The 144,179-nt window shown below is 44.7% G+C and overlaps 1 protein-coding gene across 1 annotated transcript; it reads right to left on the bottom strand.

The window, feature by feature from the left end:
- Window positions 1-28,979: 28,979 nt before the first annotated feature.
- SPRED2 (sprouty related EVH1 domain containing 2) lies at window positions 28,980-139,044 on the bottom strand. The gene is made up of 6 exons (XM_054586877.1): window positions 138,254-139,044; window positions 59,923-60,100; window positions 51,959-52,127; window positions 49,667-49,731; window positions 34,335-34,484; window positions 28,980-32,183 (listed from the first exon to the last, which is right to left on the bottom strand). Exons 1-6 carry the CDS (start codon window positions 138,277-138,279, stop codon window positions 31,518-31,520), a joined length of 1,254 nt encoding a protein of 417 aa, XP_054442852.1. The 5' UTR covers window positions 138,280-139,044; the 3' UTR covers window positions 28,980-31,517.
- Window positions 139,045-144,179: the final 5,135 nt, after the last annotated feature.

Genomic DNA, 144,179 nt, shown 5'->3' with positions numbered 1-144,179 from the left:
GCTTCATTTGATGTGGACAAGACAGTGTGTTGACATCTAAAGTCCATAACAGATGGCGCGCAAAACACGAGAAAACCTGTGAGCGGTACGCAATGTGTTAACAGGGCAAACAGGCTCCAAAGTAAGATCCACTCCCCCCGGGCCCACACCTTCATGCCCTTGCCTCACTCTCCTGCAGATTTTGAACAAGTAGACTGAGCAGTGCTAATCTGCCGGCATGCTCACCTCCACGGCACCTCCCCAAACAAACCCTCAGTTCCAGTGGGTGCCTCAAAATGCAAATGCCTCTGGGAAGGTTGAAGCACCATCAGTCATTTACCCATCTGTGTCAACTGCAAGAGAGTTCAGTGACTAAAGCTGACACCTAGTGAAGATAAGCGACTCCAGTTCAAGTGAAGGGAAGGTCTGCAAGTTGAGCCTAAGAAGTACATTGGAGACAGCAGGCAGACTCCAGAGGAAAAGGAGAGAGCTCAGTAGGGCAACGGAACTTTAGGGACGTGTGGGTGGGTGTTGGGTGCTGGAGGTGGTGAAGTAACTAAAGCCAACTCCTGATTTCAAAATCATTCTTAGAGACATTTTCACACTTCTGGCTGGCATGGTCCCCAGCCCCCTAAGTTTGAGTTAGTACAGCTTGTGCTGCAATTCGGCTGCTTGATGGATTAAGATGATTTATAGTCTGGCCGAGGAACCCACCTACCAGATGTAGCTTTACTTCTGGAGAGGAAATATCTGTTTCAATTTACATGCAACTAACACACAAATGAACTTTTGGATGCAACTTGGAGACGCCTGTCTATCCAGTTGCTCAAGTTCTGGTGCTTCTAAGGTATAAGCCTAGTTGGTTCCCAAATTTGAAAGTCTGTGATTAAGTAACTAGCTGCAGGTGAGTACCTGAAGGAGCTAAATGAAGTCACCAGTTGCAGGTGAGGAGGTGGTTAGGTTTCTAGTGCAGGAACCCTCCCGAGGAAGGAGTTGGATGAAGCCTCTGGGTGAGTAGGAAATAACTTTTATCTTCTGAAACTTAATTCTACAACCATACAAGTTAGCTTTGGCATTCTCTCTAAATGAAGAGTATGTAGTTGATGCTGGATGCATTTTCTTGCTCTTTGTTTGCCTGCATATCTTATTCCTTTTCACCGTGAAAGCGCCTCTTAAATTTTCCGTTTCACTCTAGAGCACGCACCAAATAACCTCCAGCCTTTTGGGCCCCACCTCTTACTATACAGTTAGCTGAAAATGCAGATTTTTTTTTTAAGTCTTGTTTTTCATGAAATTTGTCCAAAAGTGGAAGTGTTTAATTGTGCGTAACAGCCAACAGTTGTTTTAATGACTGCCGTCAATAAATTTCTTACGACTTAAAAACTGACCAGAACTCGCAAGGTCCCTTAAAGTAGAATGCTGTTCATAAGGTGGATTCTTGGGGTATCAGCATCTGCTTTTTGCCTTTCTCAGACACAAGGTGAAGGTGGTACTAGGAAAACGGTCTTCTGACTTGAAGCTATCATTCTTTTAAAATGGGGTGACACTTTTATGTTTATTTCTTTAGTTTTGGTTAATTCTACCAATCTCAGAAGAGAGTTGGCCAAAAATTATCTTTCTCCTTTCCATTTCATATATGTAGCACTCTTTCATGTCTTCAACTTTTTTTTTTCTGGTCCATACCATTCAAAAGAATCTAAGGTTTGTGACGTAAGCCAACAAAAATCCTCCCAGGTGCTTAAAAAATAATGAGAAAGGCTTCCTTGAGCTTTCTAAATGAACTTTGTTTTGTTGCATTCGTGGGTCTCTTGAACAAACGTGAAGGGAACGATTTACATAATGTAATTCCCATGTTTTAAGAGTCTAAAGAGGCTTGGATATATGGAGCTGGCTCCCACCCCGACCCCGCTTGTGGAATCATTGAGGCAAGAGAACTTGTGAGTATGACCCAGGTCACAAAAACCTTTGCTGTTCCCAAGTTCCCTAAAAATGACAGGATAAAATGAAATACTAAAGGGCAAGTTTTCCTCTTGGAAGGCAGGATTGGCTAACTGGCAAACCTAAGCTGGATGGTAGCTTGGTCCGCTAGCTGATTTTATTCAGAAGCTGGAACCGGAGGGACTTTTTCCACTAAATTTTAATACAGTTATTACTTTCAAGAATATATCCTGTTTTCTTCAGGCTAGGGGCTTGTCTGCTAAAACAATTAACTGTGAGGCAGACAGGGAAAGAATTGCATCTGCAAGGGCAGGACAGAGCTAGGAAAAGAGGAGATAAACCCCTCGCTTGACTCACAGCTGCCCACCCTGCAAGGAGCAGAGCTTGCCAAGAATATCCGCACTGATTTATGGAGGAGAAATGAGGAAACCATTTACCCCAGATATCTTGGATTTGTGACAGTGTCGGTGTAAACTATTTCCATTTAAACCAGGAGGGAATTCAGAGTCTCCGAGGTGTTTCTTCTCACCCCCATTCTCCTCTAGCGTTTCCAGCAGCCTCAGACCAGGGGTTGTCTAACATCAGGGTGCCTGAGAATCTTCTAGGGAACTAATCAGAACACGGATACCAGGCCCCACTTCCAGAAATTGAGGTGACACTCTTCTAAGGGCTCCTTTGCACTTGGAAAAACATGAATCAGAAACCAGAGAATTTTGTAGAGATTTCAGCTACAGTCTAAATAATAAAAATGAGGGTATATTTTTCCAAAGGTTTGTCTTAACTGGGAGTTTCTATGAGAATGAAGATGAAGGCTTGTCACCTATCACCTAGCCACAAAGGACTCTTGGACTCCAGGTTTCCCTGGTCTTTTCTCTCTCTGGTTGCCAGTGTGAGCCTTGAGAGAATCAGCTTCCTTTCTTATTGTGCCTTAATTTTACTCAGAAAGAAAAATGTTGCTAGTTTCATCTGTTTCAAAGGACCTTTGTTTCAAATTCTTTTTGGAAAAGGAGTGCATTTTCCTGCATTGGTTTACTGCCTTTCAGAGAAAAAGAAGGCATCTTGAGTGTTTATTGAACTTTTAAAGTTCCCTGACTTTGTGAGCTGAGACAGCAGGAGTCATCAGGCCCTACATTAATCAAAGGGGTCACGCAGAAGACAACAATAATGATAACAAAACAACAGAGCTGCGATGGTCATTATGTACTGAGCACCCAGTAAAGTACCAGCAGCTGTCCTTGAAGCACTTTACCAGCGTTCTCATGTTAATTCAAGCAGGAGTTATTATCGTCACCTGACAGATGAGAAAACGGGCTGCAAAGGTAGTATAACCAGAACAAGGACTCAGAGCCAGGAAGTTGTAAAGGCAGAGCTGACCTCAAACCTCTCTCCGGCTGGCTACATAGCCTTTGCTTTATCACCCTAGAGTGTCTCTGTGTGACGGTCATCCAAGTCAAGTCTTTCTGTCTGTGTGTGTCTCGAAGCCTTCGTCTTGACTCCACCTCTCACTCCGAGGCCTTGGGAAAAGCACTTGTCTTTGTGTGTCCTAATCTAACTCAGGCAGATGAGTAGAGAGCCCCCAGCCTGGAGTGGCTGACATCCCAAGTGCCATTAGAGAAGAGCTTTGATATGAAGTGCCCATAAGAGCTTGCTTTTCCGTTTATAGCAAACCATTCCCATGCAGAAAATTAAGTGGAAGCTCTGGGAGTGAACAAATGAACGGCCTGTTGGCCAGAGGCATTTATATCCAGAGGAGCTTGTCACACTTTAAGGATTTGTCAAGTTGGGACTTTTTGGTGGGCTTAGTTTTTGCCTAGCAGGTGTTCATTCTGGTTCCAAGGCTCCGAATTTAGATCAGAACTTGACAAATTAGTCAATGGAGTTTTCAAAATCTCCACTCACAACAGGAAGGCGAGAAATGGAAAGAATGTCTGTTATTACGGTTGCAGCGGCCCCTCGAGTCCAAATGGTCCTTGGAAATGACGCCTGGAGAGGGGAGACGTTTGAATCGCCTAAATCCGCCAAGAGCTTGTCCTGTGTGGGATGCTCTGAGCTCGGGGAGCACAAAAGCAAGCTCTCAGATGACTGTCATCGCTGGAGACCACCTCATGGCCGGCTGCAGATGCCAAAACGCTCCAGAAGATGTTGCCTCCCGGGAGAGAGTAAGCGCCAGCACCTGTCTCCCAGGAGAAACGAGCACCTTAAGAGAACCCGTGTGCCACTTAAGCAGCAGCTAAGTTCTTGGTCTGAATTCAAGGATGTTTCCCGGCTCTCCAGGCCCTGAATAGCAGCGTTGTTTAACGTGGTCATTAGTGCTCACATCCCGCTTTGGCTGGGAGTGGAGGGAGGGGCTGGGGCTAGGGCCGGGTCCCCTGGCGCTGCTGCAGAAGGACACAATTAGCAGTCGGCCGACTGCTAAAAGCCCGGGGAGCAAAGGATCGGAAGGAAGGAAGGAAGTTGTGTAGGATAAACAAAACAGAGCAAAACAAAACCAAAAAAAAGCCACGGAAAGTGCTTCAGATGTGCAAGAATCTGTAATTCACATACTCATGGGGTAGCTGAGGGTTAGGACCTGGATTAAATGTTTTCACATGAAATCAGAATACCAAGAAAAAAGGAATCTGGAGGGTGGAGTGCCTGGCTTGCTCCAGAGAGGTCTTGGAAGCAGTTTTCTCTTATGTTTCTGGATGTTTACACACACATGAAGGGCTATAGATAAATTTGTTTAAAAATATATCTAGCAAGTGTTACCATAAGGTCATTCATATTGCCAGTTTGCCTTTAGTTTTCCATGATAGGATTACATAGGTTTTATGATCTTGTTGAAAATAATTCGTCACTTTTGAAAAACTGGTTGAAAAGAAATGAACATGCAGATAAAAAGTACAAAATGCTCTCTTGAGTATTAATCAAAACCCATTCCAAATGAAGGCGTCACTTGCAGACAGTGTTTCAGAGTGACTGGGCTAGCGCCTGGTGACCTTCACCATTTGCTGCTTTTACAGTATCAAAGAGGAGGTTCACAGGGCTTGATACTGTGTGCCACACCTCAAAGATGGGGGGGGGGGGGGGGGGGGGGGTTCAGCATCTCAGTGGCCCTTGGACAGAACCAAACAAACACCTCTAAATAGTAGGAGTGGTGGGCATTTTAATAGGCTACTAAATTGTCTCAATATAAAGTAGGCCAAGGATTACGAAGCCAAATGGTATGTTGCGGTTGGAATTGTCAGCCCTGTGCAGCTGTTATGTGAGGGGCTTGAGGGCCAGCCTGTGTGGGAGCCAAAGTTTTTGCAAGTTTTGTACATGTATATGTGTTAATTTGAAGACTATCTGTCAAGTTGAACTTGATAGTGAACCAAAAAAATAAAACAAGAAATGACAAAAATCAACTCCAATGCTTGTTTTCAGTTTGTGCAAAATAAGCACATTGGAAATTTCATGTGTACGAAATTGACTTTGTAGGAAACAAATCTTTTATTCCTTCACTGGATAACGTGTTACCCTGTGTTAGTTCCCGTCATTTGCATAGTTTGCATGCAAGGTCAGGGGTCCCATTATTTAAAGATCTCAAGCTGCATTTCCTACATGAAATGATGGCAGGGGTAAAGCAAGTTCCCAAGACTTTCAGGAGAACTTGAAAGGGACTGAACTCTGCAGATTGTGTTCCCTTCTTTCCTTTTTAGGGTAGCCCTCAAATTTGGTCTGAAACCAGTGACATTTAAAACCACTGGTATTTGCATGAAAGTCTCCGAATTTTAATTTGAAGAAGTGTTCTGTGGGGTTCTAACCCAGGGGAGAAGAAGCGTGAGGTAATATGGTATTCCCCAAGGGAATTCTGTGAAACCCAAGTCCCAGCAAGATGCCTTACAAGTCCCACATTTCTGGGCCCCTTATTTCTCATCTGTAAACAACCAGGTTCAAGATAACTTGGGACAGTGATTAGTTCCAGTCTCTTCCCCAAAGGAGTTCATTTAGAACCAAGATTTAAGGATTTTATAGATCTTTTTTTTTTTCCTTTCTATATTCAGAGTACACCTTAGGATACTAGGACAACAGCTACGGGCATAGAGAAGGCTAACTGAAACACAAACGCAGGAGATTAATTAACGTGAAGAAAACCTAGAAACTGAGGGTTTTCCTTGGGTTGACTGTTCCCATTGGTGCTATATTAGTGGATGGTGGTCATGATGCTCGTGGCCACCGAGCATATTTCGAACTCTCTTCCCTTATTTAGGGGCTTTTCTACTTTGTAAGTGCTGCCTCAGGCCGAAGTCACTGACTCACTCTCCAGTCTTTCTGGCAGCCAGGCCTTTCCTGGCCAGGGGGCAGCACAGGCCTGGGGCTTTCGGGCACAGCCAGGCAGGGCACCTAGTGTCCAGTGGCCATGTCAGAGGTGTGGGCGGCAGAGGCCATGGCCAGAAGGGGAGGTGGCAGGGTTCCCTCCTGAAGGCCCTGTTCCTGCCTGGATGGTCTTCAGCCGGACTGTGGCCTTCCTAGCACTTCTGTGAGTTCCCAAGTATCCCTTAGTCATTTCTTTTCTGCTTCAACCACCCAGGGCAGGTTCTGTTGTTTGCAATGAAGTGCCTGACAAACTAACATAGGTACATGTTACCAAAAATGGCTACAGTGCAATTCTGTCTTTTTATGTTCCCTTTGGGAAAAGCAATTTTTTTTTTTTTTAAATTGAACCTACCTACGTGTGGGGGCAATTCTATCTTAATGGAACTGGTGCTTAGCCAGGAAGGACACTGGAGGTAGTTCAAAAAACACTGAGTTCAGTAATATAGCATGTGTTCATTCTCTCAAACGTCTGGGATAAGAGCCCTGTATACCACGCATAGCAGGGGCTGGCTCAATATTGTCAAATTAAAGACAACTTCCTTGTTTAAGTGACAGGCCCTCTCAGTCTCCTCCATCCGGTAGAGTGAGAATCTGACTTAAGATTTTAATAGGAGCAGAAGGTCAGAAGAAGAGCAGAGTATGTACTCAGCCATATCCTGATGAGGTGGGGGGGTTTTTAATTCTTTTTAAAAAGATTTTATTGATTTATTTTTAGACAGAGGGGAAGGGAGGGAGAAAGAAAGGGAGAGAAACATCAATATGTGGTTGCCTCTCGCACACCACTTACTAGGGACCTGGCCTGCAACCCAGGCATGTGCCCTGACTGGGAATCGAACCAGTGATCCCTTGGTTCACAGGCCACTGCTCAATCCACTGAGCCACGCCAGTCAGGGCTGAGGGTTTTTTTTTTTTTTTCTTTACCCTACAAATATGGTAAGAGTAATAAAATCCCAAATAAATTTCCAGGAAATAGAGGAATTTATAAATGATAAGGCAAATTCTCTCTCAGTAGGGTTTTCCCCTTCTTAGAGGACCCAGGGCATAGAGTTGGGGGTAGGTCGAAGGATGAGAATTTTATTTGTCCCTTCTACAAAATCAGAAAGAATTTGGAACCAAGAATGCCAATTTGAAAAGTATTTCCCTTGCTGTCAGGAAACGAATTATTTAATTAAGTAAAAACATTTTTAAAAAATTAGACCTCTTTCTTTCTTCCTTTATTTTTTTTTAAGAGAGAGGGAATGGAAGGGACAAAGAGGGAGAGAAATATAGATCAATTGTTTCTCAAAAGCACTCCAACCAGGGACCAAACCTGCAACATAAGGCAACCTTTCATTTTGTGGGATGACACTCAACCAACAGAGCCACATCAGCCAGTGCAAAACAGATTTTTAATCCACTCTCTTCTATGGGCTGAGCTCTCTGCCGGGTGCTGTGCAGAAAATGCAATGATATTTATTTTTTTCTGAACCCCGAGAGTAGCTTGAGACACCCACGCCCCCTTATCTCTTACTACCTCAGTGCGCATTTCCGAAGAACAGGGTATTCTCTTACATAGCCACAGTGCAGTTATTAAATTCAAGCAGTTTAACAGCATAACACTAATTTTTCTGTTCTATACTTCATCTTCCAAGTTGGTCAATTGGCCCTACAGGACCTCAAAGTATTTCCCAGACTCCAGTGCAGAACCAAATCCAGCACCACACACAGCAGTGGGATGCCGTGTCTCCTGGTTTCTGTACTCTGGGACAGTTCCTCAGCCTTTGTATTTTATGATGGAAACCAGTTATCTTATAGAACATTCCTCAGTGTGGGCTCCTCAGTTGTTCCCTCGTGATGAGGTTTAGGTCACATAGTCCCGGCCAGAAGACGTTGTGACATTGGATGATGTCCATCTGCTTATGTTCATTCGGATCACCTGGTTTACGTGTGGTCTGGATTCTCCACTCACTGCCTAGTTACCATTTTCCCCTTGTAACTAGTGAGCCACCTGTGGGGCGATAACCCTGGCTTTTAAGGGACCGGGGCAGACCACATTAATGGAGGAGGCTGTGGAGAGCAGTGGCCAAACCGGCCAGAATCCCAACAGGGCCATTCACAAGCTCTGTGACCTTGGGCAAGTTACCTAACCTCAAATCCACCTTTTCTCGTCTGTAAAATGGGACAATGATGATTCCCTTCCAGTGCTGTTGATAAATAACTGTATAAGGTGCCTGGAGCCTAGGAGGTATTCCACAAACGTTAGGGCACGCACTTCTCTTCCTCCACACTTTAAAAGCTACTTTGAGGGACGTCGTTCATCGATCTCTTCCTCTTGTGTCCAGTGCTATGAAGGGACATAAAAGACAAGCAAGTCATACAATGCAAGACCTATGGAAAGAGTCAGGAAAACCAGATGTACCACAGAGGCCCAGCGGGAAAAGTGTGGCGCTGTCATTGGCAACGCCAGGAGCAGGGGTAGAGGTAGCAACGCACTGGCCGTCTTGAGGTGCGCGGTCAGGCTCAGCTTGAGACTCAGTTGGAAGGACAATGGCCGCTGGGACACAGACTATGAGACGGACTGGACCTCCAGGACTCCATCTTTGCACATCAAGGACCCTGGAGTTTCATGCACACCCAAGACCAGAGGCCAAGGATGCAGCAGAATCTGCTCTGTCCCCTGCTAACTGTGTCCCCGGGGAAAACCACCAAGCTCATTGCAGCCCCATTTCCTCATCTGAAGAATGAGGCTTTTTGACCAAATCTGGAGTTCTCAGTCCAAGCTGGGCATTAGAATCAGTAGGGGAATTTTAAGAAAATGTCAGTTCTTGGGTCCATTCCCCAGAGCAATTAAATCAGAACCCAGACATTGGAATTTTTCAGAAGTTCCCCAGGTGGTTCTACTGTAAGTCAAACTTGAGAACCACAGGCCTAACTAATCCTAAATGTCCTTCCTAGGCTTAGGTTTCTCCATGTCCATGAATGGACTGCTCTGAGGAACTGAGTTTTCTGATGAACTTAGAATTCGCCACCAGAAATTTCTTCTTGTTTCTATTCCTATTTCTAAAAACATTTCTAAAGTGAATAAGTCTAAATAACCTTGAAGGTCCTTCCTACCTTAATGTGTCTATTACCACATGAGAAGGACATTCTGAAAACGGGTTTTCTAGTAAATTTAGAATTCCACCAAAAATTCTTTTTCATTTTTATTCCTGTTTTTGAAAACTTTTCAATAATACCATTTCCTGTCTTAGGAAACAGGGACAATAACTTGCCCTCACGGGGGCCACCACATATCCCACCCCGAGCCAAGGCAGACATTACTAATTGGTGATGATACTGACCTCTGACTTGCCTTTAAAATCCTTCTCAATCCTAGTCAGCCATGACCAATCAATCAACTAACACTTGAGATAAGACCTATTTGCTAATCTGGATATGGTGAATTTAGCTCAATATTTCTTTCATAATGGAGTATCTTTCATGGCCTCCTAGGCAAGGTTCCAAACAGCCCTTCCTCCACCCTAACTCTAAGTGCATAGGACTATAGAATGGGGTCTAGGAGGCTGTGCTCAATGTATGCTGAGTCTGGACAAACTTTGGATATAAATGCATATATATTTTTATAAAATGATGCTTTGCTACCATTTACTTCTTTTACATAGATTAAATTCAGAGAACCCAGCTCTGAGGAAACAGTATAACAGAGTAAACCAGGGGTCAAATCCTGATTCTGCCGATCACTAGGTGGTCTCTTTGGATAAGCTACCCAAACTCTCCTCTTCATGTCTCAATCGTCTCCTCTGTAAAATGTGGCTGGTAATAGTAGCTACGTAACAGGGTTATTGTGAAGTTTGAATGAAATAACAGACTCACTCTGAATGAATGCTACCTATTTACCTTGTTGATACCACTCATGGAGGGTTTTATTAAGTGAGTTATAACTCAGAATTGCTTGAGCATTTATGTTTTGAAATACATGTTACTTTATTGTACATTATCATCTTTTAATTTTTCCTTTATGTTAGAGGAGTGGTTCTCAGTGGGGGATGATTTTGCCCCCCAGGAGACAGTTGGCAGGTTCTGGAGACATTGTTGGTTGCCACATCTGGGGGCGAGGTGCCACTGGCATCTAGAGGCTAGAGGCCTGGGATGCTGCTCAACATGCTACAAGATACAGGGAGGCCCCATGTCAGTGGTTCCGAGGTTTAAAAAAGGTCCTGCTAGAGGTAGGGCATTACTTTAATTTTTTTTTTAAATGTGTACAGCCCTGGCCAGGTGGGTCAGTGAGATGGAGCACATACCAATCAGGGCACATACCTCAATGGTGGGTTTGATCTCCTGCTGGGGTGCACACAGGAGACAACTGATCAATGTTTCCCTCTCACATCGATGTTTCTCTCCCTCTCCCTTCCTCTCTCTCCAAAATTCAATAAACATATCCTTAGGTAAGGATTAAAAAAAAAAAAAAAAAAACCAACAGCAACTCATATATAGATAGTTTATATAATCCCTGAGTTTCATTAGGGATTCTAAAGGGAGTTTACGAAATATTTATAATAAAAACAAGCTATAAACCACTGGCATAAATCAAAATAAAAGGAAGTAGTGTGGGTAGATATTGGATTTCCCACTTCCACCCCAGCTCTTGAAATAGTTCTGAAAATAGAAAATGACTTTGGAAAACTTTTCTGTCCCTTAATCTCATGTGGAAGCAAAAGGTCAAGTGTGAAACTCTGGTGTATCTAAGTCATTGTGCATCCATCTTTCTGGATGTATTTCTCAAACATCTGTCACCAGGCAGACTCGTTTTGAGGAATGTTTTTTCAGTACCTGGTGAGTCCAGTGTTCTGCCCTCTCATTTGAGGGTGAGTGTTTAGGGAACGCTGGAAAGGGCCTAAGTCACCCACAGGCTTTGGTAGAAGCACTTCCCTTCTACCAGCTCTGGGTCTCCACCACCTTTCCCAACCTAGAGGAATGCAGCTACAAGAAGGCACTAGGGCCGCCCCCCCCACCCCGGGCCACAAATAGCCCAAAAAGAATGTCTCAGAATTATTTAAAGGCGTGGCTAAAATGTGGGAGAAGCAAGTTTGTATATAGTACCATTTAGCACATTCCTTCCCAAGATGCATTAGGAAGCCTGAACTACAAATGGGCATTAAACAAATGGAATGGCACATTCTCCAGCCTGCAAAATGACATAGGGGTGAGCAGACTTTGGAAGAGGTTCTTATTCTATCTGGTGCAGTAACCTGGCAGCATTGGAGCCCTGTTCTACCATTTATCATGTTGGGTGGCTTTGGACACAACCTTATTCTTCTGCACCACGGTAAATGTCCTCTCTGTTGAAAAGCTACGAAGTACCTAGCAGATGCCTGGCCCACAAAAGATGCACCACGGGCTGCTTTTGCCTAATAAACCCATTTAAGACTGCAGAATCCAGGAGGAAGACACGTCCCACCCAAGCCACAACTGGAGCTTGCTGTAAATGAGTTACATCCACTGCAGCTGGGTTAGCAGTGAGGCAGGGTCTGAGGTAGGAAACCAGCCCTGAACTGGGGGCCACCTGGGAGCTATTTAGTTAGAGACCAGCTTTGAGATTTTACATGCATAGTCTCATTTTATTCTCAAAATAAAAAATATAGGTGTTATTTTTCAATTTAGTGGATGGAGAAAGGGAGTCCCAGAGCAAAAGAGCAACTTGCTCAGGCTCACAGTGGCAGGGGCCGAGCAGCAGAGGCAGGAATGAGCCCGGGCATGGCTGTTACCGCAGGTTGCCTTTGTACCTGAACAGGCCCCATCCCTTCCTTCTGGGAAAGTCACTGCCAAAAGCTGACTCTCACAGCTCTGGGAGGGGAGGCTTTGTGAGGCCAGCTAGCCCTTCTTGGGGACTCCAGCTCACGGGGCCTCCAGCTGGCGGCTGCTCTCAGCTCAGTGTCGGTGGGGAGGGTGTGGGGGGGTGGGTAGGGAGAGGCAAGCCTTGGCTCCCAGCTACCACATCTGCTTGGTGGAGAAGTGGGTGGGGCACGAAGAGCAGATTTATTGTGTCTCCAGCGCCTTGGGTTCCATCCCAGCCTCGCAGAATTGGAGCGATGACAAGGATAAATGTGTTTGGCTCCGGGCTCAGTCACTAAGGATTTATTTAGCACCTGCAATAATAAAAAAATAAGAACGCTGCAGCGTGCAAGGCACTACATAGGCAGGCGGGAGGACACAGAGGAGGTGCAGATACTTGCTCTCTAGCTGCTTGCAGTCTAGTTATGGAACAGGATGGTTCCTGGAGAACCTCAGGAAGGAGGGGCATCTCTTAGATGAAGAACCTGAGAGGTCGAAGATTCTGAGGTCACACAGATACAGAGGGACCAAATGATCTGCAGATTCTGTGACACTTACATGAGCTCTTTTTTTTCTTTCAAAACACATTTGGAAAAATAAAATTTGAAAATAAAGATAACCCTGGCTGGGTGGTTCAGTTGGTTGGAGCATCATCCTGTTCACCAAAAGGTTCCTGGTTCAATTCCCAGCTGGGGTACATACGTAGGTTATGGGTTTGATCCCCAGTCAGGGCGTGTACAGAGGTGCCAATTGATGCTTCTGGCTCACATCTGTGTTTCTCTTTTGCTCTCTCTCCCTTCTTCTTTCTGAGGTCAGTGAACAACCCTTGAATGAGAATTTAAAAAATAAATATTGGGTTGGCCAAAAAGTCCCTTCAGTTTTTTTCTGTAAAATAAAAGACATTGTTTTCATTTTCACCAAAAACTATTGATTTGGATATTTTGAGAATGTCAGTTCTCTCCCGCTATTGGCTTCCAGCGGGTAGAGGCCAGGGGTGCTACTAAACACCTTTCAATGCATAAGACAGCCCCACAGCAAAGAATTATTTGGCCAAAATGTCAATGGCACCAAGAAACTTAGCAAATCACTTTTGACACATTCTGTCAGTCACAGCACCTTCTCCATACACTGCACAAATCTCTTTTTTTGCTTTTCAGGTATGTTTTTGCCTTTCTTGAAATAATTAAGCATAATATACCAAAAACATTGCATATTTTCTTCCATCTTCAATATTAAAATGGCTGCACAAAAATTTTGCTAAGTTTTTTTTTTTTTTAAGTGCACACTGATATGACAGCTGTCACAATACAATCTACAAAATTGTTACAAATGAAGTTAAAGACAAATAAGCACAACTAGAGCTCTTGTATGGAAAAAAACATAACAAGCTTTTTGGCCAACTCAAAAAATAATGCTAAGCAAAAAAGGAGGGAAAATATCACCTTAAATCCCCCCATCCAGAGAGAACCACCACCTCTCTCCCCCATAGATAGACGTGCCCATATCCATCACGTGGGTCATTATTTTATAGACTTGGATCATGCAATGGCTCCCTGAGAGGGAGCTGCCCAAGAGCACAGAAGAGGGGTGCTTCCTCGAGGTTCTTCTCCCTGGCAGGCAGCCATGGGCTCCAGGAGGGAGAAGGCCCTCCCTGCCGGGACGTGGGAGGCAGGCAGGTGAGGGTGACAGGAGGGGAAAGGTGAGACGTGTGTGGTAGGATTAGAGGAGCTGAGGGGGGCGGTTCAGGCCTAGAAGGTTGCAGAGGAGGTGGAGGTGGGAAAGGACAGGCTATGAAGCTCCCAGGAGAGAGAGGCGGGGTCGGTGAGCCTGTCTTTGTGGAAAGGAAAGACCCCTCTCTTCGTGCTTCCCACACACCCCTTCTCAAGGCGTTTCAGCAGGAGCGAAAGCATGGAGCCAGTATTTTCCAAAACGTGCCCAGGGAATACCAATCCGACAACAGGGGTTTCCAGAAAAAAGCCCTCCAAACAGTTGAGAAATGTGACTGACCATCACCCCACCTCGGAGAATCACCATGCCGAGGAGCTTACCTGTGGTCCTGAGAGGACAGGGGATCTTAACCCAAGTTTCTCAATGTATTTCCTCAGAGTGGCTCTACTAGGCATTTCCCTCTTGCTCCGAGCCTGATGGTGTTGGAGAAGACACCACAGAGCCACTGGGCTGGGAGTCTCCCCTCATTAAGGCAACTTCCGTACAGTCCGTGGAAAGCCCCAGCCTGGCAGGTGTCAGGTGCCCGCACCATGGCCCCCACAGGGCCCTGAAAGGCAGAAGGCAGTGATCTCAAGGTCTTCTCCAGCTTCAACTTTCTGTGTCTGAAATTCATGCCAATTGAAACTCACTTGAGAGAATACCGAGGGGGTGTGGTGACCTAAGGTGTCCAATTTGTTGGTTTAATTCACTCATTTACCCAACAAATATTTCTTGAGTTCTTACGATGTACCTGGTGCTGTTCTAGGCATTCGGGATTAGGTGTGGATACGATCAGATCTTGTCTCCTATTGCTCTAGTGGGGAAACAGACTATAAGTAGATAACTATCACCTATATGTCATCTAAGAGCTATGAGGAGAAATAAAGTAGTGTAAGCAAAGAGTGTGGGATGAGGAGACAGAGGGTGGATTGGGAAGGCTTTTCTAAAGAGGTGACATTTGAACAGAGAAGTGAAGGAAGCCAGGATGACGCTGGGCAGAGACCTCAGCGCAGAGCACATCAGGTGGTGGGAACAGAAAGTGCAAAGTTACCGAGGTAGGGTCGTGTCTGAGGAAAAACAAAGAGGCCTGTGAGGCTTACAGAGTAGAAGAGGGGGAGTGTGTTGGAGGATGAGATACCAAAAAAAAAAAGAAAAGATGAAGTCAGAGAGATCGTGGGGGATGGTGAAGGCCACAGTAGGAACTCTGGATTGGATTTTATTCAGAGCAGGATGGGAAGCCATTGGAGGGACTGGGCAGGGAAGTGACATGCGCTACAACGAAGAATTTCTGCTTCCGAACAGGGATGAACACTTTTCTACAGGGGAAGAGCCCATTCTCAGCCTTTGAAAACAATGAAACTTATGAAAAGTAATTGAATTTTCATTCGATGGTTGAAGATCTTGTAAGGACTCAGGCTTTGTCATTCATTCATTATATACTTAGTAAGCATCCACTATGTACCAAGTTCTGTCCTGGGTGCCCGGGATACAAATGTAGTTGATATAAATTTTAGTTCCCAAATTTTGATACAAAAAAAATCACAATTATTTTGTCCCTTTAATTAACTAGAGCTCCAATCTCCCACTTGTCATGGTGGCATGGAGTTCCATCTCAGTCCCATTTCAGGAGACACTGTCCTCTCTTTTATCTGTGGTTCTTTATGAACCCAGTAACTCACAGGTGACTCACTGGTCCCCATCTATCATGGATGATGTGTAGATACTCATGGTCCAAGCCTGATGGTTTTTTCAAAGGCAAGTGGCTCCATACCTCTGTACCAACCAGGGTTTCCAAACCCTTCCTTTGGTTCTAGGATCACAGCTCGTAAGAACTCAGTCTCCCTGGTACATACTTATGACTCTCAGCAATCAGGTCATTAATGGATGCTGCAGGGATGCATAAGACACCTCTCCCTAAGCCTTTTATAACTTTTGGTCCAACAGACAAGTAAAGCAGTGTTTACGGTCAGTGAGGCTGGGCTCCGTCGGGCCACTGGGATGGACTCTAGAGCTGCTTTTCTTTTAAGCGATGGGTCAGAAGACATTATATAATCCATGTACTTACGTTGTTTTATTTTTTTAGTGTAATTTCCAGTTTTTCATATGATTAATACAAAAGTTTCACTTTCAGTTTTGTGCAACAAGAGAAGATGTGCAACAAGCTGAGAGATGCTAAATTTATTATGACTGTAGAAGAGAAACAGGTCTATTTTTTTTTTATTTTTGAAGATTGAAGTACTTTTAGGCCAGAGAGTATTAATCATATATCGCAGTCAGTCTTTCACTAGAAACAATAACTGGTTGAATAGAATTTTATTTTTCTATTCTTGTATGTTCCACTTTTGCTTCATTCTCTAGCTACTCAAGGAAAATTTCCCTCTCCATCTCTTTTCTTTCTTTACTCTCTGCCCCGCCTTTTTCTTTCTTGCCTCCCCGCTTTAGTTCATTTGCCAGTTTATTATGACCGACAGGATAAAGGGCACAAATAAACAGCCAAAGAGGAACATACGCAGGGCGAGGTGTGGAGGGCCCTGAGCGCAGGGGGACACAGTCACCAGCCCGGAAGCTCAGAGTCTGTTGTTGTTGTTGTTGTTGTTGTTGTCGTCTTTAAGATCACGCAAAACTGTGCCCTGGCTGGGTGGCTTAGTTGATTGAAATCTCATCCGTACACCAAAAGGTTGCAGGTTCAATTTCCTGACGGGGCACATACCTAGGATGCAGGTTTGACCCCTGGTTGGGGTGCATATGGGAGGGCACTGATCCATTTCTCTCTAACATCAATGTTTCTCTCTCTCTCTCTCTCTCTCTCTCTTTCCCTCTCTCCCTTTTCCTGTCTCTAAAATTAACAAACATAACCTTGGGTAAAAATTTAGGAGAAAGATCACACAAAACTCTGGGTGATGGGAATCAGCCTGGGGTAGGTTATTACTGGGCCCACGTTCCCAACTGGATCCTCCGCACAGCGCAGGAGGTGCCCAGGTCCCCTTTGTTCAAGAGACAAGAGCACTGCAGTGGCCCGGCTTGACTGCCCTCTGCTGTGGGCAGCGCTGCCCATGAGGGCGGCCGGCGGCCGGCTCAGGCCTGCAGCTCTAATCAGGTTTAGGAAGTGCTTAACTGAAAAGGGCACGGATGGGGTAAATGAACTGGTGTCAGACACATAATGGCTTCAAGAGTCTTTTCTCCCTCGTTTTGGTAGGAAGAGCCCTTTCCCTCACTTCCCCTGTAAAAGCTCAAGGAGAAAAGGATGTTCACCCAGCTATATATCAACCCTGCCTATCGAGGAGGAGTTTTGGGAAACTGGCTGGAGAAGCACACTTTTTAAGAAGGCTTTGGGGACTGTTAATAGCAGGCTGGGCAGGGCACAGGAAGAGGCTGCGAATGAGTGTTTTCCACAAGATGCTGCCAGGTGATAAAATATTAAAACCAATACCAACATGCACTCTTTAAGGATTGGTCTTAATGATTCTGTCAGATACCTGGGCCCTGTGGTCAAATGGACAGTGAGCTTTGGGCTTCATCAAAAATAGCTTAATGGGTGCCATGAATGGATGCCAAGAATACTTTATGGGTCCCAGGCCCTGCGCAACACTCTCATGCATTATCTCATTTAATCCTCACAACGGTCCCGTGAGGGAGGCTCTATTATTATCTCCATTTCACAGATGAAGAAATTGAGGCTTGCCCAAGATCACAGTTATGATATAGCAAAGTTTGGCTGGAAATCTAGCATTAGGATTCCAGAGCAGCGCCTCCTTTCTTTACTTCTTTGATTAAAAAAACTTAAAGGAAAACAGAACACATCCATATATGGTAAAAGACAGTAGAATTTACAATGAAAACGAACTCTCTGGTCCAACCGACCTCAGCCAGAGGCAGCTGCCATTGCTGGTTTCTCACATGGCCCTTCCGCTATGAGGAACACACACACACACACACACACACAAACACACACACACACGTGCACGTTTGTGGGTCTGCATGTGTGGGTCTGCAGGTGGGTGTGTATTACGCATGCTGTCTGCACCTTGCTTTCTTTATTAACATGTCTTAGAAGGCTTTGGTGTCAGTACAAAGAGAGCTGACTGACTTTAATGTCTGCATAGTGGTGCGTAGCATGGATATATAAAAACTTACCCAGTCCATTCCTTAGAGACATTTAGGACATACTAGGTTTTTTTTTTTTGTTTGGCCTTTCTAGGGTTTTTTGTTTTGTTTTGTACCATCAGTAATGATGTTGCAATAAGCATCCTCAAGCAAATGGCTCTGCATGTGTGAGCAACATTGTGCTTTTTGGCCATAAGACCAAGATGGCACCCAGGGACAGCTGAGTGTCACCCACTAGGTCACTGGCTCAGAGGTTACACTTGTATCATTTCCAGGGCATGGGGGATGGCACCCAGGGGGCCACGCATGCTCTGGTTTTGGGACATCCTGTACATACAGCCCTCCAGGTTTGATAGTAACAGACCCCAGCCGTGCTGGTACCCCAGGGACATTTCTGAATGAAAACAAAAGGGTGTAGCTAAGGCTCCTCTTTCCATCTCATCTCATCCCCCTTGAGTCCCTTGGTGCTGCCAGGAACTTTAAAGCTCAGCTGTTAAACCCGCTGCCCCAGGCAGGTAGAGGCCCATGTTGTCTGGCTCACCTAAGGAGGCAGGGGCTGAAGCCCAGGGCTACGGAGCAGCAGCTCAAGGTCACACAGGAGACAGACGGTGGGGAGAACAGTGGGAAGATCCTAAAGCCACTTCTGGGCCTGGGACAGAGGGTGCAGGACTGATGAGCAAGTCTGTCCTGTGTGTAGGGGGAGGGGTCACCTGTTGTCACTTTTTTGCCTTCCCTTCACTGGAGTGAAGCTGGCTTTTTTGTCTCACGAGGTTGAGGTCTCTCTTATCAGCTTCTGCTCTTTGTATCAGTTAGGACAGTCTTTGACAGTAACAAACCCAATATTATATTGCCTTAATACCCAGATTTATTTTTTACTTACTCATCAATCCTTGACTCAGGCCCCACCCCACGTCAGCTGTCCCTTTGTGACTCAGTGGCCCAATTTGCTTTCGTCTTGTGGCTTACAGCTCTACCACAGCCTCTGTGAGGGCCTGGGGCAGGGGTGCCGTGCTGCAGGCGGGGAGGAGAGCTAACAAAGATCGAACTCGGACCCTTATATGTCTCTCTAGGTCATATTCATGGCCCACTGGCCAGAACTAGGCAAGTGGTCGGCACCTAATTGCAAGAAACCGGGCACTGCTGGGGGAGGGGACTGCCCGGATGATCCCGAGTGGAGTGTGAGTGTCTCTGCTAGGCCCACAGGCCAGAGGGCAGGTGGCTTTGGGCTGCGTTACACAGGGCAGTGACCGCAGGCCTGGGGGGCTATTGTTAACAGCAGTGGATTTGGGGACCACTATCATCTTTTAGAGGCTGCTCAATTGCAAACTCATCTGCAGAGAACTGCTATTTTTTTGTAACCATTTTATTGTCAAATAAAACACATACAGAACCTCCCCCGCCCCCCAACAAATGTAGAGCTTAACCTTAGTAAATTATTATTAGGCAAACACTTCTGAAACTGCCTCCCAAAGCAAGAAACAGAACTTAACAGTAGAGTTAATTGTTTTAACTTTTGGACTTAGCATTCTGTTTTGCCAAACTGGAGTCTAATACAGTTCTGTAAAACCGAAGCTTTGAATTTCAGAGGTATAATGCTCTGCTTTTCTACAAAGGGCTCTCTAGCCTTGACAATGAACTTGCAGTGTGCCTGTAGCGAGGGAATGAGGAAGTCCTCCCATCGCTCACGGGAGTGTTCGGGAAGGCCTGTGGGGTGCCTCCAGCGGGCCGGCCCGTGGCCTGGGAGCTGCTGCCAGGCTCTCCCCATGTGCCCTCACTGTGCACTTGGTCCCTGGGTCAGCCTGCTGCTTGTGGTCTCGATGCTTCCAGAGAAGGAGTCTGTCCAGAGAGGCCACCACACCCATCGTGCGGCCCTCCTCCAGGCCAAACTGCGGCCCAGGGGTCAGCCTGCCCTTGGGGACTCCCGGCTCTGGGCAGAAGCCCCGTCACCCCTGCCAAGGTATGTGTCAGCCTCGAAGCAGCACATCGTGTTTTGGGGAATTGCAAAGGCCGAATCCTAGAAAGACTGTGTGTCCCTGGCTCCCGGCTGTCCACCCTTGGCGGTGCTCAACGGGCCTCCGAGGGAGCCCGACACACCTGTTGGGAGACGGCACAGGCAGGGCCCTCCCCCCAGTCTGTCAACACGTATTTCTAGGCTCAAGTCAGACTCGGCAAAGCGTGGCTTTCTCCCCTCCCCACACCCTGGGCCCCCTGCACCCCTGAAGCAGCTGGCCTAGTTTTTGAGAGAAAAATGAGAATCTTCAGAGTCAGACAAGAGGAGAGGAAGTAAACACCATCCTGCCCTAATCCAGCCCAGACACGACCCTCCTTCTGAGGAAGGGGCGAGCAACTTGGACTTTCTCACTCTCTTCAGAACGCTTAGAACAAACTCCCAAAATACCAGAGGCTGAGTATAAACCTCCTCTGCTGTCATCAAGAAGAGTGATGAATCATGTAAAACAGGCAATTTCTCCCGTCCCAAAATACTGCATGTATACTTACATTCAGTGTCATTTTACATGGCCAAGGTATTTTTGAAAAAATGTCTTTTCTCTCTTTCTCTCTCTTTGTCTTTTTCTCAACCCAAAACGCCAGCTGTAAAACCCACTGCTTCCTTCCCCGCCAAGTCTGCAATGGTGGGAGGTGGCGGCAGCAGACGGCTGGCCCCCTGTGCTCTGAGTCAGGCCTCCCTCTCAGCGGCCCGCTGCCTGCCAAGCAAATTGAAAAGCCGGCGAATGGCACTGCGGGGCCTGCAAGCACGCGGGAGGCCTGGAATACGCACACAGGCGCGCACTCGGTTCTCAGCATGCAAGGCCATATGGAAGTATCTGGGCCCTGGCAGGGTGAGGCATTGTCTTGTCTTGTCTTTTACCCTTTCCAGCAAGGATTTATCATTAGTTAAGCCATGATCCAGGGTCTTAGGGTGGGATATGCCCAGGGCCCCCTTCACTTCCCTGGGAGAAGGGTGGAGGACAGAGGACAGGTCGGGTGCAGCCAGTTCAGATCTTCCAGGGAAATACGCCTTTAGCCCGGCAGCCACCCTCTAGGTCGACACCCAGGGTATGGGGCAGAGGGACTCGTACACATGCTGGTACCGCTCACACATGGAGACAGAACCCCCTTTCGTGGTCATCGCCTACTCACAGCGGTGGGAATCCAGGTAGCTCTGCCAACAGTCCCTGGTCTGGTTCTGGTTGGGGAAGGGGCCGTCAAAAGGGGCAGTCTTGTAACTCTTGATTTTGGTCTTGATGTCTTCTGCCACTTTGCTGGCTCCTAAGGACACCCCTGAAGCCGATCCCAGCTCAATTGACCCTAGGGCAAGGCATTATTGTCAATGTGGCTTGTCGCATCCAGCCCATCCAGCAAATGAGGAAGCAAAGACAGGAACTGCTCCACAACTTCCTGGCCCCAGACTCACAAAGGGACCACAGCTCCAGGTCCTGTGTCTCTCCTTCTGGCCCTTTCTCCTCGCTGTATGCTGTACAGGATGGTTTGGTGACAGCTGACAATGTCAGCTTTCAGGAAGGGACGGACGTGATCAATTTTCTCTTGACAGGGCAAGGCTTTTTTGAAAGACACTCAAAAGGCAACCATAGTTACTAATGGAGCAGAGCAAGCATGAGACAGGTAGTTATTACCTAGGCTCAACAAAAGAGGAAAAAAGTAGGGCATGGTTTCTGCCCCAAGCCGCAGATACGTATTTGACAAAACGGCCTGAGAAAAGAGATACACAGAGATCTTGCTAAAATAAAAAGATAAAGTAACTCCAAACGAAAGAGCCAAAGTCAAGGACCCCCGGGCCCCTGCAAGAGAAGCAGCAGAGCAGGCACACCTGCCGCCCCCTTGCAGCATCCCCTGATTCCCAGGAAGTCTCGCACAGACAGGAAACCTGGCCGCAGCCCTATGGCCGAAAAGGTAAGGCCAGGAGCCAAAATCCAGGCAAATGGCTACTAACCACATTGTCCACTGGGATGCATTTAGAAGAACATGCTTGGATTTCACACCAGTGGTGCTGCCAGCTCAGAGCCAGAATAGGACAGAGAGCCCTCGGCAAGGAAGGAAATAGGTTCGTTTTACTTGGTTCCTCTGTCAGCGATGATCTTCCACCTGGACAGACAAGAATCATGTTCTAGGTCAGACAGTTTCATTATTTCTGCCTCTCTTCAAAGCTACAGAGAGGCTGCAGTTCCCAGCCTACAACACAGACCGGAAAGGAAGGCTGGAGGCATGTATCATCTCCAGATGTTTAATCGCTAGAGGAAGTATCATCAACTGTGTCAGAAGAGGGAAGGGTGCTAGGAGTGGCTGCTCAAAAGTCTGCAAACGACATTTGATTCTCCAGCCCAATCAGAGACCCCAAGAGCTGGGCAGAAGCAGCGGCCAGAGGCTGGCTCAGAGACCCCGCAGATAATGCTCACCCGGCGTGAACCTCTGAGTGAGGCAGGCTTAGACCCATGAGAGGAAGCTGCCAGCACCCACACGGCTAAGGACACTGCTTTTGCCTTGTCTGAGTGTCAAGGCTCAGCCTGGAGAGAGGGCTCTCCATTCAATGGAAAAATACCAACAGGGGGCCAATGAGAAGATAATAGAGCCTCAAGGAGAAAACTGCTCTCAGCACCCAGAGGCAGCAGATCTCTGAACGTCTCTGTTCTACAAGAAACAGATGCTCATCTTTGATAACTGCTATTCTGTGTCCTCCAAAAGATGGAAGAAGATAAGGCCTCCATGGAACTGGCCAAAGAAGGAACTAGGGGGACAAAACAGTCCGAGATAAGAGAGATACAAAGCGAGCTGGCTAAATGAGAAGATAACTAAGTAACCCAACAAGAGAAGAGCCAGAGTCAAAGCTGTGTTTACAGAGAGTAAGAGCAGACGTGACTGAAAAGCAACCTGTTAACCAACAAGAGGGAGAGGTCACAAACTTTTTTGTTTTTTGGGATCTCTTCATACTCTTAAAAATTACTGAGGACAACAAAGAGCGTTAGTTTAAGTAGGTTATAGCTATTGATTTGGTTGCATTAGAAATTAAAAGTAAAGAAATTTTAAATTATTTATTAAAAATTTATCTAAAAGTAACAGTAAACATATTAACATAAATAACATTTTTAATAAAAATAAGTTTTTCCAAATAGAAAATATTTTAATGAGAAAAAGAATCAGTAGTTTATCTTTTGCAAATCTCTTTACTGTCTAATGAAGACATAGGAGACAGGTATATTCTCATACCTGCTTCTCTCTTGTATTTTATTGAGATATAATCAACATTAGTTTCAGACTCAACATAATGATTAGATACTTGCATATATTGCAAAATGATCACCAAAATAAGTCTACCTAATATTTATCACCACGCAGTTACTATTTTTTTTTCTTATGAGAGTAAGACCTACTCTCAGCAACTTTCAAATATATCGTATAGAAGTACTAACTGCAGTGACCGTGCTGTGTGTTACACCCCCAGGACTTATTTATTTTATAACCAGAGGTCTGTAGCTTTGGCCACTTTCGCCCATTATGGCTACGCCTAACCGCCTCTTCTGGCAACCATCAATTTGTTCACAAGGGTTCCACTTTCTCCACATCCCCGCCAACACTTATTATTTCCTGGCTTCTTGATAATTGCCATTCTAACAGGTGTGAGGTGGTTTTGATTTGTATTTTCAGTGATGTTCATGTCTTTGTATCTATGAGCTTGTTTTTTTGTTTTAGATACCACATATATGTGGGATCATATAGTATTTATCTTTCTCTGTCTTATTTCACTTAGCATAGTGCCCTCAAGATACATCCATGTTGTTGCAAATGACAAGATTTCTTATTTTAAAAAAATAGCTGAATAGCACTCTATTGTATATATACACCACATTTATTTTTATCCATGGACACTTAGGTTGCTTCCATGTCTTGACTATTGTAAATAATGCTGTGACGAGTATTTGGGGTGCATATATCTTCCTGAATTAGTGTTTTGTTTCCTTTGGATAAATGCCCAGAAGTAGAAATGCTGGATCATATGGTAGTTCTCTTGTTTGTTTTTGAGGACCCTCCATCCTGCTTTCTATAGTGGCTGCACCAACTTACATTCCCACCCACAGTGCACAAGGGTTCTATTTTCTCCACATCTCCACCAAAACTTATTATTTCCTGTCTTCTTGATAATTCTAATAGGTGTGAGGTTATATCTCATTGTGGTTTTGATTTGTATTTTCTTGATGATCAGTGATGTTGAGTACCTTTTCATTGTACCTTTTGGCCAAATATATGTCTTCTTTAAAAAAAAGAAAAAAAAAATCTAGTCCTGACCAGTGTGGCTCAGTTGGTTGGGCATTGTTCTGCAAAATGAGAGGTTATCAGTTTGATTGCCTGGTCAGGGGACATGCCTGGGTTGCGGGTTCGGCCCCCGGTTGTGGTGTATGAGAGGCAACCAATTGAATATATCATTTGCAAATACTTCCTCCCTTTAAGTGGGTTGACTTTTCATTTTGTTGCTGGTTTCCTTTGCTGTGCAGAAGCTTTTTGTTCAATGTAGTACCACTTGTTTATTTTTGTTTTTGTTGCCTTTGCTTTTGGTGTCAAAACCAAAAAAAAATCAGCACCGAGATCAATGTCAGGGAGCTTAATGTTAGTTTTCTTCTGGGAGTTTTCTGGTTTCAGCTCTTATCTTCAAGTATTTAATCTATTTTGAGTTCAAGTTTGTATATGGTGTAAGATAGTGGTCTAATTTTAGTAATTTGTGTGGGTATTCTTTTATTCTTTTGCATCTGCCCAGGTTTTCCAGCACCATTTATACAAAAGACTGCCCTTTTCCTATTGTATTTTGTTGTAAATGAATCTACCATATAAATGTGTGTTTATTTCTGGGTTCTCCATTGTGTTCCACTGATTTTATGTGTGCCTTTATACCCAAACCATACTGTTTTGATTACAATATTATAATGTAGTTTGAAATCAAAAAGTGTGATGCCTCTAGCTTTGTTCTTTCTTAAGGTTGCTCTGGCTATACAGGATCTTTTGTGGTTCTAAATAAATTTAGGACTGTTTTGTTCCATTTCTGTCAAAAAGACCATTGGAATTTTGATGATGATTGCACTGAATCTGTAGAGTGCTTTGCATAGTATGGACCATTTAACAATATTAATTTTTCCAACCCATGAGCACAAACTATTTTTCCCTTTGTGTGTTCAGTTTCTTTCATCAATGCCTTTTGTTTTTATTGTACAGGCTTTTCACCTATTTGGTTACATTTATTCCTAGGTACTTTATTCTTTTTTGGTATAATTGTAAATGGGATGTTCTTAATTTCTCCTTCTGTTAGTTCTTCATTAGTGTATAAAAACACGAAAGATTTTTGTATATTATTTTTGTATCCTGCAACTTAATTGAAATTTTTTTTATTCGTTCCAAAGGTTTTTTGGTGGTCTTTAGAAATATCTATAGCTCTCTCTATGTGTATATATATGTATATATACATATATCTCAAATAGTGACAGTTTTACTTTTTCCTTTCCAAGTTGTATGCCTTTTATTTCTTTTTCCTGCCTAATTGCTCTGGCTAGGACTTCCAAAACTATGTTGATTAAAACTGGTAAGAATGTGCATCTTTGTTTTGTTCCTAATCTTAAAGGAAAAGCTTTCATCTTCTCTTGATGTGAGCTATGGGTTTATCAAATAGTGCTTTTATTGTGTTATGTTTCCTCTCTACCCACTTTGTTGTTTTTTTTAATCCTAAGTGTTGAATTTTTTCAAATGCTTTCTATGTATCTATTGAGATGATTATATGATTTTTATGATCCTCCACTTGAATGTGGTAAAGCACATTGATTTGCTCTTGTTGGGCCATGCTTGCATCCCTGGAATAAATCCCACTGGATCATGATGTGTCATCCTTTTAGTGTACTGTTGAATTTGGTTGCTAATATTTTTAATTGAGGATTTTTGCATCTATGTTCATCAGGGATATTGGCCTATATATAGTTTTTTGGTGGCAAGCTTGTCTGGTATCGGTATCAGATTGGTATTGGGGATAGTGAGTTTGGAAGGGTTCCCTCCTTTCCCATTTTTTTGTAAGAGTTTGAGAAGGTTAGTAATGTTTAATAGAATTTACCAGTGAAGCTATATGGCCCAGGCTTTATTTGTTGGGAGGTTTTCTTTTTTATGATTAATTCAATCTTTTATAAGTCTGTTCCAATTTTCCTTTTATTCTTGATTCACTCTTGATAGGTTGCATGTCTCTAGGAGTTTATCCAGTCCTTGTCGGTTATCCAGCTTGTGGGCATACAGTTGCTCATGGTAGCCTCTTATGATCCTTTGCATTTCCATGGTATCAATTGTAACGTCTCCTCTTTCATTTCTGATTTTGGGTCCCGTCTTTCCTTTTTGGTGAGTATTGCTAAAGGTTTGTCTATTTTGTTTATCTTTTTATAAAAAACAGCTATTAGGTTCACTGTTCTTTTTAAATTGTTTCAGTCTCTAGCTCACTTATTTCTGCTCCTATCTTTATTTCCTTCCTTAAACTAATTTGGGCTTAGTTTGTTCTTTTTTTAGTCCCTCGAGGTATAAAGTTAGGTCATTCACTTGAGGTCTTTCTTGTTTCTTAATATTGGCATTTATTTCAAGGAACATTCCTCTTAGAACTGCTTTTGCTGTATCCCGTAAGTTTGGGTGTATTTCCATTTTCATTTGTCTCAAGGTCCTTTTTCTCTTTCGATTCCTTAGACTCATTGGTTGTTCAGTAAGTAGCATGTTGTTTCATTTCTACACATTTGTGAATATTCCTCTTCTTGTGATTGATTTCTAACTTCATATTGTGGTTGCAAAAGATGCTTGCTATGATTTCAATCTTCTTAAATGTATTAGGACTTGTTTTTTGCCTCATATACGATCTATCCTGAAGGAAGGCTCCATGTGTGCTTAAGAAAAATGTGTATTTTATTGCTTTTGAATGGACTCTTCACCATATCTGTTAAGTCCATCTGCTCTAATGTATGATTTAAGACCACTGTTTCCTTATTGATTTTCTTGCTGAATGATCTACCCATTGATGAAGGGGGTTGTTATTCAAATCCCCTACTGTAACTGTACTGCTGCCTGTTTCTCCCTTTAGGTCTGTTACTATTTGCTTTATATATATTCAGGTGCCTCTGTGTTGGGTGTGTAATTATTTACAAACGTTATATTCTCTTTGGTTGACACCTTTATCATTATGTAATGCCTGTCCTGTCTCTTCTGCTCCTGAGGACTCCACAAGCCTAGCACACTTCTGTGGCTCTCACATATCTGGGAGGATCAGCAAGGAATTAAAACCTAATTTAGAATTGCAGAGAGGCTAAAGAAATCTCAACATCAAGCTGTAGGCCTAAATATGTACAAAATATCCACAATGGCTTCAGCCTCCTGTGCTTCAAAAGAAGTTGTCCTTTCCAGAATAAAGGAGGAACTGAGGAAGGAATTAGCATTTTGGAAGCACCTCCTGTGTACTACACTCTAACTACAGCACATCATTTAACTCTTGTGTTGTGCTGAGGGTATTATTCCACTTGTCATACCTGAGGAAACTGAGGTTCAAAAAGGCAGTCACGTGCCCAAGGGCTAATGACTAGTCATGACAGAGACTGCCCAGTGACTTTGATCGAATTAACGTAGTTTCCCTACGCCTGCTTCCTCACCTGTCACATGGGCACACACCATCTGCTCTGCACAGGGTTAAAGGAGATGACACGTGTGTGTGCCCAGCTCCTGGCTGAGCACAAAGGGCACCAAGCACGAGGAGCTATTCCCAAGGCAGCCAGAGGGGACTGAGAGCACAGGCAGACAGGGTAAGGCTCTTGATGGGGGTCCATTTTCAAGCCTGAAAACAGGAAGCAAGGCAAGTATCAGAGCGAGGCCTGGTAAGGGGCTACATAGCCCATCACCTGAGGCGAGGCCTGGCTCAGTCCTTACCTCCTGACCACACGGTCACCTGGGTTACTTATACTTCCTAAACTTCAGTTCCTCAACTGTAAACGGGGATAGCAGGAGGGATGTACCTTGGGGGGCAGGAGGATCAAGTAAGATTTTAGGGCTGCTTTCCCACTGCAGCTCCAGGGGTGCCTTCCAGATCCTTCTCTATTTTCTTTTTTTTAAAATCCGAACAATTTACTCAGGATTGTCATAAGTACATGCATACATACTGCTTTGGCAGATATATATATATTTTTTAATAAACCAATTCTACTCCAGAGCAATCCTGTTATTCCTTTACTATCAAACTTCTTGAAAACGTGTTTCCATTGGATGTTGACCTTTTTCACCACTATAATCTGGTTAATGCCTCTCTAATGAAATAACTCCCATTATGTTCCTCAGCGATCTGTTAACTACCTCTTGCTAACATATAGTTTTTGTTTTTCACCTTTGCCAAGTGGTCGTTCCTTTCTGGAGGAGTGAAAACTAAGATCGAGGGACCCCTCTACACATCTCTTTATAAGGGCCCTACTCAGTTCTGTAAAGGAGCCAAAACTGTGTTTCTTCTGTGACCCTTACAAAGACTCCACGCTTAATCTCCTCAGAGGATGGTCACTCTACTTTTGAGCATCCAAGGAGCCCAACGGGAAGGGAAAGTGGGCCAAATGTCAGTGAGATCGAACTACTCTAAGGAGATCAAGGGTCTTGCAGTTTTAACAATTGTTTTCAGTAAGAAAGTATCTTCCAAACTCCACACACACACGCACACACACGTGCGCACGCACACACGGTGCAGCAGGAATTGGTGGAAAACAACTCGGAGGAAGCACAGCTGTTCCCTCTGAGGAGCTCGCCTGGGGGAAGCCAGGCCTCGGAAGAGGGGGTGTCCCCGGGTGGTGACGCGCAGCATTCCTTTCACTTGAGGCATCTGAGCCCGAGGAGCTGCAGTCTCCCCTTGGGAATATGACATAACCTTAGAGGGGAAGAGCCTCACAAAAACAGACCTGTGTCTGCACGTCCTTCTCCAAAAGAAACCCCTTTCCATCCTGTGTGCGAGAACTCCCGCACCTGCAGAGGCTCAAGTGCCCTCCCGTCTCTGGCCAGAAAAACAGCCCAAAGTCAGCGATCTCATAGGATGTGTTTATATTTACACGGTACATTGGAAAGCAATGGCTACATTGGTCATACATATTAGAAACCATAAAAAAAGTTAAGAACTTAAAATGTACATCATACACTTGTATATATATTTTTTTACACAGAGGTAAAAAGGGTTATTATAAAAAAAATCAATACAACAGGGTTTTTAGTATACAGGTAAAGAATGAATTATGCTTCAGGCACTTTAATTTGTTAATGTGAGCAAATAGCTTGGGGGTTTGGGGGAAGCTTCCAACCAATCTTTTGGTTAATGTGTTGTTACCACAAATACAAAAATAAAATCTGAATAATTTTTCTCAAATGATTGATGTCAGTATGGCAAAGCTGACTGGGAAAATACTACACACTGTTCAGCTGCAGTGTGGCAATTAGAGAGAGACGTATTTACATAAATGTCCCCATGGCTGTCCTTTGTGCCCTTAACTGCTGCCTTCACAAACCAAAAAGTATGTGTGGAGTAAGATTCACTAGCGTAACTCTCCAAATGGGTGGAACAGGACAAGGGGTGAAGGAAGATAGAAACAAGTAACTGAACAGAGGCAACAAACAAAAAGCATCTGGGCTACGTGTATTCTTATTGAAATAAATAGGGGCACTTGAACTGAGGTCTGACAAAACATACATTAGTGTTGTGCTTTGAAGAGAGGAGACCTTGAGAAAGACCTTGAGGAAAAAATCTCAGGGGGATTGGGCGGGGCAGGGGTGGTCTCTCAACAACATCTGGAGGCTGGTTGAGGTTTTCTAGATGTTCTCCAGGCAGGGAAATGGTTCTTCCATCACCAGATTGACAGCTCTCTGCTCCTTTTTGCAGACTGAGAGGCCCAAACCAGTCACTCCAACAACTAAAAACATCTACCTACTAACTCGTAAGCACACTGGGTATTTACACTGATGATCTGACTACAGAAATGCGACAGGCTCTCAGAGAAGCTGAAAACATTCCAAGGAAGGTAAGTGTGGCCAGCACTTTCCCAGTAAGATGGGAGGACTGGGAAAAAAGTCCCTTTCCTTGAGGACTGATGTTCTGTGTGCAACAGAGAAGGGATGGGGGCAGTAGGGGAGAGGGATCAGGCCACGCCCTCAGCTGGCAGTTACCGCAGGAAGACCCTGGCGGGAAGAACAGCCAGTGTTGACGAGCCTGTCCCCTATGTTCTCCACGACATTTTGATTGTACTATGCTAGGTACAGGTAAACCACTCTTCACTTTTCTTCTTTCTGCCTTAAGAGTTGGCTATTCTTTGCAACAGATTAGAAAAATACTCTTCTTCCAGCTAATTCAAAGCCTCCTATGTGGCAAGGCGACAGGTAGACCCAGCCTGCTGACTCAACCGTTTGTGCACACAAAGTGGCAAGTCTGGGTTTGGATTTGCAGGAGAAAGACACTTAGGCATCAGAAGGGATTTTACATATGGCCTTGTTTTTTTCCTAAGTATAAATTAAGAATTTGGTGACTTCATTTGAAATTGAGTCCAAAAGGAAAACAAGAATACAAACCCACGAATGAAATGCAATCCTCCACTCCTCAAATTTATGACATTTAGAATTTACCCCCGTTAATAGGAAATACCCTTTGGGGCCAGGGTGGGAGGGAAGTGCCTATGATTTTATTTACCACAACCACAGTGTTTCTCAACACTGGTTCGTGTTTGAAAGAGTATTTGGTTTCCAAAACAACGAGCAAAATTTCTTACTTTATTAGCGTTTGCTTCCAATATTGCTAAATTTTTACAAGTGGTGGCAACACAATTTTAAAAAGTTCTACCTTAGGGGTAACTGGGGACACTCAGAGAAATCTGAAACCCCCTCTCTGGCCCTGGCCCGAGGATGCGATGCAGTTTAAGGAATTTTCCTGATTCTCACAAGTGAATCCGAAGTTAAGGCTCAATTCTCAGTCGTTTTCCGGGTGAATGTTTTGCATCGTGAAGAACTGACAGATTCGGGGTCGGGGTGGGGCATTAAAGGATGATGGGCTCAAGAAAGAAACTGCAGCTTACAGGGGGAATTTGGCTTTGAAAAAGTTAAAGCGATCTTGTTTGGTGGTAGAAGTTTGTTAACTAGCTCACCTCCTGGACCCGGTAACTCCCTGCAGGCTGAAAGACTCCTGGCTGGGCTGCATCACTCTGCCATCGCACTTCCTCAGGAACCCAGTGATGCTATTGGCAATGGACACGGGCCAAGAGAAGGCTAGTCTTCCACGCTGTTGGAAAAACCAACTACAAAACCCACCGAAAAAATCAGCAGTTCCGACTGCAGTCACCTTTGAACGGGAAGAGGTGGGAAGGAAAGGCAGGAAATCAACACAGGTGTAAGACAGCTTGATTACAGATTGTTAATACACGGGAGTCTAGGTGGAGGTTCCTTTTCCTTAGAACACTGTGCAGGGATGGATGAGTAGGAGGGCTGGGGGGTGCAGAGTCCACCAGGCAGGTTCCCCGGCTGGAATGGCACCTCCAGGTCCCAGGGAGCAGGGGAGAGGATGAGAGTGTGTAGGAGGCAAGTTCCCTTGTGGCTGTGGACGGAGGGGAGGGAGGGACACGCAGTCACACGGCCGCTTTGTGCTTCCCCCCGCAGCACCTGCACATCACTCCACAGTGGTAGCAGGCCCGAAGGGGCAGGTAACAGCACATACAGGGGGCCAAGAAAGACAAGGCAATAAGAGCCATCCACCGGAGGCAAAACTTCTCGTCGCTAGTGTCGCACGAGCACGGGTCTGTATAGTCGCCCTCGGGGTCCGACATACAGTGATAGAGCATACTGTCCGCACACCACATACAGCTCACCCGGCGGATGCAAGTTCTCACGGAGTCGGGCGCGTCCTGGCAGTGGCCCCTCCGGTTCTCCTCGTGGTTGAACATGTCCCTGCAGTACTCGCACCGGGAGCGCTCGCCATCCTCCTTCCGCCGCCGGGACTTGCCCCACGAGGGCTGGGTCTTGATCACGCCGCCCCCGCGCCCTTTGGGGTCATCGCCGAGGCCAAAGTCTGAGGAGTCCATATAGGGGTAGTTGTAGTCGTGCTTGGGGACCTCGCCCTTGGCGAAGCGCACATAGGAGTCCGCGTCCTCGGAGGGGTCCAGGTGCTTGACCCTCACGGGCGCGTGCCGGTAGTCCTCGTAGCCCGTCATCCAGATCTTCTCCCGGGGGTTGATGCGCACGATCTCCTCGTCGTCGTCCGGGAAGCTCACCTGGCGGTAGGGCCTGGGCATCGGCTGCCCCGGAAGAAGAGAGACAGTATTTTATAGCAGTGGCAGAGATCCCCCCCACCCCAAATTCCAGTATGCACCTTTCACTTTGACAGAGGCATTTCTTGAAGAAACTGGCCTGCCCTGTATTTCCTGAACACCTTGTGAGTCAAAGATATCAACGAATGGGTCGAGAGCAGCTTTAACCCGTTTTTATTGAAGGGTCACCATATATGGGAGAAAGCACACACTGGAGGAACAGAGTTGGAAATTTCAGAAGCTGCACACACCCAGGTTGAGCAGAGGCGAGAGGCCTGCCCAGGTCACCCCCTACCTCCCTTCTACTCACTGCCCACCCCTCAGGTGACGGTGACCACTGGCCGGAGTTCTGGAGTTTACATGAGTTTCACCTGGTTTTGTACAGCATGTCCTCTTTTGTAAGAGCACCTTTTTTGTTGTTTTCCCTCCAGCGAAACAGATGAATACTGGGGTACACTGCAGGCTATGGGGGGGTAAGCACTTTGGGCACCATATAAAATGCGTTTCTCATTGTGAGTCATGCTCAAAAAAGCAAAAGGGGAACGCCAGGAACTGTAAGGTTCGCAGGAACCTCGCAATCTGGTTGGGGAGGTAAGATGCCGGGATAAGAAAAGGGTAATAGACTGCAGGCTCCAGAGGCCAGCTGCCTGGGTTTGAATCCTGCCAGAGAGTGAGGGGCAGAGCTGGAATCTGGGCCCAGGCAGCTGGGACCCAGAGCCATACCTTCTGGCCTTCAAACCAAACTGCATTCTCCCTCAGGGCGAAGAGTCGGCCCACAGGTAGTCCGCCTCCAGCTTACAACAGTGCCTTGTTCCAGCCGCAGGTGCCATGTGACCTGTGACCTGTCACCCACTGGGCACCGGTAGGTGAGCCTGCCTTGCACAGGATGTCTCAGTGGCGGCAGAGAACGAGGTCTTATTTTACACCTTAGAAGTCCTCAGGGCAGGAAGGCTTTTTAAGGGGAAAGAGCAAGGCTCTGAGCAAACGCACTGGAGTCAAATACAGGCTGTGCAATTTATTAGCAAGTTGCTAAAAGCCCCAGACTCAGTTTCCCCAACCACCAAACTGTATAGGGCTGTTGTGAGAATGGAGAGAGAGCATCCATCTATGCAGTGTCATCACTAGGCCTGCCAGGATGCGCTTGATACTCACTGCCATTATCATCATTGTAACAGTTACAGAATTTTTACGTGGTAATTAGATTTACCCATCGCGCCCCCCCCCCCCCCCACCGCCACCAGCCTGTGAGCAGGGGTCAAGGCTCCCACGCTTTGCTATAATTCCTGTCAGGTCCTTGGCATCAGGGTTTCCTGGACTTTGGAAAATCATAATCCTGTAGGATTTCAGAGCAAATCTGGGGAGCCAACATAGATAGGCTTTGCTAATTTTTTATTTTGCAAAGTAAGGAGAGTCAAAAAGTCAGTCCCTATCTATTGCTATCATAATGTGACTGTAAAAGACATTTTTCATGCCAAACTACTGGGAAGCACAAAATGAAATGCTTTTTAAAAGGAATCATATAAATCTAGCTTTATGTTAACGGTACTCCTCGTTTCTGTTTTCAAAGCAGACTACTGGCCACATCGCCCTTCACGGGCACCGGTCCATGCCCCACAGTTTGGGAACCTTCTCTGCAAAACAGCTGCTTGGTAAATATTTGTTGAATCACTGAATTCCAGACTCCAGCTACATGTCCCTGAGCAGGCCTGGGCCTGCAGCCGAGCCGCCAGGGCACGTGCGCCGAGTGTGCAGCCGTCCCAGGCTGGACCGGGGCTCTGTGCTCTCACACCAAGTCGGGAGCCATTTGGAGAGAGGAACGCAGGCGGCAGCACAGACCTGCATCTGACTTTTGTTTTACCAGGGACTCTACCTTTCTAAGCCTTAGCTCCCTCATCTATAAACTGGGGATGCCGAGGACCCGCCTTGGGGGTAACTTGTGAAGATTAAATGAGATAAAGTACAAGGTGTCCTGCACACAGAAAACTCTGCGTAAGGGTGAGCTGCCACCACCGCCTTCGGGATGGACGGGGTGGTACAAAGCAGCACAAAAGAGGCCTGGGCTCAGGGAGAGGAAGCGGCCACCCCAGAATCGGGAGCCATCCACCCTGATGACCTCAGGGGACCGAAGCTGCAACTCGCCTGTTCGAGGTGATAGTGGTCCGTGGGGTATGGGTCGTGGAGGTGGCCCAGGGTATAAATCCTCCGGTGCTCACAGGATGTGGGGGAGGAGATTGTCCGGGTAGGTTGTTCCCTCTTCTGAGAGGAATTAGAAGAACTGTCTGTAGCTGTCTGTTTAGAGGGAAGTAACCAAGAGTTAATTTGAAAAAACAAAAACCAAACCCACACACCAAATCCTAACATGCCGTCTACCCCAACTTGTGGCATCTTGCTGGACTTCCCGAAATCTTGAGTTTATCCTGGCTGTGGGAGGAGGGAGGACCCCTGGAGGCAAGACTGTCTAAACAAGATGAGGCTGGCTCAATGGGCAGAGAAACCCGGCCGCAGACCCCGGAACGCTGGGTTTGTTTTCTCAAATGTGGGAACAGCTACCAGACTTTGGGGAGGGGTTCCCTGTGCCAGGCCTCCCGCTGGTGCATCCCAGTTTGATCAACAATGGCCGACCCACTTGCAGCCCTGGTTCCGAGGTACTCTTGCAAGCAGAGGGGATGCAGGCATGTACAAATCAACCCCAAACGTTTATACATGGGGCTAATCCTGGCCTGAGAGGGACTCAGGAGGTAAGGATACCTAGGGTATCATGGCTACTGGCTTTCCAGAAAGAGATTTTGTGGGAAATCTTTGGGTTAGAGGAAAGCTCTGGGATCCACTTTCAACTGGAAGCAAGATGGATGACGGCACCGAGGGATGATGGCCCCCATCAGTGGAGAAGGTGAGTGCAGAGCTGTTTTCCCAACAGAAGCAACAAGTCCAGACGGCAGCCTACCTGGCGGTGTCTTTGGAAGGGGATCAGATATTGGGATGGGCCGTGGCCAGAGCACAGGGGGCCCCACTGCCTCCCAATACACTTACCACCTATATGGGCTTCATGCTCCCACCTAACACTCAATGAAGGGGCCCAGGTGACCCAGGTGAGGGTCACTCTCCACAACCACTCCCCGCAAGCCACATGCCCATAAAAGACTGTTAAATTCAGCAGGCAATGACCTTCAAAAAACCAGGGTCCCCCCAAACTCCCCATGCCACCTTTCACCTCTACAGAGTCGGGGACCCTCCCCCAACACCAAGCAAAAGGTTTATCTAGGTGTCCTATTTCTGACAAATATCTAGGCATGTCTTCTCCCTTTGCTCTTATAGCCTCCCTTATCTCAGCTGCTTATTTTTCTCTCTACATGTCTTTTGTTAGTGTCATAAAGCCTTTCAGGGGCAAAGCAAAGTTGAAACAAATAGATTTCTAAAAGTTATTTTTACTCCCCCCTTCCCATTTATAAAGTAATAAATGCTTAGAAAAACAGGACTGCAGAGTGAGGAAAAAGAAGACTCATTTCCATTCTGCAACACAACCACTGTTAATTTTTAAAACTTGGTGGCCACGTGCAGCATCCCTTTGCGGACCTAACCTTCCTGGATATTTCTGATTGGTTTGGCCCAAGTGATGCGGGGCGATGCCTGTTCCCAACCCCTCAGGCCACAGGGACTAACCCAGATGTAGACACATGGTCCTCCCAGGCAATACAGAACGATTTTTGATGGAGCGGCCAGAAAAAATGCTGTCATTCTCTCAAGGGTCCCATTGCCTGGAATGGCAGTGAGGGCACAGGGAAGCACCTCCAGAGGATGACGTGAAGCAACACTGAGAGAAGGTGACCCCCACAGACACCACCTGAGCTTCCGAATCCAGTTAAGCCCGAATTCCGACTCACTCTTTGGTAGCTTAAACCAGATGTGCTCGGCTCATCGTGTGGGCGCAATTTCGCTCACTCCTGACCCCCGCTCTGAGGCAGCAGCTCCCCTGGTGCCACACCTCTGACCCTCGCTCCTCCCCACAGCAGGTGCGGCGGAGCTGGGCGGGCAGTCTGCTACTGCCCTCCGCTGCCTCTTAGGAGTCGCCCAACCAGCAAACGGCACGTGCTGGCAGCCATTCTCGGGACTGTGCGGGACTGTGCGGGACCCTGCAGGGAGGCTGCAGAGACCCAGCACCCCGTGCCTGGTAGGGCAGGTCCTGAGACAGTCTACTTCCCACGGATGTTAAGCCAGGATCATAAAGGTAGCTCCCCTACCCCCCAAATTGGTTCAGAAGTCAGGGAAGAATTACTATTCAATCCCAGTAACTGAAAGAAGCCAAGCTGATACACAAGATTTTTTCCTTTCTTCCGAACTCTGCCTGTCCTCCAGCTCGCCCCCACTTTAACACAGGGGTGGTTGTTGATCAGAAAGAACAACAAAGCCAAGAACTCTTAATAGTCTCATGTTGTGTGAGTGTGTATGATGTGCCAGGCCCTGGCTACATAGGGTGGACACGGTCACAGGTAAAACATCACCTCTGCGTCCCACACAGAACGGAGGCTGGCAGAACGCAGGGCGCCGCTGACTGGCGGGCAGCCCCTGACCACCAGGCCCACCGGGATTTCGGTCCCCACACGGCTGCTTCTCAAGCTCAGGCAGGCCCATTCCGGTGCCTACTCCGAGAGGCGCTGTATTCAACCAGAGTACAACTTCTCCACGTAAGAAGGTGCGCCTTCCTCGAAACAAACCCAGGAGATAAGGGGATGGCATGTCACAATACAAAGGTTTCCAAAGATCTCAATAATTACTTCCTGAACGAGCAGATAAGGGCCCTTCAGTATGATTCAAATCTCAAGGGTTAAATTCTTAACCAACACCCACATGACAATGATCTGAGGTTGGAACCTAACCTTGTACTGAACATGGTACTATGCACCAGCATTTATTTCTCAGAAACCAGCCAGCACATGACAGCCACCTCTGTGTTAGTCAGCTGTTACCCTAATCCATCCCATGTCCAGGTTAATGATGCATGGAAAGTCATTCTGAGAAGAGAGGCACACCCAGTTTTCCCTGTGTACTTAAGGTGATCAGAAAGGCCCCCATCCGACCTCCCTAGCCCCCAACACTCCATTCCCACTGCAGAGTCAAGTGCAAAGCTTCCTGAACGTGAGCCTGATAAGGCCTTTCAATATCTGCTACTCTAATGACAGATTTGTACAAAGGGACAAGAATGCCCACAGTTCACCGCCTCCTGTGGGCCAAGCCCACAGCCTCTCCCACTGAACTGCTCTGCATTGGTCTGGATTCTGGAAAGGGGAGCCTGCCAGAGACGCTCCACTGGAAGGCAAGGCTTATTTCACAGCTGTACTATCAGACAAATCTTGCGAAGTGCTGAGTGTGACCTACAAACAAGAAGAATGTGCTATCAGGGCATCTCCAAGGCCCGTGAGGGGAAATACCTCCTGCCCACAGGCACCTCTGACCTAACTCCGCTCGTGGTTTCCACACACAGCCAGAAGGAAACAGCCACTGAAGCTATGCACAAGCTTAGGTGTGCACACACATTCACAAGCAAGCTTCTTGAACGCCACTCTGTTACTTGTGTGCACAAGCTCATGACACCTACCGACCTCCCAGTCAGTCACCTTCCCCTTCACCTTGGAAAGACTCCATCTGTGATTTAAACTCTCCTTGCTCTCCAGAGGGTATCTCTGAAAGGCTGTGGGTTTGAACTCAAGGACAAAAGCAGAGGTCCTTTGCGGTTACTCTGTGTTTGGGGACCTCAGCCTCCTAAAAGGGTGGCTTCAGCCAACAGGCTTCCCCGAGTCCGGAGAGCGGTCACAGTGAGCCTTCAGTGCTGCCTGCTGGCGGGGAGCAGGGCCGCGGGCACTGCTGTCGAGTTGCGGGGGGTCTCCTGCACCATGACGCTGCCAGCACAGCCACTGCCACCTGCATATGCAGCCTCCAAAACTTGCCCCTCGGTTTGGGTCTGACTCTGATTTAATGTTGGTGCCCATGATTACTAAGATGCCCAATTAAGAAGTTTGCAACTCAATATGAGGCACTGAACAAAAGAAATGCAAAAGAGTATCATAATGTTAAATAACAGGGTCTCCACTCAGGCTGACTGGATTTGAATCCTTCTCTGCTTGTTATAAAAGTTGTGTGATTTTGCTCAAGTTAACCTCTAACTCCAGTTTTCACACCCACAAAATGGAGCTAAAATTGTCCCCAGAGTTACTGCAAAAATGATACGAGATTAAACATTTCCATTTTCTAAACTGTTACTGTGGATTACAGAAAAGTTACTGATTCCTTATAAAAGTTCAAATATTTCATCCAGCAACTCTGGATTTTTCTCATTAAATCACATCCCCCACAAAACATAGTCTGGTCTCTTTTCCAATATTTATACCTTCTTTTTTCTTGTCTATTACAAGTTTTGCCAGGGCTCTCAGCATGATGTGGAAAAACAGAGGCTTATAGTAGCCCTGTGTGTCTTGAACTTGACGACTTTAATGGGACATTTCTAATGCTTCTCTATTACAATGATATTTCCAGATAACTGGAGTGATTATAAAATGAAGTTTCAAAAGTTTCCTTGTATTTTAGGTTGCTAAGGCTCTCAACAAAAGATGTTAAGTGTCACCTGATGTTTTTTATATATCTATTGAGATGGTTACATCATCTTTTACCTTTAATTTGTTTTATTAACGTATGAATCAAACAGCTTTTCCAATATAAACTATCTTTGCATGTGTAGTGTATACTGTACTGGGCTTTCCTTAAATTTGTTTTTACAAATATTTGATGTTGTTTGTTGATATTTTACTTAGAAACTTCACATCCGGATTCATAGGTGAGTTTGGTGTCTGTCTCTCTACCTGACCTTTCCTGGCCCAGTTTCGTAGCAGGGTCCCGCTAGCCCTACAGACTGAGCTGGGCGGCTTCCCATCTTTTTCTACACTTTGGAACAATGTCTATAATGCAGGAGCAAACACCTGAGATTGGCTCCTTTTTAAGAGGTAGACCTTTGACTATATTTTCAATTTTCCTATGATTCCTGTAAAAACTCTCCTATTGCGTAGTTAACACGTTTTGTGTGACCTGGTCCCAAAGCCCCCTAACAGTAAGTTGAGACAAGAGCTTGACAAGGAACAGCAGAGCAAGAACAGGAGCGTGAGAAAAGACGGGGAAGGGAGGTGGAAGGGCGGGGAAGGCGAGGGTACTGAGGTGAAAGGGCGCGCACTGCCAACCTTACGTAAAAACACAAGACAGAGCCACGACCAGCCTGACCGAGTCCACTCTGGTTGTACAAACACCCGCCCCCTCCCTGAAGGCTTTCTGGGTTTGGGCAGGGCACCCCGTGGGACGTGGGCTCAGATACAGAAGGTGACACACGCAGGGCTAAGGCCAGGCAGCTTCCCTGAGGAAGGCGCCTGAGGTGGGTGGACAACCCAGGCCAAGGCCCAGAGGAAGGAAAAAGAGGTTCAAGTTTATCAGTGTACATCAGAAAGACTTGTTTAAAAACAGCAAGCTTCCAGTGTCTGGACTCTGCAGACATAAGTGGTACCTACTTTGAGAATTCAAGTATTTCCTGTAATTCTCCAGAATTTAATTTAACAAATGAGAGGAAAACCATAGAGCTTGAAAAGTTGATAGACTTTCCTGCTGAATAACTGACTTTAATGTTATGATATCTTGACAATAAATCAAAACCTGAAGCATGAAAGACACTGGGCAGAGGCCGCGTGTTCCCCCAAGGCCGGCGCTGCCTGTTTGGCTGGGAGGCGGCTGGCGTGGCGAAGGGAGACTACAAGATCGGTGTCTAATGTTAACGCTGTGTCTGGCCCCCTTTTTTGGTATGGGCATATTTTGTAAAATATGATTTCTTACTTTTGGACACTTGGCTATTCTTCCCTGACCTCTGGAGGGCCCTTGAATTATCCTGGAGGTTCTTAAAGGAGCACATTCCTCTGTTCACATGGGCTGGGTCTGGGAATGAGCCTCCTGCGTTTGGACGGCTAACCTCTTTGATAAGGGAAGCTCCGGGAGGGAGGGAAAGAAAGAACCAAGAGGCCAGATCAGCTGAGGAGGCAATTTGCTGAAGTTAAGTTACCCATCCTGGAAGAGTCCTGGCTGCAGACCTAGGGTTTTGGGGGGCATTCAAGGTAGGTTGGACTACACATTTCAAAGTAAAACAAGTGTCTTTAGAACTATGTGCATCCCTTTACCTGCCCTGGGTCTTCCTGCTAAATCTCTGTTTTCCAAAAAGGGGCTGGGGGTACAGAACAAAGGTGGTGGCGGCGGCTGGCAGACAGTGGCGATGGGAGAGAAAGGTGTGCCCAGGGCTGGTTTTCCAAGGACACTTGGAACTATTAAGGGAAACCTGGTTTACAGCTTTTCTGGGTAGGACACTCCTACTGAGCGCATCGATGAGACTAGGAAAAGGCCGGCAACCATCTATTTTCTGCTCCCCGCCTCTGTAGGAGGCACTTCCCCCTTCCCCAGCCCTGTGTCTCCAGAACATGTGAGCTGACAGGAGGAAGCACACCGAGTGCATGGAGCCAAGCCCGCTCAGCAGCCATTTCAGGAGGCCAGTGGGCCTAGATGTTTTTAATAAGGCACAAAAGATAAAGTTAGGAAATTGCTTTAGGAGCCCGACCACATCATCTGGGAATCGCACAGCAATGTTAACCAAAAATGGGTTTCCTGCAGAGAGAGAAATGGGAAACTGTGATGCCAGGCCAGGCCATCCATCTTAGACAAGCTGTTTAACGTCTTTGGGCCTCAGTTTCCTCATGTGTAAAATAAAGGGGCTGTACCAGATGAACTCCAAGGTTTATCTGAGCTCTAGCAATTTTATGTATAATCTTTCTCCCCTCCTAAGAATACAGGCCAGAGGGGTTTGACTAAGACTGTTGCTTAGTTAATTCAAGAGCCACAGGATGTATGTCAACTATACCTCAATAAAAACAAATAATAATTAAAACAAATCATCATCCTATTTTCCCCAAAAGAGTTAGAGGATTCACTCAGATGATTAAGGAGAATTTCTGCTGTCTGCAGATGCTGCTATTTTGAATTTTTAAAGATGGCTTACTAGTAGTTATGACCACAATCCGTATTATTTTTGTTGCAATCCACCACTAAAATAGATCGCAACATCTGATGCATTCTTTCTATTCCAAGGGCTTCTTGTTTTATTTTATTTTTTTAAGTATGCACACACATACTGTATATATAAATACAAATATATGCCATTCCTCTTTACCCTGGGCTGGGAGACTAGACTGACCACACAAAACTCTGGCTGCTTCTGCCCTTCACGAGATGGGAGGGCTGAGAGCCTCAGAGGCTCCTGGCTGAGGGGGTTTGGGTGAGCTGGTGTTCCTAACTCTTCAGCAGAGCGTACCTTCTCCTCAGAGTCTACTAGACTGACAGGCCTGTGGCCAATCCTTTTTCCTCTGGTAAACGGGAAGTTGTCACCCATTTTGCCAACAGTCTTTGGGAACAGGTAGCACTGGATCACCTGTCCTAAGGGCCCACATTAGTTCTGGGTTTCCTGTTTCAAAGAGGCAGGCAGAGCAGAAAATTGGCTGGGCACACGCTCGTTTATAGTCCCAGCTAGCAGGCAGTTTGGGTGTAAGACGCAGTTGCCAGGGGAGAGAGATGACTTTGTTGTAGACGCTAAGGCATTACCCTCTCTGCGACCCAGAGAACAGATAAAGTGGGCATTCTTTCCTTGGGAAAAACAACAACAACGAGGAAATGCCCACATGTTTAAAAAATTTGATGTTTCTAAAGCATCATTCTGAATAAATTCTGAAGTTGGGTGAAACAAATTTTGAGATGAAAGAAAAGGACTCTGACCAGCCACAGCTTAGCTGCACAGGAAGGGCTGAGCGTGGGGAGCAGAAGTGCCGGGTTTCAGGTAACCCCAGGTAACCCCGACTATGCACCCTGTATGAATTAGTAAAATGGAAATAATAGTGTCCTAGTATCCACGGCTTAAAAAGATGAGATGATATACGTGTAAATGAAGAAAGGCACCAAGCGGGAGAGTTAGCAAAATGCCTTTGGGCTTCCTGAAATGGAGAGCATTTCAAAGCTTTTGTTTGAGCCTTAGCCATTTAATTCTTTTAATTTAGCCACTGTGAGGTATTACATGTTGAATAAAAAAGATCCTCCTCCAACTATGTAATGTGAGCTTGATAATTGTCATTTAGAAGATAAATCAGCTCGGTCCGCCCCCTGAGGCCTTCCGCGTCCGGTGGCACCGGGTCTCGGCCACGAGCGGTTTTGGGACACTGCTCCCTGGTGTCAACCACGAAGCACAGGGCTGCCCCTCCCAAAGCATTTTTGCCTTTCTTAATAAACCACCATAGACAAATTTCACTAAATTGTATAGAATTTACATTTTTAATCTATTTTCTATTTATCGTCCCCCCACCCCACTTATCCCAGTCCCTTAATTCCAAAGGGAGAGACAACAGAAACATTTCTGATCAGCTGATGTTCTAAAAGGAGTCTGGGGCCTTCAGGGAGGGTCCAGAGACCCCCTGCCTCTGCTGAACAGATGGCTAAGGTTTTAAGCCAATGCCCTGGTTGAAAAGCCCACTGTTTAGGTGGCTTTTTTTTTTTTGCAATGAATGGGGAATCTGGTATGTTTGACAGGTAAGATTTATTAAAACTTATTGAATAAATATTTCCTTTTCTTAAGGTTCTCTGAAAGGCGGAGGGCAGATCTGGGGTTTGCATTCCAGGCTGAGCAAAAGGTGGAAGTGAGCACAAGTTCCTTCACCTGTCTGGGCCTGAGTGATTTCATCGGCAGAAATGAAGTGTCAAACCGGGACCTTGGGGCGGCTGTGAGGCCCAAGGCCAGCGATGTATGTGAAAGCACAGGCGCAGTGCCAGGGACAGCTCCGCACCATGGGCCCTGCCCTTCCCCTCCCAGGCCCAGCAAACAGAGACTCAAAGGAAATGCGTCCACCCTGAGAAAGTTTTGTGTTCAAAGGATCAATGATCACAGCTGACTAATGGCCGAACGAAGTTCAGAACCCCAGCCTCTCCCTCACCTCCAAACTCCGCACACTCGGGTCCCACGCTGCTTCAGCCTTAAAAACACCCTCTTAGAAAATCAGTGAGTGAACCCCATTCTAGTACAAAACTGGTAGATATGCCTTCAGTTTTCATGTTTGCTGGGGGTAAACGAATTGGAAAAACTCTTTAAAAAAAGGAATGTTTTGTGGCTTTCTGTACTCTTCCACGTCTATGAATGAAACTTTGATAATTGCAAAATTCAATGAATTTGTTTTTTCTACTTAATCAAGAATGAAGTACAGCTTGCTAATACTCAAAAGCCCATCTAGGATAAGACAAACTGCTTCGCAGTACTTTGGTTTCAGCCAGTTGATCTAACCACACTTTCGAAAACACCTGGGGTGGGTGGGCGGGGTGTGAGGTATCATTAGGGACAAGTGCTCTGAATAGCCAGAAAGTAATAAAATGCAGCTTGTTATAAACAGGATGTCAAAGGTTCAAGCACAGGGCATGAGGAAGGACCAAGTTTTCCAGTCTGGGCAAAACAGGGCTAGAAGCTGATGATGCATACCAGGCATGACACTCTTCCTATGTAAAGGAGATCTGCCTACCCAAAGAAATAAAATACAATGAAACACCAAAACATAATCCACACAAGAGCCTTTTTCAGCTGGGTTCTAGGAGAGAATCCAGACCCAAACAAAATGACTGAATAAATCCTCTTCTCAATTCTGCCAAGGACAGCACACAGTCGGTACCATTCCAGGTGCAAGTTAAGTCATTATACAAGGATGGATGCTTTAAGGTGCTAGGGCTCAATTAGGTATAATGGATTGAGAAGGGCTGCCCAAATCCAGAAACAATACTCAGATGGTAGGAAACCTAAAGGGTGGGGAAAAAAAGTCAAACATTAACTGTGTAAGATAGGCCTTGCAATGGTCAAGCTTCGAAAGGCGTCTTGCCCAACACTGCACTGCAACCCTGGCTGAGCGGGCTGCAGGACCACCGCATGAAAGGGCCACGTGGGCACTAGTCACATATTTATTCTTTTATCTCTCCCCTCTCCAACTTTTTCCTAAAATAGAACTCTTACATTTGATGATTGTTAAAAAACAAAAAAACAAAACAAAACAAAACACAACAACAACTGAGAGACCCTAAATAGAATTATTCAACAGAAGAAGAGAAAAATAGCCATGCTGAACTGGAAAGGTGGGGAGATAGTGTTCACTGCTCCTCCGCTATGAACTCCTGTGAGATCCTGGGCAAGTGACCCGTTTGACTCATGGATTAGAACTCAAAATCCCTTCCAATCCCAAGACCTATACTTCTAAACAGTTGGCTGGCTTAGAGCTATCCTTGCCACCCAGCATGACAAATAAATGTCCAGCGAACGCCTGCAGCTTATCTTACCTTTAACGCGCCATTATTTCCACAGTGGACGACTGCTTCCTAATGCTGGGCAGAGAATACAGAGGGAGAGGAGCACCGAGAGCCCCAGAAGTCACCCTCTGCCATGTCTTTTTAATCTCTAACCCCCCAGCTCGGGGAAATTAGACTCATTGCTATAACTCCTCCATGTCCCTGGACCCCTCTTCTGAGAAAACCCCTCTTGTGTGTTTTTTTTTTAAAAAATCAGTACCTGTACGTATATCACTTAGTATCTCCAATAGCAACCTTGCCCCTCTCCATCTCAGCCTCACTCCCCAGAGGAATACACTTTGAACTCTTGTCGCTCCTCTTCTTGTGTTTGTCTCCATTTTTTCAATCCCATGTGGTTTATACTATTTCCTGATTTGCAGATTTAGATATTGTTTAAGGACTGCTTATTATGGAAGATGAAGACTTAGCTATTTTATACACTTTCAAGTATCTTTCTATGAAGCAAGTATTTCCCTAATCCCCCAGCTTTAGAGCCAGAATCCATCCACTCAGCACAATGACAGCTGAAGCACCAACAACACTTGACCAGATTCTAGGTCCGCCTGCTCTAGAAATATGTATGCACTGCAGATGCGTTCTCCCAAGATCGCACCAAAATGATCCTTGTCTCTCTATGAAGATGCTAATAATCTTTTAAAATTACTTTAGAATTCTGCAGGAGTAAATAAATCACCAGATTTGAATGGACCAAACCCCACACAACAGGAGTTTGGAAAATTGTTCATTAAGTGGCCATAAAACTACTTTCTCTGCCCAAGAATCTCCTTCCTTGCAGGTTCCAAACCCTCTGGCCCCGTCCTCACCTCTAGGGACCTGGGAGGAAGTCAGTTCTAAGTTGGGGAGCAAAGCAGCTCAGCTTATCCACAGAGCCAAACTGTTCATATGTCAAGTTTACATTGGCCTGCTCCACAAAGACAAAAGCATAACAGGCGGAATAGACTTGAGGATCTTTCCATTCTGTGCCTCTCAAGTCCCCCCAGCCCAGCAGTGACAGAAATGAAAAGCTTCTGTCAGACGCACCAACAAGAGTGTGCTCTTAGCAATTTACAGAATGCTAACCTTTTTTGTTGCTGTTTTATATTCTTTGCATTAGTCATCTTACAAGTTTGTACCAAATGGCTCAGGCACTGGAGTTCCCTCATGCATCCCTATCTAATGCTGGGCACTGCCCTGCCTCTGAGGTATTTGTGTTCACCTGGATCGGTCATTGTAACTGAGCTCCCTGATGGCGTGCAGGGGCGGGGAAAGGACTGTGTTGCAGGAGAGAAAGCTGCTGAGAGGGCAGGAAGCACGAGGAACCGAAAGCTTGGAGTGGGTGACAAAGCTAGGGGCTCAGCTCCTAGCTGTAGACTGAGCACAAAACAGCTAAAACATATGACATAAAACATGAATAAAATAGAGAAACCTATGTTTTACACACTATACAGGAATCCTCACTTAATGTTGTTGATAGGTTCTGCAACCTTAAGCAAAATGATGTATAATGAAGCCCATTTTACCACAAGCTAAACTGATATCCACAAGCGTTAAGTTCCTACACCATCTCATCAACGTTATAATGAAATGACATTGAACAAAAAGACATTACTCGAGGACCCGTTGTATCTGGGGTTGAGGTCACCCATTTATCGGGCATTGATAGAGCAAAGCTTTATAGGGTTGCAGAGACTGAAATGATAAATAACCTGCTTCTAATTGGATGAAGATTCATTCACTCAGGAAATGAGATACAAAAGCTAAAAATGGTGCAGGCTTTCAAGTGGCAAGAGAGAAATAAACAACAGAGTGCTCTGGGGTTTCAAACAAGAGAACAATCACAATTGGTCGAGGGAGAAGTAGGAGGACACCTGAATGGGTAAACGCCCAAACTAACAAGAGTCGGAACGCCTGCTAATCAGGAGTCTCTGGCGGTGGTTCTGGCAGGAAGCCTACCAGTCTGGTGGCGGTGAAATGCAATGGAGAGCCATGGGAACTGGCAACAGGTGAATGGGCAGAGCAGGTGTGTACATGTGTGCACACTAAGAAGGGCACTAATTGAACTCTGAGGAATTCCAACATGGTTGTCCCATCGTGAGAAGTCAGGCAGATATGCCGTTTTGGGGGGGAACCCATTAGGGCTGGGAAGTATGAGCAGAAAGAGTTCATGCTTGGTGGGCACCCAAGCCAGAAAACTACTCCATGGGGAACTGGGGTGCCCCTTCCTCCACTTCACTCCCTAACGTAGGATGTGCGTCAAGATACTGTCCACAACATCCTGCTTCCTGCCCAACCCCAAGGAATCCCCTGCAAAAGGGAAACCAGAGCTCCGCCAGCAGAAACAGAAGATACACTCAAGGTTCCTCAGGTGGCATCTCCACAGGTTTCCCCACACATGTGCTGTTCTCTTAGAACATCCTCTTAATTCCAGTCCACCATGGGTTGTAAGAGGGTCTGATCACCACTTACACTTTTTCAGTGATAAATGAGTTCCAAGTTCTAAACATCTGCCTTACCAATAAAAGTGTTAGAAGGCAGCCAACTGTGGGCAGCTGTGGACAATACAGGAGTTGACGCAGCTGCTCATTTCCTCAGCTCCAGTTTTCAGACATGTCATTTACGGAAAGTCTATAGACAGGGAGCTTGTGAACAAACGGGAAATGTGGCGCGCAAGCCCCTGCTGACCCTCCCATCATTGCATGGGATGTGTTCCTAACAGTCATTGGCCTAATGACTGGGGCTGTCTTGGGGGAGGGAGGTCCTACGATTAACAGTCTCTTATTTGTAAACAATGGATTGAAGGCAACTGGTCATATACATCAGGGCTACACAGAATGCAATTAAGTGGCGCTCCTTTTTCAGTGAGTTTCAAGTGTCTGGAAGCAGCAGGCCTGTTGCTACACTTCCTTCCCAGCATTTGGCACTACCCTAGAGCAGCATGTTGATCCCCTGTGGATTAAAGGACAAAACCAGGAGGGATGCTGGCTTCCATCACCCCTCTGCCTCTTGCCCTCTCCCAATTCTATAAATCACTTCTGGCAGGTAGCTGGGAAGCAGCTGCGAATGACAGTTTTGCTCTGGAGCACAGGAAGCCACCTTTTAACCCGCCTGCTGTTGTTTGTCTCTCGAAACGTGACAAAGGAACAGATGTAAGCAACACGCCAACTGTTGAGAGGATCTGCTCGGAGCACTATAGGAAGCCTGCTCAGAGCCACATCACACCGGCCGCTCCATGGAAGGACAATTGAGTTCATTTCCTGAAACCCGCCACCCTGTTCACGGCAGGTTGGGACCCACAAGGCTCAGGCAACTCACGTGCACATCCCCGCTTCCACCTTCATCCCTGTGGTTCCCAGACTGGAAGCCGCTTCCCGAACCCCGTTCAAATACCATGGAGGTTCAGTCCAGCCTCACCTCCTCGTGGTCTTCTCTGACCGCGCCCCCCCCCCCCCCGGAAAGGACTCTCGTTCACAATCCTCTATAGTCTGCTAGTCTCTAAGCCTTTCACTGTCAGTCTCATCTCCGTCCAAATTATCCTGCTATCTGCACGAGGGCTGCTGGAGGCAGGGCTCACACACCCCTGTGTTCCCCAAGTCGTGTTTTGCAAATCACTAGCTCCCTGATGAGTCTACAGGAAAGCGAGATTAAAGGGTTGCAACCAATATTTTAAAATATGAAATAGAAATGAGCTTATAAAAGATACTCCTGGGACAACTGAGGAATGATTGGGGAACTATTAGATGTTATCAGATTCCTATTAATTTTCTTAAGTATAGCAATGGTGTTGTGCTTACATAGAAGAATGTCTTATTTTTAGGAGGTGGATGCTGGACTGATCAGAGGTGACTTACTTTCAACTGATAGGCAAAAGTACACGTGTGTGTGCCTGCATCTATAAGTACACGCACATGCACAAATAAAGTAGATGGGGCAAAATGTTACAACTGCTGATACCGTATTTGCTGTATCATTCTTTAAATTTTCCTATGTGCTTAAGCCCTGGCAGGTGTGGCCCAGTGGACTGAGTGCAGGCCTGTGAACCAAGCTGTCCCCGGTTCATTTCCCAGTCAGGGCACATGCTTGGGTTGCTGGCCAGGTCTGCTGTTGGCATGGGAGAGGCAACCACACATTGATGTTTCTCTCCCTCTCTTTCTCCCTCCCCCCACTTGAAATAAATAAATAAAATCTTAAATAAAATTTTTTTCCTATGTGCTTTTAAAAAGTTTCATAATTAAAAGTAGAAAAAAAAAGAAAAACAGAAAAAATCATAATGCAGAGCATGAAGTACAATCTCATGTTAGGTGTCTCTGGATGCGTGTGTGCCCTAGGTTAAAACATAAATGTATTTCACACTATAGGTCAAGGCCAAGAGTTTGAAAATGCTGCACTCACTGCACCAAAGCACATAGCAGGTGTGCAATGAACTATTGTTAATTAACTTCTAGAAGCCAAGGACTTAAATGAAGAAGGAAGCTGAGAAATCATTTGTCTCCAGTTACATTCCATTAACTCAAGCTGTGTCAAAATATCCAAGCCCTTTCCTGCCTTAGCACACTTAGGCCCAACCTCAACTCAGCCTTCAGGACCTTCTTATCGGATGTTTAATTACTCACCAGCCAGGCTACTCTGGCTTTCCCCCTCAGTGCCACGGAGGCGGTCGTGTTGAAGGCTCTCCCGTAGGGGACCAGTGGTCCTGGTTTGCCTGGGATTGCGGTGTTTTGTAGGACCAGGGACTTTCAGTGCTAAAACTAAGCAAGCCAGATTGTTGTGTGCCATGACTCTGAGGGAAGACCGCCAGGGAACCTAGGACAGGTCCAGGCCAGTTGATGCTGTCACATCACATGGTGATGTTACCTCTGCAACATGAAAAGCGAAGGCAAACCCAGCACAGAAGAAAGTGACAGAGAGAGATCTCTCTGATGGCACCCTAACAGCAACAGCAAGTGCCAAACTGCAAAGTGTCTCTCATGCCCTTAAACAGAACCTCTCCTAACCATTCACCACTAACCTGTAAAGCAAAGGAAAGGACAAAGAGAACTTACGGTGAAAACGTCGTCATCACCAAGCTCAGCTTCGTTATGGATGGTAGAAGATGATGTGGTTGAACCTAAAACAACAAAAAAATGCGAAAGTGTTTTCAAAGAGGGTAAGTCAAATCCAATCATTTACAAGGTCTATTTTAATAAAACCACATTCCATTCCTTTCATATCTAGGTCACTAGCAGAAATATGTTACCTGGGAATTAACGCTTTTAATTTACTCTTCCACTGACTCTTGCCAGGATGCTCCCTAAATGAACTTTGCCGACTGTTGTTCCCAATGAACCCCTCAAATTCTGCACTGACTGTGAGGGAACAAGCACACAGAGAGGAACACGGGGAAGGTGCGGGGAGGGCCACCCGCTGCTCTGGGTGCAGGGCCAGGACCAGCCTCCGCAGCCATCCTGCGGTCCCAGCTGTGCGTAGAGGGAAAGCACTGAGTGGAGAACCACCAGATCAGACCCGCCATCATCTCATGGTGTAAATGGGACTTAGCTCTCTGGTCTTTTCATCAAAGAGCGGGTTCGACTAAATAGATGGCGTGGTGACCTCCTGCTCTGAAGTTCAGACAGTGCACTCTAAAACCCAGACTATGGGAGCCATCTTCTCAGCTGATACCAGGGCAAGTATGTTTTCTCTTGCAATCCCAGGGCATCAGTGAGTTTCCTGTTTCTGCAGCCAAAATGCAGGCTGAGGCCAGAAAACACAGTTTAGTCTATCATGGAATGAAGTGGTCATGTAGGGTTCAATTCATTTACTTTTTCATTCCCTTCTTCATTGGGATATGCAGACCAGTAGAAACCCCCTCTCTCCCTCCCCCATTAACAGTACCTAGTAATGTGCGGCTCAACAATGGACAGTTAAGGGCCAAAAGGAAAAATATTTAAATTTGCATAAGTGATAGATATATATACCAAAAGAAAAATTATTCTCCATCTTCTCCTTTTCTTGGTTAGGTCTTAAAAGAGAGGCATTTAGGAAGTATTTTGCTATGACCAAATAGAAAAAGTATTGCTCAGAAAGGGAAGAGGAATATTTAAATTTCCAACGAGGAATCACAGGAGGAAGAATAAGTCTCGTTCTATCCTCTGTGCAAAGTTATACCTTCTGTGCAATTCCTACTGATCTTTTAGGATTTTGCTCTACTATTTGAGTTATTCTAGTGATTCAATGTTTAAGGCAAGTTTGATAGAAAACAGCTAGGTAGAGTATATATAGAAAAAAATTGCAAGTGATTAATTTCATTTATAGATTCAGTAATTAAGTATATGGATTAAATAATTAAGAAAACTGCTATCAGCAATATGAAGCTATTTTCTCTCTAAATATTTAAAAGCTATGTTTAATAAAAACATTTATCTGTTTAATAAAAACATTTTACACATTTGTTACTTATGTAAAACCAATGAAGTGAACACTAGTTTTTATAGGCTATCATGTGGTTGTAGTTAACATCATTCATGGTCTTAGAATGGTCTTACTACGATTAGCAATTTTTCATTGAAGATTTGCTTTTCTCTCTCCCCACAAATCCACAATGAATAAAATAACTTCTGAATACTTGTATTTCTTAAACAGATGAAACACACATTCTTTTATGATTATTTTATGTAATTTTTCATAATTAGTTAATTCCAAGTTTGGCCTTTTGCTTGTTACTTCTTTCTTCAGAGTTGTGGCACCGCCAGCCCCTCTGATCTGATGGCTGAATGCGTTAAAGTGGAGAACTTGTGTGTTTGCCTCTGTGGACTTCAGAAAAGCCCATGAGATCTGATGGCCTAAGAGCCTCTCGGGCCAGGATCAGACACAACACAATGTCCCTGACCACTCACCATACACTAAGGCCTAAGCCAAACCAGGGCTCCAGGAGACACGGAGCCCTTTCCTGTTCAGTAGCAGCTGGACCCCGGCTCTGATTACAAGAGGGCAGTAGGCCTGGAGCCGCCCGGGCCCATCTGAGTCCATTCTCCTGCTGAGCCCAGGCAGACCAGACCAAAGCCATTTCAGCAGTTGGGGAAAAGCAAACCCCATCAACAGCTCATCCATGTGCAAGTCTAGCACTTGTCTTTTCAGAGTATTAGGACCACTCCTTCCTCTGAAACCCATCTCCTTTCCCCCTGTATTCCTTACTTAATCATTGCTCTCCTTAGCTATTCCTAAAGTTTTGGCATCTACTGACCTGGCCCCCAACCCTCCTGTAAATAAACCACAATTAGATGATGGGGGGCAACTGGAATTAATAAGAACTCAGAAAATTAACAGTCCCACCAAGAATGCAGTGACAAATTCAGTACCTTCTATGAGGTCTTCAATTGCTTTCCTCACTCCCCTGTCAAAGGCTCGAGCATCAGCAGGACTTTGAAAAGTAAGCCCAAACTTCCTATTGTCGACCTTCCAATGATGAAAGGTTGGGTTGGCTTTGGTGTAGACCAAGTCCTTTCTTACATAGCATTCCAACACCACCTGAAGGATCGAAACACACAGGCTGGTTACTTGTGAAACAGTCATCATGGAGTCTGGTTACAAAAATCGAACTAGGAACCAATCCATCTTTGGTGGCAACTAATGAAAACCCTCCACGCCTGCCATCACCTATCTGTGACTCTCTCCATCTTGAAAGGCCTTTGCTGACCCATCACTCCCCACCCTCACCGCAGCCCCTTGCCTTTGGTGACCCCTTCTGTACTGTGACACTCCTTAACTGTGCTCTTCACCTCACTCATTCCTCTTCCACATTCCCTGCAGTGGGGCACGAAGCTGAGGCCCAGGTCTTGGGGCTTTGCTCTGTCCCAGGTTTATTGCTTCTATGTCAGGGCCTTTCTATTAGTGGCTCTCAACCTTCCCTCCTCCAACCCAATGGGTGTTTCCCTGTGACCTCAAATTCAACACGTTGAGAAATTAATTTAATCTGCTCTGCAATTTCCACCACTAATTTCCTCTCCCAACTTCCCACTATCTAGCAATGACCACCCCTCTCTGTTCATTCTGTTTGGTTCAAAATCTCCATAATTATTGTTGCCTCTTCTGCTTTCTCTACCACCCGTGCTATGAATCACCAAGTCTGTTTCATTTTCCCTTCAGTATCTTTTATATCAATCCATTTCAGTTGCTACTACCCTGATCTGGGTCTCTATTAACTTGTTATCTGGATTGCCTTTAACTAAGCTATAACTTTAAGCTGACAGTGTCTCAGATCCTCAGTCTTTTAATCTCTAAAATGGAAATAACACTAACGTTATCCTTGAGAATACATACATGAACATGTTCTGAAAACACTGAACAATGAGGGTCACACTCATTTTCCAGTATATGTGCACCATCAAGTTCAAGTTCTACTTTTATTTATTCCATTTCTTGGCATCTTCACAACTTAGTACTAGATCTTCCATTGTTCTCTAACATTGCCTGTGCCTTCGTTTTACTCCCCTAATTTGGTTGTGGAAGATCAAGATGTATTATCAAATATCTATCTTCATGTCTGGCACAGTGTTATTGTTAATAAAGATACCAGAGTATAATATCACAGCATACAAGAAGCATTGCAATCATGTGAATGTAAATTCCATTCTTTATTCACAAAAAAAAGTCTCTAAAATACCAAAATAATTTTGCTAAGTGGTAATGGTTTTGATCTTGTTCTGGCAAAGCTCTTCACTTAAGAAAATGAATCTTACTAAGTGAAGGGAAAGAGTAAAGGCCTGCCTAAATTAGTATAAATTTGACACTAGTGAATATTTTTAAATGACTACAGGTTTCAAAGACACATCTAAGGAAACAGAAATTAAGTGCTGCCTACTAAATGTCCCCTAACTTATACAGATGAGAATAACAGGCAAATTGGTATATCAAGCAGTAGTCTCAAGCAGTTAACTTTATTACATTGTATTGAAAGAAGACAATAGTCCCTTCACACAGTTCTATTTATGATTAAATTGCTTATTATGGCCATTTCCCCCTAAGAATAGTGCAATGGCTAAATGTCAGCCCAGCCCCATTCCAAACTGGGGAAATCCAAATAACCAAGGCTTTAACTAACAAATGTTATCTATTTTAGAATTTAATAGTCTCAATTCGAAGCCTCAAAATAGACCCTTTGTAAAAACAAAGACTTCCAGTTTCTCCATATTTTTAGGGTGAAAAATATTTAGTCTTAGTTTGACATTTTCCAAGTTCAAGATTATTACAATAGTACATTTTTTTTTTTACCGATGTCTAATACATTCATAGAAAAGTTTGGCCACCTAAATTAAGGGAGGGGGAGGGGATCAGAAACCATCCCTCTATGTCCTGTTCAGCAAAATAACATCATTACATATTTAAGTTTAATGGTAAAGATAAAAAAAGTTCAGATGCCTTATTTAATCTTACCAATGGGTACAAACTGTCTAGTGAAGTTTTGGCATTAATTTAAAACTTGAGAAAAGCTTTTAAAAATATCTTTTTAAATGAGATGCATGGGGGAAAAATGATTGTATATTTTTTTTGCAGGCTTTAAAAAATCTACACAAGAAATACAAGTTGTAAAATATTTTAAGTAATTTCAGTGAATTATGTGAAGGCTTCTTACTCATCCTTCCCTCCCCACTCTGGCTGCCTGCCTGTTTCCGAGTTACCCCCTGACAATGTGGTGGACACAACAATCCCAGTCCCCTTTCGGTGGCCTGAGTATGTACATTGTGTGTAAGTGTGAGTGCATTTAAATATGGCCACACCTACAAATTACTGCCTTGCAGGGGTTCCAAGATGGCAAATTTGTTTTCATGTAAGATGACTTTTTTTTTCCCTTGCCTTTTCATTGTGTTACCATTTCTCCTAATGGTGTGAAAGGACCAGTGGGTAAAACTGCTGTGCCGTGGCACAGATCAAGGAAATGCAGAGCACCAGCCTGCACTGAAGTCACTGTGTTCATCACTGTCGCATGGCCAAAGTAAAAAAGGCCAATTTTATGTAGGACTGATCTTGATGAAGCCATTAAAAATGATTAAATCTTGACCTTTGAATGCACATCTTTTATTTTGTGTGATGAAATGGCAGTACACATAATTGGATTCTCATCTCTGTTTCTGCATCCAATCTGCTGTAATATGTTACTTTGGTTGAAGTATAAGCAGAAACTCTGGCTTTGCACACATGCATGGACGGAAAAGGGAAGATTTCTAATAACCTTTGCACTCTGGCTGCATATGAAGCATGATGACTGTCTCAAGAAAAGTACTTGTGCAATTATTTCAGCTATGAGTTGAACTACCTGCCCTTTTCATGGATTTACTTAACAAGACTCACTGGTAGACAAACTATGGATATTCAGTCTTGTGTATTTGGCAGATATTTTCTTGACTACGAACACAGTGAGCTTGTCACTTCGAGAACAACTGGAAGTATTTGTTGCCGATAATAAAATTTGAACTCTCAAGTGAAAGAACTGTGGACAGCTTCCCAATACTGGACTCTTCTGATGAGATCAGTGGTGATATTAAGAAAGGTGATTTTGATACTGTAGAGCTAAATGTATCAACATTTGGAAGATCTGCTTAAGTAAGTAAACCATTATTTTCCAAATGAACAGGGCATGAGGTTCCAAAATCAGGAATGAGTAAAAGATCCCATCAAAGTGAAAGATAAACCAGTGGATTTTAATGGAAGAGAGTATGAAAAATTCATTGATATGGTTTCAGATTCCATATTCATAGGACTACAAGCCAAGTTTTGGTGTAGTATTAAAAAAGTGTATCTACAATTATCTGAAAGGAGTATTAAAATACTTCTCCCTTTTCCAACTATATACCTGTGTGAGGCTAGATTTTCTTCACATACTTCAACCAAAACAACATATTGCAACAGACTGAAAGCAGGAGTACACATCAGGATCCAGTTATTTTCTATTAAGCCTGGTGGTATTAAAGAGACCTGCAAAAACCTAAAACAATACTACTCTTCTCCTAATTTTTTTATGGAAAATACTTGTATAGTTATTTCTCATAAAGAATGTCATTTATGCTAAAACTGTTATTTAAGATTTAAAAAATTTTTTCCATTTGAATTTCTAATATGGTAAATATTAGTAGCTATAACTCAAGAGGCAAAAGCTTTTTGGGGTTTTCAATCAATTCTCAGCGTAAAGGGAGCTTGAGACCAAAAATGTTTGAGAACTGTTGCTGTTCATAACTCCTTGTATGTGAGTCTATTTTTACAGGGGTTCAAGATGTAGAACTGCCAGGTAAAAATGTATATGCATTTAAAAATCAATCCATACCCTACCAAACTGCCTTTCAAAGAGCTCTGCCAGCTGGAACTCCCACCGAACATGTGTGAGAGCTCAGGACCTACACACGGGCAACGACTGGAACGATCAACCTTTGAGATCCTGTGGCTCATCTTCCTCAGGTGGTTCTCAAAAGGATTTGTTTCAGGAGTACATTCCTCTAATCCATCCAAAATAAGTTTGAACTCAGAAATTTAGAAAGTAATTTTAAATACGTATTTTTATTTCTTCCATTACCATTTATCCCCCCCTTTACCCTCTTCCACTTTTACCCTGAACTCAGAAATTTGAAATTTACATATAATTTCTCAGAAAAACTTGATCGTCCCCAACGTTCAAAAATCATCCAAATAACAACATATGAATGGATGTCTGGAACACAGAGTTTCCCACAGAAACAATGGCAGTAAAGTTCAAAGGCCTCAACGTGTAATTCACCCAACAACAAAAACCAATGTTTTGAATTCTAGAACTGAACTACATGGGAAAAACTGTTGACAACATGGTTTCTATCAGAAAAAGCAGTTCGCATCCCATCTGGAATACTGGCAACTCTAATATGATCCATCCACTGTATTCCAAAAATGATCGCCACTCTTTCCTCAAAAATCCCACCTTTCAGAGGGGGGTTCTCTCAACAACTCACACATCTGCACGGGTCCCACGTGCTCTCGGGTGGCTGGGAGTGCTACATTACGGAAGCTTGGAGGCCAAGAGTCGCCATATCTCTGGAGGGGGCGGGAGGTGGGGTGTGTGTGTGTTGAGACTGGGCACAGGGAGGGAGCTAAGTAGCACCGGGTACAGGAGTCCAGAATTTCCCAGCGTGTGACATAAGCAAGGCAAGGGATGATGGGAAGATGGAGAAGCACAACTGGGCGTATGGGTGTGCGATTTAAGTACCAGTGGATATAAAAGTCCAGAAGTGTAGAGTCAATGCAAAGGGGTTGGAAAGGAGATGGAGGGATGGAGACATGATGGGGAGAGAGTGAGGCACGCAGTCCTCCCACAATGGCATCAAACAACAGAAGCTGTTCCACACCAGGGCTGCCCTGTCACTGTGCAGAGTTAGCATGAAGGGACCAGGTTTTGCTTCACAATGCAATGGTTCCCAATGCTGGCTCTGTAGGACTGTGTGCCCTAGACAGAGGAAATGGAGCGCTTCCTACAGCACCGAGTTTCCCTACCGCAAAATGGACATAGTAGTATTTCCCCCTACAGAATGGTGCGGGAATTTAACTGAGGTTACTTAGCTAAAGGGTCTTGAACAAAGTGGTCAAATTATTATGTGCCAGTGGTAAGATATAAATTTATGTATTTATAAAATGAAGGAGCTGCGTGAGACAATCTAAAGGCCATTTTAGGTTGACATGTAATATGACAAACCATAGAAATACCAGGAAAAAAGATATAACCATTCAGGTAAGATAATTTGCGAACAAAAAGTAATAAGCCCTATTGTTATAAGCTCTGGGAGGTGTGGCTCAGTTGGAGCACGGTCCGTTAAACCAAAAGATCGTGGGTTTGACTGCAAGTCAGAGCCCATGCCTGCGTTGCTGGTTCAGTCCAGAGTTGGGTCACATGCAAGAGGCAGCCAATCGATGTTTCTCTCACTCTCCCCCCTCTTCCCTTCCCCTGTCTCTAAAATCAGTAAGCATGTCCTCAGGTGAGGATAAAAAAGAAAAAAAAAAAAAGAAAGAAAGAAAAGAAAAAGGAATAACAATAAAAAGGGAGAAAGGGAAAAAACTTTCTAAATTTTTGTTGAAAATCAGCCAAAATAAAAAGACAGGCAAAAGACCAGCAAATATAGCAGATGGAGATTAATATCCTTGTTATAAAAGAGGGTATACAAATAAAGGAGAAAAGTAAGATCCCAATAGGTAAATATGTGAAGGACGTTAACAGATAATTTAGTTGCCACTACTTACCAAGCAGAAAAACATTTGATTTCATTAGTAATCAACAATAAAATACTGATCAACAATAACAATAACTGATACTCTATCAAATTGATAAAGATGTAAAATACCTGATCTTCATTTTTTTAAAGGAAATTCTCATATATGCTGGTAGCAGCTCTTTGTACAATTATCAAAAAGTCATAAAAATTTAACCCACAATTCTTCCAAGAAAACAATAAATGTGAAACATGTAGGTAGGTAGGTATACAATTGCAGATAGGCTCTGACTGGGTGGCTTGGTGGGTTGGGCATCGTCCCGCACACCAAGGGGTTGCCGGTTTGATTCCCAGTCAAGGCACATGCTGGCCAGATCCTTGGCTGGGGGCATGTGGGAGGTAACCAATCTATGTTTCTTTCCCTTTCTTTCTCTCTCCCTTCCCCTTTCTCTAAAGGTAAATAAATAAAATCTTTAAAAAACAAAAACAAATGCAAATAGGTGATACTGGGCAGCGGGTAGGGTAACATTTGATGCTGAAGAGACTGTCAAATAAACAGAAAATATCAATCAACCTGATAACAGCAACATGGAAAATTGCTTACAAGAATGTTAAGGCAAAACCAATGAGACACAAAACTCTTTATGAGCTCTGATTATAGCTATGTAAAAACAAACATATGCACAGGGAGGAAAAACTACATCAAGGAGCAAAAGGTGGCTGCACACATGCGACGTTAGTTCACTTTTGTGGTCAGAGTGACAGGGTATCAAATACTGGTTCCAGACTCCCAAGATGAGTCACCAAGAACAAGGGGCCTTTCTGAACCTTAACCTGCTCAGGTGTAAAGATACAGGCTTCTGCAAGGACACAGTGTCCTGACTGACCTACCTGAAGGGCTAGCACGGGGTCGGTGCTAGATAAAGGGTGACCGTTTTATTTTATGCCGGTAGTGTGGTCATGCTGCCTTTACAGTGAACATCTTATACACAAGAATGTTTAATTATTTGACTATTACGTAGGGAATTTCTTAAATAGACACGCTTAAAATGAGCTGTATTCTCACTAACTTTTCATTCATTTTCAGAAATGAATCAAGTGTGAAAACAGCATTTCTGTTCATCCACATATATTTACAAATTCTTCTGTCTTAATCTATTTTGTAACTTTTTAAAACAGTAAGTGTTTGCAAAAGATTATATCTGTATGCTTATTAGCACATTAAACTCAAAAGATGCCATAGTTAAGGGTCTCATAGATAACCCTGACATATTCCTGTAGCGTCTTTACGATTTCTCTGTTGAGATCCTGGACAATCTTGTATATTTTGAATCACCTCATGGCCTTTGAGTGCATATTCCATAATTAAATACAGACAGGAGCAGTGTTCTTCCAGGTTCAGTGGCACCAATGAAAAATAGATTTAGATGTTCAATTTTCCCTCATCATAGATTCCTTCATAATACAGAACTAGACATTCAAGTTCTTTCGTGCAAAGGAATGGATTATCCATGCCCCCGCCACTGTGAGACCATGATTTCGCTCCAAAGTGCGTATTTTTAAGCACTTAAAATTACTACAGAAGTGTGACACCACTTCTTTTTGTTACTTTCTTTTCCCAAACATGTTTCATTTATGACAGTTATGAAATAAAAGCTACAGTATCTTTCGGATAAATATTTATTTAGAAGTAACCAAATATCAGATGACACTTACTTTCCATTTTACCTTTCACCCTGTATTTTTAAAAACTCTGATTTCACAGCTCACTACAATCTGACTCATGATAAAGAACACACTTTTGTTTTGAATGTCTTGTTACAGTAACAGAAAGACAGCTTAATTAATCAAAGGTGCAAACAAGACAGTCATACATACGACTTCTTAGCATCTGAGCTATATGGTACAAAGTGACTTTGCTGGAAAGCCAGGGTTACGCTTTCCAACTTGGCACCAGCTCCACAGTTGTAACTTCTGAAGCTTTCGCAAGAGTTTGAAGTCAGACAAAGAAGGAAAACATAACCTATGGCAAGAGGGCGATGATTTAAGGTAAAGAAATCAGTCGTTGCTGATTAAACCCCGCATTCCACGTCTGCCATTACCAGTTTGTCTTTCTGCCGTTCACCATGGATGAGAAAGCCGCTTCGTCCATTGCCTTCGGGGTGCATGACCTTACAGACCCCCACGCGACTGATCCCGCCTCCTTCCTGTGGGAACCATCCCCCGCTGGAGTCATCTCTGGTCATAACCACAGCCTTGACACGCACAATATAGCTGTCACTAAAACGACAAGAAGAATTGGGCATGACAATGGTCTGGTAGCTGCAGGACAGGTTTCACAGTGCAAAACGACCGACTGACCGCCAGCCAGCATTCGCTGGACTCATCAGAAGGAAATCTACGCCTGGCAGCAACCTTAAAAGGCAGCCCATCTCAACTTTTAAGGAAAAAACCCAAAACACTTATAATACCCAATATAAAAGGACATTTTAAAAAGATGTGCAGTAACTAAAAATTATCTGCGCGCCTTTGAAGATGTATGCAGACATAACGCTGTCCAACTCCTAGGTGGTAAGTATTAATGATAAAACAAATGAGTTGATCTCTATAGTTTGGTATCTGTAAGTTAGGAAAGACAAATCTATTACTTAAAAGGATATTATGGTTTCAACACTTAAAACTTAGTTTGCGATGAGTGACCAAGGTTTAACATTTTATAAGCTAACAATCCTCCGATTTAGCAATAACAACAGGAGAATCCATTTCCAAACCACAGAATTCACCATGCAATCACTTACATGTGTATAGGTGGGAAAATATTTCAACTCAAATATGCTTTACACATGTGTAACCTTTTGTTTGATTCTACATTTTCCCAGTCTAAATTTCAATTTCACAATAAGTTCTTTTGCACACTTGCCAAACATCCTCCTCCTCCAGAGACCAACTCTAGCTTCTTTTCATTCTTCATCGCTTTGTAGGAAATTTATTGGATTTTCAGCAAGGCCATTAAATTTTCACTTGCTGCTCTTTTTCTTTGGAAAGAATTCATTTATTTTTCCTCATTAAAACATACATTCCCATGTTCTATATGCCAGGCACTGTGCCAGATTCCAGGGAAACAAAGATGCAGGGTAACACAGAACGAGAACCCCCTTTCCGCCAGCCCGCCAGGCCCCAGGCCCGGCACTGAGGGCCCAGCCACGTGGTCTGCAACCTGCTGGGGATCATTGAGATGGTCCCTCTGCCCCACATCCCTGATCACCTCACTCACCTCCAAAGGAAAAGCCACCTCGGTTTTCCATGACTGCCTGCAGCTCACCCTCTACTGTGACCCCACTCCCCGCCCCCTGTGCCCACCAGGCTCAAAGTTTAACACCCCCCTCACCTTTCTGTCCCTTCCTCAGACTATTGTGTGTGTGTGGTAAAATATACAATACATGCCGTAAAACTTACCATCTCAGTCATTTTAAGTGTGTAATTCCATGGCATTAAGCGCATTCACATTGTTCTGCAACCATCCCCACCCCCCGTCTCCAGAATGTGTTTCATCTTCCCAGATAAAACTCCATCCTCATTAAACACTGACTCCTCCTTCTCCCCTCTCCCCAGCCACTGGCAACCACCTTGCTACTCCAGGCACCTCATAGAAGTTCCTTTCATTTTCTTAACCTAATTGCAGAGCTGTTCTGGGCTGGGCCTCTGCGGCCCGTGCACATGCGCCTGGCTGTGGGGCAGGGGATTCCCCGCTGCTGCAGGCGAGGGGCCCTCTCTCCAGCTCCTCCAAAGCTGCCGTCTAACCATGCCCCCCGCCCCCGCTGCCCTTCTTCAATCTCCCAGACCTCTGGGGCACTCCCCCTCATTCCCGGAGGACACCCGCAAGTGGGCTCACTGTCCGTCTCTCTCCCACGATCCCTGCTACATGGCCACTCATGCCTAGCCCACAGCCTTAAACTTGTAAAAGCCAACACCCGCACAACTTCCAGAGTCTCAGTTTTAAGCATCCTGCTCTCCTGCCACCCCCGCCCTCCTTCCGGACTCTTAGCACTTCCACCCCGCTGGGGTGGCACCCTAGGGTTATGACCCTCCCCCACGTTCCCCACACCCCTCAGGCTCTCACTGGATTCTCTACCCAATTTACATTCCATGGTCTATCACGACACTCTTGTACAAAACCGTAACACATTTGTTCTCTCTTTCCTCATTGTGACTGCCTGGTAAAACCCCAACTGGCGGAATCCCACCATCTACTTAACTCCATCCATGCTACGCTCAGGCTGCTGAATATGGTTAGACGAAAAACAAAAACAAAAACAAAACACCCACTTTATTTACCTCAGAGGTCTAGTTTGAAAGTCATAACCACTAACTTAATGTGTCCTTATATGGCACCCAGTATCCTGCTAGATTTCCCCAATCCGTCCCCAATATTACTTTGGGTGTCCTCCTACCACCTCCCTCTCAGATGACAGATGAACTTGCTTTAATTTCAAGGAGGAAATAAACCAATCAGAAGATACCCTGCCGCTGCCCACCAGACCAGCATGCCTGCCAGGCTGTAGCACCATTCACTGCCTCTCCTTTGGTAACTGGGGCTGAGCCACCCATGACCCAAGCCAGGGCCAACGACTGCGACTTAGGTACTTTCCATGTGCCAGCAGTGCCCAAATGCATGTTTCTACCCAGACTTCTTCCCTAAGCTTCAGACCCGCAAAACCGACTGTCTAGTAGGCATTCCGATCAACATGTTTTATGTTGAACTCTTGATTCCCCACGCCTTCCTATCCTACTGGTTCTCCCTCGGAAACAGACCGAATCCACTTTTTACCACCTTCGTCAACACCACCCTGATCCCGCAGCTGCCAACACCTCGGAGACTACTGCAGTCGCCTCCTCGCTGGCCTCCTTACCTCCACGCTTGCCCAACTTCCTAGGAAAATAGACAGGTAACTCAGATCATGACACTCTACTCCAACCAACCATCCGATAGTTTCCTAGATTATTCTGAGTGAAAGTACAAACCTAGCGCTTACCTTACCGCTCTCCTTGCTTGTTTCACTTGAGCCCCATTGTCCTTGATGGCCCTCCACAGGAGGCACGCTCCTACCTCAGGGACTTGGTGCATGCGACTTCTGTCACTTAAAACCCCATTCCCCACTCTTCTCCCCAAACACAAACTAGGCTCCTTTTCAAGGTTCTTTCATCATAGAAGACTTCTCTGTCAACTTTATGTAAAGGAGCACCATCCATTCATCTTAAATCTTCTCACCCTGCTTTGTCTTTCTTCATGTGACTGAATCAACCCTGTTTGCCCACCTTCCCCGACAAGAATGTAAACCTCATGAGAGCAGGCACTTTCCCCTTTTTGTTCATTGCTCTACCCCTAGAGCCTAGAGCAGTATCTTAGATGCTGTAGGTTGTGGAGTGATTAGGTTAAACACACACTATGTATAAACATGGTTTTAAAAAAATTATCTGTTGCTAACAGAATCCCTGAGAAGGTACAGTGTTCAATACTCATTTGCTCATGAGCCACAACAGCTTAACTGGGAAAGTGTAAAGATTTCCTTGTCATTAAATAGGAACACTGACTATAAAAACAAATAAATAAATAAATCACATGGTTTACCATACATGGTTTCAATCATCAATGCATTTATCTCAGGATTCAACAAGCATATTCCTTGAGATCATAGAGATTAAGAACAAGGGTGACGCCCACATTTCCTGGCTTGGTTGATAGATGTAGTTAACAAAAATAAGGGAGGCAATGAGGCTGCTTGTTTATACTACAAGTCTGAGGTGCCGGCGAAACACTCAGGCGGTTAAATTTATTGCTGGACAACACAGTGGCTGTGATGAAATAATCCAGGAAGTCCTCGAGAACAGAAAATGAAGGAGCACCCTGAGAAGTGAGGAGACCAATAGAAAGTATTGTATGGAAAGCTGAGAGGGAGCAGAGTTTCAAAGAAAGGTATGATGAAACAAATACTAGAACACATCCTTTGGTCTTGACAAATGCTGGAAGTTTGGCGTGAGTGCCTTAATTATTTACATGTAAAAAATATGCACGCGCACGCACACACATACACACACACACACACACACACACACACACACACGGAGTCCGGCAGAAATAACACCTGCTTGAGTGTGGTTGGTAGGGTAATAATTTATAGTTTTAATTTGAACATTTCACCTAAAAGTGTCATATAATGTGCTTGAGTATGATACTGTTATGTTACAGAATCACACGCTTATGATTTTGTAATGAGTTTATAATAAAAAAGGAGGTGTTATTTGTGCCAGAACGTGTGTATGTGCACGCATGTGCGAGTGCATGTGTATGAAAGAATTGCTGAAATTGGGAGATAGTGAATACAAATGGAATAGGACCAGTAAATGCAAGTAGGAAGTTACTAAAGAAAAAAATCTAAGTTGGGGCACGTGGGCTTATAGTAGCAGGTGTGATTTTAAAAACTCTCATGGAAGCAGGCAAGCCACTTGAAAAGGAGAATGCTTCAGCAGAAACCTTGTAAAAGCCAACTGCAGCATGGGGAGCTCCAAAAATAAGGGAAAAAATGAGACAATGGAGATCAGAGGTGTTGGAGGCTCTGTGAGGATTATTCCAGAAAGAAAACAAGAGAAGAAAGTCGGACCTAAGCGATGGAGATGGGTGACTCTTTTTAAATCTGGGGTCATTAAGAGTGCCTTCAATTTTGTGCATCTTATTAAGAGCAGGTGTACGGAGTTCATCCTGCCTCTTGTCTCACACGACCACTTGCTTCTCAGTTGGCTGTTCATACTACACAGTACGTTAGAAGCTCTTTAAGCACTAGCCCCTCCCATCGCTTCTCCACACTTTACTCCTAGGTGCGTTAGAAACTGGGTGGGGCCGGGGGAGAGGCTTCATCAAGCTCTGGTATTTTCTTAGTGCTTCATAGTCCATGAGTTACAGAGAGATTTTTCTTTTTTTAAATCACAGTAATTTATTTTTTATTGTCTCCAAAAAAATGGATGTTTCCAGGGATCTGTTCTACAGCGGAAGTGGAGCCCACAGGAAGGATTCCTTGCAAGTGAATGGCAAAACCTCACAGGCTTGAGTAACAGGCTTTGTCTAGTTTTGCCTTCCCGAACTATTTTAGAATAACTCACTGAAGTTTGATTTGAAGCTATCCTTTTGTTCCCATAATTTTTGTGTTTTATAAAAATTAAAACTAAAAATGTGAGACTACTATAAAAAAAAATTAACATTTTATAACACTTGTTTAGATTGGCTGCATATAAACAACTTGAGAACATTCCCCCTGCCCCCATACCCCATTTATTCTAGAAAAACTAAGGGTCCTCAGGATATGTAATTCTCTAGTGTGAAACACAGCTTTTTCAAATCTTCTGTGAGCGCACTCTGGGTTCATCTGAACAGGAAACAGCCAAGGTGAGTAACTGAAGCTCCACACACCTCCTGTTAAAACATACTTTTACTTTTTTTGTGCTGCAGCTGTTTGCTGGTCTCCTTTCCTTTGAGGGGGTCAAGTATGAAAAAGGAAGTCTGTATTACTTATGTTAATGCCATACACTTATTTCCAAAAAATATTCATTTATTAGAAATTTAGAAAAAAAACACACCCCACCCCCTGGCTTCCAGACTGCTAATTTTGGCCTTTATTTCAGTCTGCAGCATCCTCCTTCCTGCCTTGGCTCCTCCTATGCCCCTCCTTGGGCAGACTTCTCTGGGATAGGGGTGTGTGTTGGGGAGGAGGAACGGGGGGGGGGGGGGGCGGGGGGGACGGGACGGGGAGCGGGTGGGAGGCACAGACTTATACCCTCCCGCCCCACCCCGCCATCTCCTCTGGCAACATCTCCACCAGCCAGCATTAACTGAGGCAGCTGGCTATTTAAAACAAGGCTGCGGGATAACATGTCACAATGAAAGCTGCAAAGGATGTCTGGATAATCCAGCTGCATGGCTGCGTGCCAACTGCCTCCTATCTGTGGTGTATTTACGTTACTCAGGCATTTCACCCCACCCAGAACAGAAACGACAATGAACTCTACCACCAAAAGGTATAAAGGAGGGAAACTGCCTTCTCACCTTCCCTCCCTTCTCTTTCTGTAAAGCATTAAACAACATGTTTTAACCAGATGTGGGGTTGGGGGAGGCGGCGGTGGCAGGGTGGAGCAGGAAGGGCAAAGGTAGACTAGTTTTCTAATGTGCACAAGGAAAATGCTGCTAGCGTGCCTTAGAAAATTTCCAAAAACTGTTATTATTGTCAGAAATAACAACAAAAATGCTTCTGCAAGTTTCAACTGCCAAAACAGTGTAACTAATTAAGGACCTAGTGAAGTTCCAGATGTGAGTCCGAACACCACGTGAATGGAGCCCTAGTGTCTGAATTTGAGCTAAACCGCCTCCAAGAATGTCACTACGAATGGTGTTTGACTATCACCATCCACACGATACCGTATCATTTAGGTGCATTTTGAGTAAAATTGACTCTTACAAATTAAGCTGGGGACCTGCCATTTAAACCTGGTTTCTTTAGAAGAAAGTTTTGTGTTCCCAACATGTGGCATTTTTTATAAAAACAGGACTTGCTGTCTTGTGATCACTCAACACACAGAAGAGGTAGGTGGTGCCCTAAGGTAGAATGGGGAGGCACAGAAAGCAATTTCAAAGCTAGGCTTTTACTTGGGGGGGGGGGGGGGGGGTGTTGGCGGGGGGGGGGGGGGGGGGTGCTGATTCTACAGTGGCACAGCAAGGTTTGCATCTCAGGCCTTAACATTCCAAGTTCTCTCCAGATTCAAAGCAGGCCCTGTATGGGCCATGCTACAGAAGTAAACAAAGGAATTGTAGGAAATGGCGCTGAGGCAACACTGTGTCTGTAAATAGTGTTCCGAAGCAGACAGGTCAGCAGTGCCTTGACCTTCTCAGTAGCTGAAGAAGCCTCTATCTGAGCTTCAGTTTCCTTATTGGCAGGGGGCAGGGGTGAGGGCAAGGAGTGGGGAGGATGGGGGTGGAGAGAGAGGGGAGCTCTACCGCGCTGCGAAGTCCGGAGGGTTAAAAGCAGTGATAGAGGTCAAGTGTCTGATACAGAGAAGTTGTAGCCACCATGATTATTTCTGTTGAAAGGCTGACTTTGATTACAAAGACAGGGCGTTTAGAAACTAGCCTCCCTGGCCATTGACAACAGCCTTTTGCCTTTTTCAGCTGCCGGGCAGCAGAGCGGCAGGGGGGCTGTGAGGAGAAAATCCAAAACGGACCTGGGGCAATTATCAATGCAAGTCAGATTTATAGAGACCAGGCTGGAGCCGGCATTTCAGGCACACCTGTAGAGGATAATAACTCCATCTGCCATCTGTGAGCAGGCCCTCCGCTCCTGCCCTTCCCCCTCCGTGTCAGAGATGGAGAATGGAACTTTTATGTCCTCCATAAATACTCCCCAACCCCCTCTCCTCAGCCAGCCCTTATCTGATTACAGGGCATCTTTATCTCTACATTATGCTAAACATTACATTCACTTCCTCCCAGCCCTCTTTCCACCCTTCCCCACTTCACCAGACCTCGAAAGGGATTAGCTAACATCCAGCCTCTCAGGCTCCCTCTTCCACCCGGCACAATCCCAGCTGCCAGGCGAGGCTCGCAGAACCCCAAATCGTCCAGTGGAGCCAGGCTCTCTGTTTACTGTAATCACTCCCCTGCCCAGCCCCATTCTTCTGTGCCTGTAGATTTCTAAAAGGCTCTTTGGTTTCATTGAGTTATATATGTATATATAAAATATTATATTGTATAAAATATGTGTATATTAAATTTATATGTCTAGCCATCTTTTTTTTTTTTAAAGAATCAACTAAATATTTCAGCAGAATCAAATGTGTTGAGAAGCTAAAGATATTGGTCATATTCAAGTGAGCGGCAGTTCTGTGAGTGACTGTTTTATTATGTATCAACTACTTAAGAATTTTTTTAAAGTTGACTGCCCTGGTTTTAGAAATGTATATGTTCTGAACTTGACAGGCAAGGGAAGTTATACATAGTGTAGTTGCGTGCATGGTGGGACTGTGATTTTCAGTCTGTGCGAGCCACTGAAGGTAGAATATTTGCTCTGTGTCCCACCTGTACTGGTTAGGGCATTACAGAAAACGGTGGTAGGAAATCCTGCTGAAGATGCTGGACCTGGCAGGAGCCAATTCTGCAGAAGACCATCTGTGCTCTCAAATGCTGATATTCAGGTGCTACAAAACAGAGAAGAAAACTTCTGACCATTAAACGTTTGCTTCATAAAGAGAACTGGTTTGCATGACATCAGAATTGGGGAAGCTCAGAAGTGGGCTGAAGTCACGCAGGAAAAAGGCTTCCCCACAGTAACTTAACATCCGTGGAATCAGCCACAAAGTACACTTGATGGAAAGTCATCTTGGTAACTGTCTCACCCCAGTATCTTGGAGGGGGAAAAAATCCATGCATTCGAACAGGTCCTAACACCATGATTGTGACCTCCTGGTGCAAGGCACTGTGGTAGTGACAGATTTACGAAGAGAAGAACAGGGGCTCTGTAATCCAGGCTCCACTGTGTCCCTACTTTTTTCCTGAGATGCCACAGTTCATCTTGCCCATGCAGAGCAATTCCCTCAGAGGATTACAACAGAGCTTTTATATGTCTTATCTTCACAATTTACGTATTTTTAAAATGGTAACGAGTTTTCTAGGAATGGAACCCCAATGCATGGTATAACATGATACCTAAAAGGTGTCAGTGGTTGTGAGTGCTTGCCCTGCAATGACTGGGGATGTAACCTTCACCCAGGAATCAGTGAGAATGAAAGTCAGGGGCCCCGCTTACTGAAGCGCAGGAGCCCCAGAGGGGGTGTGGATAGGTTATTCTTCCTTATTATGGGCTGGGCTCAGAATCCGGGAAAATGCTTTAGGAATACCCACTTTAGTCTTGCACCACAAACCTGTAACTTCTATAGCATTGCAAGGCCACTAGGGCCCTCCAAGTCCAAATTCTACCCTCACGGGGCGGGGGGAGGAGTATGGGGCATGCCCATTCTCATCCTCGCATGCCACACTTAACACCAGCATCTTTGTTGTTGAGGCTCCCTAGCTACACTGAAGCATATAAATAGGTCTCCTCACCCACACACCACTTTTTAGTGCACATATGAGGAAGGGCTGCTTTCTCTCTTATTCTGAAGGATACTGCCAACATGGCTGATGTCTGAAACAGGCATGATTATTAAATGTACTAATTTATAAATCATTCTTTAGAACCAATCCTAGCACATGAAAGTTTATTAGACATGGCCTCTGGTATTTTTGTTTTCCTATTGAAATTTTAACACAAAAATACTCTGCTGGAGTTAACTACTACAAACTCGTATTTTTATAAGCTAGTGATTCTATGATTCAAAATAAATGGCCAGGCCTTGCTTAACACACAGTGCTGATTTAGCAGGCTATGTGCCTCTAATGTTTTCCTTTAAATTACTAAGCGCTGTAAATAGATGCATTTTCTAACCTCCTAAGAGCTCCCGTACACTTTCAGGCCATAAGAGCCAGAATGCATGTGTGCTCAATATTCTGGCACATGCTCTCCCACATGGGCCGAGGCACCGCCCTGTACTGCAGATGTCTTTGAGAACGGATGCTCTTTGGGGCTGTCCCCAGGTGAGCGACCAGGGCAGTGTGCCTGCCGTTCACTGCTCTGGCCCCTCTTTCATTGCTGTTGAGTCCTGCAACCCTTAAAAGGATCTAAAAAGGAAAATGACGCAAAGGCACAAAGGAACAAAATTTGAGAGTGGAAGTTAATCTCCTAAGCTTTACAGAAGCTTGCTTAGGAGGCCTTTGAGAAAATACCCGAGGCCATTAACTATCCTCTATATCTCCGCAGCCTGGGAGCAATGACCTACAGTTCCAAAATCTACAGCAGTGAAGGCGAGTCCGAGTTCTGGTGGCCCGGGTGCCCCCAACTTCCATGAGAGCCCCAATTCTAGGGGCAAACCTTCCCAGGCTGCGAGTGAAAGGAGGCGATGCCACGGCAGTGCGCAGGCACGCTGGAAGCTGCCCTGTGCGACACTGGGTTTCCTTCTCGCGGCCGGTGAGAAAGTTCTAGGAGACTCACTCCACTCTCCAGTACTGTACTTCAAATGAAATGTTTAATTCAACCCCTAAGTTTTTATCGCCTGTAGTGTGAACGTGCAGAAATCCTCCACAGGAAAAGTGGTTCAACTGGCTGCTTCTTACAATGCTCCCAATTTTTTTCTCTTCTCTAAACATCATTTTTACAAAACTCTTTTGATTTTATTGATTTACTCTATCAAATGTCTTAAGGACGGAGTCATAGTTTAAAACAACAACACCACTTTCCCCACCGACATTTAAATTCGCCACTTAAATTCAGAAGTCACAAGAATACTAAATACATAATACCCATGCCGACAGATCACTTATGACTGGGGCACAATAAAGATAAAGGCATTTGGGCTGTTCTGCTAATGTACAACCCAAACCGTAACACTGGGTAGTTTTAGACTAGAACAGTGAACCATTTGCTAAGTAAATCTTAGCTTCAGCAACTGAGAAGGCAATTTTAGAAGTTGCCTCTAAGACAGATTTAAAAAAAAAAAAACAGCTCTTTGGCAACTCTGTGTCAGCATAACTTTCCTGAGCAAGCACCTCCTGAGGCAGGTTGTGTGCCCAGCTAGAGTAGGCAGGCCCCGCTGCGCTCAAGCCTGGAGAGTCGGGGCGGGACAGGCTCAGCCGTTCATTGCAGGGCGTGCACAATCAGTGAAGAAAATAATCATTTTTTCCTGAAATTTAAAAAACATTTGCTCTGATTCCTATTAACAGCAGAAGGCGGTCCATGGAACTGGAGATTCCTGGTCATTTGCCCCTTAAATCCTAGGTGGGTTTCCTGGTCACCACCTGCGACCTCTGTATCCTCACCCAGTTAAGTACCTGTTCAGCGGGTAAGTTCTTTAACAATAGGCTGTGGTATACATTTCAAATTATTTTTGAGTTGTAAAACAGTAGCTCCAGGAAAATAAACTAATTCATACTATCCTCCAACAATAACAACAAAAAAGTAAATATAATACAATTTAAAATTAAAAAACTACAATTCCATTGAACTGAACACAATTTAAAAAAAGTTTTAGAAAAGACTACTTTTTACAAACTCAGAATCAAGAACATTAAATTTGAGTTCTAGCATAGTATTATACACAAATTCTCTAAATGTTAACATGGATATTTTAAGATCAGCTAAAACATTTTAGGAAATAATGTTAAGATTTTACCACAACAGTTCATTAACATTCAAACCATTTATAGGAGACTTCATATTTTGTCAAAAATCACCCAAACACAGACAACTACTTTAAAAAATGAAAAGTTTTATTTAAACCAAAAAACCAAAAGAGAATGGATCTACTTCTTATGGAGTGAGATGGTTCTGCCCTAAAGGGCGACTACACAGTGGGAAGGCGGAGGCCAAAGTCTGAAACCCAGGTTTACGGTTTTGCTTTTATTGTCTGCTGCTTTGCTGAGCCCAGAGATCAGTGGAGTTCATAATTAATCAAGATCAAAGGATTACCATCTTAAACAAAATAACCCATCCCTGGAGAGCCCTGTCTTCTCCTGCTCTTTACTCTGAAAGCAGTTCTCCCTGCTTAAGACACCTTTACAAAAATGGCATTTACAATCCACACATTTAAAACCCCAAAGGTCAGCTAATGGAGATGTGAGATTACTAAACAAAATTAACTCTCACCACATTAAAGTATACGTGTAATAGAAAAATTGGTACTTCAACATCCAAATAGCAAGGGGGTTTGTTTAAAGTTCATAATCTTTAATTCACATCTTTAAGTTGCTATCCTTGAACTTCTGTGCCTGACTTTCTCAGAAGGTCTTCTTTTTTTCCTCACTGAATTGGAGAAAACAAAGAAAGAGCTTATTTAATGATCCACATGCTGAAATGTTGAAGGAGTGCCTGTAACTTACTTTGAAATGCATGAAAAAGTAACAGGGAGCTTTGGAGGGAGAGAAGGACAGGTAGAGGGATAGGCACCTATGTGAGGAAGCAGTGATAGCAAAACGCTAGTAGCAGACAGGAGCTAGTGAGTGTTGACTGAACACCCCTTTCAGCACAACTTTTGTTGAAAAAACTGAAGACTTTCATATGGAGAAAAAAAGAAAATTTATTGCGTGACATTCTGAGTGAAGATCAACACTAAACCTAAAAGACGTTAAAGTGGTACGGAAAAGTCTGGTTATTTCTCCTCATATGATCTGGGACACATTTCCCATTTTTTAACCTGCCACCTGCCATCCCTCCTAATCCCCAAAGCAAACCACGGTCCAAAGGGCAGGAAATTACTTTACCAAACTGCTTCATACCAAATCCTAAACCTACAAAATCCTTTATAAGCCAGTCCTTAATAAGACCTGTTCTCAAACAAAAGGAGGTGATAATTTAGCCCACGGGGAGGAAAGTCCTCATGTTGCGCTAGCAATAGGCTGACTGGATTTTAAGAGCCTCCCTGCCCGTATTCCAGTGGACATGAATGGCCTTTCAGCTGGCAAGAATTACCAATTCATTTAGTTCCCTTTCTTCTAGAATTCTGCCACCTCCCTCATCAGAGATGAAAAGCTTAATGCACAGAAAGAAAGCAGAGCACAGGCGAGATGTTTGTTCTCCTTGAAGAATTCTGGATCTCGTCACTTACCAGGTAGAGGCCCAAATAGAGAAGGGCCTACAGGGGGACTTTAGGTCTTCAGTTAGGACTAGAAGAGCCACCCAAACAAATTAGATGTACACTCATTGAGCTAGAAAGAATTGTAGAAACCATCTAGACCCCTCACTTAGAGAAGGAACTTGTTCAAGGTCACTGACATTGGAACAACTGCCCCTCTCCCCTGGCACTTTGTTTTAAAGGGGTCCTGTGTTATGGCACAGGTCCTCACCATATATCCAAGCTAGGCGATCTAGAGGATGTAAGAGAAGTTATTCTCATTATTCCCTTAAAATGTATTGGATAGGCAACTGACTGTCAAAGAAATCATAAGGAGTAATGAAGAGGTACCGCTAATCACACAGCCATGTGAAACACACCCACACCCCGCCCCCTGAGCTGGGGAGTCCTGCCCAGCGTGGCCAAGTTTCCTACCGACAGAAGCAATTCTCATATTTGGATCCATCAGTGTAAGTCATGCCATTAGCCAGCAGCCTCAACCTCTGTAAACACAACTCCTTCTCACTCCCGGGTGAGGGACCCCAGACTCTTCTAGGCAGCCTCAGTTTCTTCATATGTAAAATGAGGGACAAGGGCCAAATGACCTTAGAGGTCCTTTAAAAAAAATACATTTTATTTATTCATTCTTAGACAAAGGGGAAGGGAGGGAGAAAGGGAAGGAGAGGAACATCTTGGTGTGAAACGTTGATCTGCTGCTGGCCGCACATGCTCAGACAGGGGGCCAGGCCTGCAACCCAGGCATATGCCCTGACCGGGAATCGAACCAGTGACCCTTTGCTCTGTGGGATGACGCCCAAACAATTGAGCCACGCTGGGTCAGGGCTGAGGTTCCTTTTTAAAATGTGTGTCAAATACACACACACACACACGAAAAAACATGCCCTTAAAGATCTTTAGCTGTGTCAGAGGGCTTAGCTCACTAAAGGCACACAAATATTCTACAAAAGCAGACCAGAAAACTTTCAGCAGTAAAATGGCAACTGAAAATATCTTGAGTCGAAAAAAAACCCCAAACCACAAAGACCTGAAACCACGACAAACTAACAGATATGTCCTTTCAGTGCAAGTGTTATTACGCAATTATAAAGTTCCCAGGGGTGAAACTGGTCTATCAAAGTGTTTTGAAAAAGCAAGAAAGTGTTGAAAATTGAGTTTTAATAAGTTTAATAACACCCTTTGAATAAAACAGGTACAATTTTGCTATGTGACTGGGTTTACACATCCACAAATGTGATATTCTCTCTAGCCACATAGAAGACAATCCCAAAGACATATTTATGGGACAAATGCAGGCAAAGAAGAGAAGAGGGATCTGCCTCTTTTCTCCCAAGCAGTTCATCCTCTATGCTTTACTGATTGACTCAGACAGCTGCTCCAGCAGCAGAAAGTAATGAAGCAATTCCTTAATTTAAAGGTGGGGAGAAACAGCTGTAGACCTTTGAAAACACAGTTCTGTGCGCTTCAAGTTTCACGTTGGATCCAGGATGCTTCGATGACACAAAGGAGCTCAGGTCCAAGAGTTTTCTTGTAAATCAGTTGTTTGAAATTGGAATGTATTTTCCCCACAGGAAAAACATAAAATGGTGAGCAGCAAAAAAGCCTAATCAATTCCTACAATACTTGAATCACAGGTTCTATTCCCGAACGGTTTTTACTGCCCACTGACCGTCTCCTTAACAGAAGCCTCCTCCCCTGCCCCATGGAATGGCCCCCTCTCATCCTGCTGGGGTGTGGGGTACAGGAGAAAGGGCAAGCAAGGAGGAATTCTTAAACTCCCAATTTGCTCTCCCATTTTGGGGACCCTGGAATTCGATACCACTGGACCTTCAATAGCTCTAAGCTATTCGTGGAAAGCTATTTGTAAAAAGATCATTAGTGGAATGATCATCCACTAATAAGGTGGAGAAATCTTTACACCTAAGCAAACAAACAGTCAAAACCAAAAGCAAGGCTCCAAGTTACAGCCATGGTATCAGTATTGACGCTATTGGTCAGGAATTCAAATAAGGGTCACTGGGGCAACTGTTCTGTTCTTTTATGGCGGCAATGACGGCTGGTGAGCAATTAGAAGGGTAGGAACAAAGTAAGCGTCAGGCCCACGGGATAATCAGGAAGCAGTGGATTCTGGACTACAGAGAGGACCAGGATATGACCTGTGAGGGACATTTCCTTCTGAGTTATTACAAAACGGCGCCATCCACTTGGTATACGTGCTTCCATCAAATGGCTTTCTTTTCGTAAAAGAGCTGGGCAGTACAGAGACTGTATAGGCCAACTAGCTATCAGGCTTGCTCACAGTTTAATATAAGATTCTTAAAACAGTTTCACTTGTAGGAGAGTATTCTAGCTTGATTTCAAAGAGAACTTCTGGAGAACACTAGAGCTATCCCCACACAACTAAATCTACCAGCTTGTGGAAGGACTGTCTGATTTCAAGACTCTAGGTCTTCACAGATCATTGAGACCCTGGAGGCTAAGCTGCTGAAGCAGGCCTTTCCTGCGCCTCACCAACATGCTTACCCCAGGAAGTCCGGCAGAGCTTTAGGTCGTGTGTTCGGTGGTGGCTCAAGACCACTGCCCACTGCCCGAGGCAGGACAATCAAGAAGCCATGGCCAACTTCTCCCACCGGGAGCTTTTCTAGCCAGGTGGCAGTTTGTGGAGCCACACAGATGTAATCATACTGCCCTGAAGCCATGTTGTCACTGTAGGCTGCCGGGGAGCATCAGAAGAAAGAATAAAGAGCCCTGTCTTAATGTTTGGTCAAGAGAGAACTACCCACAGCTCATTTCATGCACGGGTGTGCTTCAGCCACCTGTCAGGACTCAGCTCACCTGTAGGAAAGGCATGACTTCTGAAGGCACCGTAAATATACCGTCCCGGACTGAAAATTGCTGCACACCCAGCCGGTTCCTACTGTGAGCAACTTGGTATATGGAAGCTCTTGTGTAAACCAAAAAGGCTAGATAAACACAAGGGGTTATGACACGATGACACTTTTTCTTGTGTGGCTGCACGGAGAGAATTAACCCTGCCATTTATTGAAAGTCAACTCCTACTCAGAAGGCAATTAATTTCCCATCTATGTTCACTGCAGCATTATTCACAAGAGCCAAGAGGTGGAAACAACCTGAATGCCCATCAACGGATGAATGGATTAAAAAAATACATACAGTAGAAAATAGTTCACCTTAAAAAGAAAAAAATCCTGTCATACACTATAACATGGATGAACCTGCAGGATATTGTGTTAAGTAAAATAAGACAGTCACAAAAAGACAAATACTGCATGATTCCACTTTTAAATTCTGCTATCTAAATTAATCAAACTCATAGAAACAGGAAGCAGAATGGTGGTTGTGAAGGGCTGGGGTTGAGGGGGGTATGGAGAGTTGTTTAATGAGTATAGAGTTTCAGTTTTGCAAGATGAAAAGGTTCTAGCGATCTGTTGTACAACATGCATGTAGTGAAATAATAATATGCCACATGCTTAAAAATGGTTAAGATGGCAAATTTTATCTTTTTTTTTTTTTTTTTGGTCACGCACACCGAAAAGACAATTTGAAAAACAAAAAAGGGTCACTTGAAATGGATATACTCAAGAAAGACCCCAAATTAATAAATTTTGGGCTTTGGCAAAAGAATATTTTGTAGTCATTAAGAAGTAAACATTACCACATGTGTGCACACACACCCACCCCACAAAATTCTCCCCTAATCTAAGAAATATTCAACTACATTATGAGAAACAAGTAACAACTTTTGCAAGATCTCAAGATGACTACAAGAGAGAGAACCTGTGCTTTAAATATAAATGTGGCTTATACTCTGTTCCTTGGGCTATGAGACAAATTGCATATATGAAAAATACAAATATTACATTTGTAATGATTTTGAGATAAAAATGGCCTTTCTTACAAAATCATCTCAAAAAAAGAACAGAAGCCAAGTTAAGCATAACAGACTTTCCTCTAATTGTGAGCTTTAAAAATTCCCCTAATAGGCCTTATATTCTAACAGCTTGCTTATCGTACTTACCATATAGGCAGCAGAACCCCTAAAAATATTTTTTTATGATTAGTCCCTTTTTATTTCTATTCCAACCTCAGCTTTAAGATTATTTTAAAAACACAAAATCACAAGGATCTTCTAAGAGTTTCTTTTCTTCATCAAGGGGGTTGCTGATGTTTTTTAGTATTTTTTCAAAGCAGAAAAAGGGGCCACTTTATTTTTCCTTGGGAAAAGTTCCTGCCAGATTTTGCACATTGCCGTTCTTTGGCGATGTGAAGAGGACACATGCCCACCCACAGACACCAATTTCTGCTCTTCACCCTTCCCAACCAGCCTTTATGACACATGCTGTCTGTGCTCCATTTAATGGAATTCAAGAGGCCCAGTCAAACAGCAGGCCCCTGGGGGCCAGAGCAGCCCATCTCTTCCACTGGACGGGTACAAAGAACATGTGTTTAAAAGAAAACCACAAAAAAGCCCAACCCCGCTTGGACACCTCCAATCTGAAAATCTTTACAACTATATGAACTAATACTGAAAACTAAAAGTCATCTATCGGGCTGAAATCTGGAAAGAGGTAGTATTTTGTTGCAGTTCCTTGCACACTGGGCTCTGTGAAGAGAAGGCAGCTAAGCCCCTGCACGGCTCTCAGAGTTTGCCACGGGGAAGGTAGGCTGTCCTGTCGGCCACAAGATCTTTCTAAGAGGACTGAAGCGCCGGCCTGCTTCTGCAGCGCTTGCTTTCCCTACGGTGATCATTACTCATGAAGAAATGTCAGTGATTAAGAATCCACCTGGCAATGGGGACAACTTCTATCATTGTCCCATATGCATCCTGAGACAATCTGGGCACAGATGCCAATGCAAACAAGTGGACAGCAAATTTGTACCTAGAAGAATGTTGAGGACTAATACAAGTCCATGCTGGTTTGATAAGAGAGTGGTCATTCGCCCCATTTACGTGCCCTTTAAGAGTGGGGTTCACGCCCTAAGAAGGCTGCTCTGTACTTGTTTCTGGCTTTTCTGAGCTACACACACAAGTTAATTATTTCCAGATATTGCTACAAGATTTATCTAGAAGTGCTATTAATCCCACTGTGTAGGCAAGTGACCATAAACCCTGGATGTCGGGGGGACAGAGTAACAGCAGAAGAGTGGACAATGGACAAGAGGCCACGAGCAGGTCCAGCCCTCCCCCAGGGTCAGCACCAGGCATCCCTAAATCACCCACCTGTTCAGCAGGGGTGGACTGTGGATTCACTAAACAGATCTCTCTAAACACAAGTATTTTTAAATGTTGGTAATCTAGAGTGATTTTAAATAAACCTGTTTTTATTAAATGGTTACTGAGTTCATTAGAATACACTGTTAATAAATGCTCAAGAGGGGAGGGGTCTTCAAATCTCAAAGACTGGGAAAACTATCCTTGATGTTTACTAATCTGTTTCACTAAAATATTCTGGACTCTTAAGCTTTGAGGACTGAAACAGTCTTTCTATACTGTGACTCTCACTCCCCTGAAGGGCGAGGGGACCCTTTGTCCAAGGTGGTGTCACTCTACTTCGCTCAGAAAATGTGGCCACCAAAACTATCCAATGATTTTCTGAGTAGGAGAGTTCTTTCTTGATATCCATCCAAGAAGAGTTAGACACAGAAGAACCAAAAGGGAATAGCTAAAAGTTGCTTCTATACAGAGCAATTAGTGGCTCCAGATTAGAGACTCCAGTAAATCTATGAGTAAAAGAAAGCCCAGGAGGAATCTATCGCCAATAACAATAAATCCCCACTGAAGAGAGAATTAAAGTAAGGCCAGGGCTAGGCCCAGATCGCAAGCATTTTTTAACTTAACACTACCCAGCACATAGAAGCTCTGAACATCGGCAGAGTCTCACTCAATATCTATTGATCATTTCCAAGTTGAATGAGATGAGACCCTTAGTACTGGCTGTAGCTCTGTGTTCCTTTGCCCTCAAAGGGAAAAACGGAATCTAAGAACTATGTGGTCACTCTGGACTGGTGGCTCATGGCGCTAAACAGCAAAGGGGCCTCTGAGGAGCGGCCGCCCCCAACAGTAGGGGCGACTATCACTGCCAGATGGCAAAGGTCCACGTGTCTTGCCCGAGTGTGCAATGTTCACTAAAGCTGAACAAAGTCTATGCTGCCCTGAAACCATGTGGACAAGACCTGGGTTAGTTTCAACTACCCAAATCACAGGAAAAGCAAGACATTGCCACAGAAAGTGCCAAGAAATCAGGAACTTTAAGACATGTTTTCGTACGCCTGCCTGTAATCGCCTTCTGTAGGCCTCAAGGGCAGAGGGCGGGGGATATAATGGAAACTAAAAGATGTTAGCAAAATCAGAGCAGATTAGCTGTATTCTCCCTCTAGTCCATATTCAGTCACATTATTTTTCTGATTGCTTGTGACAAAGTGAACCCTGAGCTGAGTGTGATATGCACCAGAGCTTTGGGAGAGAACCTCATTTGCCAGAAGGTCACAAAATTCAGGCTTTAGTTTAAGCTAATGTTGTTTTTTTTTTAAGTAGCTTTTCTTTTACAACTTAAAAAATGTTAATGAGAAGGAGTAGAAAGGACCCTCACTCGCAACCTGAAGTATTTTTAATATCACCAAATGTCATTATTAAATATGCATGATGCATGTATATGCACACATGTAAAAATAAGCACTACAGATGTGGGCAGGAAAATTCTTAGCAAAACCCCCACATATTTCAAATACTGTTCTTCCTCATTATTGTCCTCGACCATAATTAGCACGTTACAGCATAACAGGTGGTTTTCATTTATAGAATGCAAAATTAATGAAATTTGGAGATAGTCCTGTCTCCAAAAACAAACTGGCCATTCTAAAAAAAGTATACCCCTTAATCTACAAAACAAACAGAAATGAACCAAAGTCCCTCACACTGGCTTTCCATATAACCTGAATCTTTAAATATATTCAAATTAAGCAAGTTAAATATATTTACCAACAGTTTAAAATACAGATAGCTATCTCAAGGAAAACAAGACAATATTATAGACTTTAAGGGAAAAGGGAAGAGAAAAAAAGACTGCCTGTTTTTCCTGCTTGGTAACCCCAGACATGTTTAATGCTGTCTGAGGGATAACAGAATTTACCATCATAGATGGAGCTACTCCATCAATGCTAAATCTTAAGCAAAATTGCAGGCAGTTGTGTTATAGGTCCTGACCCAGCCTTTCTGGACAGACCAGAAAAGCATAAATAGTACTGTTCCTGTCCCTAACAAGTAGGATGCAAAAAGTATTTAAAAATACGAGGAGACATTGAATGGACTGTCAACACACTGAGGAATGTTTAATGTACTCAAATAAACAAGATATGTGCCTTAACTCGTCAGACATTGTTTAAATTTAGTGAGTGAAGAAAGAGACAGGGGGTCAGACAGGCGACACAGCCTCCCAATTATGCAGAGCAATCCTTCAGGCCATGTGAAAGCTATAATTAAATGTTGATACCAAGCCCCCAGTCCCCCTTCTCCCACCTAGAAAAAGTTAATGCATAAATTCAGTATGAACAAATTATGATTTGGAAAAACAGACGTAGTCATTCAGGAGGGGAATAAAGCTTTCTTGCATTCAGCCACGCATCTTGAAGGACAGGAAAAAGCACAGTATTTTTTTTTTACTCCAACATCATAAATACAATAATTATAGTTTGACCACCTCCTTTAGCTCATTTCTGCTTATTCATTTTTTTTTTTAAGTTTTAAGCCAGCCCCCCCCCGCCCCCGCCCGAAAAGGTATAGCACCTCTGCAAGCTGTTTCCTAGGCAGCATCTTTTAAACTAAGGGCTTAATAAAGGAGAGGGGTTAGGACCATTTCCATCTGAATACCTGAGGAGAAATTTGTTTTCAGAAAAGGAGATGAGTAGACAAGAGCTCTGTCCATCCAAAGACCAGGGCTACCTCTGTGTCCCTGCACTGTGGACACACCACACACAAACACACACACTTCAGTCCATTTATAAACTGAGTAGTTTTTTTCCTCCCTTAAAAACTGTTGAAAGAAAACCCTGGAAAGGTTAGGCAGAAGAGAACGAGAAAATCAAGTCCATGTAAACAATAAGCACATACCTGCCGGGCGGTGCCATTTCCTCTACATTGTAGAACCCAAGTGCTGGGTATTAGCATTATTGCTACTATAAAGCTTCCGATAAAAATGGACCGTCTCTTGCTGACCTGAGAACCAGCTGGCTGCTTGAGGAGTGGTTTCCCCCATATATGATTCAGTCTCCTTGACAAATATACTGCATCGCACTGGATGAGTCATCCGAGGGTTAGTCCGCATTTTATAAGCCTGTTGTGTCATTACTCACATTCAACATCCTGCTTCTCAAAAGTGGAAGCTGGAAGCCTGACAGCTGACAGATGCTTTTTCCAATTAAAATACTGTTTTAAAAAATTCCTGTAAGTTACAATTATCAGTCATTGATGATACTATGACCTGCCCAGGAAGCAAATGGCACAGCTCAATGCCCAGATTAAAGTCTGCAGAACCACGGCGCAAATTGTTCACCTGCTTCCCACCCCCAATCAAATAATTTTGTTCTGAGTTGAGAGCAGGGGTCCCCTCCCTCTTTGAAGCTATTAGTGAATTAGTACAGGCTCGGCCCTCAGTGATTCTTATGTTGTGAGGTCACCTAGCTGCAGGAGCTTTGCAGAAATCACACCTCAAAATTTTGGTCCCTGGATTAATTTTCTTAGGTGGGATAGTGACATTGTGTTTATAAAACGTCTACTTTTTAAAGAAAGTATGGTGGCGTGAAATGATAGGCTCTCTGGGATTTGTCATGAAATAATTTAACACAAAAAGGTGGGGTGGGGTAGGGAAATGAGGCAAAATGTTGACACCTTTGCATGTGTGTGGTGAGTCGATAAGGATTGGCTTATTACTGTTTCTCTGTTTGAGTACCTCTGAAATTTTTCATAATAAAATGTTTAAAATTCCCCCCTCCCCCGCCCAGTCTCTATAGTCTAATTTGTACCCAAATGGGTACTTTTCAAGTTAGGTATGAACCTGCCATGCGCATGAGTAGGGCACCATTTACCCAGCGCAACCACAGGGCTCTGTGGGTGAGGGAGATTCTGGCTCAAAGGCATGACACACGTGTCCCAAGGCCACTGTGAGGGCTGCATTCCTGCCCCACCCCCAAAAACAAATGCTGGGTGCCCTCTACTCCCAAGAGTGTCTGGCTGTTGTTCCTTATGCTTTCTTTGAGGATACAAGCCCCAGCCTCATCTGTGAGCTGAATGTTGACATAATGAGGGAGAGATGACTATTTCCAGCTTCCTTATATGGTTTGGAAACACTCCATGAGGTTATGTAAGTCACATCCACAGTCCCCTTACACCAACAAACCTCGTTGTAAGGTGGCACAGTGTTTGCACGACTCACTTTATGCACAAATTGGGTTACTTAAACCATGTGAAGGAGGAAGAGAACTTTGATTTCACGGTCAGAAAAACCCCAGATATGGGAGCTCCGAGGTATGTTAAACGAAACCACTGTTGAAACTAGATGTCATTAAGAAAAACCATCTGGGCTGTTATGTTCTGCAAGCATGATAAGTCAGCACAGGACACTTGAAATACAGAGGTCCCACTAAGTCCTGGGGCCTCTTGTCTTGACAGGAGGGTGTGTCAGGCCAAGGTCCCCACGACAGCCAACTCTCAAGCCCAATTCTCAAAGGACAGTGACCAAAAGGACTGCAAACCAGCTGCAAATGGTTGTGACAGTCTCTACACAACATCAAATGACAACCTCATGAATCCATTCTGATGAGAGCTGTGTGTGGGCCTGCACTGAAGCCTTCCTTAGCTCTGACAAATTCTTCCCTCGTAAGGGCTGCAAGCTACGGGCTTATCAAAATGTTCCCTGGTGATTTAATAATAACTTGTCACACACTTGCAAAGCATGGTTTACCTAACCCAACAGGTAGAAATAGGGGAATTAATAAACTTCTAGCCTAATTTAAGTTTCTAAGTATTTTTAAGAAGTAAAACCATTGCCCGTTAAAAAAATTTTAAATTCAGATTTCACTAATTGAAAATACGAAAGTAATAGCAACAATGACGTATGCACGCGTGGAAGGAGAATAAAGCCAATGTGATAAAATGTTAACAAACGGTGAAATGGGTACAAAGAGATCTTTGTACTATTCTTGTAACTTTTCTGTAAGTTCGAAATATTTTAAAATAAAGTTAAACACAACTACTTCCTAACCTCTGCTACCTCCAAAACAATTTTTCTGGTTTAGTAACCACCCTAGTTGTTGTTGCCACCCTCACCCATTTACAAAAATCTTGACCATGAAGAAATTTATCAAAATGCAAACACTGAGAAACGCCTCTGCCTTCGGGTTTCTCAAGGTGTGTTCCTTGCAAACAATTTTGTAAGAGGTTCCAAAAAACAAAACAAAAACTCCAGATAAGCTTTTCAGGGAAACAACATACCATATCCTCGAAAATATTGTCTCCTTTTGTATTTCACAAACTTATCTGACCACAGGAACCCCCGCTTCCAAGACTGCTACAGAAAGCACCTTGGGACATGTAGGTGATGAAATATGGAGCATTTTCTCATCTTTTGCTTTTTCTTCAGAATACACTTTACTATCACAACAAAAAGCATCCAAACGTGGTTTCTGCTATGTTTCACAGGCATTTCTATTTGGTTGACCTGGTGCTAATGACCACTGGTAGATCAGCAAATAACTTGTATTATGTGATTAGCTAGCCTCCCCTGACCACACTCGAGTGGCCTGTGCCTAAGCCGCCATCAGTGGCAGCCAAGGAGCCTCCACCTGTGTGTTCAATGGAGGGAACAGCTCATGCTGGTGTGGTGTTTCTGGTAGGAAGCAGCTGGCCCTGGCTGAGGCCATCCCTGGGAGCAAGAGCTTGCTCCAGGCCTGGCTCCACCTCGCCATTTTCAGAGCACTGGGCCTTGCCGCTGGAAACCAGTCTGGATGTGTCTGGCCTCTAAGCTCCCCAGCCAGCCTTCAGGCCTGATCCTTGGGTGTTAAGACCCAAAATGAGCCTGGAAAACACATTAGAACAGAGCTTCCAATTTCTTTTAACTTGTTAATGGACTCTTATTTTTAAAATTTTTGCCACGTATCAATTTGTCCACAGGATTTTTTAAAGCAATCATCTGTGTGTATTTTTTTTTTAAAGGCTCAAGTCCAAATACTGGCTAATGTGAAGAAATGAATGCAAATGTAGATAAAGAGCAGGAGCCTGGAGTCAAGCTGTCTTTGTTCAATATCTAACGTGGCCCTTACATTATTTAACTTTACTAGGTCTGTTTCTTTATCTGTAGAATGGGTACAATACTATTAATGACCTCACTTAATTGTTCTGTATGGGAGAAATGGGATCTTTCACAAGTTCTTGGTATAGAGCCTGGCCACATACAGAGCACTCATTAATTTATGCAAACAATGATAAGGATGTTTTTAAGTTTTATGAATTTACATAGTCAGAGGTGGGCAAACTGTGGCCGGCCACTGCACTGGTCTGTTTATGTACTGTCTGTGGCTGCATTAGTACTACAAGGACAGAGTTGGGCAGCTGGGGCAGAAACCATATGGCCCCCAAGGCTGAAAATACTTACCATCTAGACCTTTACAGAAAGAAGTCTACGGTCCACTGGTGAGCAACATTTGAGTAGATAATGAACCAGGTCTTTTCCCTAAAGAACTTTTGGTCATTTGTCTGTTACTCTGCTTAATTCCTCAATAAATTAAGAAATTAATTAACTTATTTATTTATTAGCAAGGAATACCTTTTATTTTGATAGAGAACCTTACACATTTTAAGAATTTTGAATTTGGTCCCACATTAAAACTTTTTCTACATTAGATTAACATTTTCAAGCATTCAGGAAAATTGAAATAAATATATAGGAAATATGCACATATATATATACACACCTATCACAGATTTTATAATCAACATTTACTAGAGTTGCTTATCACATTCATCTATCCACCAACCCATCTTATCTTTAAACACAATTCAAAGTTAGTTGCAGAGAGCAGAAAAAGTAAACCCTAACATATTTAATTTTAATCCCACGTACTCTTCCATAAAAGTCAAGTCCCTTTTGCCTCACAAAGGCATGCAGTCATACACAATGGGAAATCTAGAGGTTTGTGCTGTACACCCATAGCCCATGTGCTAAAACTGACCCATTACTTGTGTTACAAAATGAATTCCTACTATTAATGCCTCAACTTAGAATCAGATACATAAGTGTTACCTATGGTGATTTGGTCCACCTGAGCTACAGCGCATGCTCCCCTTACAACACAAAGCACGTATCACAGCGTTCCACCTCTTGGCAGTGGGTAAATCTACAGAGCCTGAGGCTGCCTGCTGGTCTTCCTGCCTCCCCTACTGCAGAGTCCGGTGACCCCAGCTGATGTGTGTGAGTCCACAGCCCGCCTCCCCTCCCCCAAGTCACATCTGTGCATTATGTCGAAACCACATGTGTCCCCAGAGCTTGAAGCAAGAGGTGAAAGATGATCTGAAAGAGGCATTCAGGAAACTGAGCAAACAGAAATGAAGGATGCTTTCAAGAGGGCTGGACAGACAGGGCAGGATTAATTCAGCACGAGGGGCCTTTACAAACGAGGGTTGCTACAACACCACCACTGCCAACAAGAGCCCAGTAAGAAGACTGGAGGCCAACCCAGGAAAATGAAAAGAACACGCCTCAAACGCAGGTCCCAAGATGCTTCCCTGCATCCAATCGTGCTGCCTATTTTCTTTGGCAGAAAAACTTGTTTATTTGGGGAAAATGAACCCACAGCATTAATGGATAATGCAGGTGAAGGAACTCCTGGGACTTGTCTCTGGGAGGGGAAATTTGAACAAAAGAAACCATTCTAATTGCTTCAGTTAGTTCTCTGACCAAAAGAAGTCTTAGCCAGCTGTTCGGACAGAGATTAAATCTGGGGTGCACTTAAGACACACAGTGTCTTTCTGGCAGTCACTGTTGCCTTACTGGAAAATATCAACATCTTTGCAAAGTCAATCCAACAGAAAATTGCAAATGTTAAAATTCTAAAGTAGATGTTGAGGGGTGGAGCTGGTCAAGGAAGAGAGTGGAGGCAAATGATTCCTATTGTTACCTACAATTTCAGAAGCGGCACGAAAATCTCTAATGAAGCCAAGTTAGTTGTCAGCTGTGCCCCCTAAACTGAAACTGGCTGGCACAGGGGTAAGATAATTCTCTCTCCATAGCTTGTTGTTAATCTGGGGGATGTTTAGCTTGGCCAGAATCTGAAGACCCTCACTGATTAAATGCATATGGCCTACGCTAAGCAGATTAATAAGAGACCCTATGATATGAAGACCTTCCAGAGCTAGCTTGTAGATTCAGTTAGGTTTCTTCAGAGAATCATGAAGCGAACTCACATTCACCAAGTAACCACAGGGTGTGGGGTGTTCTGGATGGTTATACCAACTCACCCACAGTTTTGTTCCTTGCCTGTGTGGAGGGAAAGTAGGGGGCTGAACTACCAGGTTCATTTGGTCTAGAGCCTGAATCTCTTGAGCACAGGATGTTACACAAGCAGGCCAGGACTGATAAAAAAGGAAGAAGGGACCTGAAATATATCAGGAATATGGAAAGTCATTCTGGGAAATGATGGAAGAAGCCAAGGGCTTGATAGAAAGGAAAAGGTAAGAGCAGTCAGAAGCCCAGGTATAGGCATACCCTCCTTTTATTGTATTCTGCTTTACTGTGCTTCACAGGTGTTGCCTTTTTTTTTTTTTCCCTTAAGAAATCAAAGGTAAGACCCTCCACCAGCAAAAAGATTACAACTAGCTTTATCGCAGTGGCCTGGAACCAAAGCTGCACTATCTCTGAGGTGCGCCTGTCTATGGTTGAGTTGGAGGCTGCGTGTGCATTAGAAGACCACTGCAAACCGCAACAGGGCCTGACCTTAGAGGCCTGACCTGGGCAGCAGAAAGAAACCACACCTGGGCCTCGGTGTGAAATTTTACGTTCAAGGGATGAGGTCCTTCAAGAGCTGGAGAGGGAAGAAATACAGGGAGTGCCTACAGGGTGACCAAATAGTATATTTAATATCTGCCGAGCTGAACAGTGAGGTCTGTGTTTGAGGACTGCTCGAGGCTGGAAGGTTCATTCCTCAAGGTGCACGCATACCATGAATATCACTGTACTCACTCAGTGTGCTGGATCCAATGCCTAGCTCAGCCTAGCTCAGCCCACGCTGTTTCCCTAACTTCAGGCCAGGATTAGACCTGAAGTTGCTCAAAGGATGTGTAATTCCAGGAACAGTCTTCAGAAAAGAAATCTACCACTCACGTTGATGTTGGCCACAAAAAGCTTATCCAAGACAATGGCAGCTTTCTAGCTAAGCCAACCTTCCACGTGGAAGCCACCTCTGTTTATCAGATGGCTATACAGGTATTCATTCGGCTGTGGACACAGACAACGCTCCCAGGAACTCTCAACAGTGCTCTTCAATCATTCACCTATGTAAACAGCACACATTACTGGAGTTAGAAATCCTGCAAATTCATTCTGTCGAGAGGCAGGAGTTTGGGCCTGGCTTCACCACTACTTATGAGACCTCGGGCAGAATCACCTGTCTTCTTGGTGCCTCAATTTCCTTGTCTAGAAAATGGAGGGCTGAAACTAGCTCAGTCCCTGAAGCTCCAAAATTCTACGAGGAATGGATTGGTAACAGCTAAACAATAATAAAAGTAGAGACAGGAGAGGAATGGAAACAAAGCTGGGCAATGCTGATGGATCAAGACCAAGGGTCTGAAGGCAAAGCTCTGATCCTGACCCTGGATCTAAGAGGCCAGCCTAAACGGACACACCAGTTTACAAGGATGCAGATTTAATCCCAAAGCTAGAACCGACTTTTCCTTACAAACATCGTTAGTCAACAGTATCGGCTAGTGTCAACATTAGCTATGGGCGTATCGTATGCAAGCGCTGTGCCTTACAATCTCGCAGAACTTTTATTCCAAAGACGGGAGGCTGGGAAATGGAACCCAGCACATCCTCTTTTTTGTCTTCATGGCAATTAGTAGAATGACAGCATTCTGTAATGACTTGCATGTCACCTATGCCCCTGGACTGCAGATTCTCAAGAAAAGGTTTTCTTTATGTTTTACTTTTATAGCTCAGTGTCCAACAAATGGTAAACACTTGGCGGACCGAATTTCTTTCTTTCACTCAACAAACAACAGGTGAACCTTTGTTGGCTTAAATAGGGAATGGAGGTGAAGATTATGTGAAGGAAGGAGATGACAGCAAGGTGGCAACAAGCTTTTGGAACGTGTGTATCTTCTTCATTACACTGTAAGTTTACTGTGGACTATTTAGGAAATGTAGAGAAAAACATTCACCTGAAATGACACCTAGGTGGTAGACTTTAAGAGCATTACAGTCATCTATAGTTGTGTGATGCATGCTTGCTAAGTTATTGTATTCTTTGCCACTGTCTGAATCCCATTTTAAACACGATTGGGAAGTAATATTTTCCTATTTTTTTATTTCTCATAAAAACAAAAGGTCATATGTGTAGGGCTTGGTGAGGTGTTTTCTCCCTGCTTTACTTCAGTGCCCCAAAGGGGCAAATGATTAATTTATGGATTCCACACATTATGGACCTTAGATATGAACTGAAAAGCAGCTTAGAAGAGCAGCCTAGAATTTGAAAACAAACCTGAGAGATGTCTAGTTCTAAACCAACCACACCCGACAGATGGGGAAAACTAAGGCCAGTGGTCAAGTTTCTTGCTCAAAAGCAGGAGGGGCCAGAGCTGGGCCGAACACTATGACTCTAAGTCCACTGTTCCTCACTAGGAATTACCTACCTGGCTAAAATCAAATTCTGTCTCACCGTTGACTTTTGGCTTCTAAAAAGCAATCAGACATGATTCTAGAACAAGAAAAGTAAATGATGGGTGTCCAGAGTATGTACCTGCACTATTAAGTCCCAGGTGCCAGATTAAATAAATCAGTAGAAGGGCAGCTCAAGTCACTTGCTGCTCTGAAAATTGTTTCTGACTTTGCCATAAAATTTTAGTTCTGTCAGAAATTTTAAAAATAGGCCAGTGACCCTGAGTTAGGGCTCACTGGTCAACAGATCGCAAACTGCCAGACCAGGCTTACTGATCACTGGCCAGGCACAGACCTCCCTCCCTGGTCCACCTGAAGGCACAGTCAGTGAGCACCCCTCTGGCTTCAACCATGTCCCTGTTTTGGAACCCCCAAGAGTAAACTGTGACAGGTCACAGTAAAACCTGCAAGGAGAGGGGAGGTAAGGGGGGAACCCAAAAGTACCTCCCCAAGAAAAGAACCTAATTTGTGTGGTAGTTCAGAGAGTGCCTTACAGGGGAGTCTCAGAGATGCACAGTTAACTTTCCAAATTCAACACCACCCTCTCAGCAAGAGAACGGAAGCAAGAGTCTGAGTCCATTTATAGAGAGAAGAGCCTCTTCCTCTCAATGAACACATCTGCTGGAGTTGGCTGACATTTGGGGACCCACTCCTCACATGCCTTTCCTGGTCATCTGCCACCTTTAATGTGACTTGTATTTAAAGATGCACTACACACTCATCTGTTAATATGAACTCTAAGCGATAGCCAGCTATCTCATTTGAAGGTCCACCATGAACACTGATCCCTCCCAAGACTGGAGAAAGAAGAGAAGGACTGTATGCTGGTCTCCAACAGAACTGGCAAGGGTAATTATAACCATATGCAATGTTTATCATGTGTACAGCTCTACTCAAAAGAGGAAGAGACCTGTGGGAGAGATAACATGTCCCTGATCGAACCTCAACCTAATCAGTACTCACCCCTCGAACAGTACTCACCGTAGTATTCATTCAAGGAAGAAGAGGGACAGAGGAAGGAAGTGAATAGCCCAGAATCTGTTCTGAGATGGACCAGTGAGGCTGTGACCAGCCCATGGAATGTGTGCCATATTCTTCCCGTGAAGAACTTAATTGCCACTTCAAAGGACAGCCCTCAAGGTTCATTACAGTAAGTATCAGATGGCTATGAGGTTAACAGTGGGGGGAAGAGACAGTGAATGTGGACTCCACCTACTTCACAGACTTAAAAACCAAAGACAAGCTCCAAATGTACAAACAAATAAAATATAAAAGGTGTATTTGTGGTAGAGTCAAGAATAGGTCCTGAGTGCCCTTGAAACTGCATCTTTCAGAATACTTTTAACAAGGTTCACTCCCACATGCTCTTTACTTCAAGTCTCTCCAAAGATTCTCTCTGCCCTTCTTTCTCCGCTCAAGAGGGAGAAAACTGTTCCATGAATTTCATTTGTTTGTTTCCTGCGAGCCCTGGAGGAATTGTCCCTGATACTAAGAGTGTGCCAAATGTGAAGAGCAAGTCTTAACATTAGAACATTCCAAGCTCCCAGGGTGGGACCAGTTCAGCTCAAAGGGATTTTACTACCACGCCGTACAAGCTGGAAATAAATACAAACATACAGACAATATGGCTCACGGAGGCCAGCGGATAAGCAAGAGACTGCCCAGAAAGACCAGAATGGGAAGGGAAGCCATGCCTCCCACCGCAGCGCCTCCCATCACGCCTCCTCCACAGAAGACAGCAGCGAGCTGTGCTGCAGGCAGCCTGCCTTCTCCGTCCCCTACGCTAAACTTCAGATGTTGTCAGCTCAGTTTGTATTTCGGGGAGAGCGAGGAGAAAAGCCCACGGGCTTCAGAATAGAACCAAGTATGTATCATCTGTTGCTGAGCAAGGTTTCGCGGGACGAATATGCCACACATTCCATGGGCTGGTCACAGCCTCACTGGTCCATCTCAGAACAGATTCTGGGCTGTTCACATACAGATAAGCAGTGGACAGGAGCTTATAAAACAGACTGAGCGTGAGAGCACCAATTTACCTGCACAATGTAGGTATAGATGCATTTACTCTTTAATTGTTCTACATAGGTAATGCATTCATGATTCGTAATCAAAAAATAAAAAGGCACACTCCCCTACACCCCATCTGCCCTGTTCCTTCTTCCAACCAACAAGCCCTTTCAAAGTTTTGTGTGTACCCTTCCAGGGCTTATGCAAATCTTAATATGCACTCTCCTCTCACCCTTTCTCACAAAACTGGTAGTGTATTATTCATATGGTGTGGACCTTGCTTTTTACTCCTTAGAGATCCTTCCATACTGGAACACACAACTAATTTATTCCCTTTTTACACCTGTACAATATTCCCCTATAAGGATATAGCATGATTTATTTAACTAGTTTCTTATTGATGAACATTTAAGTTTTTCTGAAACTTCTGTTATTGAAAACCTGTGATAAACAATTTTGTATGTCTGCATTGCCTTTACATATTAAGATGTGTGTTTACGGCTCTATAATTTATCTGACCATTATACAGAGAAAGAAGGAAGAAAACCTCAGAACTGCAAATCCCATCAGAAATTAAGACAAAGCCCTTCTAAAGGAAAAATACAGTTATGGAAAAATGAGGTTTTGATTTTTGTATGATGTGTATCTGGAAGGAGTGAGGCAGAGTTCAGTATTTAGGGTGCCCATTCTCCATCCTTGTCTTCCTTCTGCTCACCTCCCAGAAGCCCCACTCCCTATTCTTCCCAGGGACCATTCAGGCACCTGCCTGTTTAAGAAATTCTCACAGCATTCTATCTCGTAGAAGAGGGACACTGTGGCAAAATGGTGACAGTGAGTGTCTGGTGCCACCTCAGAGGGCAGAAAGTAACTCTCTCCTTCCCTGGTTGTTATCTGAACCCAGAGAATGGCGCTGACCCCAGAAGTCCAGCTGGAGGTAAAGTCACATAGAGCCATCTGCGCCTCTAGGGAAGCAGGGCTGAGCTGCTGTTGGCTGGTCCCTCTGGTTCCTGTGGTTCCTCCGTCAGGGCACAAGCCCCAGGTGGATCCCCAGAGGTAAGCAGCAAAGCAGGACCCCTGAGCAGAGCCCAGGGTGGAGCCTAGCAGGCTATTCCAGCCCTTTCAAGCCACTGCCCTCCAGCAAAGGAGCAGGAAATTCAGAGCCCTCTGTGGAGCTGACTCATACTCTTTCCACAAGCATCCTGATGGTTCTATTCTAAGCTTACCACAGGGAACATGCCTTCAGGCAGGCAGAAGCAGAGCAGCTCCGCGAAGTGCTGAGGCTGGGCCCTCAATGAGCATTTCCTCCATGACCAGCCAAGGTCCCACCAGCAGGGCTAAGAAAGAAGGGGGATGGAGGGAGGAAGGGAGGAAGGGAGAGCTTCCTGCAGGTATCAGCCGAGTCAAATGCAAATGCCACCGACACCTCTTCTCAGCAGTGCAGATGCCTCATTACCTGTGTGCACAATGACTGGCTTAATTACCCTGGGGTTAAAGTCAGAGTATTAAAAGTGAATTATACTTGTTGAGACCCTAATTGGAACAAATGTATCAAAGCAGTTTTGAAACAAGTTTGAGAAAACTGAACATGAATTTGATATTAGATGAGATTAAGGAATTACTGTTGTTAAGAAATGTGATAATGGTATCGTGGTTATTTTTTAAAGTCCTTAACACCTAGAGGTACATATCGAAGTCCTCATGGATGAAATGATATCTGGGATTTGTTTTAAAACACTCCAGCCCACCTCCCCTCACCAATGGAAAGTGTGTGAGTGTGTAGTGGGGCAGAGAAAACATGAATAACTGCTGCGTGGTGAGTACATGGTGTGCAGCATACTCTTCTTTACCTCTGTGAAGTTTTAAACGTCTTCTAGTAAGAAAACAGGCTGTTTTGATACCCATGTACCACTGAGGCCTCACTACTGACCAGAACGAACAGTCCAGGCCCTGAGGGGGATGCCTTGGCTCCCGATGACCACACCAAAGCAAGTCAACTAAGGAAGTAATTGCACCAGATTTCTCATCCCAGTTCTCAAACTTGCACAATGGAATCACCTGGGAAGGGGTAGGTGTGTGTTTAAATTGGTTCCTGATTTAACTGTTTGGAGCACAGCCCCAATTTCTTGATCTTTTCCAAGTTTCCTAGTGATTCTAAGGACCGCCAAGTTTGAGACCTGTGCTCCAGGAACCTAGCAGAGTGGTTCAGGAAGAAGTCAGGGTAAGTGCGAGAGGACAGTGGCAGCTGGGTGATCCCTGCTCCTGCCTGCAACCCCCCTAGGCCCAATTATCTCTCTTTCCAGGGCCCCCGAGCCTAGGGTACAGGCCAAGCTTCCTTGAATTGCTGGTGCTATCAAGGAGGACCCTAGAGCTATAGCAAAAACTAGGAATCTGGCAAATAGATTAGAACCAGAAGTGAGCCCACTTTCAATCCAGATGGGAGAGCACCTGTTAGGAACATCAGGGCTGCAGTTCATGTCAAGCATTTCACTGGCGGTTCCCTCTCACCCACTTGAGCATGAGGTACCAATGCCTCTCGCCTATGGTTAACTCACACAGGAAGGCTCCTGTTGTAAGAGGCGGAGGCGTCTTGGGCAACTTAATCTGTTATAGCTGCTGAGTGCCGGAGCCCTAACAGCTGGCTTTATTCAGAGCACAGAGCAACGGGCTATCATCCTCTCCGGAGCACAGGCCCCACCTCACAAAGGGACAAGGGAAATTTTCCCGCAGCAGGTGGCATTTTCTGATGTACAACTGTGGGACTCTGCCCACTTTCTTGTGGCTTTGGGGTTAATTTTGACGTCATTCACAGGGCCTTGGGAAGGGTAGGGTGTTTACATCTGTTGAGGCCCTCCCTCTACATGTAACTCCTCTGACCTTCCCTCACAACGACCCTGAAGTGCAACTGTGTTCCCATTTTACAGATGAAAGAAACGAGGCTCAGGCAATCCTAGTGATGACACCACAGTCAACCAGGCAACAGAGCTAGAGTCCGACCAGAACCCAAGGCCCCATGCTCTTTCTACAACATCCCCCAAGATAAACATTACAATCTACTGAACATAGCACCTCTCATTTCCACCTGTAGGAAATAATCCAAAGGTTGCTTGGTGGCCCAGCTCTCCTGGATGAACCTATTAGTCATCAGGAGCCTGAAGATACAAAACCCTTGAACTTTCTTCCATCATTTTCTATGAGGACACGCATTTTCCCTCCACACCCAGTAAGCTGACTGCTGCTTTCTAGCCACTCAGCGGTCCATGCGGAAGGGGGAGTGCTTCTCACACGCCCAGCTTTGACGTCTTGGCTGAGGACACTAACCCAAGGGCCCCTCCCTTGACACACTCACATGTTTGAACCTTGATTCTGTGTATCACAAGGATACACAGACCTGGAATGCAAGTCAACCTAGATCTGCAGCCAGGTTTTGGCCTCTATTCCTTGGATGTACAAAACCTGCAGCGCTCCCGGCCCCATCAGCGCCTACACAAACACCAAACACCAAGGCCAGCTCAGCTGCAGGTGTTACTTAATTACAGTAGGTGCAAACAACACTAATTTTTCACTTCACAAACAGAATCTTATGTCTTAGTAAATGTTGTGCACTCACCCCCAGGCCCCTACCTTGAAAGCTTTTGTCCTGGGAGACTTTACCAGTGTTTCGGAGGTGCTGTCCCAAGTCAAACGCTGCCTGGGACCCTTCTTCTGCAGCTGCCTCAGGGCTGGTCTTACAATAAATGGGCCAGCCATTAAAATTAAGGGGGGAAAAAAAAATCAATGCTTACTTTTTAGTTAAGTACGCATTTTTAACTTACAGTGGATCCATCACCAAAGCTTATTTTCGATTTACTCTTCAAAGTAGATCGAATGGCGTTAAGGTCATTTCCAAACTTAAAAACTCTACCATCGCAATTTAAATACTTAACATGGCCATCTTTTTTTCTTTCGAAGAGTTCCAAAAAGGCTTCTGAAAATGTTCCGAGCAAATGGTTAGGAGAGCAACTGCGCATGGCGCCTCCTAAAGCGAGGTCATGACTTTGAAAGATACAACACTCAAGTACAAAGGAACATAATCAGATACAAAGGGATGTGTTCTGATATGTTTGCCTTTAAACAACAAAAAACTCAGGCCACATGATCAGATCTTCCAGTACATTTTGTATAAGACTCTAATCCATCAAGCAGCATTAAATGTCATTAATGACAATCATAATGAAATGCCAGCTGACATTTACCTGGTGTGCCAGGTACACTATGCCTTCATGTGTCCTCTTTAATTCTCACAGCAGTTCTCTGAGAGAGGAACTACGAGTATCCCCATTTTACAGTCCAGATCATAAAGAACCCCGTGTAGGCGGCCACTGAGGGGTAGAACCAAAGGACATTCTGACTCCAGAGCACAGAGCTCTTAACCCTTCTGCTCATTCCCACACCTCACCTGGTAAGCCTGCTGCCTCTGGAGCTGTGCTTTCTGCACCAACACAACAGCTGCAGGGCACCCTGGACAGGTAAATGGGACATATTTTGAGACACAACAGCCACGTGGGCAGAAGGTTCTGCAGCACATAGCACTTTAGAAGACACGTGAGAAGGGGGTCCTTCCAGCACAGTTCAGAGGCACTCACAATTCTCGACTCTTAGCTCAGTCGGTTCAGCAACACAGAAACGAACCCTCCCCTGGAGTCATGCCCTGGCCTGCACCGGCAGACGTGCCATAATAAATGCTTGTGCCGAATGGAACAAGGCCCACACCGACTGCTCTGGGGTTGCACCTCAAGGTGCACTCTGTGCTCCATCGACTTCTAGCTATGAGTTTCTCTTTTTAAACTGCGGTTTCTCTATCCACAAAACAGAAAAACAAGGGCACCTGCTCCGAGGTAACTTGGAGTTCGTGACACCAATTAACTATACATGTAATAAAGCACATGGCACAGAGTAGGCACTTAATAAATGCTGGTCCTCGTGTGGATTATTCCAGTAAAGGTTCGGTATACCATGGACAGCAGTGTGGACATAACGTGTCAAAAGCACCCAGTACCTCGGGACAGAGCTCCTCTGTCGCTGACGACAGAGCCCCACCATCCCCAGCCTAGGTGCCCAGCCAGAGAAATTCCACCACGTAATGTCCTTTGGCAAATGATAACCGGACGATCCAACAGGTTCTTCCTGGGCCTCTGAAACTCCTCCTTGCAACAGCAGCTCTCTGATACCAGTGGGATTTCCCTCCTTTTCCCTGAAACGCCACCCCAACATCAGGAGGTGAGAGTTGCGGTTCCATGTCTCAGAGCAGGAGTTTCCTAAGCTTCCTTTCCCTGTCATGTTTTCCTTATTTATACTTGAGTAACCACCCCAAAGGGCTGGGGGACACGGGGCTGTCTGAAATCCTGGATTTCCAGGCCTATCGGGGTCATTCCTGGGCTGACAGCTACTGGAGTCTGATCTGGGGGCAGAAGAACAACCTAAAAAGGAAAATAGAACAAAACGAAAAGCCCCTCTGGATGACACCATGCCATGCCTGCAGGTCCCAGGCTGACAGAAGGGAGAGTTCTGAACTTGGGGGGGAAATAAGGCTGTCAGGAAGGAAACTGGTCCACAAAGCAGGCTATGGAAAACAAAAACAAAAACAAACAAAAAACCAAAAAAATTAAGCCAGGAGGGATGTCTTTGAAAGCTTTTTTAAAAATCCCTGCTGCTGCTTATTAAGTTATGAACTCTTGCCTAGAAGTGGGCTGTCCCACCCACTGCCCCAGGCAGTCTCCAGTGAGGGCTGGGTCACCCCCGTAACAGGCCACCTGGGAAAGGGGCCTCCCCTGCCCTCCCCGCCTCTGGGAATGTATTTGCTTCAAAGCCACAACTGGCAGCTGACCTCGCAGCAGAGACTAGCAGCTCTGTCCTATAGAAATGTAACGTGAGCCCCATATGCATATGCCCTAATTATTTTAGTAGTTACGTTTAAAAAGTAGTAAAAACCAGGCAACACTAATTAGAGTAATATAGCTGACATAATCCAATATATCTACAATAGTTTCATGTCAACAAGTCATCAAAATGAAAAGAATTACTAATGAGGTATTTTACATTCTTTTTTCTTCATAACAAGGCTTCCAAATCCAACGCGTATTTGACACTTAAGCACGTCTCAGCTCACACTAGCTGCCCTGCAAGGGCACAGACCTCCAGGAGGCCAGTGGCTGAGGTACTGGGCAGTGCAGGTGTTACAGCAGCAGGCCAGGGTCTCGCGCAGTACTTTCCAATCCAGTCACCTGAGTGGCCAAGGGGGGAGGGACGGTGCCTTGTGCAAAATATGACATCCCAGCCCCACCTTAAAAGGCCTCAGTAAAAGGCAGTTGGCTTCCTTCCAAGTTCCGCTGCGGCACAAGCCGCCACCCACGCAGCCGGTCCCCACCGCCTCTCTGCAAGCCTCATACCAGAAGGCTCACATTTAAAAAAATAACCCACCAGCGTGGTAGCTTGGGATTTGTAAGCACAACAAGCAGGAGATCCAAGAAAGTCTCCCAGAGGCAGGTGGAGCCACTAGGCGGCTGAGCAGAATGCCCTGGCCTACTTACCCGAGCTGGTCTGTTTGTCTATCTGGCCTGAACTTGGCCCAAGCGTCAACACGGCTTTTCCCTTTTGCTTTTGTACACAGTCACGAGCACCAAATCAACCCTAATTCCCTCCTTTGTGAGAGGAAGAGAGAAGGTAAGGGGCGGGGGAGGCCCCTTTCCCAGGTGGCCTGTTACGGGGGTGACCCAGCCCTAACTGAAGAACAAATTATGGTCCAATAAGGGGTATTTTGAACTCTTCAGAGAGGCAGAGACATTTCTGGAGCTATTATTCCTCTGTGGATATTCAGTCGGGCGTTGGAGATTTCCTCAAATAGGGCCCTTTGCAGCTGTCACTTTATCTCCCTCGGACTCTGGCCAGAAAGAAGCCCTTTAACCTGGAGGAGGCGGCTGAGAGTGCCCATCAGACCCTGGCAGGTCGCTCCCCACCATTACCTTGGGTTCCCCATGTTCTGGGATAGTAAGTCTTTCTGGTTTAGCCTTCCTTGCTGGGGTGCCTAACTGAAATCTCTCAGAGGAAAAGTCTGACACGCCAGTATGGAAAAGTTCTCTTATCATTTGGAGAAAATAATTTAGGGCTGGGTAGATAAACATGTACAGGAAATACTTCTATAGAGGTCTTGATCCTCTGAAGATTAATAACCCACGGAACTGGAGACCAGCCTCAAACTCGGAGGAAATAGGCAAGTTATAAAAACAGGAAGAACGGGAAGTTTATTTTTGGATGAATATTTGTTCTAGTGAAGCTCTCGATACTGACAAAAACCTTGATCTGCAGGTCATTTGTTGCAGCTGAGCAGCTGCAGCGCATGTTTCCACAAGCTGTCCCACCAGAGATTTCCGGGTCTTTCTGGAAAGGGCCTCGCCCCACTCCTGCAAAACATCTGCCTCGTTGCCACTGGCGTGGGGACTCCTTTCTCCTTCGTTCCTGCTGCTGAGTAGAATCTCCAGCCCAGAGAGAAAGCTCAGCCATGTCTCACCACCCTCTCCACCTTCACCCCCAGAGCCCAAAGCCAGTCCACCTCTACCAGGTGTGTCACCTATAGCTCCTGGGATCCGCCACCTCTGTGCCAGCATTTGATGAGCCAGCCTCCCTGGTCTCACCAGCCTCTCACAACCCCCACCACCAAACCTTCCGTGGCTCCCCACTACTTCTAGAATAAAATCGGATGTTCTACAGTCTGACAGACAGCTCTTCACAATCTGGCTCAATCCACCTTTACAGCCCCATCTCCATATGCAGGAGGAGTGGCTACAGGATTTGCAGGACCCAGTACAAAATGAAAATAATTTATGGGGCCCTTTGCTCAAAAATGGAAAATTTCAAGGTGGCAACAGCATAAACCAAACACGGAGCCCTTCTAAGCATGAGGGCCTGTGTGACAGCATAGGATGCATGCAGCTGAGGCAGGCCCTTTCCATATGCCTCCCTCAGACTGACCCCAGAAGGCGACAGATGCTTACTACTACTGAGAGGACCTCCTCTCGCCTGCCCTCACCCTCACTGAAACTCATACCATCTTTATCAAAGACTTCAAGATAAGGAAGTCAGCTTCCACCCTTTCACATGACCCAGTCAGATATCCCTTCCACTGAGCTCTGTGGTCCTGATTTATCATACAGTTACTTACTTTCCTATCTCTCCTCCACACCTTAATCAGACCACGCGTCCCAAGGCCGTGGGTCCATTGCTTAGTCATTCTGTGCGCCCACCTCCCCCACCTTTTGCAAACAAAACTTGGTACACATTAGGCCTGCTATACATTTCCACGCAATGGCAACTAGGAATATTGCTCTTCACCTCTAACAGCCACTTACAAAGCCTCCTACGATCTTGCCAAGTGACCGGATGAAGGCAAAATTAAAAATTCCCTGAAGATCTTGCTTTTACATAAGAGGAGAAGCCCAAGTCTGGTGGAGCCTGAATACACAACGAGCTGGAGGGCATCTGAACAGGAACTTCCATTAACTGTCATTATGAAACCTACTGGCCAGACACAAAGGCTGCTCATGTTGACTTTGGCAGTGACTTCACAGGTGGCCTAGCTGGCACAGTGGCAGAAATCTTACCACCTTCCTGGATGCCGCTGGCACCACGGGCGGGGGGACGGGGGTGGTGGTGGACAGGTTGCGCGGCGGTGGTGGAGGGCTGGGGAACTAGAGAGCCAGACTGCCTTCTTCCGCCTCCCTCCCTCTGACACAGGGGTGGGCAGGACCCGAAAGGGAAGACTGTGATCAATGTTTCATTCATTCTCTATCACTGCCACGGGGCTGTAGGATAAAGACAAGAACCTTGGGTTTTCTTACCTAAAAACTTTAAATGAGCTCTCATGTCCCTTGACGTCCCTTTTGCTCAGAGAAGCAGAATGAAGTGGGAAGCAGAAGAGATAAATGATGATTACTGCTACCTCCTGAATGGGGACCAGCTTTATCATTCGTTAAGAGGAAGAAAAACATTGGAAATCCCAAATAGCTTCCTAAATGTTCCGGCACAGTTGATTTTTCCAGCAATTGTCTACTGATCATGCTCATGGGAGACAGGGAGGCAAAGAGGGAGATGATATTGGATCTGAAAGCACGGGCACTGACTATTCGAAGATCTTCACTGAACTTAGTCAAGGAACCTTCCTCCTGCAACAGACCGATCAATAACAGTAACAACAACAGTGCTAGCAGCAGCTAACATTTCCTGAGCCAGTCCTCACTAGGTAAGGGCTGATCAGTTATTCTCCATCGCATGTCTCCTGGCACTGGGGCCAGCCTGTACTTTCCTTGTGGACCAGTTTACCTGCTTATTGTGTAGCTCCCACTTAAGAATGTCAGGTCACCTGTGATCACCCAAGACCTAGAACAGTACTGCCAACCTAGGAAGGTCTTAATGTCACCATGAACTTGTCAAAAATGTTATCTCCATCCTTACAGTATGGTCCATGGTTTAGAGAGGAAGAGAAATCAAGTAACAGGCTCTGGCTGGCTATCGAAGGAGGGACATTTCAAGTATCATTCTGTACGTTTAGGGAACTCTGTTGTTTCATAAGTCCTGGGCATCAAAGCATCATTTCAAATGTCCACTTTAGAGACCTGCTTTCCCTGCCACCCGGCACCCAGCAAACAATTACCATATATGGCTCCTGAGGAGCCTTTTTCTTTTTTTTAAGTTGAAGCTGGTTTTAATGTTACAGAAAGATACTTTGATTGTGAAGTATTCAGTGAATACCATAAACATCTAAAACCTCAAGGAGGGGGTCAGGTAACTTTGTGGGGAGTATCCTAAATGCGTTGTGGTGTGGGGTACATGGTAGGTGTTCAGTCCATGGTGGTTCCCTCAGTTTTAGTCACAGAACACCAAAGACAGAAATTCCACAAATGGTTGCAGAACAAATCTCCTCCTTAGTCTCTATTCACCACCTGCGTTGTGCTTTTTCTTCAAGAAATATAGTCGCTGTCCTCCCGCTATGATCACCACAAAAGTAGTATGAACTCTCCCTAACAGAGGCTTCTAATTTTCACATCGCATAATCTGTAACCTTGATCAGTTAGTTTTTGCAAAAAGTGGTAAGCACATCCAGGTTGCAGTTTACTCAACAAAGAGCCACATCTAAATATATTCAATTCTGATACCAGTAAGTAAAAACAATACACGAGTTTCAAAACATGTTGGTGAATGCTTCAAAATTATTTTTGAGGTGTGTTGGAAGGGTGAGGTAATGTGTACACGTGAACTCCAGAGCATTAATACCATAGCATTTGGTTAAACAAAATCAGCAATGCTATGCAACACAGAATGCATATTTTTCCAACTTAAATCTAACAGTTCAGACTGTTCACTAAAAATGCAGGTTTTAACCCAAACATACATACATAAATATAAATATATATTAAGAAGTTTATGTAAAAGGGGAATTTATAAACACTGAAGAACGAGGGAGAGCAAATATCTAAAAGCCCTCATGAGTAAGCAACAAGGCTCTTGCTTTGCGGGCAACACCAGGTTTGAGTGCATTGCATGGCCTAAAAGAACCAGGCCAGTGCCTCACCCACGAGCTGTGCCTGGTCCCTTATTTTAACACAACATGTCTGGGGGAGAAGTTCAACCTGAGTGATTCCAGAGCTTATGAAACTCTGAATCTGAGCCCTCAAGGTAAGGATCGCGTGTCTCCCATTAGGGGCAGAGCCAAAGACATTATCAGTGCCCAACAAATGACTGGATGGGTAGATGAGGTAATGCCAGCCCAGGGCACCATGTGGGCAGGCTGCCCCGCCCGGCCCGTGCTTGCCTCCCAGCTAAGGTACCTGCTCCTACTCCATCCTAGGCAGTGTTCAAACCAGCCAAGGCCACGGACTGGTGACTCCATATTTGGTGATTTCTTGAGCCCACACCGAGGACCCTCACAAACAGCTCTACTGGAGAGGGACCTGGCCTGGTCGCCTCAATGGGGTGTTTACCACGTACTGTTAGGGGCTGTTTTCAATGGGTCTGGAACTCCGTCAGCCCCCTCCAAAGACTCTAGCAGTGTAGATGAGGGACCAAAACCAGGGGGTGGAGGTAAGAAAGCAGTTCTTTCCCCAGAACACATACACACATTCTTGTTGCTCCTGATGACTTCCTAGGTTCCCAAAGCCAAACCCAAACACTGAGCATGTAATCCATTATTATAAGTTTATATATTATGTAGAATATATTATTACAATATTAATTATTTAGACTATATTAGCCCACCCTTTCCCTTTCCCCATTCTCCTTGGCATAGGTGGAAACTGCGCTCCTGGGCGGCCACCAGCTGCGCCTGGACCTCCTGGCTGTGTGGGCAAATCCCTGGGGCAGCTGATTCTGGTTCAGTAGGCGGAAGGGGAGGTTCTGCATTTCTAACAGTTCCCCAGGGATGCCGTCCCCTGGGGGCCGCTGTGTGCACCCAGGCTCTAGGAACCCTGGCTGGCCAGGCCTGTCCCCTTGCCCTAGCTTCTCAGGCCCTCGTATCTCCTCTCGCCTCTGCAAGATGAGAGGCCCTTCACCAGCCTCAGGAATCCACCAGGGAATCCTCCCCAGTCTCACCCCAGCAGATGCCTCATCCCCCTTCCAGACAAGAAACCGGAAATGACATATTAGTCCCCCACCACCCCGCCAAGGGAACATCTTGCCTTGGGAAGCAGTCTTTCCTTTGGACACTAAAAACTCTGCAGACACCCTATGTTTACAATTAAGAAAGAATAATTTTGCTACATTACTTCCCTCTTACCTCCCCCCAAAAACGTGTGTTAAGGGGAGGGAAGGTGACTCATAGTTTTGAACTTTTTGGAAGGAAGAGGATAAAGAAACACACAAGATTCTTTGAAAACATAACACACAAAGTCCAAATTTAAACTTTGTTCTAGTTTAAACAACACAGTCCCCATAAAGAAGTACCTAAAACTTTGTTTTACTTGTCAAACAACAAATTTCTAAGATTTAAAAGCAAAGAACATTCCCCACCCTCCCTAACACACACCTAAAAAGAAATGTAGATTTTGTGCCTCCACCTCCTGGGAGGAGAACGCCAGTGTCCTCTCATTGTTCAACTAACGTGACAGAACAAACAATTAACCGGAGAGTCTGGCAGAGTTCTCAGCAAGGTGCAAGTTCAGACAATAGCTGAAGGTATTTCTTTTTTGTACAGAAATGGAGTTGCTCAAACTTGAATGCACAGATTCTGAAGCTGGAAATTCTGCCAGAGTAAAACTGCACTGTAAGGGAAAAAAATTGAAATACATTTTTTAAACCTGGAAAGTTAAGAAGTTTGAAGAAATGTTTAAAACAGGTGAGCAAAAAGATAAATACAACAGAGATCACCATTGCTAGCAAAGCAATGTGCCATCGGGGGGCCTGGGTTGAGCAAAGCTGAGAATGAATGCCCTGATATACATCACCCCTCGCCCCCTGTTCACACTCATCCTGAAATTCGCACAGAGTCCAGAACCCTCATGGAGGATTCCAACACCTACAGGAATGCCTGATGATCCGAGCAGAGGAGCCAAAATCACGTTCAGAGAACAGGATGGCTGATGAGCCAGATTAGGCAAAATAAAGGAAAAGGAGAAGTGTTTCCAGAAATAACCGAGGCTGCACCTGGACCCAGCCCTTTGCCACAAGATCATGTGGCAAAACTGAAAGAACTCTATCACCAGAGGCCAGCAACTCTGCTATGGAAATCCCCACCCAAGGCTCGGGGCTCTGTTTCCTCTGTTCAAGGTCAAAGAAAGGCAGTCCTGGCCCTGACAGGGCCTGGCGTGAACCAGCAGTGAGTGGAGTGTGGCCCCACCTGTGGGCAATAATGACAAACCCGTCAGGAGAGGCAGCAAGAAGAGTGGCTGGAGCGGGGACCTCTAGAGAGAGACGCAGGGGGCGCTTCCAGTCCAGAACCGGGATCTGCACCGCCTGACTTTAAATTCAGTGCTGTCTGAGAGCAGTAAGGACCGTGGGCAAATTACTTAATCTCTGTGCCTCTGTAAACAGGGATTGGAGAACAGCACTTACTTTACAGGATTGGGGTGATTAAGAAGTGCTGAGCACCAAAAGCATTTTGAACAACACTGGCCACATGTAAGCACTATTTCAGTTTTTGCCTATTTGTTTTTTCCTGTTTTCTAAAATAAGTCATATTAATTTTATCTCCAGAAAATTGATTGCTTTACTCCCACACAGGCCCCATCAGCCTGTCACTCACTATCCTTGGCCCTTCCTGCCAAATGGCACAAATTCACCTCAACATGCATGCGCATACCCTAAAGCAGTGATCTGCAGCTGGTGCGCCACAGGACATTTTAAAACATGCAAAACCTGACTATTTAGTCAGGGACACTGACCTCTTTCCCCTTAAAGACTGTCAAATAAAAAAATTTTAATAGTCACAACAACTATAGCTGTCCGGTGTGAATGCCCCGTCTTGAACCATAAATATATATGTCATATAATAGATTTGCATCTTATTGGTCGTGTAGCATGGTAAGGTTGTACCTAACTCTTGGTACCAAAAATGCGTACATACAAGTATAGTCATCTGATCTTTCAAAAAGTCACTTTGGAGCAAAAAAGGGTGGGTAATTAACTCATTACTTTTTTGTAAATCAATCAAAATTATACCTATTTTTTCCCTCAGATTGGTAAAAAATATATTTTTTGGTGTGCAGATTTTAGTAATTGATCTGTGCCATAAGCTGAAAAAGGTTGAAAATCACAACACTGGAGTGATCAACAGGGTAGGACAGTCCTTTCAGATCTAAAGCCAGGGCAATGCTGCACAGACTGGGACAGTTGGTCAACTTAATATATAAAGGAATAAAGAAAACAAGAGCCCTGCCTTTAACATCACAGCTCAGAAATGACCATGATCAGTGCTAACAGTTGGTGGAGTTCCTCTTGGTCCTTTTGCTATGCATCTGTTTTAGGCAAAATTTGGGTCATGTTTACGTAGGTGCAGAGCTCTGTATCCTGTTTTCACCCAATGATATGCTCTCCATATTATTAATAATTCTTTCAAAGTACCGTTTTCTGAGGCTGCACACTATCTGGTCATATGGATGGTCCGTACGGCTTAACTGCTACTGCTCTCCTATGTTCTCTCATCAACATTTTCAGCTCATATAACTTTAAATAAACACCACTGCCCATAAAATGTTTTCATCTAATTATTATCTTTGAATTCCTAGAAGAGAAATTTTTAGATAAAGGTGAACTTAAAGTTATATTACCAAATTTTTTTCCACAAAGGACACACTAAATTCTATTCCCAACTGCAATGTATGAAAATTGTCCCCTTGCCAAAGTCATGCTAGCATTTAAAAATATTTTTCTATTTGATAAGTTGAAAAAAATGCTATTGCTTCATTTGCATTACTTCAATAATCTGTGAATACTGCTGTAAAACTACTATTATGTTTTCATTGCACTGCTTTAATAATTTGTGGGTTAACTATTTTTGTTCCATGTTTAACCAACTATATTTTTCTTTTTTCAGTGGTTAGCTTGCCCTTTTTTTCAAGTATTAAGTTGTCTACCTCTCTACTGGTTGTCTTAGTGTCTCTTTTTGTAATTTCCTGAACTCTTTACAGTTTTATATTAAGCCTATATATCATAATCAAGCCAAACTTTTTTTTTTTTTTTGCCTTTTGTTAAATTTGTCTGTGGTATTAGCACACAAACAGAAGTTTGGAAACAGTGATTGCCTCTGTAATTTTTTCCAATACTTTCATGTGTAGACAGTCCTTCCTTGAGAGATGAGTTTATCTACGTATGTGTTCTTATTTTTTGAAGGTTTTCATTTTGTTAATATTTACCTCACAGTTTTGAAGTAAAATGTGAGGCGAGGTTCTCCATTTGAAGGAAATCATACAACCCATGGTACAATGGAGTTGTGCTGAAATGAGGAAATTGTTAGAAATTAAATCTGCAGGATACAAACTGGGGATTTGCATGAGACCTACTCTCAGTAATGAATCAGCTCATTAAAAAGCTGTACTTGACAATGAATAGGATTAATCAGAACTGTGCCAGGGACACACAATCCCCCTCCTAGCCCGGCCCGGCCTTCCTGAGTGCTGCTTTAGAGGATGAGGGGCAGAAACAGAATAACGCAAAAGGAGAAGGGGGATTGGCGGTCGGCAGGCCCTTCTGTCCCCAGACCTCAATGAATAAAGATCCTACCTGCCAATACAAACAGGAAAAAGGAACCATGATATGAGCCTTTCAGGGGTGTAATACAGATCTCTTCTCTGCCTCCTATCAAAAGGCAGAAGATCTCATCTCAATATGCATACACATACATTAGAGCAGCGATTTTCAACTGGTGCGCCACAAGAAGTTTTAAAACACGTAACGCCTGACTATTTAGTTAGGGACACTGACTTCTTTTCCCTTAGACTGTCAAACAGAGCTTTAAGTTCATCTTTATCTAAAAATTTCTCTTCTAGGAATTTAAAGATAATAATTAGATGAAAACATTTTATGGGCAGTGTTGTTTATTTAAAGCTATGTGAGCTGAAAATGTTGATGAGAGAACATAGGAGAGCAGTAGCAGTTAAGCCGTACGGACCATCCATATTACCAGATAGTGTGCAGCCCCAGAAAACAGTACTTTGAAAGAATTATTAATAATATGGAGAGCATATCATTGGGTGAAAACAGGATACAGAGCTCTGCACCTATGTAAACATGACCCAAAGTTTGCCTATACAAAGTCATTACTACAGAGATAAAAACAGGGCAGCACTTTATTCAAAATAATCCTGAGTGTAGCATTCAATCACCTTTTAGACACCTGCACACAGGCGTGGTGCTATTATGGGAAGCACGTTATATGGGAAACATGACACCTCTCCCCAACCTGCCCCTTCATGTGGATCTCCAACCCCTCTTACCCAAATCCAGAGTGAAGAGTCCAATTGAACTAATATCTATGTGTTGAATAATTATAGATGTTTTCTTTGTATTGATAATAATGATAATGATGATGATGATGATAATAATAATAATAATAATAATGGGAATTCCCCGCCATAAGGAAGACTTTTTGGTGTTTCCTGGTTCGTGGCCCCCTTATCCAAAAAACCATCTCAAATATTCTCTTATATTAAGGAACTAACATGGACTATTCTTTTTTGGAGAATGAATGAATGAATGAATGAATAATTGTTATTGCCAATTGTTAGGATACTCCTGATAGTGGGATCAGGAAACCACAGTGCACCAGAGATTCAGGTTCCTATCCCAGCTCTCGCACTTACCAGCTGGGAAATCCCAAGGAAGCTACTTATCCTTTGAAGTTGGGCTCCTCATCTCTAAAATGGGTTCAAAACAATAAAAAACTGTTCTAAGAACTACTAAGAATGTGTGAAAAGTACCCAAGCAAGAAAATTGTAAAAGGTCAATCAAGAATGGCTGTTACTTGGGGAAAAAAAACCTTTCCCTGTGTCCTTCACATCTGTGGATGAGACATCTCCTCATAAGTAAATTTTTAAAATCCAGCAAACAATTTAAATTCTCATTTCCTCTCAGGTAGCTAATCTGCTAGAAATAGATCAATCACGGCTCAACAACTAAGCAATTTCATATCATTGGGTTTGGAAAGATGATTCTGCAGATGAATCCCTGCTTTTAAAATTCACAGGCATTTGGCAAAGGGTGCTGCTTTTAGAGGCCTGGCGCTCGGCACAGGCCTCCCATCTGACGGAAACCAGGCGGCCACTGTGAATGGACACATACAAGGGCTTAATGGACCTTCTATTTCAAAGCAGCCTCAATAAACTCAAAAACCAATAATCACATCTGGGCCAAATCTGATTGAGGAACACACACTACATGAAGACAGATTTCTTATCACTGTATGTTTCACAGACATGGATCAAACATTCACCCAACCCACCTGAAGAAAGGAGCACACCTGAAGGGTCCACGACATGCAGTGATCACGACTTGCCACATGTAGCGATTTCTCTCCATCACCAGCTCCTCCTGAGGTATGCAGCCCACCGGCTGCCCATCCTTGTACCGTGCCGGACTTCCCTCATTCCATCCCAGCTTCCTCTCCAGTCTCAGACCCAAGTGTTCAGGGTTACTCCATCTGTGGCCCCAGCTCCACTGTCTCCAGACACTCTTCACCTACCAACTGTAACATCTGTCGCGAAGTCCACCCTCAGAGGCCTTCTCCTGTCTGGTGGGCAGAATGTCTGAATCTGTCCCTTCAAGTTTGTTTGTGGGGTTAGAAAGGAGGGTGACTTGTCCCCTGCAGTGCTTACACTCCCCAGTACCTGCACCCTACAAAATGGAAGTCAGAAAGCTCTGCCACGTGGAATCTCACCCCCCCTGCACCCCCATTCTCTCACATCCACTACTTCCTTTCCTCACCTTCCTGTGTTGCACTATCTCTCATGAGCTCCTACAGTGGCCTGAAGACCTCTTTGCCTCTGACCTCAAAAGTGCATCTCCCATGTCATACTCAATTCCTGTTCTAGCAAGTCAACTTCTCTACACGTTTACTCAGTTTCCTTCTTAGTAGAAAGGGGCACGGACAGCGCCGACCTCACAGGGCTGTTAAGAGGATTAAAGGACATTAGGGGTGTCAGGCACCCGGCACATAGTAATAAATTCAAATGTTTTTGACTTACAGTTGGAAGCACTGCCGTGGCCACGTCACACCCCATTAAAAACCTTCAATGGCTCCTGGCTGCTCACAGAGTAATTAGCTCAGCATTCAAGGTTCTTTCTTTCCTCAGCCCCAAACCATGTTTCTCTAAGCCTCACCTTTCAAACTATAATACTCCACTTCCCTTCTAATATCTTTTGCTCTGGCTGACGCCTGCTGTTTTAGGAGCCAACAGTTTAAGATTTGGAATCAGGCTGTCTTGGGTTCAAATCCCCACTCTCGCCACTTATGAGCTTTCTTGGGCAAGCTGTTTAAATGCTCCAGGACTTAGTTTTCTTAGCAGGAAAGAAGTTGCTATGCAGATTAAATGAGATAAGGAGGGTGCCACCTTAGCCAGGTTACTGGGGCACAGTGAGAACTCAATAAGCACTGATTACCCTTTCTTCCAATTCTCCAGCCATCCTCTCCTCTTTATAGAGCCCATGTGTTACCTACCTCTGTCTAAAAACACACCTCTCCCTCTGCGCAGCGAAGCCTATCCATCAAGGCTCAACTCAAAGAGCACCTTCTACTAGAGGGTGAACCTGAAACCCACCCACCCATCTAACTAATCTCCTTCCCCTTCTAATTGCCTACAGCACAGGGTGCTATTCTGAGGCAGTTCATGGTAAGAACTCAGTGAGCTTGCCCAACTGCAATATTTCCTTTACTTCAGCGGTGCCCAACCTTTTTGGCACCAGGGACCAATTTAGTGGAAGACAACTCTTCATAGACTGGGGCGGGCTGGGGTTGGGGCTGGGGATGGGAGTGGCCTGTGAGGGGGAAATAGGAGGCGGAGCGCAGGCAGTAACACACCTCGCTCACCGGCTGCTCACCCCCTGCTGGGGGGGGGCGGAGCCCTGTTTTACTTGACTGGCAGAATTTATAGATGGGCCCCATGTCTGATTCATCTTTGTGTTCTCCACACAGTCCTGCGTATGGCAGAAAGTTGGTAAATATTTGCTGAGTGAAAGAACAAATTTTTGGAGAAAAGGCAAGGGAGTTACAAGCCTTTAAGACTAAGGACCCAGCACCGTGGTGTGACTGAGCCACAGGACAGAGATGGATCTGTCCTGGGACGTGCTGGATAAGTAAAGAAAGTTTTATTCCAAAGGAGCACTGGAGCCAAACTACACAAAGTGAAGTCAGCCTCCGTCTGCCTACTCCAAGTGAAGTGTACCTGCTCCCTCCCGAGCCAAAAGGAGCCACCATTTTAAACAAGCCCTGCTGCCTCTGGGCACAAACGGCTCTCACTGCCTCAGCCCCGAAGGAGAGGGACTCACATATATCATGTGCTTGAAAAATTAGATCTTTGATCCCAAGAGGCTATTCTAAACTTCTAACCAAGCCTGTCTGCTTAGCAGTTCACTCCCTAAAAGCATGTGTCGGTAGCAAGTACAGCTGCATTCTTAATCACTTACACCCCACAACCAACTAAATAAAGATAGCGTGAGGAGGTCTGCCATATGCCAAATTCTCCTTTTAAATAAGAACACGAGAACCGTTCATGCAAGAAAAATTTAGTCATGACCATCAGAAAAGGAAACAGACTTGACTTTTCTCTTTATTTTGAATGAATATCGAAGTAGAATAATTTCGATATTGAAACAGATGCACACTACTTCTTGGCACCCTCATTTGCCAGGCTTATGTGATCTACATGGCCTGGCCTCTGATATCCTTGCCCTAAACACTGGTGCCTGTCCTGAAGATGACCTAGGCCTGCTGGAAATCACCCAAATAATAAAGCCAGTACTCACCGCCACTATCTTGAACGAAAAAGCTGTATTAACTTTTCCTCACTGGCTTGGTTTGTCGCTTAGGACATAATCTCTCTTTTTCCTTTTACCCAAACCCTACCAATGTGTCAAGGCAAAACTCAATTTATCTCCTGTGAAGCTACTCTCAACTGTCTAAACCAGCGATTTTCAACCTTTTTCACTGTATAACACATAAAATACTATAATTCTGCAGCACACCAAAAATATGTATTTTTTGCCAATATGACCAAAAGAAAGGTATGATTTTGATTCATTCATACTAGACAGCTATTGTGTTGGGTGTTGATTTTGGGGTTTTTGTTTTGTTTTTGACAGTCTAAGGGAAAACAGGTCAGTGCCCCTGACTAAATAGTCAGGTATTGCTAGAGTGACAAGTGCTCGAAGACAGGAGTCTTGGCTAGACTTCTTCAGACATGTCACTTCCTCCAAAGCACCCGACAGGGCTGTTCTCGACACTGTAGAGGATGGACAGGCGTGAATACTTCTCCAGTGAGACCACTGCAGAAAACCCTTCTGGCATCAATTTTAGCGATTATCTACTGGCTCCCTCAGGTTTAGCTCTTTTAAATCACTCTGGCTCCTCCACACATCACCTCATCCCTCCTTCTTAAATAGTTATATGACATTTTAATTAAATCAAGATTTGGTTATACACAGCTACAACTCTGTAAATCTTTAGAGCTGATCTTGTAAACTTCGACGATCACATTTCCATTCTTACAGCTTTCTGTTTTATTTCCTACATTTAAAAATGACCTCCTTTAACAATTTTTGTTTGGTTGTGCATGTATTAATTACTATGTCATCTACAAACTGGGCCAGAGCTGAAAAACATTCTCTCAACAGGATCAAAAGCACTTTTGGCTTTAAAGCCATCCATTCTGGAACCATCCATCCTGCATCAACCATCAAGACTGGCTGTTCTCAGGCTTTAAAGTGTAGCTGCCTTGCTGGGACATTTTCCCTTCATTTCTGTTCTGTATGGGACCCTGTTTCTCGAACTTCAAGGTCTTCTCTCTGTTTCGCCCTTGTGGGTAGACTGTCCTTCCACTCCCTGTTTTTCCACTCCCCGTTTTCGGTGGAGAACTGCAGCTGCAACTCCAGCCTCTAGGATTCTGTAGCAGAAACTAACATCCATCCTACCCCTAACTTTGCATCACCCACCCCGGCAGGCAGTTTGGCTTCAGCTTTCTCTGTTCTGCTAAATCCGAGTTTACACGCCAGCATTCCATCTTGCAAAGTTTGGTTGATATCTCTCTCTGGGAGGTTTCTGGGTTTATACTGTTTTTATTCCTTACTGTCATTTTATTAGAGTTTTGTGAGGAAACAGAGATATATACACTTGTTCAGTTTACTATGTTTGACCAGAAGTTAAGGACTGAATGTTTACAAACAGAACTACAAAGTCAGTCACCATGTCTTGTACCATTTTTTTTCCCCTTCTAGTCTCAAGTATAAAGATTTATGTACTCAGAGCTCAAGAAGTTTTTGTCAATAATGGTGGATCAATGTTTTAACTCAATGTTAATATTTTTAGAGCACTCAGATTATAAAATGTAAAACAATGAGAATACTAAAACACACAGACATCAGTTAATTTCTTAGGTAACCCTAAAGACACATGGGTTTTCTAGGAACTGGAACAACACTAGGAGGATCCGGTGCTTTATGCAAGCCTGTCGCTGCAGGACCTCACCTTTCAACATAGTCTGGAAATTGCTTCTTTAGAATACAACACAACAAAGCAAAAAAATCTTTAGGAATAATGTAGTTTATTTTATTATTTTACTTTTTGCTCAAATAGCAGTGAATAAATAAATACCAACGCTGATAGAACTCAATTTCTTTGCATTTCAGATAAAATCATTCATTTATTCAACACATACTTAAGATTCTACTATGTTCAGATACTTTCTAGACACTAGTATATACAACAGAAAAGAAAAATGAGGTTCTTGCTCACATACAGGGAGACAAAAAATATGTATAAATCAACAGACAGTAGTAGTAAGTCCTACACAGATTTAAAGTTGGGTGATGTAATAGGAGGTGACTAGGGTCAGAGATGGCATCCTAGATGCTGACATTTAAACTCAGATACACTTGCTTTGACTGGCACGGCTCAGTTGGTTGAGCGTCATCCCGCAAAGTGAAAGGTCACTGGTTTGATTCCTGTAAGGGCACATGCCAGGGTTGCAGGTGGGACCCCAGGTGGGGCGCATGCAAGAGGCAACCAATCAACGTTTCTCTCACAGGTCACTGTTTCTCTCCTTCTCTTGCTCCCTCCCTTCCCCTCTCTTTAAAAATAAACAAAATCTTTAAAAAAATAAAAAATTCAGATACACTTACCAAGAAGGAGCCAGTGATGGGAAGCGCGAGAGGAACAGCATTTTAGGCAGAAGGGATGCCCAATATACAAAGACCCTGAGACAAGAAAGAGCTTTCCTGGCCTGCAGAAGATGGTACCAGATGAGCAGATGGTGTGATACAGGCCAAGGCGAGAATCCGGGATGGGTAAACCAGGTCAGGAGTTTCCAATATAAAACTGCTGGAAGGTTTTAAGCGATGAGACGTGAAGCGATGTGGTTTCTGTAAAGATCATTTGGCTACTCTGCAGAAAATGTATTACACAGGAGCAAGAGTGAGGGAAGATGCCAGAGGACGATGGCAATGCTTCAGGCGAGAGAGTGTGACGGCCCGACCAAGGGAGGGAACTGCCAAGTGACAAAAAGGACAATTTTGTATTCCTGGGGAGGAACAACAGACAACCTTGTTGATGGGTTAGATGCAGACAGGCAGTGGAGGAAAGGAGGATCCAAGATACCATGAGATGTGGGATCTGGACCACTGAGTGAATGGTAATGTCACGTGTCAGGACAGGGGAGGCTGAGGAAGCGGGATGCCCGCTTTACAGGATTGAAAGTTCTGTTTTGGACATTTAAGTTTAGATGCGTGTTAGGTATCCATGTGGCAATGCTGATAGAAGCCTGGAGAAATCAATCTGTGAGTCATCTGCACACAGATGGTATGGAAAGCCATGGCATGAGCCGGTACTGAGGCAGGCCGGCGTGTGGGGGGCAGGTGGTGGGGGGCGGGCGCGGGGAGAGGTCTGAGCTCCTGGGGTACTCCAGCACCCAAGGAGGTGAAGCCTTAGTGAATTATGCAATCCTGATTACGGCATCTTAATACAAACTAGAAGTTAAACTCACACCTATAGTTATTACCTGGATTACAGTAATATAAAGCAGCTGCATCTGAAGAAATTCTCTATAATTCAGAAATTATTAAAATCAACAGGCATTGTATATACATGCAAGCAATCATAATTAAGATTTTTATTTTGCAAGACTACAGAAGGTTTGCTTTAGTATTCACCAAAAAAGGATTAGACAATGATGAGCACATATGTTCAAATTGAGTAACAGAAATGAATCTACCATGTTTGGGGCATTTTACAATGCTGCCAAAGAACTTACTGGCGCAACCCATACTTTTAGCCAACACTGAACCCAATTACATTTGATTTACATCCAAAAGTCCAAGTACATTCCCAAAAGCCAAATATAAAGCATCAGACTTCACTCAAGGTCCACAGTGAATCCTGAAATGTCCGAGCTTCTAGGAGCGGCTAGACTTGGCAGTACTGTATTAACCATCTGCAGACCAAACCGCAGCCACCCCAAGGTAACTATTTCCAGAAGTCAACACTTAGGAGAAATATGCTAGACGTCTTTAGAATTCAAAGAAAAATATCAACATATTAAAGACAAATTGAAGTCTTGCCACTCAAAGTGTGGCCCAAATAGCAGCAGCAGCATCAGGAAACTTATTAGAAATGCATGCTCTCTGCTCCTCTACCTGCCCTGCAACTTGGTGAGACCCCAGGTGATTCACATGCACATCAAAGCCCTGGTCCAGGAGGCCTAGACCTCAGGACACTTGCTCAGTACTGCACTGGTCACAATGCTAATCAGGTAAATACAAGACTCAAACACTTCATTCCAGAAGCAGCAGCATAATCAGTGTTTGAAAAAGGAACATTCAAACTAATAATTTCCCCTTAATTGTTTTAACATAAAGTTAGAACCTGTAATCAAATATATTAAACATATTAATGAACTGCATGGTAACTAGGTATAAACACAGTATAAACAACTTGTCTATGACCAAACGACGTTGTCTTAAAAGTTCCTCTCTTCTCTTTACTGGTTGGCCTAACAGTCTCAGTAATGAGAGTTTTCTTGATGGGTTTTCTCAAGGAGCACATATAATTGATTGTAGATACTCATTCATACACTGCCCTTATTCATTCATTCAGCAGATACTGCTTGAACCCCTATTACGCCAGGCACTGGAAACAGGATTATACAAAACAGGCAAATGCCCTGCCCTGCTGTAACTAAACCCTCCTGTTCAGAGAGATGGACCTGCGGTCATTGGGAGCTGGAGGGTTGACAGACCCTGCCCTCAAGTTTGGCAACACGATCAGGGAGCAGCCAAAGTGTTCAGGGTACAGGGTGCACACCTACAAAACTGCGCGTCTATTCCTTACAAATGTGGGCACAGTTCAGTCATCCTACGCACCACATCCCCAACTTAGACACCACCCTTTCTCTTCTGCCAAACAACTCTTTCCCCAACAACCGGCCCAGGAAACCTTTCTTGGACCAACCACGCTTAGCTCCAGGCACCTGTTCCCTTCCAGACCTTTCATTCCCTGGCTTTCCTTCCTGTCTTGCGGCTGTCTTTAGTGCGGTACAGAGCTATAAACATGGTAAAAAACAATACTGATGATGCCAATGACAGCTTGCTAATATTTGTCGTCTGCTTTCTACTGTGCCTGGTGTTATCCCACTTTATTGTATCTACATTAGCCCATTTTCCAGAAGGGAAAACTAAGGCTTGGAGTTTAAACTGCTCTAGATCACATGACACAAATCACATGGCAGGATCAGAACTCTTAACTGCCTTCTTATTGCACTTTCCCATCTTGGAGGAGAAAAAAGTGGAGCCTGCATAAAAACATTAGAGGAAGTCGTTTTCCAGGGAATTACTGAAATTTCCTTTTCATCTTTCCTTTTATCATTCAAATAGCAGTTAACCAGGGCCAGTTACCATAAATCATCTTCCGTTTTCCTTCCTGGCTTAGATCTTATTTTATTCTGACCCCTAATATTTCTAGCTAAAGTGTTTAAAATGGTGATTCTTTTCTCTACCACAAATTTGTTATAAACACGAAGTAACTCTTAGTGATCAGCCAAATGGGCAGGACGAAACTCCTCCAATTAAGTCCAATCCACACACCTGAACTTAATGGGACTTCAACACCCCCAGAAGATTAATCAGCACCACAGGCTCCTGAGGCCACAAAGGCTATTTTGTGGGAGTAGCGCTGCGCTGCAATCTTCTTTTCTGTGATTACACCTCATTTTATATCAATGTTCAGACATTTGGTTTTGGCAAGTATAGTAATTACATCCCTCACTTCGAACTAATTTAAGCAGTTATATCTGAGCTCCTCCAAGTCCTCAGGCTGCTCCACCCTCCTACCTAGAGCACTCCTGTTAGAGAAGACCCATGGCCTCTTTGCTGAGTGACTGTCCCCTCTTTCCTCCAGGCATGCAATTACAAATGAATTTTCCAAGGGCATTCGCTGCCCCCACTTCCTGCACTTCATTTGGATGATCCCTGGGGGAAGAGAAAACAACCACGCCAATCCCACTCTCCTGCTCCCTAACTGTGTGACTTGGGTTGAATTCCCAGGCCTCAGTGTCCTTATCTGTAAAATGGTGCTTCTCTCTGGCCTCGATGTTGCTGATATTGCTGCCCTGGGATCAGATGAGCAACCATCCCAAGCTACCAGGGCCTCCAGAGCCCGGGCAAGTGTCAGAGCCACAAATATCACCCCAGAAGCAGAAACTCCCACAGCCTGTGCCCCAGAAAAAGAAATGAGAAACCAGGATTTCCTAATCCTCTCTACCCACAAACTTGCCAATCCTTCAACACCCCTTATAATTCACTCCTCACAGCAGTCAAGAGTAATGAATTGAAACGTTAAAAACAAAGCAACACCAGGTTCACCTCCTCCCATCCTCCCCCAAATTAAGAGGCCCAGTTTTGCTAGGTGAACGCAGTATTTCATCAGTTCCTGCCTGTGCACAAGTTTGTCCCCAAGATTGCAAGGAGCAGTTACAGAGGCAGTGATAACAGGCCTTATACTCTGTGCACCACACCTGGGATGCGCTGACTTTTTATCTCTGGGAGGATGTTGGTTGTTTTTTTTTTTTCAGGGAGGGAAGAATGGAATGTCAGGGGCAGGTAGCAACACACTTCAGAATGTGTTATTATTTCACTCTTTCTACTGGGCAAATTGGCCCTCCTCCTTGCAGGTGAAAGACAGGCCAGGAATAGTTAACACCAAGTTGTCCTCTGTAGGGACAGGATCTGTTTGATCAGAATGGCCTGATAAAGGAAGCCGCCACTTCCTTAGAGATAAGACCCACCTTTTTCCCAAGAGCTCAGACCCATAGTGAGTCAGGGCCCTCCACCAAGCCATGGGCCCGGGCTGCTTCTGGTCCAAGTCACTGGACACTACTTGGGGCAGTGGAAAGTTTAGTCTCTTTTTCAAATGGGGCATTTGGCTCCTTTATTTATTGCTAAAAGTCCCACGACAGAAAGTCTATGACCTCATAGCTAATGTGAGCAGCAACAACACACAAAACCACTCTCAAATCACAGCTTCTTAATAGGAACTCAAAGGTGGCCATACATCTCCATGAGTGTGTGTGTTGGTGGTGGTAGACGACTAATGCCTCGGACTGAATTTGAGGAAAACGCAATATGCAGTGAAAACCCATCTCATGACAATCTTTAGGGCCATTCAACTGCCCTCATCAAATAGTAAATATTCAGCATGGGGGCGGGGGGCCTTTAATCTGCTGTTAGGTGGCCACAGACGCAGAACTGCAGGTAAACCAAAGAGGTGGGTGTGTGGCATGCAGTTTCTGCATGGGGACGAGAGGTGATGCAGCCTATTTAAAGCAATTTCATGCTGAGCCTCTGCGTACAGTGACTGTCACACCCTCATTCACGTGCTTTGCAAAGCTAAATTTTGGTGTCTGGTTTGCTTAAGTCAAAAGACCAACTTGTATTTATTCTCTCTGGCTGGATCATTTTTGTCCTCTGACCTGTGAAGACATTGTGTCCACTCCTGCTTCACCTTGGGAGCTCAGGCAGCTCCTCAGAAGTCCATTTTGAGGACAGTTGTCCCTTGGCTCTTGGGGCTGTCTTAAAATACTAACACGAGACAGTGTGAGGCTATAATAATAATTTTACTTTCCAGAATAAATAATTAAAAATACCAAAAGCTGGGCAAGGAAGCCAGAAGACTAAAGGGACAAGAAAAAAGAATGTTATCAAAATGCTCATGACGTAGCTGGTGTGGAGGGTTACAATCCACCCACCCAGGCCATGCCGCCTTTCTTCTCTCTACTTTCTCTTCCAGAGCACCCCCTGCACCCAGTTCAGTCACAAATCCTTAGCACAGCCTGAGAGAATCTTGGTATTCAATGAACAATGGGTAAGTGGCCTAGATCCTCCACGCCCATTTCACTTGGCTTAGACAGGATTTTTCAAGTCTGATTTCAGCTCCAAAGACAGTTCCTCACAAAACCAGTCTTTTGGGCTCCTCTCCTTTCTTGCTGGTTCCATTTCAAACTGCTTATCAGAGGGGCACAATCCTTCCCTTCTGTCTAGACCTCAGGCCCTCTCAACATGGCTTTACATTGAAATTGCTTTCCAGGTGCCAGTAACACCCACCTGGCATGGATTAAGCACCTCAAATGTGGTAGAGGCTGCAGCAGGCACTTTCAGGTGTTGTGTCTAACTGAATCCTCACAAGCCTATTACCAGTCCCGTTTGGCAGACGAGAAAACCAAGTTTGGGGAAGAGAAAACCAAGTTTGGGAAGAAAACCAGTTTGGGAAGAGAAATATGCAACATAAGGGGCTGAGTCCGAATTTGGCAATCTGAATAGCTGCCCCCTATCTGAGGCCCAGACTTTTTGGATACTGCCGCGTGATTCCTACAGAGATTCCCTGGGCACCTTTGTCGGAATGGGCCAGAGCGCCAAGCAAGGGGCTCTGACCAGAAGCAGAGCCCCCTTCCAATGCTTGTGTTCAAGATCCCAGCCTCCAGTCCCTGGGATTGTCAGGCTTTTTTGGAAAGTCTTCTTCAGCCCATAAATATTGTCTTACTACTGGCAAAATATTGGCTTTCTTCCTAACTCATCCCTGAATCCATACTCTACACAACTAACAGTGGCTGTTGCAAAAATCACAGATGCCATTTACAGAGGGCCTCTTCATGCGCCCATGCATTTATGGACACACATCATCCGACTTAATACTCACAGCAGCCCAGAAAGGGTATTACGGTCCCCCCCCCTTTTTTAAGGTTTATTTTATTCTCATTCAAGAGTAAGGGAGAGAGAAACACCTACGGGCTGCCTCCTGCACACACCCCAAGCAGGACTTGGAGCCCAAACCCAGGCACGTGCACTGACTAGAGAAATCAAACCAGCGACCGTTCTGCTGCCTACGGCGCTCCAACCAACCGAGCCAGGCCAGCCAGGGCTCTGGTCCCTTTTTTACATTTGGGGACACTGAGGCTTTGCACGATTCAGGTAATCTAACCGTGATCACACAACCAATAAGCAGCATGGTGAAGTTCACACCCAGTCCTGTCTCCGTCTAGAGGTGTGCTGTTTAATCCAGTAGGCACTAGCAACACGTGGCTACCAAACACGTGAAGCCCACCTGGTCGGACTGAGATGTCCTAACTGTAAATATACAATACATTGCAAAGGTGTAGTACAAAAACGCAGAATATTTAATGCCTTTGATGTTGATTACATGTTGAAATGATAACTTCGGGATATACTTAAATAAAAATATTAAAACTTCACCTGTTTCTATTTACTTAAAAAAAATGCTACCAGGATATTTAAAATTATGTATGTGGCTCACACTGCATTTCTACTGGACAGCATTGATCTAAATCCTATGGTTTTTACCAAGAAGCCCTACTGCCTCCCTACAGTAACACTAAAAAAGAATAGAGCCATCTCTATTCTTGGACAGCCTCACTTCTAATAACAAGAATTTCATTTCCTGATAAGGGCTTTAAGAATAATTTTAAATGGGGAAAAAAAGTGTAACTTCAGGTGCTGATGCTGACGACCCAGGGCGGAGACTATGCAGGGCTGTCCCTCCTCCTCCCTGCCCCACCAGCCGGGATGCTGAGCACTTCGCAGCCTGTGCCAAACCTTCTCAGGCAGAGTCTCTTTATTTAGATCACTAACTGTTCTAACCATCCCAGGTTTTAACCTCACTAGATTAAAAAATGGTTCCCAAATCAAAAGAGAACCTCACTTTTTTCCCCAAGGATGAGGCATTTACAGGGAGGAAAGCTGGGATGAAAGGCGTCATGACTGGGTCCACAGTGAAGCCAGAAAGCGCCCGCGTAGCACTGCCGTACCTTTTCTCCGTGGCGCGGTTCTCGGTGCAGCGCATCCCGGCGGCGTCTGGCTGGGCAAGGGCCCAGCGGAGCAGGAGGACCCGACGCCGTTTGCCCTAGAAAGCCTACCCACTGAAGCTCTTTGACCTCCAGCAACTGCTAACCTAAGGGTTAGTTCTCTGAGTTTTCAAGAGTATACTATAACAATCCTCATCCGCTGCAGTAGATCCGCTTTTTAAAACTGATTGCTTTCGGCGTACCAAGCGCAGGGCTTGAGCATGTGACCCACGTTCCCTCATTAAATCCTCCAGCAGTTCTTGGAAGATTACTCTCTGAGAAAGGAAATCGCAGCTCTGGACCCAGGAAAGGCTCATTCAAATGCAGGCTCTGAAAGGGGGTCCCAGCGCCCGGCCCCTCCGCCGGCATTCCTGAGATACCCCTGCCTGCAGCGGCCAGGGGGATTCGGTCAGTCGCAAAAGGGCTACCATGGCATCATTTCATAATTACTTATATTACATGCTTTTAAACAGCACTCTTACATGATGACATGACAAATGGCACTTATACTTGTGTGCTGTAACAGGCCACACATGCAAAGGTTATGTGAAGTAACTGGCTTGAAGGGACCTGTAAAACTAAGCTACAACTGGGGACGAAAGTTACAGCTGGAATGCAGGCATGAACAGCTCACTTTCAAGCCCTAATTAGCTTCTGTCTTGGTGTTAACTGACTTTGAGCTAAATGCCTTTCGTACAAATAGAGGAAAGCTGACCTTTGGAAGGCTGGTGACTTGTTGTGTAAATATGTCTTTATGGACTTCATAAAATGCAGATTGTGTAAACACATACTCAGGAACTATTATAAGCACTGGGTGGCTAGAGCGGGCACAAAGGTGGCCTTTAAGATTCCTGAGTACTCAGTCCTTGGACGTTTAAGAAAATGAACATCAAAGAGATCATTACTATTTAGGAAGCAGATGTCAAACTCTGGCTTGCAGTCAGAGGAATCACCTGGCAAGCTTTTAAAAAATGCAGATTCCCTGGGCTGCACAACCAGAGAGGCTGAAACAGGAGGTCCAGGTGGGCCACAGACATGTGTATTTTAACAAGCTCTCCAGACTACTGAGTGAGTGAGTGAGTAGGTGGCCCAGAACGAGCTTCAAAAAACAACGATTTCAGTGACATAAGCAGCTCACTCACCTTCTAGCCTGGCCTTCTGCACCCTACCAAAGAATACTACCCAAGGAATCCCGAAGACTAGAGTCCTTCACCTACAAATGGAGAATTCCTTTGGCGCAGGAGGAATGCCCTTCTCCATCCCTACCTAGCACACCAGGAGCCAACAGGATGTCCTCTCAAAGGGCGAGAGAACTATTCCTCCTAAGCCCATTGCAGCGGACGGTAGCTGACATGGATTAAAAGGAAACTCAAGGGTGCAGGCTCAGCACACACAGCATGTACCATCCATGCAGACAACCTGGAGCCTTGACCCTGACCATAGCCCCAAAGCCATCCTAGACAGCATTGAGAGGCAAACACCCACAGTATCTAAAGAGTCTGGCATCTGAAAAAGCACCTCCAGCAGTTCTGGGCCCCCATTTGATGAAAGACACTGTTGAGCGTGATCACTGATAAGGAGACCAAGATGACGACTGGCCTGAGGAAGAGGGGAAGCACTGCCTTCTCGTATCAGCAGGGAGATCAGAACAGGGAACTGGTTGTCGCTGCTGCAGAGAACAGTGGTTCCATAGAAGAGCTTGCTGACAATCAGAGCTGCACAGCAAGATGTGGGTTCCTTATCGCGGAAGCGTCCAAGCACAAAGTGAAGGACCATCCGGCGGGTTAGAACAGGGCACACATCTCAAGCTCCCTAAACTGGTAAAATCTTCCGATCCTGTTTCATTGGGGTGGGGTGGGGGAGGGCACCTGTGTGCTTTCACGTGGACAAATGTACCCCCGACCACCAATAATCCCATCCCCAAAGCTTATCAGAGAGGGTCATTCCCACATTTGTTTTTTTCTACTGGATCTAGAGATTGCCAAATTAAATATCCAATGTGGTGATTTAAGTATGCCCAAGGCCAGAAAGTATCAACTCCATAAACAGTTTATGAATGAGTACAGATTTTCAAAAATCAAGAGTGACTACATTTTGGTAAGACTTATTGTGTAGTTTTATTGAAAAACAAAAGCTACACAAGAAGTTGCTAATATTCCCACTCTAGGAGCATGCCCTTCAGACACACTAACAGACCAATTCAGACCAACACACTACTAGTTAAACAAAGAGAGAAACATCAAGTCTTAAAAAGAAAAAGATCAAGCTACGAACATTAAAATGACAACAAACTCACAACTATCAACTAAATCTAAAAAACAAAAACAAAAATAAACTTAAAAAACAACTAGAAAAGGAAGAGAATCATAGATATGGAGATCCCTTGGAGAGTTATCAGCTGGGAGTGGGAAGGGGGATAAGAGGGAAAAGGTGCAGGGAGTAAGAAGCATAATTGGTAGGTACAAAATAGACAGGGGGGTGTTAAGAATAGTATAGGAAATAGAGAAGCTAAAGAATTTACAAGCATGACCCAAAGACACGAACTAGGGAAGGGGGGTAACCAGGCAGAGAGGGACAAAGGGAGAAAAATCGGGACAACTCTAATAGCACAATTAATAAAATATACTAAAAAAACAAACAAAAAGCAAAAACATGGATGTGAAATCTGAGATTCTCAGAGAACAAGTTGGTATTTTTCTCACAGGCATGCACTATTGCACATATTCATTCTTACAGGTTTGTTTGAATTAAATGATTCTTAATTTCACCTGTCAGATTATGAATGCTCCAAATGGGTGGAAGGGCTGACTTGCTTGTCTGGTTTTTTTTTTTTTTTTTTTCACATGTGTGAGCACAAAACACATATAGTTGTCAAAACCTGTGAAGTTGGCATTTTTGCCTGAGAGCTTCCGAGGCTCTGTGGGTGTGAATGCTTGCCCAGGGCCACGTCACTGTTCACCAGCGAGCAAGCTTCCCCTCAACCAGCTCTGCTATTACCTCTGACAAGCTGTTCAGACCTCTAGAACTTTCTCAGAGGTTCTGACCCCTTCAGCATAGGCCTGACTGGGTAGCTCAGTTGGTTAGAGCATCATCCTGATCTGCCAAGGTTTAGGGTCGATCCCAGGTCAGGGCACATAAAAGAAGCAACCAATGAACGCTTAGTAAGTGGAACAACAAATTGATGTTTCTCTCTCTCTCACCCTTCCTCCCTCTCTCCATTAAAAAAAAAAAAAAAAAAAAAAAGACACATTTGTGTAGAAACACACATACTTGGTCAACTGCAGGAAATTTAGGAGATACATGACTTTGGGCGCTCATGCCTAATCTGAAAGTTCATCTGCTGCAGGAAGCCAGCACTCCACAGGGGAAGGTGTGAAATAGATTTGGCATCTGAGGCGCCCACACCCAGGCAGTTGTTCGGGGTGCAATTTTTCTGGAAAGAAGGCTTTGAGTTCTTATAAATTCATTAGTTGACTTTGGTCCCATTTCTTTGGTTTGATGTTGCTGATATTGCTTTCAATTATGGCACAATATACATAATATAAAATTTACCATTCTAACCATTTTTTAAGTATATAGTTCACTGAGATTAGCACAGTCACAATGTTGTGCAAGACTGTCCCATTTTAAAGTATGTTCTTTACAGTTTCTAAGATATTAAAACAATTTTTCAGCCTTTCTCACATTTGCATGTGGTGCCACACGTCTGGGTGACAAGCAAATCTTAGAACCTGGCATCAGTTTTTGTTAAATCAATGTATTTTCATTTCTAGGTAAAAGCATGTGATTCCCTAATTTTTCCTTCAAATCCGAGCAAATACCAGCCTCACATTAAAATAGCTAAATTACTATCCTAAAGGCCTCTGGGTTACATTACCAAGGAAAACTTGCAGAAAAAAGTAACAGGGCCTTCAAGGTTTTGGCCAAATCTTTGAAAAATACAACAAAAAACAGTTATAAATTTGGATAACTGTAGGTGATTTCTTTTTTTTTTTTTTTTTTTTTTTTTTGGGTGAGCTTTAGGATTTTTTAAAATTCAGTTTAAAAGACATCTTGGATCAAGAGTCAGATTTTATTTTAACATCTCTTATGATCTCACTTCATGTTAACATTAATTTGGTGTCTTCCTCCCTAAGAAATTATTTGCTAACTGGAATGAGATGGAACCTAGAGGAAAGGGTGGGAAGGGAAGGACTAACAGTCAGAACTTCTGACCACTGATGTGAATGTGTGCGGCCTTATGAATATCCTCTGACATGACGAACTAATTAAGATTGACATATAACAGTGTATTAGTTTCAGGTGTAGAACATGATTTGATATTTGTATACAAGGTCTGGCACATATAATATCCCTTTCTTAATTACAAAATTTATTACAAAATCATAAGCATACAATTCTGTAATGTAATATCACACTCAAGCACACCATATGACATTTTAGGTGAAATGCTCAAAGTAAAACTATAAATTATTACACCCATAGTATTACCCCACCAACCACACTCAAGTAGGGGTTACTTCTACTGGATCTTGCATATTGTGAAATGACCACCGCATTAAGCTTAGTCAATATCTGTCACTCAGGAGGATCTTTTTTGAAAAGAGCCAATGCTCTGCCCTGGCCAGGTGGCTCAGTTGGATGGAGCATCATCCCGCACGCCATAAGGTTGAGGGTTCAATACCCGGTCAGGGCACATACCTAGGCCTAGGTTCAATCCCTATTTTGGGCACATGCAGGAGGCAGCTGATTGATGTTTCTCTCTCTCTTTCTATAATCAGTGAAACACCCTTGAGTGAGGATTGAAAAAAAAAAAAGTCAGTGCTCCCTGGTCAGTACCATCTTGGTTGGTTACAGCCCTCTTCCAAACCCTGATCATTCGAAGGTACATTAGAATCTCCTGGATTTTTAAAATACTAACAGAGGGGATGGAACGAAATTCTCATTCACTTGGTCTAGGGAGGAGGAAGGTGAAAGTGCAAAGGAGGGGCGTGGAGGCCTAAACAGCATCCCAAACCAACCTCAGAGTGCTCCCTCACAAGGCCTCCAGTTATCTAGGTAAGTCGTCCTAGTTCGGACAGTTGGAGGAAGGGTTTGCATTTAAGGCTGCCATGTCAGGGGTGGGGGGTTGACCACACCTTTCTCATTCTCCTGGTCATTGAGGAATTCAGAACAATAGAATGGGGAAGGGGAGGATCCACAGGTAAACCATTTATAACCAAACCACCCTGACCATGGGGCTGTTCCAGAAGTACTGGGAGGAGGGGCCTGAAACTCCACAAGGGAATCTTGAAACTCACAAAGGACGCTTTCACTCTATGAGTAAGGTTGCCCGGCTGGTAGGGATTAATAAGGGGAAACAAAAGGCAAGGGGTGTACAATCCCAAGAAAAGAAAAATTATTTTTAAAAAAATTCTTTAAAAATACGAGTTTCCTATCCTACATAAACAGTGTGAATCTTGTGCTCCCAGAAAGTCCTGACTGAGAACTATAGTTTCAAAACAGGTTTGGAAAATGGATCAAGTCTCACCAAGGCAAAGTAGGGTGTGTCCTCCCAGCCCGCTTACTGGCTCTCAGCAATACTGTGTCTTGGTTTGGGGACTTTTCCATTCTCCCATAGGCCTAGGTTTCCACATGTCCTTAGCCACAAAACTTACCAAGCTGTGTGGTTTAGTAGAGAATGATAGCGATTCTTTATCTAGAGTTAACCTATGGGACAGTGGCCTTATAAAAACCTACAATAAAAAGCTACCATAAAAAATGCTCATGATCAGCCGGTCAACTCTTGTCTTCCTCTCTTTGCTGTAAAAGCACCTGTTTGCCTAGAAGTGCTCAGAGTTCTCACAGGAATGCGCCATACCGCCACCCTTCCCACCCTGACATCCACCGCCCCCCACCCCAGGAGACCTGCACATCAATCGTTACTTCCTGCTGCCTGTGACCACACCACCTTGTCGGTTAACATCAAAAACAAACAAATGGGGAGAACAGAAGGTGCTAGAGCTGGGGAGGAAGAACAAGCACAGGTAATGTTTCATAAACTTTTTTTGTTGGTGCCCACGTGCAAAAGCCTGGGACTGTCACATGTATTTCAACTTTTCATCTAAGGACTCATCTTCTCTAGTCCCAAGATAGGGAGCTGAAGGAGGCCCTGCTATCCCCGCCCTCCTGTCCCTCAAACACAATGCGTGGAAGCCATACCTACCTGCCACCCACAGGTGAGCCACACAGGGAGCGCATCCGGCAAGCTCACCCCAGCCTCATATAGGAGCTAACAAAGACTAGCATTCTGCTCAGTGTTGACGGTTCACCATCAATATGGGCCACATTTACCTTGAACTGAGTGTTTCCACCATCTTTCTCCCATCTCCTGAGGGTTCAACAACTTGAGGGTAGCAATTATCATGAATGTTTAACACAGCACCCCGAACAGGACTGGAACCGAAGTCAGATGACATCTGCTCACTGACATATCCCAAACCACCAACTAGCTGTGTGATCTGGGTTCCTCACTCTGCCTCTGGATTGCAATTTACATGTTAAAAAAGGATTGCAAAAGGGGTATTTTCCTAAGATCCTCTCCACTGCTACAACTGATCCTCAAGTTGCAATCGCTTGACTCTACTGAGAAAGGGCAATATATCCCCTACTTCACAAGGGGAATTTCAGCTGACCAGTGCTGCCTTCCTGCAGAAGTAATATTAAGAACAAACAAAAAACCTCATTGGGTTATTACCAAGCTTAAGTTTGATCTACAAAGTAAGCTGGTTAATGCTGTTCTGCATTCCACAGCCCCCTTGGCCATCTTCTAACAGAGTGACAACCTGTTTGGAACAAAGGTTTCTACAGTAATGCCTGCTGCACGTCACTAAAGCCAAAGAGAAAAGTCCTGCTCAGATACAGCAGAGCCAGAGCTACCAGTGGCGTTCCTGACTCCAGCCTCACCTGCACCCCACCCTTTAGCCGGTGCAAATTTACCAATGTCACTTTATTTCTTTGCTTGAAAACCTTAAACAGCTCAATTCTACCTAAAGAACAAAAGTCCCAACACCTACTTAGCCTGGCACAGAATAGTCTCCCAAATTTAGCCTCAGCCAATTGGACCAGCTTTCTCTGAGCTTCCCCAGCATAAACCCAGAGGTGGAGTTTCCCTGTCTATGGATGCCACCTCCCCAACTTGCCTGACCTGCCCCTCTCCCCACAAATACAACCACCATCTTCAGATGAGTCCTTTCAAACTCAAGTCCCACCCTGGTGCTGAACGGAAACATTCCCCTGGCTGGTGTAGCAAGAAGCATTTTAATTTCTTCTTTGTACTTGTTTCTATTTTTTTTTAATTATACTAAAAATAAAAGGTTTCTAACATGAGCTGCCCTTGCAACATTTGGAACTAGAAGAATTCTCCAATATTATATTATTCAACTTCTTTGTTTTAGAGATGAGAAAAACTGAGTCCAGAGAAAAAGCTCGACATCTTGCCTAAGGTTCCAAGACTCACTCCTTCAGCTCTCTCTTTCTTTTATGAGAAGGCACAACTTGATGCCAAGTCTCTAGGAGAAATGTCCGGACACATTTTCAAGTCTACTGCATCCACCTCCAACTAAACTGGTCCTCTGCTTTCCAGGGGTGTCCAACCTTTTGGCATCTCTGCCCCACACTGGAATAAAAGTTATCTTGGGCCACACACTGAATACATTCCAATATGTAATCACACACACACACACACACACACACACACACACACACACACACACAATCTCATAATGTTTTTAGTAAATTTACAATTTTGTGTTGGGCTGCATGTGGTCCAGGGGCCACGGGTTCGACACCCCTGCCTGACCTTCCATCCAATCCACCCATTGGTAGGAGTGTACCCCCTATACAAGCCTCCCCTACAGAAGGACCACACTTTTTTCCTTCCATCCAGAATAAGGGTCACAGCAACGAGTCCCAACTTTCTCAGTATAGCTACTCAAAGGGAGAAAATTCGGGGACTAGCCCCTCCTCCCCAGGTATTATAGTTGTACTTTTTAATAACTGTGAGTTGAGAAAAATATGACAAACATCCATGGTGAATTCAGTAATATTTTAATGAGGCTGTATTTTACTATTCCATAAATACATCAAAAGAGAGTAACACATATATATGGGTAACTGTATGTACTTGGTTCACAAACAATACTTAGGGTGCTTATGGGTCCCCAATCACTTGTTTGGGAACTGCTGAGTGGTGGCCTCAGTTCAAGACTTCAGAGGTGGTATCTACATGTTGGGGAGGGGCCGTAAGTCTCCTATTACCTTCCTCTGAAAGAAAAATAGTACAGGCTAAGGAAGGTACAGCCAGAAAGGGTATCCAGTCAACTCACTTTGGATCTCCCATGTCATCAACCTCCATGTTGGAGATATGACTATCACAGGCGTTAGTATATTTAGAATGTCTTTTGGGGGGAAACAAAGGATTTCTCACTTCAGCCCTCTGATCTATTCTTAGTTTTCCTAACAATGCTGCCTGAAGAAAGCCCCATTCCAGATTCATATTCCAGTCTCTTCCCATCTCTCACCAAGGAATTATCACTAAAGAGGAAGGATTGACAAGTGATTGATGATTTGCATGTTAACCCTATGCAAATTTGGGTAAATGGTTTAATATGCATGCTAATATTCTATCATTATTCCAATTAAGGAAACTATTATGTTAAAGTGTTTAATCAGGAGAATTAGGAAGAACTCTAGACACCTAAAATTAACCTCTAATAGTCTTGACATTCGTTTCATTTAAGCGCAATTTGCCAAGCTATAAGCAACTCCCTGCTTAAGACTTGTGCTTAGGCACGTGGGGATTCCTGATAAGACCTAAAAGCAATTCATTTCCTAACTAGATTGCTGTCTAAAAGAATAAACGAAAAGGACTGCAATTTAAATACAATCAAATCCCCAAGCAGCCACATTCCAGAAGACTTAAACATCATGATCTTGATCCCCAGGAACAACAATGCAATTCCCATCAGAAACAACACAACCACTTCCTCTTTCTCTGACCTTCTCTGTTTAATTACTTCCTGTGATTTCTTCTAGGGCTGAGCGAGCCTGCTTCCCAGGGCGGCAGGCTTTCCACACAAGACTCATTTGTCTGGAGGGTACAGAGTGCCAGCTGACTATCAGACATCACAGACAAAGTGCTAGGACATCGTATTTCTTTTTAAGCGATGGAACTTTTAGGTCTCCTGGCATCTCAATAATATTCTCAAGAACTTTCTCAAGTCATAAAGGGAGGGGAGGAAAAAACAAAAACAAAAACAAAACCTCCCTGGCACATTCCCATCCAAAATGAAGCTATACCTCAAAGCCGGAAGTCCTGCCAGGGATAGGAAAGGACAAGAGCTTGATATTATCGCTCAGTGTGTATTGTCCAGTGAGTTTCCTCAGCAGATTCCAAACACCAGCTCCGTGAAGTCACCTTTGAAGACACAAACCTGGCAGCTGTGTGCACCGCCATCACAACCAGATAGGCCCTTGCTACTCAAAAGTGCGCTCCATGGGTCGGCAGCACCAGCAGCACCTGCAAGATTGTTAAAAATGCAGAATCCCAGGCCTTACCAAAGCACAAGCTTCATTTTACAAGATTCCCAAGTAATGCCGTACGCATGTTCAAGTGTGATCCCCCTCTCCAACAGGTAGGCTGAAACGCAGGTCCAGGAGAGTATGGTGCTTCATTAGCCTTCTGCTCACACACATTTTTTCCATCAAGAGGAAGGTGGTTAGATCTCTTTCCAAAAGAGGTGTCCATAGAGCTGCTCTTTATCTCAGTACAGAAAAGGCCACCTCAGTGGGCACTGCTTCTCAGCTCCACAGAGCTACACAGAAATGCGAGGAAGAAATGTCACCTCATAGTTTTGAGGCATTTACAGGATTCTGAGTTCTAATTTCACTTACTCAACAGTAATATAAATCAGCCTGTACACACACAACACAATTTCTTATGAGAAAACTGAGGCTCCGTAAAATTATAATACATAATGTTGTTCTACAGACAGGAGATTTGAAGGTTAAGGATCTAGGTTAAAAACAATAAATCCTGCCCTGTGACACCAGACAAGATACTTAACCTCTATGAATCTTTTCCTTGTCTGTAGTTTGGGGATGCTTGGGTGTTAGATACATCCCATCCATGCGTGAGTGTGCAAGTACTTGTTCACACAACATACATTCACCTTATATGTAACTTGTAGAACTTGTTAGGGGATTCTAACCCCCAACCCAATTCTGGGAATTCCAATGCCTGCAGCTCTAGAAGGAACCGTGCAGAAAGAGGGAAAGGAAAAGGAAAACAGATCTGACTGGCAGTCAGTCAGTCAAGCATCAAGGCAATGCCGTCCTCTCATACCCTTCAGACACGTGAAAGTGCCCGGGACTCTAGAGAGTAAGAACCCTGGTGGCTATGCAATTAAGTTCTTTAGGCTCAGAATCTAGCACACTCCAAATGGACAACTGTAATCTAGTATCTTATTTTCCTTAGTGTAAAAGTCATCTAAGAATGGATGGTACAAGATGCAAGGATGGTTTACAAACAGCAGACTCCTGATCTAAAACCTGTGCACACACAGATTAATTAGAAGGCAACAATGAGGCCTTCAGGGCCAGAAGTGGCATTGAACCAGTGCACACCATATCTTGGCAGAGCAGACTTGTATTGGAATGTTGAGCCTGAGAAAGCCACAGATTTGATTTAACCTATTAAGCAGAGGAGAGAAATTTTATTACTATATTAAGACAATATTCACACTTATGTGGCTTTAAAAGGTCTGGAAAAATGAGTAAAATTATTGAGATGTTTGTTGATTAAATTAAACCTCTGGTCCAGCATCCACTCTATTCCTTGGCTGGAAATATAAAACGCAAATCCCAACATAGCATGCAAGTAGACAAAACAAGTCATAAGGCACCTTACTTCTAGGAGAACCCTGGGCCCCACCCATTCCTACCAAGACAACTGACTCCTGTTTTAGAAATATTTTGAACACCATTGGTAGTATGATTTCTAGACCAGAGAGAGGGACGGCAGGAGGGCCAAGGAGCTACAATAGGTAAGAACACTGACAGTAAGAAACAAGGAAAGCTACTAAAAGATATAAAAATCTCAAAAAGCGTAGCCAAGTAGGATCATTGAGTAAAGGGGCCAAGCTGGCCATTACTGATTATTATAGTACAAAAACTAAGCTTCTGTTAGAGGAGCCTGCCAGGACAGCCCTGGAAAACCAAGTGAAAAAGCAGAATAGGACTTTTGGGCTCTAATTCTCCCACAAACCCCCTTGAGCAAGTCACTTCAGTTCTCTTAGGCATAAAGTGAGAGTCCCGTTTCTTGCTTCAAAAGGTCGCTATGAGGCTAACACAGTTCATGGCTATCCTCTGCCTTGTAAATTCTGAAAGCAAATGATACCTTGCTATATGATGTGAAGCCTACCAGAGGTAGATGAGTGCCACTGCTTTACATTTCCACTTTTTAACAGCTTATCGAAGTAGGAAGCAGAATGAACTTCAATTCCATTAATCCAGGACTCATGGCGTAGGACACTTTCCCGGGCCCCTGAGTCTGTAGAGCCGGGGCAGGGTGTCACCCCAGAGCCCCTGCTTCTTCCACTGCCATCTTGGCAGCCGGCCCTTCAGGGTAATTTGAAAAGCAACATCAACGTCTTTTAGGACTTAAGTACAATGTGAATAACTGCTTATAATTTTATAAGGTAAAGTGATTTTTTAAATTAATGACCACTGAATTTAACCAATCAGTAAACATTTGCAGAAAGCCTACTTTGGGGTCAGGAAGCCTAAAAGGATTAATAAGCTATTGTTCCCTACCTAGAAGGGCAAATAGGTCAGTGCCTGTGCAGTTCTGAGTGGGATGCAAATACAAAACAAACAATGCTTATCTGAAAAATCAATGCTGGAGGCTAGAGCCAAAGCAATGCAAAGAGAAAAAGGAGAGAAATAAATAATGAAAATGAAAAGACAAAGATGTCATTACTAGATGAACTTGGAAAGACAACTTAAAAACTTAACCTAATTAAGTTTTAAGCATTTATAAATGGACCACAGGGAATAAATATATCTAAGAATGAAAACAACTAGATTTGAAAAATCATTATTTCAGTGCACAGAAGAGCCAACAGAGGCTGCCCATATCTAAGCTCTTCAATCACAAGTGCCAAACGCTCAAGTCAAAATTCGTGGCTTCACCTCTCCGCTCTAAGTGCAGGGAAACAGCAATTTTGTTTTTAAGCCAGTATTCAACTAACCTTTGAGAGTAGCATAAATAACATAAACACAATCTGCTATCATGTGTGCAATATGCCACATGTGAACTTATTGTTGACAAAGGTTACCTGAGAAATGAGTAGTTATTTCTCATAATCCAGTTTCTATCAAGGATTTTACTAAGATCCTAGCCAGACTTTCTTTCCATCGCATGGGACATGTCAAGCTGTGGCAACAATCCTTCAGGCCAACCCAGGGCAAGCGCAAGAAAATGCATTTTGTTCCACAGAGCACTGTACATACCCCTGCCAAATACTCCTTCTACTCCAGCAACTAACAGCCCTAGAAAATGCCTAAGAGGTCATCAATGTTCTAGCCTTAAATGTTCATTAAAAAGAAATATGTGTAAGATTAGTCATCGCCCTGGCTGGTGTGGCTCAGTGGATTGAGCGCAGGCCTAGGAACTGAAAAGTCACCGGTTTGACTCCCAGTCAGGCACATGCCTGGGTTGTGGGCCAGGTCCCCCAATGGAGGCATGTGAGAGGCAACCAATTGATTCTTTTTTCTCTCTCTCACACACTGATGTTTTTCTCCCTTTCTCCTTCTGTTCCCCTCTCTCTAAAAGTAAATAAAATCTTAAAAAAAAAAAAAAAAAAAGAATTGTCATCAAGTTTATCAATATGACTGGGTCTTTAAAAAAAAAAAAAAGTCAGCCCAATTTCCTTAAGGGAAAATAAGCCAAAACAAACAACCACACACACCAAAACTTCCGGCTCTGCCTTTATCATCATCTTGTTCAGTTTTGGGAGGATTTTGCTATTAAATTGTGCATTTGCGTTCATTTAGTCCAGTAACATAGGAACTTTGCCAATGTTGGAGTTCATCAGCACGCTGTCTCCAACTTCAAGTGTTAAGACTCCATCAGAACCTTGAGCTACTGCAAATTGTTAATATTGTGATTTCTTCAGAGATTCTCCTGCAGAGGCAGAAACACAAGCCTTGACCTACTGTTGCTCTACTTCCCAGTTCCATGGCTTCAATTCCTAGTTCCTACTGCACCAGTGATTAGAATCAAAATGGTTTTGAGTTGTCAGTCACACTTTACCACCACCAGAAAGTTCTGCACCCAATTTCTACAAACCACTCCAAGAGCTTCATGTGAACATGGGAGTTTCTCAGGAGACTTCTACACACCCTTAGTTAACCAAATACAATTGTAATTATTGCATTAGTCGATAGGGACGAAAACAGCATTTTAAAATATCTAAATCAATTTTAATTGATAAGGTTTCTTTAGCAACCACAAGGTGCCTGATGGTACTGGGCCGACTAGAAAAGTAGGCAGTTCAGAGGTAACCCTGAAATCAAAAAGCTCCTATTCTGGGGCAGACTTTAGCTGGGTATAAGCCCAAATATAAATTGTGGTAACTGCCATACAGTGTGAGGGAAAATGATAGAGTCCTCAATTTTGACTTTGTAAATGGGGGTAAGGAAAGTCTAGGAGGACCTCATAAAAGGAATGGTTCCAAGCTTGTTTGGGGGAATGAGAATTTCACTTGTTGGAGAAGGAAAGGAAGGAAGAAGAGAATTCCAGAGTAAAAAGAGCGTGAGTAAACAGGCTAAAGCAGAATAGTTTTGATATTTGTACTGATTCACTTTTTATGTATTTTATTGGTTATAACTGATTGGGGATCAACTATAGCTAGAAAGGAGGTTGGATTTGCTAATATCCCTATGGAAACAAACCCAGCAGGTGGAGATAAGGCCAGGCCCACCACCTAACAAGACACAGGGCCTTGTAGTAGGGACTTTATACAACGACTTTATGCAATGACAGTGACCACAATGACGACGTCCTGGCTTACAGCCTTGCTAAGGTCTTTCCAAATTTTTTGTGCCTAGCTTTCAAGATTTTCTGATAAATGAACCAAGATTCCAAGTCTGCAAAGTCAACTCCATGTTTTTAACATTCAAGGATTTTACTTATGTGCAGCAGAAACACATCCTCTTTTTGAGGCTAAGGCAAAGAACACGGATCAATGTTGTATCAAGCCTAATTTCTAATCTGTTATTTCAATGAACGTAGAGAATTCACACCTCTATTGTCTTAAGGTGCATCACAGAATTCTCCAACCCAAGTTTATTTAAATTCACTTTAATTCAGTACGTGTCTTACTGCATTTTCACAAAGAAAAGGGAAGTGGAAGAAATTATGGCAATGACAGATTGTCACCAGTACAGAATTAGGGACAGCATTACTGGCAGCAACAGTGTGAGCTCTGAAGTCAGAATGACCAAGGATGGCCACCCTTTCCTCTTCAGAGACAGTACCACGCAATGGTTAAAAACACAGCTCTTCCTAAGTCAGGCTGCTGGGGTGCTCAAACCCCAGCTTCTTCCATTGCTAAGGATATGACCTTGGGCTGATTACTTAACAGGTCCGTGCCCCATCTATAAGTGTGAGTAATAATACCACCTATCTCATAGTGTTGTTGAGAAGCCTAAATGAAGTACTTTAAAAAAAAAAAAAAAAGGCTTGCTGCCTTAGGCAAGCAGCTTTACACCTCCTTCCCAAGGTTATTTGTAAATTAACAAGGTAACCTTTTAAAAAACCTATGTCATTGCTCCCCTAAAGAGTCGTACTAGTCGCTTGTTTTATGCTTGGTGTTGGATTGTAAGCTTTACATAAACTATCTCATTTAATTCTCAACAGCAACTCCATAAAATCACTAATATTTATTCCCATTTTATTTACACTCAGGTAAAACCTAGGTAGGATACATAAGTAATTTGCCTTTGATCAGAAAGTGAGCAAATGGGTAAGCCTAGAGCTTTCAGTGTATTTCACAAGTGGCATTTAATGCATGATCTTTGATTGGATCCTGGCTGAAAAAGACATTTATAAAAGACATTTTTTCAGACAACTGAGACTGAATGTTAAAGATATTAGGGAATTATTCTTAATTTTGTTAAGTGTGATGATGGCGTTGTGGTTTCACCAATGAATATTCCCCTCTTTCGGGAAGTAAGCTCAAGTACTTAGATATAAGAGGTCTGATGTCTATTTTTGAAATGGTTCCTCAAAAATATTTAAGCCTTCTTTTTTTTAGGAGAAATCTTTCAACATTAGGAATATGCTGCAGGCAAAGCTGCAAATCCATTCTCTCAGCAAGATAAGTGTTGCAGAGAAAAGTTCACAAGAGGAACTAAATAAAAAGCTGAATGAAAACCTGATGTCTCTGGGGTTATATAGCTCACTTGAGAAGGATTTCTTCATTTTTTTTCTGTGAATTTCCAAACCATTCATAGCGATGATCAAATGCTTTAAAGATACAGTATGATTTTTAAAAAATATTCTAATCCTATATAAAGACCACTTTCAATAGTTTGTTGATGCTCTTTACTTTTTAAATTGTAAAAAAAAAAAAATTGCATAATTACAAATCTTAACATGCATTTCTCACTGGAGTGGGATCAGTTAATATATTTTCCATACAAAAGCTATTTTTCAGGACCATAAGTGAAAAGAGCAGACAAGCTTTACCAAATTACTATATGTTTATTAGAGAGGTGCTTTAAATTGACATGAAAAAGAACATTAGAAGGCAAAACACTTATTTTTTAAGTAAGCATAATTTTATGAGTTGTAAGATTCTGATTTGTTGCATTCTCATGTGATGTAACTCCCTTAGGTCTCCATTTAATATCACCATTTCTCTTTATAAGTATTGCAAACCTTGCCTACTTCCAAAAGGTATCTGAGGGACCTCAAACCTGAAATCATTAGAAGAGAAAATAGATCAAAATTCATAAAGAGAAGAAAATAAATCTAGCAAAACCCTAGGCTAATACGGCTATCCTAATCAAGCAATAATTTTGGTTCTGAGCTTCCAGACAGTAGTAGAAAAGACAAGACAATCACAGCAAGCTCTGTAACTCAGACAGAAACCTTCTTCCTGGCACCAACATTTAGAAGCAATTTTTCAGATGGGTCATTACATAAAAACGTTGAACAATAAATGGACAGTGTCCACAAATGCCAGTTTACAGCCCATGCAGCCTACCTTCTTACCAGGCATTTCATGTTTCATGCCAAGGTCACTATATTAAAAGCAATCCTGAGAAGGCTGTTTCTGCAGTGGGCTAAGGCGCCACAGCCCTCTGATTCTTTAACTGAAACCAGAACGTGTCCTCAAATATCCATTGTCTCAAATGGGCTTCTGACAGCAGTGGGGGTAGCCGGTTCCATTCTGGAATAGAGATATTTATTTCTTGCTGGTGATCCCACACGATGTCCTTTTGCTTTGGATACCAGATAACATACAGCCAAAGAGAGGCCAGGCCAGTATTCACAAGGGATGGAGCCAAGGAACCCAACGTAGGGTGGTCGAACCAATCTTCAGGATTCTGAAACCCAGAGCACGGCAAGTGTGCCTTCCTGCTACTACTGTTACTTGTGTGTGCAGGGACAAAGGAGGATCCGTAGGAGTATCTGTGACTAAGCAAGTCCTAAAGGGATCAAGGCCCGTCAGCATAAACCACCCCCACATTTCAGCCCTACAAACACAACTTTTCCCCCCCATTTTCCCAGTTCAAGATCGTCTACGAAGGCCAAGAAAAATGCCTAAAAAAGAAGGGCCACCAGATGTGGTGGGATAGATACAACATGCACACCAGGCGGATCCTCTCCAGCTACGGGTACCCGGCAGACTAGGGGTTACAGCAATCAAAGCTCCCTGAGGACCCACAGGAAGGAAATTCCCTTTCCCAAAGACCAGCTCTCCTAACTCCCCCTCCCGCCCAGGCTGGCAACAGCAGACGCCAAAGGATAAAGGGGCATTAAAAAAAGAAGTGAGTAGATTCTTAGAGTAGAACACAGCATCTGTCACCTGCTGCAAAGAGAAGCCCTCTCGGTCGCCCAAGCCCTGAGTCACTTCCCCTCTCTGCACCGAGTCTCAATGCTCGAAGAGGCAGAAGACTCGGGAGCCGTCTACCCGCAGGCCCTACACCCCCCGCAGACACTCCACGGGCCTCCCTCCACGGCTGGTACCAGCGGCTGCGGGCAGGGTCGCTGCGGACAGGGTCTTTGCGCCCAAGCCAGCGCCACCACTACCTTGGCTAATGGCAGGCAGCTCTGAATGAAAAGAGCCGAGGCAGGCTCCGGATTTATGAATGTGCAGGGGAGGAGGGGACGGCTATCATGTGACAATAAAGGAGAGCGTCTTATTCACAAAAAAAAAAAAAAAAAAAAGTGGCTGGTGGCAGGCACAGCCGCTGAGAAGTGGTAGCCGCCGTGCGGGGACCGCTCGGACCCGAGGCCGACGACCTCAGGCACCGGGCCCAGTGGCCTAGCTTCCGTTGCACCAGCGATTGGAACGGCCTCCAGCGGGGGTGGCAAAAACAAAAAAAACAAAACAAACAAAAAAACCCGACTCTGCAACCACGAGGCTGGAGGAAACTGCTCCTTGGCCCGGGGATGAAGAATCGCATGGGTCTCAAGGTGGGCAGTGGTTCTGGCCCGACAGCCCTTAGGGCGGAGCACCCCGGGCATTGTTACCCGCGGGCCCGCACTCCCGTACACACACACGCTCGCGCGCGCACCCCCAGCACAGTGCCCTGCACGCCTCTACACACACGCGTGCACACACACACGCACACGCCAGCAGCACACTGCCCCGCACGATCCCCGCCCCCGCTGCGCACGCCTCGGATCCGCCCCCCAAGCTACCCAGACCCTGCGGGGCGCCAGTCCCGGGCCCACAAGCGCGTGCACACACGCTGGCACGCGCCGCGAGACCCCGAGGGCGGCTCCTGCACGCTGGCCCGCGCAGGGACCCGGGCGCACGGAGACCCCCGCACAGCCCGCGTCAAGTGCTCCCCTTGCTCGGCCGCGTTTTTTATGAATGAAAATGTGGTATGCAAATGAGAGCGATTCAAGAAAACGAAATGGCGGAGCCTGGGCCCGAGAAGGCTCCCGACAGGACCGCAGGGCGAGCAGCGGGGCGGGAGAGTCACAAAGTCATCATGTAGAAACCCACCGACCCCAGGAAACAGAAGTGGGGGTGTCAGGTCTTGCGCTCCGGGTGCCAAGGATTTCGGGGTGGTGGTGGATGTCTGAACTCTCCGGAGAGGGAGCGGGGACCTCCCCGAGGTCACCAGTGCGCCCTTGGCCCCCGCAGCAGCCACCAGCCCGCCGACCCCAGACGCACCCCCGCCGGCCTATGGCAGTTTTTGCCCCCTCCTCACTTGAACAACAAGGGAGGAAATGTCGCGTCCCAAACCCCACAGGCCAGCGAGTCTCTGCACCCTACTCCAAGTTCACCCAAAAAGCGTCCCCGCCGGCGTCCTCAGTTCCGACCCCCACGCTGCCCCCACGGGACACACGCATCCCACCCCGCAGCCAAACTTACTCGTCCGGGTGTGTTTCTTCGGTCATTTTCCTGTTCACCTAGACGCCTGTCCCGCGGCGGGCAGCTTTGCTCCCTTCATCTTCCTGTCCGCTCACCCCCCTTCACATCTCCGGAGATCGCCTGATTTGGTTGGGGAAGGGGGCGCCGCACAAGGCAGAAGGGGAAGCAGGACAACCGAGGCGCGGGGTGATTTGGGGGAAGGGGTGCAAAGGCAAGTTACAGGGGTTAAGGAGCGCCGCAGCGCCGAGAGGCGAGTCGGGCGGGGGCTCCAGGGGCTCCGGAGCGGGCGAAGGGGGAGCGGTTTGGGCAGGGGACGGCAGTGAGGGAGACGAGAAAAACAAGCGCGCCGTGGAGCGGCGGGGACTGCTAAGAGAGCCGATCGCGGGTTGGGGCTCGGTCCGGGGTCGCACCCGGGGGCCGGGCCAATCACGGTTCCGGGGAGCGGTCGGAGGCCGGGGGAGGTGAGCCTGGGAGGCGGTGCAGGGCGCCCCGTCCGAGCCCCATCTCTCGACTCTACCGATTTACTCCATATTGGATTCTCATCGCCGCCAACAGGAGGAGGAAGTAGGGCGGAAGCGATGACGTCTTCCCAGCGGCCAGAGGTGGTGGAGTGCAAAAAGCTTCCTACTTGCGACCGAAAAAAAAAAAGAGAGAGAGAGGGAGAGGAAAGAGAGAGAGGGAGAAAAAAACCCCAACTTTGTCGCCTCTACTGAGCATGCCCGGCTTCCTATCCCCCTCCCTCCGGGCTTCCACTCCCGGGGGAGCCGCGGAGCGGAGTTGTTTGCGCCGCGTCAGTGTGGCTCCAGATCCTCCCTCGTCAGAGCTCCGGGTTTTAAGATGCCCGAGAGTAGGAGGGAGGCGGGAGCGGGGGACTTGCTCACATCTGGCTCCCGTTTAGTTCCCTCCCTCCTACCAAACCCCTGGATTAAAAATCGGGGGGTGGGTGGAGGAGGAGGAAGGGTAAACTCCGGTAAGGGCCGGAGGGGGACTCGGGCTCTGAGGACCATCTGCCCCGACACGGTGGGGTGGGAGGGTGAGGGCGGCGCAGGTGCCTTTGCCAAGGTTCTGAATGGCAGAAGCTTTTCAGTTTCACGTGAATCTTATGATCCTTTTTTGTCTTGGTAGGGGGACGGGCATTTTTAAGAAATCGTTATTTGTAGTACATAAAAAGAATACAAGGTTAAGTCCAACGCAGTCCAGAAACGTTTGCATTTCAGTAGAAATGTTGGATTTTCTTGGGGTTAAATGGTAAGCCCAAATATATTTTTAAAAATTATTCAGTAAATCACTCACGTAGGTGGAGAGTGGCCCTGTCCCCAGCCCTTGAAGACCATAGTTACTGGGATAGAGATTGCAGCCCAGTGAGCTTTGGCACAGAGAAATGGGGAGATGGAGAGCGCTGGGAGTCCCCCTGTCCCTACCCTTTGTCTTTAAATTATTTTTCCTGCCTTGGCCTGGGACCATCGCCTAGGTGAACCCATGATCTCCAAAGCAGCGCTGTTTGACCAGTGGGCAGGGCTCGCTTCCCTGGTATGCACCCTGCACAGTTGCACAAGGATGTTTGCTTGTTTTGATGCTCTACTGTTGCAGTCTTGAAATCTTTTAGGGTTTAAACTAACAAGGGGCCCCATATTTTTACCTAGCAGTGAGTCCTACAAATTACATAACTGTTGGGTATTTCCTTCTGGGGTCTTGCTAGGGAGCAAGGAATACAGTCCCTGCCCTTCCTGCTCTCCAAACACGACTTTTCCATCCTCCTGAATGTGCCAAGAGACTACACAGATATTGTAACTAAATTGCAATCATTGAACGAATTAAAAGTAAATTAAACACACCTCAAATGTAGCACATCAAAAGGGTACACACACACACACACACACACACACACACACACACACACACACGGAAGGCCACAAATGCTCCAAAGAGAGTGGGAGTTTCACCTTGAGTCAAGGAGAAACTAGTGGTTTACCCTAGCTTCATGCTGATCATAACCATGAACTTTGTGGCTATGGATTGGGCCTGACCCGCCTTTGATGCTGAATGCTGGTATATATGATGGTGAAAAGAGCACTAGATGGAAACAACACCTGGGTTCTGGTTTTCTAGCAGCCTAGAGACCCTGAGTGAAGCTTACAGCAATTTTTCAGTTTATAAAACAAGGATAACAAGGCCAAGGTTGTCTTCCTCAGTTTTGGGGGCCACTGAGAGTCTTTGAGAACACACTGAACAGAGCAAGATCTCAGTGGTCTCTAAATCTCCATAAAGCTAAGACATCTACCGAGGGATCACATTTGGCCATCATTGCTTTTCTCCTAGAGGTGCTGAAAGATTTCTCACTCAGTCATTCCTGGACTTCTGGGAGCACAAACATTTGCCCCTATCAGAATTATTTCACCCAGTGGGTACTTCTTTGGGTCCACCATCCAGTTTCAGAGAACCCAAATGGCAAGGTAGCTGCTGAAGTGATTATTAACTTCCATAGGTAGGAAAGCAGAGCTGGTGTCTTCACTACTTCTTTATCCAGCTCCCTGCTAATAGCGGCGAACGACTGGCCCTGGCCCTTGGGCCAGGCAGTCAGAAGGAGCTAAGAAAAATATTCAAGGTCCAGAATTCACCAGGTCCCCATTTGGATCCTTTGCCCTTGTGCCAGACTCCAGCAGGATTTTAGGTTCTCTGAGCCTCAGGTTCAGTGTCTGTAGTGTCAGGATAATACCCACAAATAGGGTTGCTGGGAAGATGAAATGGCTATAAGGTGAGGGTATTAAGCACACTGCAAATTGAAAATTAATGGTAACCCTTTCTTCTTTCTAGGCAACTGGATTACTAAATATTCCCCCCTCCACTTCCAGTACTTCATGTTCTTCTCAAGGAAATGTTCCACTTCTCTTCTACCTTGTTCATTACCCAAAAGGGGCCTTTTGATGGAAGTTCCTAGCAGGTCACCTCTTGGTCCTCCCCATCAAGTCCTTCTGCCACTCCATGGTAAATGATACATTGGGCGAATAACTCAGCTATGTTTATTGATCCGAATATGATAGTGTTATCAAAGTCTACTAGATTGTTACCAGAATCGGGGCTATCATGGATTTCGGGCTTTAATTTAATGGCATTACTGAAAGAGCTAAACATCTACATCCCTGTATCTCCCCTACAACCTGGAAAAGGGGGCAAATCAGCTCTGCACAGGATCAAATCAAGGGTGCCGACTCAGAGTGAGGTCATACAGCTTCAAAAGTATTGTCAATCTACTCGCTAACTTACGCAAATCTAGTGGAGCCCCAAGCAAGAAGACCCCTTCACCACCACCACCACCACCCCCCCCCGCCCCGCCTCTCAATCCCGAGTCCCTGGCGGGGCAGCACCCCAACCCAGGTCCTTCCTCCACCCCACAGCCTCCGGGAAAACCTGGAGCACGGAATCGGAGCGACCCTCGGTAGCCCCGGGACGGGCATGCTCAGTAGACCCGCAGGTCTTGTTTTACTCTGAAGCCCGCCGCGGTCCCCGCCTCCTCCATGGGTGCCGGGAGAAGAGGACATTTTATCCTTCTTGGCAATCTGCTCTCTCTTTCGTGCTCTTCGTCCTCCCACTTCTAGCCCGTCGGGGTCCAGTAGGGCCGGAAGTGTAGATCTCCCCAGGGTGGGGTGGCAGGGTAGAATCCAACAAATCACTCACCCTTACCCCTCCCCCACCGGGGGCGCGCTTGGGGAGAGGAGTGACTTGGAGAGGACTCTACCCTAAGGTGTGTGCGGCTCAGTCCGCAGACCCCACCTTTCCCCCACTGACGCGGCACGCGAGGCGCGCGCAGCTGCGCTGGGGCCTGTCCTCATCTCACCCCCTTTCTGCCCCTTCGGTATTTCTCAATGACCGGCGCTTGGAGGACACTTCCGACGGGGGAGGGAGAAGGTGTCATTAGCGCTCAGTTTATCAGTTCCTTCCGGTCTGCCGGGAGCCCTGCCCTGCGCGCTGCTGGGCCGCGCCTCGGGCGCTCGGGTGCCTTTATTATTATGTTTAAATAAGCAGTCGTGTGTGCCAGTGTGTGCCAAGTGAGCTTGTAGCCCAGCTGTCTCCTCCAAGACCCGATGGCACGAATAGAAACTCAAGCTCTCTCGTAATGAAGGGAATGATGCAAACTTAGAAACTGACCCGGCGCCCGGGAATGGTGCCCTCCCCCACCCGGCGCGCGTCGTTCCAGTCAGGGCATGAATGGCTGGAGCCAGATTGCATAATCTGCTGGGTATAAATAGCCGGCGGGCGGGCCGCTGACGCGCTCGCTCGTACCGTTATCGTGCAATACTTCAGCCTCGATGCAGTTCACTCCCAGGTCATTTTCCCTTTCAGCTGCAATGCTGGGATTTTTAAATAGCAGAGATGAAAGGCTCTTGTCCCTGCCTCCCTTGAGTTCATTTATTATGAATGAAACGCCAACCTCGCGGTTTCCCGAGGTGCTCCACTTCAGGTAGGAGAGAGGCTCAATGTCAAGGCAGCGGTCCACCCAAGCTGGTGTGTGTGCACTCGCTGGGGAGGGAGAGAAAGCAGGAAATGACTGACAGGGCTGGGAAACCTTGTCGAGAAAATGTAACCGCTTAGGGTTTGCCTCTGGAGTTTCAGTATATAACTCTGTAAGCCACAGTCAGTTTAAGAGTAGGTTATGCAAAGGGTCTTTCGCCGGTGGTTGCTTGCTCTCCTCCCCCTCTCCCCGCCCCCGTGGGCCGCCGCCTCTGTGCAACTGCAGTTTCATTTAGAGGAGTTGGTTCCTTTTCCCCTCGAAGCAGCAAATACCCCCAATTCCAAGAGTCTTAGAGATGTTCGAGGTAGGGAAGAAAAGCTTGCTTGGCCAGTTTCGTCATTTTCTAGTTCTAGAACTCTTCTTAGAAGCCTCAACTATGTCCAAAGCTGAGAAAATACAAAAATTTAGTCTTTCCAACTGTATTTCACAAATGTGTGCTCTTTTAAAAATGAAAGTATACAAAGGACTTTCCCCCCTTCTGTTAAGCATCAAAATTCAACCTAATTTCTCGAACTAAAATTAGCAGTTCATCATAAATGGACTTATGGCATGTGAAAGGTAATGCCAGGCTCATTATTTTTCAAATTGAATGCCCATTCCTTTAAACTGCATTTAAAGTACCAGGTACTCTATGAGGCAGTGGTTCCTGGCCTCTGTGGGTTCTCTGAGGTGGGTCAGCAGGCCTGTAACGAAAACTTCAAGGCAGCGATTTTCAACATTTTTCATCTCATGGTGCACATAAACTAATTACTAAAATTCTGCCGCATATCAAAAAAAATATATTTTGCCCATCTAACAAAAAATAGGTTTAGTTTTGATTCATTCACACTGGATGGCTATTGTTGTGTTGGCTGTAGTCATTTTTTAAATCTGACAATCTAAGGGAAAAGAGGTCAGTGCCCCTAACTAAATAGTAAGATAGTGCATCTTGTAAAAATTCTTGTGGCACTCCAGTTGAAAATCGCTGCTTTAGGGAAATGGGGCAACGGCTCTAAAACATGGGGTAAGGAGAAGAAGGGGTGTTTGAGACAAATCTTGAAGGAGGATGGGAGTGCTGATAGATAACTGGAAGTGGAAGGTCCTCTGAGGTAGCCCAGTGAACAAAAAGGCGGGAGGTGTGAAACTGTATGGGGAAGAGGGGTTACAGAAAGGCCATGGAAGAGGGTAGGAGCCAGGTCAGGGAGGCCACACAGGCCACCCTAAAGGAGATTAGACTTTCTTAAAATCATGGAACCTTTTGTAGCCAGTTCACAGCTGATCTTTGTCCAGTCCCAGTTCATTGCAGTGGCCCCCATAGTTATGCAAATGTAGGGCAAGTGGGCATCCATTGTTACAGGATTACAGCATAAAACCAAATCCACAGACTGACAGCCCCTAGGACAGATAAGGCCCCCAGGAAAAATTTTGTGTCCTTTT

This window comes from Pteronotus mesoamericanus, unplaced genomic scaffold (assembly GCF_021234165.1).
Source record: "Pteronotus mesoamericanus isolate MK-2021 breed Mesoamerican mustached bat unplaced genomic scaffold, CSHL_Meso_final contig_98, whole genome shotgun sequence".
Lineage (NCBI taxonomy): Eukaryota > Metazoa > Chordata > Mammalia > Chiroptera > Mormoopidae > Pteronotus > Pteronotus mesoamericanus.
Note: the sequence above shows the minus strand (reverse complement) of the source record. Positions and strands in the feature narration are given on the sequence as shown.

Excerpts from the sequence above, each read along its gene's own strand:
- SPRED2 (XM_054586877.1), bottom strand. The coding sequence starts at position 138,279 with ATGACCGAAGAAACACACCCGGACGA. Across the intron at positions 60,101-138,253 it reads GAAGAAACACACCCGGACGA|TGACAGCTATATTGTGCGTG; the intron begins GTAAGTTTGGCT and ends TTGTCGTTTTAG. Across the intron at positions 32,184-34,334 it reads ACCACTATCACCTCGAACAG|CCGATGCCCAGGCCCTACCG; the intron begins GCGAGTTGCAGC and ends CTTCCGGGGCAG.